The sequence below is a fragment of the Acipenser ruthenus genome, chromosome 16 (genome assembly GCF_902713425.1).
Source record: "Acipenser ruthenus chromosome 16, fAciRut3.2 maternal haplotype, whole genome shotgun sequence".
In the NCBI taxonomy this organism is placed as follows: Eukaryota; Metazoa; Chordata; class Actinopteri; order Acipenseriformes; family Acipenseridae; genus Acipenser; species Acipenser ruthenus.
The window spans coordinates 19,258,381-19,402,559 of NC_081204.1; the positions used below are offsets into that span (position 1 = coordinate 19,258,381).

The window sequence follows — 144,179 nt, forward strand, 5'->3', positions numbered from 1 at the left end:
ACTCACCGTGTTTGTTTTGTTTGTCTCTTTATTTTGGCGTGAAGTGCCGTGTCCTGTGTTTTGTTTCAAACCTTTTATTTTCTGTTCTGTCTGTTAACACTATGTAACACAATTTTTGTTCCTGGGTAGTAAGTGTTATTTCCTAATTGCTTATGCCTCAAAAGTATAGAAAATGGCTATTATTCCCCACAAACTTTGCTTTTGTGACCAGGATAGTGATATTTTGAAATTTACCTATTTCCAATGAGAAAACGGGCAAATTTGTGTCTTTTCGTTCACATAAAGTCAGAAAAAAACAACATATGAATCCAAATTAACATGTGTTTATACTAAAGTAATACAAAAATGACTACAAAAGATTTAGAAGTGAGTAGTTTTTGAGATTTACAATTATACTGTAAATCACTTTCACGAATCAGCCCCCAAATGTAGTCTCCCATCATGTTCTCGTTATACTGTCCTTGGTAGCGGCGTTCAAAGTCCAATATATCCTGGTGGAAGCGCTTGCCTTGCTCCTCCAAGTACGCTCCCATGTGCTCCTTGAATTTATCAAGATGAGCATCAAGGATATGGACTTTGAGGGACATTGTGCCGTAGTTCTTCACCAGAGTCTCAACCAGCTCCACATAGTTTTCGGCCTTGTGATTGCCCAGGAAGCCCCGAACCACTGCGACAAAGCTGTTCCAAGCCGCTTTCTCCTTACTAGTGAGCTTCTTGGGGAATTCATTGCACTCCAGGATCTTCTTTATCTGTGGTCCGATGAAGACACCGGCTTAGACCTTTGCCTCAGACAGCTTCGGGAAGAAGTCTTGAAGGTACTTGGAGGCTGCCGACTCCTTATCTAGAGCTCTGACAAATTGTTTCATAAGGCCCAATTTGATGTGCAGTGGTGGCATCAGCACCTTCCGGGGGTCCACCAGTGGCTCCCACTTGACGTTGTTCCTCCCCACAGAGAACTCGGTCCGCTGTGGCCAGTCCTGCCTGTGGTAGTGCGCCTTGGTGTCCCTGCTGTCCCAAAGGCAAAGACAGCAGGGAAACTTGGTAAAACCGCCTTGGAGACCCATCAGGAATGCCACCATTTTGAAGTCTCCTATGACCTTGATGCCATCTCAGAAAAATGCAGATATGTATCCACTTAGGCAGCTGGAACTAAACTGAACTAGTGGGCTTAAGGCCCCTGTATTTATACTACTATTTATATTACTGGAAAGTTCTAGAAAGTTCTAGAAGTTACTCCAAGTTTACTCAGCACTGAATCTATCTGGAATGTTCTGGAAAATAGGTAAATTTCAAAATATCACTGTCCTGGTCACAAAAGCAAAGTTTGTGGGGAATAATAGCCATTTTCTATACTTTTGAGGCATAAGCAATTAGGAAATAACACTTATTACCCAGGAACCAAAAAAAAAAAAAAAAATTGTTACACGGTGTAATCATTAAATACTGAGCGCGATCACGCGCTCAGCTTCACCAAAACCCCAAGTCTCTGTGTATTACTTCCTGTTTCAGGTCTGACGCCACCCACTCCCGCCGTCTTTGTGACAATAATGAAGCTGAAAACAATTGGATTACATTTTAGGGATATAATGTTAGAAATGGAGAATACATGTATCCCTAAAATGAGAAATGGTAAACTTAAAAAAAAGAAACCACGATGGGTAAATCGATCTATTAAGCTGCATATTAAAAATAAAATATTAAATGAAAGGAAGCAGCCTCACAAATAGAATACAGAGAGGCCTGTAGAGGCCTGTAGAGGCCTTACAAAACAGACCAGGAGAGTGAAAAGGGAACTAGACAGACAAGATAGTAAACTTAATCCAAAAGGGTTTCTTCAATATGTTAATACTAAAAGGAAAGTGAAATAGGATGTCAGTAGTGTATGTGACAGCAGTGTAATTTAGTGACTAAAGACTACCAAATCACAGATATACTTAATCAATACTTTGTACACGTATTTACAAAGGAGGATTTATACAATATACCAAGGTTAACAGAATGTACACAAACATCATTACCAGAGTTTGTTATGAAAGAGAATGAAGTACTAAGGGAGCTAGCAGCACTTCAAATAAACAAATCTCCAGGGCCTGATGGAGAACTCAGGGAAACTAGAGAACAGATTTTTAACACAATATGTTATAGTCAATAAATTTATAAATAAAGGAGTCATTGGACAGGAAAGTTGGCAATGTTGTTCCTATATTTAAAAATAAATTCGACCCTGGGAACTACAGCCCTATACGTTTAACATCAATCACATGTAAAATCATGGAAACTAATAAGGACCAAAATGGATGAATATTTATATAGTAACAACATTATAGGAGACAGCTAGCATGGCTTTAGAAGGGTAGAACTTGTTTAATTTACTAGATTTCTTTCAGGAGGTGACTAGAGTGGACAAGGATGCGTATGACATAATCTACTTAGATTTACAAAAAGCATTTGACAAAGTACTACAGGAAAGGCTATATCTAAAGATGAAATCAGTAGGAATAAATGGTAAAGTAGCAGCATGGATTCATAACTGGTTACAAGATAGAAAGCAAAGAGTTATAATTAGAGGCCAGACATCAAACTTGAACAAATGGGGTAACACAGGGATCATTGCTATTCTTATTCTATATAAATGACCTGGACCAAGACATAATCATTAAACTATGCAAATTTCAGACAACACAAAACTGGGAAGGGTAGCCAACTCCCAAAGAGCAGCTTCAATAATACAGAGAGATTTATTATTATTATTATTATTATTATTATTATTATTATTATTATTATTATTATTATTATTATTATTTATTTCTTAGCAGACGCCCTTATCCAGGGCGACTTACAATCGTAAGCAAAAACATTTCAAGCGTTACAATACAAGTAATACAATAAGAGCAAGAAATACAATAACTTTTGTTCAAGTAAAGTACAAGTTTGACAAACCACAATTCAATAATACAGCAGGTAATAGTGATAGTTACATCAGGATATGATTAAATAGTGATAGTTACATCAGGATGTGATTAAATACAAAGTACTACAGGTTAAAAACTTGGCAGATTACAGTATTCTGAAGTACATGATTAAATGCAGTAAAATAGGGGCTGATAAGAGCAAAATAAAGCACATTTACATGAAGGGTGATAGTGTCCCAGGATACAAACAGAGGAGTTCTACAGGTGCTCTTTGAAGAGGTGAGTCTTAAGGAGGCGCCGGAATTTAGACAAGATTCAAGCTTGGTCTGACACATGGCAGATGAAATTTAATGTGAATAAATGTAAATTCTTGCACATAGGGTGCAAAAACATTAGAGGCAAGTACAGCATGAATAGTAATGAAATAGAGGAAGCTATGTATGAAAAGGACTTGGGGGTCCGCAGTGCGGAGAAGCTATAAAAAAGGCAAATAGAATGTTAGGTTATATAGCCAAGAAAGTCGAATTCAAATCAAGAAAAGTTATATTAAAATTATACAATGCACTAGTATGGCCACACCTAGAATATTGTGTCCAGTTCTGGTCCCCATATCATAAGAAAGACATTGAGGCATTGGAGAGAGTACAGAGGAGAGCAACACGATTAATCCCAGGATTGAAGGGTATGTCATATGAAGATAGACTGAAAGAGCTGAATCTGTACAGCCTAGAAAGGAGGAGAACCAGAGGCGACTTAATAGAGGTATTTAAAATTGTCAAGGGGTTTAACAAAGTAACTGCTGAGAATTATTTTTCACAGGTCACAGAGAACAGAACCAGGGGCCACGAGTGGAAGCTGAAGAAGGGCATATTCAGAACCGAGGATAGAAGGTGCTTTTGCATGGAAAGGGTGGTGAACCATTGTTATGTTCTTTTCTGTCCCTTAGCAATAAGATGCAATTAATTGTTCACTCTCCTTAAATAGTATCAATCACAAGTACCTACCAAGGACAAAAAGTCATGTTTGTACCCCACAATGTATTAAATTAGCTTAGCTGGGATTTTGTGCCAGGGGTGTCCTACATTATTGCTGCTGGCTACAGACCTCCGTACCAGGCTTGAGTGACCGTGGATAGAGTTGTAGTACAATCTCGTAACCCTAATTCACAGAGCAACATTTGTTTCAGAAGAATGAAAACGTGAAAAAAAAAATCTGTTGGTTCCACAAATTTCTTCAAAAAAACAAACATGAGGCTTAACATCAGCTTGCTGCAAGACTTACAGAACCAAGTTCCAGAAAGGTACAAAAATGCAGTGCACCAAGTTGTTTACTAGTTTTGTTAATATCAATTATCAATATACAGTATATGTACATCACAAAATGTATATATAAAGTATTGGGACAGTGAAGTCTAAACTGGGATTTTCACTATGAACTCTAATAATAATCATTTCTTCCAAAAAAAAAAAACATGACTGATAAGTACAACTCCTAAGTGTTTTATTTTTAATAAAGTCAATTCAGTTCTACCCTCTTGGGTCAATTAAACAAATTGATAGTGTTGAACCTCTTTATTTTGAAGGGGCAAAAGCATTGGGACAATTGGCTGACGGGTGTCTCTTGTTGGTCAGGTGTTTGCTGTTGGGTAATTAGGCACTCATAAAAGAGCTGTGAACATCCTATCAACCTGTCTCGCTTTGACATCAGTGTTTGGAGTTCGTAGTCGAAAATCAATATGAAACCCAGAGAACTTTCTGTTAAAGAAAAGCAGGCAATATTGAAGCTGAAAGAAAAGAAAAACTCAATCAGAACCATAGCACAGAAATTGGGCATACCAAAATTAACAATTTGGAATACACTGAAGAAGAAAGAAACCACAGGTATAATTACCTATCAGCCAAGACCGGGCTGGCCAGGAACAACATCTGCAGTTAATGACAGTAAAATTATCAGAGCTGTCACGAAAACCCTAAAACAACTGTCAGTGAAATCACCAACAACCTCCAGAGTGCAGGGATGAAGGTATCAAAATCCACAGTTCGCAGAAGACTGAGACAGCAGAAGTACAAAGGCTACACTGCAAGATGTAAACTTCTCCTCAGTACCAAGAACAGAAAAGCCAGGTTAGAATTTGCTCTGAAGTACAAAGATGAGCCAGGAGAGTTTTGGAACAAAGTTTTATGGACAGATGAGACCAAGATAAACCTTTACCAAAGTGATGGAAAGGTTAAAGTGTGGAGAAAGGAAGGAACTGCAGATGCTCCAAAGAACACCACCTCATCTGTGAAGCATGGTGGAGGTAATCTCATGGCCACCTCTGGAACTGGCTCACTCGTCTTTATTGATGATGTAACTAATGATGGCAGCAGCAGAATGAATTCTGAAGTTTTACAGAAACATTTTTGTCTGCTTATGTAGAAGAAAATGCTTCCATACTTATTGGGCGGCGCTTCACCATGCAGCATGACAATGACCCAAAACATACGGCCAATACAACCAAGGAGTTCATCAGGAGAAAAAAGTGGAAAATCTTAGACTGGCCAAGTCAATCTCCAGATCTGAATCCAACTGAGCATGCATTTAACATGCTGGAGAAAAAATTGAAGTCAGAACACCCCAAGAATAAACAAGAACTCAAAATGGCTTGGCAAAGGCTTGGCAAAGCATCTCAAATGATTACACAAAGAGTTTGGTGAGTTCAATGGGTCGCAGACTTCATGCAGTTATTGCCTCAAAGGGATATGCAACCAAATACTGACTTTTACACCCTAAAAGTTACTTAAAGTGAATGTGTCCCAATACTTATGGTCACTTGAAATAAGTGGGTTGAACACAAAGTATGTTCTTGTTCTAATATGATCAAATGTATGCATGGAATTACCCAAAAATAAAACACAGATTATTGTACTTTCACATTAATCTCATAATCACAAATACAAATTGCTTGACTGTAATGCAAAAATAACAGGTTAGACCTCGCTGTCCCACTACTTTCGGAAGGCACTGTGTGTGTGTGTGTGTATATATACAGACGTGCTCAAATTTGTTGGTACCCCTCCACAAAAAACGAAGAATGCACAATTTTTTCTGAAATAACTTGAAACTGACAAAAGTAATTGGCATCCACCATTGTTTATTCCATATTTAATAGAAATCAGACTTTGCTTTTGATTTTTTATTCAACATAATATTGTAAATAATAAAACAAATGAAAATGGCATGGACAAAAATGATGGGACCGTTAACCTAATATTTTGTTGCACAACCTTTAAAGGCAATCACTGCAATCAAACGTTTTCTGTAGCTCTCAATAAGACTTCTGCACCTGTTAACAGGTAGTTTGGCTCACTCTTCCTGAGCAAACTGCTCCAGCTGTCTCAGGTTTGATGGGTGCCTTCTCCAGACTGCAAGTTTCAGCTCTTTCCATAGATGTTCGATTGGATTCAGATCAGGACTCATAGAAGGCCACTTCAGAATAGTCCAATGTTTTGTTCTTATCCATTCTTGGGTGCTTTTAGCTGTGTGTTTTGGGTCATTATCCTGTTGGAGGACCCATGACCTGCGACTGAGATAGAGCTTTCTGACACTGGGCAGTACGTTTCGCTCCAGAATGCCTTGATAGTCTTGAGATTTCATTGTGCCCTGCACAGATTCAAGGCACCCTGTGCCAGGCGCAGCAAAGCAGCCCCAAAACATAACTGAGCCTCCTCCATGTTTCACTGTAGGTATGGTGTTCTTTTCTTTGAAAGCTTCATTTTTTCGTCTGTGAACATAGAGCTGATGTGACTTGCCAAAAAGCTCCAGTTTTGACACATCTGTCCAAAGGACATTCTCCCAGAAGGATTGTGGCTTGTCAATATGCATTTTAGCAAATTCCAGTCTGGCTTTTTTATGTTTTTCTGTCAAAAGTGGAGTCCTCCTGGGTCTTCTTCCATGGAGCCCACTTTTGCTCAAAAAGCGACGGATGGTGCGATCAGAAACTGACGTACCTTCACCTTGGAGTTCAGCTTGTATCTCTTTGGCAGTTATCCTTGGTTCTTTTTCTACCATTCGCACTATCCTTCTGTTCAATCTGGGATCGATTTTCCTCTTGCGGCTGCTCCCAGGAAGGTTGGTTACAGTTCCATGGACCTTAAACTTCTTAATAATATTTGCAACTGTTGTCACAGGAACATCAAGCTGCTTGGAGATGGTCATGTAGCCTTTACCTTTACCATGCTTGTCTATTATTTTCTTTCTGATCTCCTCAGACAACTCTCTCCTTTGCTTTCTCTGGTCCATGTTCAGTGTGGTGCACACAATGATACCAAACAGCACAGTGACTACTTTTCTCCATTTAAATAGGCTGAATAACTGATTACAAGATTGGAGACATGTGTGATACTAATTAAAGAAACTAATTAGTTTGAAATATCACTATAATCCAATTATTTATTATCTTTTCTAAGGGGTACCAACAAATGTGTCCAGGCCATTTTAGAATATCTTTGTAGAATAAGCAATAATTCATCTCTTTTCACAGCTTCTTTGCTTTATTCTATGACATACCAAAGGCATGCAAGTATACATGATAAAATAGCTTTTAATTTCATCACTTTTCAGGAGGAATGAAGCATTATTCCAATGAGCTGTAAGGGTACCAACAAATTTGAGCACATCTGTGTGTATATATATACTCAGTAATGTGTACCATATAATACATTATCCAATTCTATGCTTCACAATCACAGACTGCCATGTTAACTTCACAGTGCTGCAGTTACTATCCACTGCACTGCAACTCTCCCAAACAATACTACTGCGACCACCTCGACGTACTTGCGCAAACGGACCTTTGGAACGGAAGTCCCTGAGCTCTCTCTTTGATTGCCAACAGATTCACCCATTAGACAGCGCTCTCGCCGGAGACTCTCAATCGCCACAGCCAATAAGGCGCTAGGCGGGGGCGGGGCTTGTTGAGGTTCAGGAGTGGGGTAGCTTTGGGACTAAAGAGCGAAGAAGAGTAAGTCGGTGACGAGCAGGTAAGAAAATCAGCCCAAGTTAGTGATATTCGACCCGCCGCAGATATGTTTTGAGATAGTAGAGAGGAAAAGAGAGAACTTGTCGTGGGGAGAGCACTGGCGCCTGTAGCGTTTTGCGAACTTGTCGTTTTTAAACTGTCCAAGCGGTAGTTCTCATGATAGTTGACACGGTATACACAGCCTGTGTGTCATCTCATTTTAGTTTTATTGTCGTCAGGAATGTGTTTATGTAAAATCAATAACGGCAATAATTAGGATTTAATTTCCAAGAATAAAAAACGGCAATGTGTGTGTATCTGACCCCGGTATAGAAAACAATGCATGGATACTAGAACTTTTGAAAGTTAAAACTGTGTAGGTAGGAGGAAGAGACGTACCGGGTTGGCAGTCCTTGATTGAAAGCCATTGTAATCGACAATTTATGTAATTGATCTGTGTAGAAATGTAAGATTTTAGAGAACTGTATTAGTACAGACTGTTCGTTTTAAAAGTATATTATTGTATTACTCGAGCGAAGCAGGATTTGGGAGCTGTCCTGTCACGTTATTGTGGCTTTTTTGTGATTTGGGTCAAAATGCTAAAGTAACAACTAAGAAGATTTTTATGCTGTTTATGTATGTGATGCGGTCAGTGGTGTCCCCCTCACTGTGTTTACGTCTCCACTCCCGTTGCCTCTGCTATAGGATAATGCCAGTCGTATCTGACCTATGATAGGCGTTAGTTGTGAATGGTCCTATTGCACTACGTATATTTTTCATCAACTACATTCGAGGTACTGTAGTCAATATCAGACAACATAATCAAATTAACATCATTTGTGATTTAATAATGCACGCACTACTTGAGTGTTGGGGTTGCACATTGCAACCTTCCCATTGCAGCCATTTCATGTTTGTACATTCTTCTACTGAAACCTAGATGTGTTTTGCTGTCACTTTACAATCTGCAATGGGCAATACAGGGTACCTCCGCGTGTTATATATAAACGTGCATGTGCCGTATTAATAGAACGGCAAAACATTGAAAATGCACGGGATCTTGTATAATAATAATAATAATAATAATAAAACGTTTTTAAATTAGTTTTAATTTTGTATTTTATTTCCATGCGTATTCATGGCTGGTTGCCTGCAGTAGATACACAGTAACCCTAGAAAAACAAAACTGAATCTGGCAACAAGAGTTCAAACAGTCATTTTAAAGGACACTAGATCAGGGTTTCCCAGTCCTGCTACTGGGGACCCCCTGTGTCTGCTGGTTTTCATTCCAACTGAGTTCTCAATTACTTACTTGAACCCTTAATTGAACTAATACTGTGCATAATTAGACCTTTTTAATTGTTTTCAGCTTTTAAACAGTTGTAGATTTCAAGTTAACTCTACAATTTTATAAAACTTGAAATTGGCATCTTTTTAGGAGCTGAGAACAATTTAAAAGGTCTAATTAAGCACATTATGAGTTCGGTGAAGGGTTTGATTGAGTAATTGAGAAAGTAGGAATGAAAACCAGCAGACACAGTGGGCCCCAGCACCGGGGTTGGGTGTCACTGTTATAACCTTTACTGTATTGTTTGAAACACACATCCTGTATCAAGTTAATGTCTGATGTTAAACATGTTTTTATGAAGGACAGTAGATAGAGTGCAATGCTATATTTACCTTTCTAGTTTTTGTGATGTTTTAATGAGATGGCAAAATTAAATAGCCTGTTTTCTCAGCAAGTGTGTTTACAACTACAACTCAGACATGAACTGGATCAGAGTCAATCAGATTAGAAGATTTTTATCAGCTGAGCCTCCTGTTTGCACGTGAACACGGAGCTGAGCTGCCTTTGGCCAGTATGTGGAAAGGCCCTGAAGGACGTCCTATTCACCTCCCACTGCGCAAAGACATTTCCCCTCCCCAAAAAGAAGCACAAGTGTTTAAATCAACACCAAGCCTGGCATTTGTATCACTTGTGTGTTTCTACTTCAAGGTGGTGGTTCCTTGCTAATTGAGATTGAATGTTGCCATCAGAAATGGAGCGAAGCATTGCAAACTTTGCTTATTGGACATGTAAAGAAACAGATGTTATTGTATAGGCTGCATTTACACACCAGTCTGACAGCTCTCTTCAGTATGTCAATGTAAACAATAATTCATTTTATTACCCACAAGAGAAACACATTTGTTTAATAGCTAAAAAGAAACCTCTGCGACTTTCAATGGTGTACATTCTCCCCCAGAACTCAAGCTTATTTACCAACAATGCATCTATACTAACGCATCGCTGTTCTATCGATGAGGCAATTTAAAAAATAAAGCTTTTCATAAATCCAAAGATTTCCTTCAGTTCTTTGTTTAAAGTAGTGCTTTTGGACCTGAAGCTAGTGCTTCTACATATATTCACATCTGGGGTTACCAGATTTCCAGAGTGAAAAACTGCAATGTTTATTTTTCTTCAATTCACTGACGCCGTAGCAACTCTGAAGGCGTTTATAATAACACAATCACAATGAATAAATTCAACATTGGGTGTGTTTATTGCAGATTATAACAGCTTGTTTTCTTTCTATTGTCATCTAATCAGAACATATTAACTGTACATGAAAACAGATTAGAAACAATGCATCAGCTATTCCCATTTAAACATGTGGCATGCACCTAGTCAGAACTGTTAAGCACGTAATGCATGTGGTTACATTTTGAATGGTTAACTTGCTGAGCACACGGGTGCTGTTTTATACTTTTTAAAAATGTGATTACAATGTTACTTGTATTCGCCCCGTGAAGGAAGCCTTTCATTTTCTTAGTGACTTTACTGTAATGATTTGTTCAATCCTAGATAGAGGTTCCCACAAAACCAAGCATTTCCTCATATTGATACGTATCAAAATACGATCACAGGTTACATTTGTAGATCTGTGTGAAAAACTAGATTTCTGACAGAGTTCTGTGGCAATTAGGCTTGTTTCACTTTTATGCCATATGAATTATTAAATGTCTTGAAAGCTTGTGACTAATTTTTGTTTAGTTAGTCCAATAAAAGGTATCACATCTCCTTCTCTTTGTCTATCGTCTCTGGACTGATACGGCTATCGCATTATAGCACAAATACAAAAGTGTGTTTGTATTTTGGAATCCTCTGCCTCTGTCTCTCTCAGCGTTCTGTCAAAGATAGTATTTGGTTCTGTTGTCAGAGTAACAATCCCAGCTTCCTGTTGCTGTTGTCAATGCTTGTTTGACACTGACAATGGGGGCGTTGTCTACGAATATACATGGCAAATGCCAGCTGTCTCAGGGACCGTTGCAATTACAATAGACCAAAAACAGACCAAAGCCATCGCAGAGCCCCCTCTGGAGCAGGCAACTTTTAGGATGGCTGGACCTGGGCCAGCTGCGTTTACACACACAAAAAAAACAAAAACCTAAGCTGTCTGAGTCAGCTTAAATATGAAAGAATCTGAAATAGATGAAAGGTACAGTAAAGTGAGTGTTATGGAATTGTTATTCATTAGTGAACTGGGAGCTGTACTATAGTGTGTTGATTTTTGATTATTGGAAGGGGATTCACACATTCAGGTAAAAGAAAAGTGCTACAATACTACTGTATCTTTGCATTGCTATAATTTGATGCAGTTACTGCGGGTTAAAGTGAGCTTATTTTTTATTTATTTATTTATTTCTTGGCAGATGCCCTTATCCAGGGCGACTTACAATTGTTACAAGATATCACATTATTTTTCCATACAATTACCCATTTATACAGTTGGGTTTTTACTGGAGCAATCTAGGTAAAGTACCTTGCTCAAGGGTACAGCAGCAGTGTCCCGACCTGGGATTGAACCCACAACCCTCCGGTCAAGAGTCCAGAGTCCTAACCACTACTCCACACTGCTGCCCTATGCAAAGGTTAGAAGCTTGAGATGCAAAGGTTACAATTTTCCCAAACCGAAACCAACGTGCATAAAATTCTAAATCGAAAGATACCGGCAGAAGAGAAGAGTGAACCGAAACAGTTTTTTTTTTGTACAATGAAAAAGCGTTGGCAGTTTCAGGATCTCATTGCACCCTTCGCTGCACATAGACCATTCATATTACCATCCCTTAATCATTTTAATATGGTAACAGAAATCAAAAGTTACAGTATGAGAAAACTTACTTGATTGATTCTGACAGCCCTCAGTAGAAAAACTGTGTAGGTGTTCAGTTATCTGGAGGTGTTTTCATATGCAAACACTCACCCTGCGTACCTTAACTTAAACATTTTGCTAAAAAAATGCATCCTAAGAAGTGAAAAGCTGAAGGTGGAAGCTTTTAGAGTTCAAAAAAAAAAAAAAAGTGCTATTACTCTGTGTAGACCTGTGGCAAAGTGGTTGCTGATTATGTACAGGTGCAGAGGTGATGCAGTGCAGGAATAAACAGACAGAGATTTGTAATCCGGTATGGAAAATAGATGTTTTAGTTTTGTTATAATCCAGGTCTGGTGACCAAATAATAAACTCTGGTTATACACAGCGATGCTTAAAACACGGAGAACAGTAGCAGGGATTGCAGCCCTAAACAATAAACAGTGTCTCTCCCACAATATACAACCACGATCACCAGTCCTGGGTGCGTGCTGTAGTGCTCGTGGTGGGTGATACAGTTTAAAGAGTGACAAATAGTGCAGTGCTGTTCCGGGTTCAGTGCTGGCTCTTAGCGACAGCTCCGGAACGTTTTAGCCGTCTATAAACACACAAGTAACAATTATAGACAAGACAAACAAACAGTCACGATACTCTTAATACACAGTGCACGGGTCCTTCCAGGTCTATTTTGAAACCAAAAGCGAAGGAAAAGATTTACAATTCTCCGGCTCCTTTTAAGCGATTATGCATGACCCCTTGGTAAACGATTGCAGCTGATTCAATTGCCTGCACTGCTACCTCGTTTACTTTCCAGGTCAATACTTTCCTGCACCGGAGTCTTGCCTTTTTCCAGGCTGACTGACCTCCCGACCCAGGGAATGAACTGTCAGGCCAACCTGTCCAAAGCCTTTCCCTTTCGCTACTTAGTGCCCTCACAGGTCGAGAGGGAGATTTACAACCAGAACTCATTATATTTCCGTCACAAGACCTAATAAAACAGTGCTAAACTTACTAAAACATCCAAACGCAAAGCATTGAAAGAAAATTAAAATGTTAATAGAGACCCTAAACCATTGTGAAACTGGAATAAACAATATAAACTGTGTGAAGCTGCGAAACAGGCAAAACAGATACTTCTGTGAGCAGGTCACTTCATTATTTGTATTAAGGTAACTTCATTTAGTGTGCATGTATGAAATGAGTTTAGTTTGTCTGATTACTTTGTTGCTGCATTCTCTGGGCATATTGATTGAATTCAGTGGTAAAGGCCTTATCCATAGAGTGTGTATATACTGCATATCACAGGAGCTGCAGCTCTACTCATACCTGCTTTGTCACTTGCAGCCACCGCGGCGGCAATAATACAGGAAAATAATACATTTTAATGTCTAATACGTTATTTTTATTTTTTCTGCATTGCGACTAATTGTCTAATGATGCAATAACACTGTATTGAGCTTGCTTGTCACAGTTAAAAATTGACGTATATAATAATGGTATGTCCTGCTCCCTTGTCATTTTGGGTTTACCGAATACAGATGTCAAAAACCCTTTGATCCAATTTGCCTTGGAACAAACCACCACTGCTGTGATCTACTGCAGCTTTTTCAGGGGTTTCTGCTCTGTAACTCTTTCTAATATGTGTTGATGTATAAAGAGGTGCTATGCAGTGCAGTTTGTGTTGGAGTGTATTGGAGTCTGCACCTGTATTTTTTCTGCTGAGCATTGCTTTAAGTGCATAGAATTGTCAGCACTCCAGTTTCACTATCCCTGATGAGCAAAGCTCGAAGTACATTAAGAAATTGACAGTATCTGAGATGATTACTTTTGTCAATGGCTGAGCATACTGTTCTGTAGATCAGCGGTTCTCAAACTTTTGTGTCCGCGGACCACCTGTATTTTTTTTTTTTATTTATCTCAGCAGACCACACAATAAACAGTATAGCTCACTGAAAAATAAGCACATAAAAAAATCACTATAACTCTAAGAATAACCGTAGACTTCCCTGTCTTTGGGCAGGCCTGTTTCTGTGAGCAAAGTTATTTTAAGATTGGAGTTTTAAAGAACGGTTCAAGTTTACTTTTAATTAACATGAATTTACAGAGGGGGGGAAAAAAACGGACAGTTTTATTTTTAAATTGATAATTCCAGCAGAAATGTATTTATGTGAGTTAGTTACAATACACCCATGAGGTCCCAGCGCAGTCGGAGCTACGAATCTCAAGCTAGAATCTTCATTTAGATAATGAATACATTATCAATACACAACATGTAAAAACACACATTGTTGTGATGTCTTTTAAAGTTTTTAAAAATGAGTGACATTCCTTCCGTCACATTTGATCTTTTCGAAGGCATGACAAAATACATGATTGGCATTTTTAAAAGATTGGTCACTAACAGTATCAGGGGCAATCTAAATTCAATGTGATGAATACAATGGTAACATTATTTCTATGTTTTAAATGGAGGGGAGAATTACAAACGGGAGTCTAAATTACCATATTGCAGCAAATAAATAAACTAGCTGATCGTGGAAATGATACATTTAAAATACTGTATTTATTATTGAGAACTTTTGATGGAATGAATATCTAGAAAGGGATACCCACCATCCCAATAATAGTAAATATGGCCCTGTCTCTTAATACAGTGTTATGTAAAGAAAAACATTGGGAGCTTACCGTTTATGTTCACTATTTCCATGGTGATCAAGCTCATCTTGGATCCCGGCGAAAGTTCAAAACTTGGTGCGGGGGGGGGGGGGGGGCTCCTGGACAAACCCTTGGGTGCACATTGTGTGTGTGGGTGCCAACATTTTACAGCCTGGGTCAGGTCTTGTGTGTTTTATTGAAGTGATTGACAGGCCCTTTGACAGTACAGGTCAGTGTCAGTTTCATTCTGTGGCTTTACATTAAATGGCAAAAGAAAAAGAAATGTGAAGGATAACGTTCATGGAACTGCCACTGTGTAATCTGTTTTGATCAAGTTAGTTAGCTGTAGTTATTTACTTGGCCACAACGTGCTCTTGCAATACAAGCTTCTTACCTCCTTACTAAGGACTAGTTTGCGTTTCGCTTACCGCTTTTTTCTTTATTTCTATGCCTTCTATTTGTTCGAAGTGTGGTTCCCCACTTTCTCTATCTTCTAACACAGATTTATGTTTGAAGTCTGTAGACATGTCAGTCACTCCGACTCACAAGGGAGTTTCTTCCCCACTGTCACGTCACCGTTCTGATAAGAGCCGTTCTACACCCTCTACTTCTAAAAGAGCAGACAGCCCTTGACAACAATGGAGTTCAGGTTTATCTTGATAAATTCTACAGGGTACCAGTGGATTATAAAAAACACCTTTTCAAACAGCCTAAACTGGATCCCATCATGGCTACACCAACTGCAGGTATGTCCTCTAGATCGGCTTTTTTGGGTGGATCTGCTAAAAAAAAGATTACTCTGCCACCACATTCACCATGCATGTCAATAATTATCAGGTCTATGCAGCAAAGTACCAGCATATGCTGTGGAACCAGCTGTCTACACTTTTGCAGTCACCTACACCTGAAAATCTAGAGGTGGCCATGCAGCTGGCAGAAGAGGGAAAAATCACTACAAAGGTTCAACTGCAAGCAACATGTGATGCGATTGATACTAACGCCAGAGCTGTGGCTAATGTCATTTCTGCAAGACGATGCATCTAAATGAGAACATCTTCTCTGTCAACGGATACCCAGACAAAAATATTAGATACCCTTTCAGAGTGATCTTTTATTTGAAACCAGCCTCAAAGATTTCCTTTCTGATATGAAGGAGGCTGGACAGGCTATGATCTTGCTCTATTACAGGGAAGAGGTGCATCGTGCAACAAAGGTTTCTTCAGCAGACAAACATTCAGAAATCAGCCACCTCAACCATGGTTCAAAGTGGCCAGGGGTTCAGACCACACAGAGCAGTACGTGGCTGTCATAAAGAGGGAGGTAGACTCTCTACCTCTTCCTGACATTTATTCTCTCAGCTTTTCAGCCCTACCCCCCCCCCCCCCCCCCCCCCCCGACCCTTACCACTGCCACTGGGAGGAAGGGTGTCTCATTTCCTAATCAGTTGGGGGAAAAAAGTTACATCAGACCCCTGGGTCCTGAGGCTCATTCAACAGGGCTACAAGATTCTGTTCCAGCTTTTCCCGTGCCATAGAAGAAGTGCCCTTATCTTCACAGACCCAGGGCCATTACTCAAGATGCTTTCTGATCCAAAAGAAAAACAAGAAATTCGGGGTTCACAGTGTCTGTAGTTCTGAGATGTGGTTCAGTATTGTGGGTTCACAGTGTCTGGAATTCTGAGATGTGGTTCAGTATTGTGGGTTCAGAGTGTCTGGAGTTCTGAGATGTGGTTCAGTATTTTGGATTCACAGTCTTAAACTCTATAAGCTCTTGTGAAGTTCTGTCAAACTTCAACTTTTTAAAACAACAATTTGAAAAAGGATTACATTTGATTTACTATGAATTTGTTGACAATGACAAAACCAAATACAAACAAAAAAGTATCCTTTTAGATTCATATTTTATAAGGTACACTGGAACCACTCTTGGCAGTGACGGGCCCATGAAGAAACAGTGATACCGGTCTCCCAAAGAAGTGATGGAGAATCACCGGCTCCCAAACTGCAATAGTTAACAAATGTATTTGTTCATCAATGTAAAGACATTTTCTTTCAATTATAAATAACAAAAAACCCCAAACAATCGGTAGACTTATCTTTTTATTAGAAATTGTTTACCAGTCCCTCTCTCCCCTTATCAGAAACATCATGAAAACATCTTGCTGCTTTGCCTTTTGGTATTCGTTATGGTTGTGAGTTGCTCAATTTCCCAGTTTTAAAATAATAAACGTTCTTTAACCTCTCTCCGTATTACAAAAGTAGAGCAGCCCTGTACATTCTGTGAGAAGCGCTGTGTGGACTTTGTTGAAGATAATGCTAAGTAAGGCTGCACAATAAAATCCAATGTGTATGCATTGTGCAGTGTGTGCAAAGCAAAGACTAATTGAAGACATGTCAGATGATGGAGGTTTGCAGCTGAATGAACGGCTTTGCTCTCCATATTGATTCTGAACGACTATGCATTTGGGGGGCTACTGATTTTCCGCAATCATGGAATTGGGCATTTTGGGAATGGAATTTTGCAGTGTTGTCTCTTTTCTCCTCGCAACTCCAGTTTTCATTATTTTGTTTTTTGCACTACACCCAGCCCAGTTGAGTTCATTCATCATAGGACTTTACTCGCGTCTCTGCTGAAACTCAACATGGTGGCTGCACTAACAAAGAAAAAAAAGAAAGCAATGTTTCAGCAAAAGACAGAGCTAAAAATGTTCTGATTATCTACATGAGATAGTAGGATACTATTCTGCAAATGTTGCTGTCATTTGATTGATCATGCACGAGCCAATACCAATAAGATCATATTGCCAGTCGTAAACACGTGAGAACAAGAAACCAAAAAAGACAACAACAAATGCAAAGCACTGCTTTCTTCTATGAGGAAAAACTTACACCTATGGTACTGCTCTCAAGGCAGCGGGGCTTTCCCAAAGTAAGTAAGTTAAATTAATTAAGTATTTAATTATTGTTTACTTTAATAAAGCTATAATTAGCAATGTTAAACCATGTTTCTTAGGCCCTGTCCACACTACATAACCGATCTGGAGAACCGTACTCAAAACCGTTCTAATTAATCCAGCTCAAAGCGTCCACACCGAAGTAGCGTTTCATGTTTAGTGTTTAATGTGTACACACACTATTAAAATAGCTTGGTTACAGTTCCTAGCAGCTCAGTGAACAGTGGAAATGAATACGATAGTATCCCACCATGCACTGTATTTTATTTTAAAATGATGTGTTATGCCTCATATTAACAGAGGTTTTAAAAAGTGAATGCGAACACTCACAAGTAGGGCTTGAAGTTTTCTGGTTTTATTTTTAATCCCTTTTAAATAAATTGAGCTGATTCTGTTTCTTAATTAAACTGTAAATTACAAAACAATCTTTGTTTTTACCTTTTTATATCCTCCCTGAGCCTAATTCTGGTCCCCTTAATTTTATTTCAAACAAAGCTGACAAATTACATGAATTGTTCATCTCTGATCCTACTTTTAACTCGCATTTATTTTTGCAGTCGCCTAATTTTAATGTTATACTTTTTGTTATTTTCCCCACTAGTTTCACAGAGATGTTCTGACAGATTTTTCATAAAAATGAATACCCAGTGTGGAGAGTACACTGATAGCAAGTCCTTCATGCACCTGCTCTGAGTATTTCGCCTAACACTCCCCCTGAGGTGGTCTCGAGTTTGGTATTAAACTCAGTGCGCAGTGTGGATGCAAACCGTATTTAGCACTTTTAAGCCGTTTTAAAGGCAACTAATACAGTTTAAAGGCATAGTGTGGACAGGGCCTTAATTAAATGATATTATCTGACGATAAAGCAACAAGCTCAAAGCTGTTTGTCTAGCTATACATTCCTTAAAGGAGATTGATCTTTTTACAGTGTAACGGATGTAGTCACTACACTACACACCACTTGTTTCATAAAGACATTCTGTCTGGAGACACACCACTTGCTTGCATTTAGCAAATAACAAGGCATAATGAGCTAAGAAACAATTGGGAGGATTAATTACCAGTAGCCCCCTGATTTGTATAGGTACTGTAACTTAACTGTGTCAATACTCCTGCATTTGACTGATACAGTGGGTATGTTGCGTTTGTGTGCTTGAACCTTGATTTCAAATTGAAGGCGGCAGTATTAGGGTAGGTCTGTATTGGTTTTCCAACAGCAGTGAAACACCATGTGTAAGCACAGAGACTCGTTCTAAGCATAGTTTTTATAGAGCTTTGTGTATTAAGTGTTTTATACATTCTCTAGCCGGGCCCGCTCATGTTTCACACACAAAGTGAAATGACGATTGTTTCAAAATTCAAATAATGAGACTTTTGTTGGAATTAATGCTAGTAGGCATATTTCATATTGGATAAAGACAACTGAAAAACGTAGCCCATAAACCTCCCCCCAAAAAATGTTGAACCCAAATCCTGCCTGCTGCATGCCAGCCTCTAAGGGTCATTATTGGTTCTCACTCTACCTAAGCAGAAATGCCTTCAGAAAATGTTTTTTACCTGCAAGTACTTGTTGTAATTATGATAAAAATGAACAGGTATTGTTTACTTGTTGCAATTCAGAACATTGAATACAAAGAATAACGTAGTATTATATTGTGTGCTTCACAGCAATTAATACATTTGTTTGACAACATAGTCACACAAAAATAACACTTTGCATTTGTACCAGTAAAAACACTTAAAAAATATATAATGTGACATTAACTTTTATTATAGGGTTGGACGATAATGACATTTTCAGTTATCGATTACTGGCTGTAAATTATCACGATAATCATGATTATCGGCTGAAAAAATAACATATGTAAAATGTCTTGGAATTTATCAAATTTAAAGCTATATATACACTTGAGCAATATGACAACTGCCTCTACGAGTTTAGAAGAAATAAAACTAGACAATTTTCAAAAAGACCAGCATCTTTAATAAAAGTTATGAAACAATGGTTGGTTACAAAAAAGCACAAATAATATAACCAAATGTTTGTTTTGGTAGCTTTTCAACTTTTGAACTATAGGCTACTTATTAAAAGTGTAAATTGCAATTAAAAAATATCAGCTTTTGAACAGTTTCAGCACTGAGTCGATTACGTTGCGGGGTCACTATCAATCCACATCCACTGAACAGCCTTTCAGATGGAACACTCATGGCTGGCAAACAGCTACTTGCAAGCTAACATGGAATGATGTGGAAATGATGTTTAAAATAAACAACTAAAAATAAATTTAGGCTAATATTAAACTTGCCATTTGGTTTATTTTTTGGGTGGGGGGGGTTGCATTGTAATAATTGGAATTACATTTAATGTATGTAAACTGTCAAAATGTTAAATGGACAAAATAATGAGATTTACAGCGAGCTACATATTTTTATTACAACAGGGATGTATAGCAATTCTGTGACTCAAAATATAAATTGAGTAGCAAAACTTGGGATTTGTGTAGCAGTTTTTATTTATGTACTTTTTAAAATTACTTTAAACGAGGGACGGAAATAAGACGAATGCATAGCAGTTTGGTCCATTTCAGGTTTTACTAACCACAAGCCCTTGTACTGTACTAAAAACGCTGGTCACAAAACCAAATGTGTTTCCCAGTGCCAATATTTGTACTGTCTGATCTGTCTTGTATGAAAAAACACATACCGATGATTCCGATAGCGTCAGCGTTGGAAACATTAAGAAAGCTTTTTGGCGCGTTCCCCTTTGAGAGGCGGGCTGTGCGAGTGTGTTGTCAGTCAGTTGTGTGTCGCAGTGACGTTTCAATACACTGACTGGTCGAAAAAGATTTATGTTTTACTTAAGGTGTTTATATGATGGAGCTTTGCTGGATATAGCTTATGTAAACCACATGGCAACACTGTTTGTAGCCTGATTAGAATATAAGTACCGTTGCATTTTAAAAAAAGAAAAGAAAGTACTTTATTTTACGCGTGTTTCAAAACAGATCAACTGAAATAGTTGCTTCGCTTTTTAGCGATCCATACATACATATGCATGGCATTTATCATGTATTTTTGGCTCGCAAATTGCGATGCGATACCATCTGTTTCCACCCGTTTACAAGTACCAATTGTGTTTTAATGTTAGGAAACCAGGAACATTTTGGATCAAAGTAAAAAGTTAAAAGCAACCTTTTAAAATCAATACTTACATGTATCAACTTATGGTCTGGAAGTCCCAGTTTCTGTTGCTCCTTCTTCAGATCTCGTTTTTTCTTCCAGCTTCTATGAAAATGAGCAACGACAAGACGGCACACTCGAACAGCTCTCTGTACTGAATCAATCTCAAGTCCATGATTTACTGCCAAATCTAAATTGTGGCCAAAACAACTCAGCCTTTGAACCCCCATATCCCGAAACGCCTTTACATAGTTGCTCCCGTTGTCTGTTACAGCACACACAATTGACTCTTTTTTCAGGCCCCACTAATCCAAGACATTACAAACTGCTTCAGCAATATTGTTTGCAGTGTGATCCGCTAACATTGGTACAACCCCTAAGCACTTTGATTTTAACGCCCAATCTTTATTAACAAAATGACAGGTAAACGACATGTATGCATCGTTGTCGCTGCTTGTCCACAGGTCTGTAGTACAGGAAAAAAAAGTAAGTCCATCCAATTCCGCCCTCAAACGGGAGACTTCGGTCTCATACATTGCTGGTATGTGAGCACCACTGAAGTATTTTCTTGATGGAATCTCATATCTTTTGTCCAATGTGTTTATCAGATGTCGAAATCCAGGTTTCTCAACTACGTGGAATGGCTGCATATCCTTGCACATAAAACAGGCGATGGCATTTGTAATCTCACAGTGTTTTGGGTGATCCGTGCTATATTTAGATTTACGTTCCAGAAACTCAGTTAATTTTATGTTTGAGCTTCTCTGTTCAGATTTCAATTTCACTCTGCCTCCGTCATATTTGGTTCTTGTAGAAATATGTGAATATGAATCTGGATGGTGATCTCGTAGATGGGTGAAGAGGTTAGTGGTATTCCCTTTGCATGGTATTTTTTTTCCACACTGCCTACAGACGGGCTTATTACCTTGCGGATCACTTTCTGTCACTCCAGAAAACTGCCACACAGGACTGATGCTGTTTCTTTTTTCTAAAATGTTTTCGGAAGGTTTGGTAGTTTCTGTATTTGCCATCGCCATAAGCTCAAACGTTTGCCTTTACTCGGTGAATCTTACGTCACATGTTACAACTTCCCACTATGCAGCGCGCATAGATCACGTGTTGCACCTCACGCAGACAGTTAAGTCCTGTCTTACTGCTTCAATGCAGTTACTGTTACACACAAGCATATCATAGTGGGTAACGGACGATAAAATGATTATCGATAATTATTTTTCAACCCAATACAATTATCGATGCAAAAACATTATCGATAATATCACGACATCGGCAGACGAACACTCCAGAGTCTTAAATATTCAATTTATCAGAATAATATTCTACTCCCAGTTCATCGTTGGATTTAATGTAGCATCAAGTCTGTGCTGCTGCACAGCTCGGCTATCCTATTGTTGTCTTAAGATATTAAAAAAAAATAAATAAAATCCAAACACCGCTCTTTTGAGCACTGGGGAAAATGACAAACATTCAGTTCTGTGCTGGAAGAAATTCAAGCATGAATATCGGTGTACATTATCAGCTAAAATAACAAAAACTGTCGATCGCGGATTGTGTATTTTTAAAAAAATTTTCTTATCGGTGCCGTACCGATAGGCTACCGATTATCGGTGCACCCCTCGTTTTAACAAGTTGTGCTTTTATTGTTATAACTACCCCCAGGTCATGACTGAAAATAATACCCAGGCTCTGTGTCTAACCCCACTAATGTCTACAGCTCCAGTAACTTTAGTTTTGTAACTGTGTGCAAACCCAAGAGTATTCCCTTTGGTGGGTCTGTATTCTATGGGTGAGGGGTACAGTACAGTAATGCTATTGGAGTTGTAAGTTCCCTTTGCTGGGTCTGTATTCTATGGGTGAGAGGTACAGTACAGTAATGCTATTGGAGTTGTAAGTTCCCTTTGGTGGGTCTGTATTCTATGTGTGAGGGGTACAGTAATGCTATTGGAGTTGTAAGTTCCCTTTGGTGGGTCTGTATTCTATGGGTGAGGGGTACAGTACAGTAATGCTATTGGAGTTGTAAGTTGAGCTCATTGATGTGCTGAAATGGGTTACACAACACAATACACAGGTCAGGAGATACCTTTATATAATTCACTATTAAAGGAAGTTATTTACCCCATTATGTTTGTACAGTTTAAACCATACAGTACATACACAACCACCCAGCATTGTGGTTATTAAAAGATTAATTCTCAAACTGAACGCAGTAGGGATTCAAGGAAATGCATGCACATGGATTAGGGAGTGGTTAACATGTAGAAAACAGAAAGTACTGATTAGAGAAGAGACCTCAAAATGGAGCGAGGTAACCAGTGGTGTACCACAGGGATCAGTATTAGGTCCACTGCTATTCCTAATCTACATTAATGATTTAGATTCTGGTATAGTAAGCAAACTTGTTAAATTTGCAGACGACACAAAAATAGGAGGAGTGGCAAACACTGTTGCAGCAGCAAACATAATTCAAAATGATCTAGACAGCATTCAGAAGTGGGCAGACACATGGCAAATGACATTTAATAGAGAAAAGTGTAAGGTACTGCACGCAGGCAATGAAAATGTACATTATAAATACAGTGCCTTGCGAAAGTATTCGGCCCCCTTGAACTTTGCGACCTTTTGCCACATTTCAGGCTTCAAACATAAAGATATGAAACTGTAATTTTTTGTGAAGATTCAACAACAAGTGGGACACAATCATGAAGTGGAACGAAATTTATTGGATATTTCAAACTTTTTTAACAAATAAAAAACTGAAAAATTGAGCGAGCAAAATTATTCAGCCCCTTTACTTTCAGTACAGCAAACTCTCTCCAGAAGTTCAGTGAGGATCTCTGAATGATCCAATGTTGACCTAAATGACTAATGATGATAAATAGAATCCACCTGTGTGTAATCAAGTCTCCGTATAAATGCACCTGCACTGTGATAGTCTCAGAGGTCCGTTTAAAGCGCAGAGAGCATCATGAAGAACAAGGAACACACCAGGCAGGTCCAAGATACTGTTGTGGAGAAGTTTAAAGCCGGATTTGGATACAAAAAGATTTCCCAAGCTTTAAACATCCCAAGGAGCACTGTGCAAGCAATAATATTGAAATGGAAGGAGTATCAGACCACTGCAAATCTACCAAGACCTGGCCGTCCCTCTAAACTTTCAGCTCATACAAGGAGAAGACTGATCAGAGATGCAGCCAAGAGGCCCATGATCACTCTGGATGAACTGCAGAGATCTACAGCTGAGGTGGGAGACTCTGTCCATAGGACAACAATCAGTCGTATACTGCACAAATCTGGCCTTTATGGAAGAGTGGCAAGAAGAAAGCCATTTCTTAAAGATATCCATAAAAAGTGTCGTTTACAGTTTGCCACAAGCCACCTGGGAGACACACCAAACATGTGGAAGAAGGTGCTCTGGTCAGATGAAACCAAAATCGAACTTTTTGGCAACAATGCAAAACGTTATGTTTGGCGTAAAAGCAACACAGCTCATCACCCTGAACACACCATCCCCACTGTCAAACATGGTGGTGGCAGCATCATGGTTTGGGCCTGCTTTTCTTCAGCAGGGACAGGGAAGATGGTTAAAATTGATGGGAAGATGGATGGAGCCAAATACAGGACCATTCTGGAAGAAAACCTGATGGAGTCTGCAAAAGACCTGAGACTGGGACGGAGATTTGTCTTCCAACAAGACAATGATCCAAAACATAAAGCAAAATCTACAATGGAATGGTTCACAAATAAACATATCCAGGTGTTAGAATGGCCAAGTCAAAGTCCAGACCTGAATCCAATCGAGAATCTGTGGAAAGAACTGAAAACTGCTGTTCACAAATGCTCTCCATCCAACCTCACTGAGCTCGAGCTGTTTTGCAAGGAGGAATGGGCAAAAATTTCAGTCTCTCGATGTGCAAAACTGATAGAGACATACCCCAAGCGACTTACAGCTGTAATCACAGCAAAAGGTGGCGCTACAAAGTATTAACTTAAGGGGGCTGAATAATTTTGCACGCCCAATTTTTCGGTTTTTTATTTGTTAAAAAAGTTTGAAATATCCAATAAATTTCGTTCCACTTCATGATTGTGTCCCACTTGTTGTTGATTCTTCACAAAAAATTACAGTTTCATATCTTTATGTTTGAAGCCTGAAATGTGGCAAAAGGTCGCAAAGTTCAAGGGGGCCGAATACTTTCGCAAGGCACTGTATATGGGAGATACTGAAATTGAAGAAGGAATCTATGAAAAAGACCTAGGAGTTTATGTTGACTCAGAAATGTCTTCATCTAGACAATGTGGGGAAGCTATAAAAAAGGCCAACAAGATGCTCGGATATATTGTGAGAAGTGTTGAATTTAAATCAAGGGAAGTAATGTTAAAACTTTACAATGCATTAGTTAGACCGCACCTAGAATATTGTGTTCAGTTCTGGTCATTTCGTTACAAAAAGGATATTGCTGCTCTAGAAAAAGTGCATAGAAGAGCGACCAGAATTATCCTTGGTTTAAAAGGCATGTCATATGCAGACAGGCTGAAAGAATTGAATCTGTTCAGTCTTGAACAAAGAAGACTACGCAGTGATCTGATTCAAGCATTCAAAATCCTAAAAGGTATAGACAATGTCGACCCAGGGGACTTATTTGACCTGCAAAAAGAAACAAGGACCAGGGGTCATAAATGGAGATTAGATAAAGGGGCATTCAGAACAGAAAATAGGAGGCACTTTTTTACACAGAGAATTGTGAGGGTCTGGAACCGACTCCCCAGTAATGTTGTTGAAGCTGACACCCTGGGGTCCTTCAAGAAGCTGCTTGATGAGATTCTGGGATCAATAAGCTACTAACAACCAAACGAGCAAGATGGGCCAAATGGCCTCCTCTCGTTTGTAAACTTTCTTATGTACAGGAGAAATGTTTTTTTTAAGGTGACCTTACCATTAGTTATGGAATTTTTTTATAATTAAGGATAAAAAGTACACTGAAGAAGGCAGAGTTTGTTGGCAATTTAAAATACATTTAAAAATGTATTGCCTCCTGTACCTGGGACACCTCTCTCTTTTAGTAAGCAGTGAAAGGTGATTATTGAAGCACCCAGTTGTATTTCATGTTGTACATTGTTTAAAGAACATGTCATCTTAACTTGTACAGCTGCAGGAGCTGAGCCCTTACAGCTGAGACTAATGGAACAGTTTAGATAGACAGCACATCGCTGTCCCAGATACGGTTTAGTAACCCAGCATGAATTGGAACAGTGATGTGTGAGAGGTCGATATTTGATTAAGGCTTGCTGTTAAACGGGGATTAAAAGGTAGTGGATTCATGTGTTGCCTCACTGCACCACTTTGTTTTCTCCCCACCTCTAGGACTTTGGTTCAAAGTCTAGGACACAGGAGGCTGTGTGGTCCAGTGCTTAAATAAAAGGGCTTGTAACCAGGAGGTCCCCGGTTTAAATCCCGACTCAGTCACTGACTCACTGTGTGACCCTGAGCAAGTCACTTATCTATCTATCTATCAATCAATCAATTTATTTCATATAGAGCCTTTCATAGTGGACCATCATCACAAAGCACTTTACAAGATAGTGAGGAACAATGCATCATACATTAAATGCAGTGAAATACAGGGCATAGTACATTAAATACAACATAAAAAATGCAAATACATTAAATACAGGCATAATACATTAAATAAAAGGCTAGGATGTGAATTCTAAACATTGTGGATGCGTGTGTCATACAGAATCATAGGAAATAAGATGGAGTGAAAAAACCTGAAGTAGCAATTTAGACAACAGCTAATAACAGATTAACCTCCTTGTGCTCTGTCTTTCGGGTGAGACTTTGTTGTAAGTGACTCTGCAGCTGATGCACAGAGCACACACCCTCGTCTCTGTAAGTTGCCTTGGATAAAGGTGTCTGCTAAATAAATAATGATAATAATAATAGCCTGCCTTGTAACAGATGGGCCCTTATTTCTATTGAATGATAATGACATTGCTGTGGAGTGTATGAGATGACAATGGAACTCCTGAGTCAACAAAGGTATTATTTGGACAAGGGAGTTCAATTGCAGAGGAAAAGACTACAGAAATAACATTCACACTATTTATGATTATTCATTTATTTATTCACCTTTGCTCATCTGAAATAATCAGCAAGAACATAAAGCTGATAGGGGTGAGAGCACTCCTTTAAGAAGATGCACATTTTCTGTTATTTCAGCACAGATGCAACAGATACAGTATTCCTTTTTTTATTGTTGGATCTTAAATTAAAGAGGTGTAATATCGTACAGCTGTGCCCCCCCCCCCAGCCTCATTTAAAGCAGTATTGTTGTATGGGTGCACTTCTATAATATATTCCCATTAGGTAACTAGACACTGTGTTAAAGATGAAGTCTCCCACTATATTTAATAACTGATTATATATGAAATATTGAGGTTAATGCTGTTATTGTTGTGACCATGAAGGTACTGTACACAACCCCACCCAAATACTGTAAGCATGCAATGTCTCTGCTATAGCTTACACTTATACAATGAATCACATCTCTCAGCTCTGGTAGCACAAATACTGTACAAGGGCTATCCCAAGCACACGATGGCTTTATTTAAAAAAAAAAAAAAAAAAAAAAAACATTTCTGGAGCAGAAGTTAGTCACTGTTTGAGAGGGTGGTTTGCATCCAGTCAGTAAGAGCATAGCCTGATTTCTTTGACTATTAAACTCAATGTGCTGGGAGGGCCAGGCTCTATTGTAGTAATTGACAGTGGTGATTTTTACTGGGCTAAAGGTTGCTGGAACTGAACTTGTTTTTCTACGCCTCTGTTACAGTGAATGTTCCAAGATTCTAAGGCTATCGGGCATCTACCGATGGGATAGTGATCGCAGAACACTGAATCCGATTGGCTGAGGCGATCCGTGAGGTTTATAATGTACTCTTTTTATTTACAGTAAGTTTGTGTTTGCAAAGCTGTTTAAGTTGATGTAAACATTCAGTAGTTACAGAACATATCTTTAGATTAACTTACATCTACACTTCCTGCCTACCTGTGATCTGTACGGTATACAATGTGACAATGCCTGTAACGTTGGTGGAAAGCTGCTACAGCTTGTTGTCTGTCTACGCGTACAGTAAGGCAGGTCAGTTACACTCAGTCCAGTAAAATGGGTTTGCTTAACTTGACTTTAAACAAATTCACCTGTCATGGTACTGTAACTTTTACTGCATACTGAGCTAATTCATCTAGAAGGTCTTAGTATTCATGCTTAAGACCGCGCAGTACCCGGACCACCTCTCACAAACCACGTGCAACATAGCAGGCCAGGTTTCTGTTTACCTTTGCTGCTGTTTCTGCTTTTGAAACACAGTCTGCATCCCAGGTACAATTCAATTATATTTGTAGATTGTGAAACTTGGTTTGAAAGCTCTATTGCGTCTACAAGTAGACCTGGGTCATTCTGCACCACAGTAAACCACAAACTGACATTTATGTCTTTTCATAGAACTCCTACAAAGAATCCTAACCTTACAATTTCTGTCAGGTTGCTAGTCAAACTTTTCAGTATCTTTGAAGTTAAGTGTGCTCTCTAACTCTATAGCAAAAACGCTTCTGTCTCCTCCAGGTTATGTGCTGTTGCTTATCATAAATTTAACACAAACTTCACAAATAAATGCGTAATTTCCATGCCTAAAGTATAAACCACTGTATTGCACATAATTAAACTCTAAAATTAATACAAAATGGTTTGTTTGTTATCACTGGTTCTTTTTTTATCTAGGACTGCAGAGGTTGTTGGAACTGAGTAGCATTGCAACGTGTGTACTGTATAATCTCAGGGTACCCTGAGCAAGAGAGAATAGAAGAAAGCAAAAGGTAGGGTGCCAGAGGGGGTAACGCAAAACAATTTATGGTTTGACAGGAATAATTGGAGATGTGTAGAATACACTGTACAGCACACTCAGGCTAAGGGAGTGCAGGTGCGCTCTGAGGGATGTGCAGAATACACTGTACAGCACACTCAGGCTAAGGGAGTGCAGGTGCGCTCTGAGAGATGTGCAGAATACACTGTACAGCACACTCAGGCTAAGGGAGTGCAGGTGTGCTCTGAGATGTGTGTAGAATACACTGTACAGCACACTCAGGCTAAGGGATTGCAGGTGTGCTCTGAGAGATCTGTAGAATACACTGTACAGCACACTCAGGCTAAGGGAGTGCAGGTGTGCTCTGAGATGTGTGCAGAATACACTGTACAGCACACTCAGGCTAAGGGAGTGCAGGTGTGCTCTGAGAGATGTGCAGAATACACTGTACAGCACACTCAGGCTATGGGAATGCAGGTGTGCTGTGGTGGATCGCTAGCACTGCAGTGCCTGGTGGCAGTTTTGTCACTCTTCATTATAATGCATAATTTAGTTAAAATAGTCAAAGTTCAAAATAACACTGCCCTGAATGCTCTGTTTAGTAGGTCTGATATGCTGTATAATGCAAGTGTTTGCAAAGAGCATAGTTTTCACTGAATAATACCCCCAGTTTCAGATAATGAGTTAGGAACCATAAAGGGGAAGTCTCCAGGATCCTGTGAAGGCATACCGTAGCTTAATTTGAGTTCTTTATCTTACTAATTTATTTTAAGCAGTATCAAGGCTACTATAAAAATAAAATTGTCTAAGTAAGGTTTTGTTTGAAAGTGTTTTCTTGTAGAGCAGTGCTGCACAGAATCATTCGATGCTGTATTTTAAGAAGGATTTGTTAAAGGGTTATTTAAGGATGTTATACAGTCATATATTGTACTTTGAATATGTTCTGCACAGGGCTGCAGAATGTTTGCTCACAATATGCGTCAAAGGATTTGGTCAGGAGCACAAAGTTTTTGACTTTTGCTGGCAGTCGATGGGGATCCGAAGGATTGCTAAACAGTACACACGCACAAGATTTGATAGGGATCCGAAGGATTGCTAAACAGTACACCCGCACAAGATTCGATAGTGATCCGAAGGATTGCTAACCAGCACACCCGCACAAGATTCGATTGGGATCCGAAGGATTGCAAATCAATACACCCGCACAAGATTCGATTGGGATCCAAAGGATTGCAAATCAGTACACACGCACAAGATTCAATAGGGATCCGAAGGATTGCTAAACAGTACACACGCACAAGATTTGATAGGGATCCGAAGGATTGCTAAACAGTACACACGCACAAGATTTGATAGGGATCCGAAGGATTGCAAATCAATACACCCGCACAAGATTCGATAGGGATCCGAAGGATTGCAAATCAGTACACCCGCACAACATTCGATAGGGATCCGAAGGATTGCTAAACAGTACACACGCACAAGATTTGATAGGGATCCGAAGGATTGCTAAACAGTACACACGCACAAGATTTGATAGGGATCCGAAGGATTGCTAAACAGTACACACGCACAAGATTTGATAGGGATCCGAAGGATTGCAAATCAATACACCCGCACAAGATTCGATAGAGATCCGAAGGATTGCAAATCAGTACACCCGCACAACATTCGATAGGGATCCGAAGGATTGCTAAACAGTACACCCGCACAACATTCGATAGGGATCCGAAGGATTGCTAAACAGTACACACGCACAAGATTTGATAGGGATCCGAAGGATTGCTAAACAGTACACACGCACAAGATTTGATAGGGATCCGAAGGATTGCAAATCAATACACCCGCACAAGATTCGATAGAGATCCGAAGGATTGCAAATCAGTACACCCGCACAACATTCGATAGGGATCCGAAGGATTGCTAAACAGTACACACGCACAAGATTTGATAGGGATCTGAAGGATTGCTAACCAGTACACACGCACAAGATTCGATAGGGATCCGAAGGATTGCAAATCAATACACCCGCACAAGATTCGATAGAGATCCGAAGGATTGCAAATCAGTACACCCGCACAACATTCGATAGGGATCCGAAGGATTGCTAAACAGTACACCCGCACAACATTCGATAGGGATCCGAAGGATTGCTAAACAGTACACACGCACAAGATTTGATAGGGATCCGAAGGATTGCTAAACAGTACACACGCACAAGATTTGATAGGGATCCGAAGGATTGCAAATCAATACACCCGCACAAGATTCGATAGAGATCCGAAGGATTGCAAATCAGTACACCCGCACAACATTCGATAGGGATCCGAAGGATTGCTAAACAGTACACACGCACAAGATTTGATAGGGATCTGAAGGATTGCTAACCAGTACACACGCACAAGATTCGATAGGGATCCAAAGGATTGCAAATCAATACACCCGCACAAGATTCGATTGGGATCCGAAGGATTGCAAATCAGTACACCCGCACAACATTCGATAGGGATCCGAAGGATTGCTAAACAGTACACACGCACAAGATTCAATAGGGTTCCGAAGGATTGCTAACCAGCACACACGCACAAGATTCGATAGGAATCCAAAGGATTGCAAATCAATACACACGAACAAGATTCGATAGAGATCCGAAGGATTGCAAATCAGTACACCCGCACAAGATTCAATAGAGATCTGAAGGATTGCTAACCAGCACACCCGCACAAGATTCTTCTAACCAATTTTTTGTTTTTGTAATTACAGTCCTTGAAGTTGTCAGGACAACCTTGTGAAACAATTGCACTTAATTCATGAGGCGGTCATGAGCTTTCTAAGAAAGGTGTGCATTAAGAGATGCCGATTGTGTGTGTCTAATAAAATAGGCTAGACTGTCCACATTCTATATCGCTGAGGGCTATGATTTCATTCATGTAGAATTCTGTTCTTGAAATCTGTTCTCAGCCTCTTCGGTTAGGCGCCTTAGAGATTTACTAGAATAATAAAGATAAAGCCAACATTACCACCAGGTAAGGTGTCAATTACACATCACATTTAACTTACCTCCCTCCCAGCACACACTCAGGTGTGCTACAGTACACAATTTGACCTTGTTTCTGTATTGTACATGTCATTTCTTTGGTAAATGACAGCACTAAGCAAACTAAGATTTTAAAACATAAAAAATAATGCACATTTCCCTAAATTAGTAAAAACTATTGAATGAAACAAAAACATCACTCAAAAGGAGTTTTTACATTTTACATTTTTCCAGTAAATAAGTAACCTAGTGTCCAGAAGGTTTGTAGTCTGTGCCCCGAAGATTTTGGACATTCTGCTACCCTGGTTCTTGCAAGTACTAATGTAGCTCATCCCTCCAGCATTAGTTCAAAGCAGTACTTCTGAAGCTGGGTTTAGTGCACCCGCACGTCTGTTTCCATTAAAATACTTCTACTGTAACTTCTTTATTTTCCTGAATACACCAAATGTAAAGGTACATGTTCAGTGTACAGACATGCTCAAATTTGTTGGTACCCTTACAGCTCATTGAAATAATGCTTCATTCCTCCTGAAAAGTGATTAAATTAAAAGCTATTTTATCATGTATACTTGCATGCCTCTGGTATGTCATAGAATAAAGCAAAGAAGCTGTGAAAAGAGATTAATTATTGCTTATTCTACAAATATATTCTAAAATGGCCTGGACACATTTGTTGGTACCCCTTAGAAAAAATAATAAATAATTGGATTATAGTGATATTTCAAACTAATTAGTTTGTTTTAATTTAGTATCACACATGTCTCCAATCTTGTAATCAGTCATTCAGCCTATTTAAATGGAGAAAAGTAGTCACTATGCTGTTTGGTATCATTGTGTGCACCACACTTAACATGGACCAGAGAAAGCAAAGGAGAGAGTTGTCTGAGGAGATCAGAAAGAAAATAATAGACAAGCATGGTAAAGTCAAAGGCTACAAGACCATCTCCAAGCAGCTTGATGTTCCTGTGACAACAGTTGCAAATATTATTAAGAAGTTTAAGGTCCATGGAACTGTAGCCAACTTCCCTGGGCGCGGCCGCAAGAGGAAAATCGACCCCAGATTGAACAGAAGGATAGTGCGAATGGTAGAAAAAGAACCAAGGATAACTGCCAAAGAGATACAAGCTGAACTCCAAGGTGAAGGTACGTCAGTTTCTGACCGCACCATCCGTCGCTTTTTGAGCGAAAGTGGGCTCCATGGAAGAAGACCCAGGAGGACTCTACTTTTTAAAGAAAAACATAAAAAAGCCAGACTGGAATTTGCTAAAATGCATATTGACAAGCCACAATCCTTCTGGGAGAATGTCCTTTGGACAGATGAGTCAAAACTGGAGCTTTTTGGCAAGTCACATCAGCTCTATGTTCACAGACGAAAAAATGAAGCTTTCAAAGAAAAGAACACCATACCTACAGTGAAACATGGAGGAGGCTCGGTTATGTTTTGGGGCTGCTTTGCTGCGCCTGGTACAGGGTGCCTTGAATCTGTGCAGGGCACAATGAAATCTCAAGACTATCAAGGCATTCTGGAGCGAAACGTACTGCCCAGTGTCAGAAAGCTCTGTCTCAGTCGCAGGTCATGGGTCCTCCGACAGGATAATGACCCAAAACACACAGCTAAAAGCACCCAAGAATGGATAAGAACAAAACATTGGACTATTCTGAAGTGGCCTTCTATGAGTCCTGATCTGAATCCTATCGAACATCTATGGAAAGAGCTGAAACTTGCAGTCTGGAGAAGGCACCCATCAAACCTGAGACAGCTGGAGCAGTTTGCTCAGGAAGAGTGGGCCAAACTACCTGTTAACAGGTGCAGAAGTCTTATTGAGAGCTACAGAAAACATTTGATTGCAGTGATTGCCTCTAAAGGTTGTGCAACAGAATATTAGGTTAGCGGTCCCATCATTTTTGTCCATGCCATTTTCATTTGTTTTCTTATTTACAATATTATGTTGAATAAAAAATCAAAAGCAAAGTCTGATTTCTATTAAATATGGAATACACAATGGTGGATGCCAATTACTTTTGTCAGTTTCAAGTTATTTCAGAGAAAATTGTGCATTCTTTGTTTTTTGTGGAGGGGTACCAACAAATTTGAGCATGTCTGTATTTAAAATAAATTACAGTGTGCGTCAATACTGCACATGTAATATACATGTAATGCAAGTGCTGGAAGTATATTCAATGTAATTGATTTTCAGACAGCTAGTTAACAGAACAAAATGTGAACTTGCTTTACAAATATTACTGTATTTCAAATGCATAACCAATACTGAGGATCTGTTTTACGATGAGAATTTCAGTGATCTGACATTACATACTGCACATAGTGAGTGGTGTCAGTTTTTACTGTAATGATTTTCAGATTGTTTTCAGCCAGTGGCAGATGAAAACATGACATCTATTCAAGCAGCTCTACTGTGCAGTAATTAGGGTGGATCTTGTTCATTTCAGTGATTTGAAGTTACATACTGCACATAGTGAGTGGTGTCAGTTTTTACTATAGTGATGCAAAATCCCCCAAAAATGGGGACATTTGCTACCTGTTTACTGGCAAGCTTTTGGAAGCAGCATTTCATTTTCATGTATCTTTTATTCAGTGATTCTTCAGTTCAGATGTGTGTGTGTGTGTGTGTGTGTGTGTGAAGTACATCTCTCCTGAAGCAGTTGATTTGGTTGTTTTATCCGAGTATTGCCACTCACTGTGACCACAGTAATGCAGCAGTATTGCTGCCCGCAGTACAGTAGCTGATTTTATCTTGTGGAAAGTGCTGTTGACAGCAGCCTCCAAGGGCAGGGGAGAGGCATGAACCGAAATTAAAAAGAGAAAACTACAACAGGAAAGGTCCAGTGGTGTGCAAAAGAAAAGAGGAACTGTTATTGTTTCAACCAAACAAACACATGCATGCCTCCACGTGTTCCACTATTCAAATGCAGTACAAACTGAACTAAAAAAACTACCACACTTGCATTGCCTCTTTCCCTGTTGCCAGTTCTTCCTTATTGCTCATTCTTTAGGATTAAGCTTGTAAGTGTGTGTGTTTTCCTGCTTGATTTAGGTCTAAGAAGGTTTTGTAGCAAGTGTTTATAAAGCCCTTTCATTTCTAAGTAGTGGTCTGTAGGATTGTAATCCATCAAGTTTCCAGTGAATTAGCCCTGACCACGAGTAGCTGGAACTAGATTTCTCTTGACTGCTGCCTTCTCAAGGGACGCCCTGGCAAGTTTCATTTCATTTGGATGCGGCAAGCTCCTCCTGCTGATTGTAATGGAACAGAAGTCGGCTCTTTCACTGTGAGGAAAAAGGATTTCATGTAAAAGTAGTATGATGTCAGCTGTCCTACTGAAACTGTCCAATGCGGCTCTGTGGTTTCTGAATGTGTTTGCCAAGTCAAATAAACAAATGTTTTGGCTAGTGCTGCAAAACAGATCTATAGAAATAGATACTGAATGCATAACTTCCACACAGCTGAGGAATAAGATCTACAGTAGATATATTTTATGCTACACAATGGAAACTTTTGCCTAACAAGAGATGTCTTATCTGCCTCATTTTATATTCAGGGAATATACAGTAGTTGTCCTGTCACACCTGCGTTGTCTACTGTAGGTCAGCGTCTCAAAGCAATGAAGACTGCAGCCTACTGCAAGGAACTGGGAACCTACTGGAGATTATCACAAGTCTAATTACTGGGGCTGGGAAGGGCTGTAACCTGAATGCGCAGATGGCACTGGATCGTTAACAGTTTAAGAGTAACGATATTAATAGTATTGCCATATGGCCAGGATACTTGGAATTAGGACACATTTCAAAAGAAAGATTCTAGATAAAGGTCAACAACTTTCAGTTGCTCAGGGCCATACATTGGTATAGCTCCAGTTTGTAAAGCATAATGACTTTTAGGCAAGAAGGTTCTCTCAAATTGACACGTTGCCCCTGGTTCTAATTGTATTAACTTTAATCAAATACATGCACTGTATAGTACTGTCAGAAATACACTAACCCCATCTGCAAGCAGGAAATGGGCTAGGTCTCTAAAACCTGTTCTGCTTTTTCCTCTCTCTGGCATTCTCTGTGATGATCCTCATTCAGTATGTAAAATAGAAACATATTCAAATAAAGAAAGCTCCCTGTAGCGAAAATGAATGGGACTATCTGCATAAAGCATTTTGCTTACAACCTGAGCTAAATGTTTACTGACATCCCCGGAGCTTAGGGAAAAGCAGAGTCTGTCCTTGTCGGTATTTCAGTGGAGACCTTGCACAGTAGAGTGGGGTTGGTGAGCTTTCTCTCTCGCTCACTGTCTCTCGGAAGATCTGTAGTGTCATTTTAGATCCGTTGTCAGGCTGTGACTTTGACCCTGTACACTGTGGACATTGAGAATCTCAGGACACTTCTGAAGAAGTGTAGGGGTGTTAACCACGGTGTCTTGGTCGGATTCCAGTCTAAATTCTATCCTGACTTCCATTCTCCTGCTCCTATAAATAGGGATAAGGCATCCCTGAAAGCGATATGGTGGTGGATTTGTTCTGTTAAATATCTTACTGCTGTCAAGGAGACAGTTGCTTTTCTTGGCTCAGCCAAACAAGTGCTTCTAATATCATTACAGTGACATCACTGTGTTCCACTGCTGCCTGCTGATCTCTCTCGGACTGACCTTTGCAGTCTTGCTGCTGGGCAGATAGTGGGCTTGAGTATAATATTGGGTGACAATTTAATCAATGTTGATCAGTGATCATCCTGCAGTTAACTAAGCACGCTAGTTTAGGACCCTGGAATACAGAACGAGCAGATGTTTTCTATGCTACAGCAGTACAAACTCCAGGGTGAACCACCAACAATTCAAGAGTGTAGAATAACAAAATAAAAAATAAATGGCAACTTTTTAAAGTAGATGTGATGGGATGGAAAGCCTGTGTTGGTCAATAGATGAGCAGTCAGGGCTTTGTATTCCTAATGCTTGTGCTGAAGGGTTTAATCCTTAGCGGTTCTATTGCAATTATTCCTATCCGGTCCAATGTCGGTTCCTGTCCGACATCAAAAAGATGCAAAAAAACGGGTTTCTAGTCATTTTTTTCTCTGGAAAAAACCGAGAAAACTATTCAATGGCTGAGTGGGAACGACAGGAGCCGAGACAAGCCGAAAAAAAAAAAAGGGTGTATCTCATGAATAATCATACTTGCCTCTGGCATCAGATAGGGGCGGTCATAAGGAAACAAGCTGGCTGCTACTGCATCAGCGCTCAGAGAATATCACGGACATTTTCAGAGCTTTTTTCAGATGTTATAGTAATAAAATAATGACTTGGATCGCATTATTGATGCGTTTGGTGATAAAACGAGTGATCAGGAGATGATTGATCGGTATGTGCGACTATTATTATTATTATTATTATTATTATTATTATTATTATTATTATTATTATTATTAATTTATTTGCATATGTGAAAGCTATAGTGAACGAAAGGGTGGGGCGGGGCTGGAGATGCCTAGTGAGTGCTTTGTTTATATGCAGGGCCTTTTAAATCCGTTTGACTGTGGGGAAAAAAAAAATACTTTTAAACAGCGCGTCTAAAATTAACTACGCGTGTGAAAATAAATTGGACCTGACGCGCCTGACACGCACTTAATAAATGGACTGCAAAGGGTTAAAGAAGAGCGAGGTACAATAGGGGGTGATGATTCATCTGATGGTTTGATTAAATAAGTCACACTACCAATAGGGCATATTGGTGAAGTTACAGCATCAAATGCTCAGTAAATCAGTGCTGGTGTTTTTAACCTTTGCATGTGAAAAAGCCTAATGCTTGTAAGCATACTAACAATAAAGTAAGTGCTGTACATGCTTATTCCTTTTGCTACAACTGAAATTGAGCAGATCAAAGTGAAACAGAATGGCCCTGTTTGAGACACCCAGAAAAGGGCTGTTGCTAAATATAGATATGTGATACAGCTCAAATACTAAGACATGCAATGACAGCTTCTTCCAGCCACACGTCACCCTGCAGTTCATATTCCACACAAACAGACTGCTTTGGCTTTCTCATCGAATAAAGAATACACATCTGTGGAAGTCTTGTGAAGAACACTGTTAGATCTGGAGCGAATGGTTTGTAGCAGCCCAGTGGCAGTGCCCTAGTGGGTAATTTCACCCATTGATTTGTATCAGGAAAGTAACCTGCACAGTGTTAAATGTGAAAGATCCTAAGTCTAGACGGTAGCAGTTAAGCGTGCCTCGTATAATACAAAGTGGATTATTAAATAAAAGCCTGGCAGAAAACTCTTCAATGTAATGGTCCAGGATGGCATGTTGCACTGTTGGTTTGCGGTGAAATGGTGATTGGATCCCTAGCAAACATCATGACTTCTTTAGGCAGGGAAATCTTGAACTCTATCAGCAAAGTTATTCTTCAGATTTATCAAGAAATCTGTCATCACATTGGCGACTTTGGCTGATGATGAGACGATAAAGTCACGCAGCTTTGGGAAGTGGAGAAGTTTTGGCAAATTTAAATCAAATGAAAAGAGAAACAACTTTTTTTGAAAGGCATTCAGTTTCTCAACAAGGTCGATTTTATGGTCTCATCCCTTCCCTGTAGATCCAAATTGAGTTCCAAATCGCAGAAGTGATCCAATGCTTACCTTTACTGAGCCAGCGAACATCGTTATGCACTAGCAGATCATGATGGTCTGCGGACATGTCGGCTAACAACTGACGGAACAGATGATGTTGGAGGCTTGATGTAGATCAGATGAACTTTATGATTGCCATCACCGTGTCCATTGCATCTTTCAGCTCATTACAAAGCACAAAACACTTTGATGGATAATGCAATGCAAGGACTGCATCTGTGGTGCTAAAGCCGACAGCCTCGCTATCAGACCTTTTATCCTTCCTGTCATCGAAACACCATCCGTAACTAGAAGACATACTTTATGCAGGTCAAGTCCATGCTCATCGAAAAACGAAGTAATGTTTTGAAAAGTAACCTTACCACTAGTGTAGCTTTCCAATGGGAGTAAAGCTAGCATTTCTTCACAGAAACATTTCCCATCAAAAAAACGCACCTACATACACAGCTTTGCGTTAGACTTTGCGTTAGGTACAGTTGGTAAAATAAATAAGTATTTATTGGTCCACTCGTTGAATCTGTGATTTTCACCATCAAGCTTTTGCTTCTTACTAGCTAGAGTAGAGAGAACGATGTTTATTTAACTTTGAAAATTAGCAACACGAGTAAAAAAGTAAAATCACCCACAGAGAACGCAAAGCAGAACTCAATGGAACTGGATTGCGTGAGTCGCTCGGAGTGGCTAGTGACTGGAAAGGGGTGGTGTGTTGCGCGCGGTTTGCCAGGTACAGAATCACAAATTGATTTAAGATGTTTCTGTTTTTGTTTGTTCTTTTCCATATTTATTTTAGCTAATATATCGTTTTTGCTGGCTGTCGGCAGGCCACTTACTTGGTAGTCCCTTGCGGGCTGCTCGTTGAAGAGTGCTGCCCAATGAGGACAGTGTGTGTGAATCGTGAATGCAGCAGTTTTTAAATCGATGTAAGATTATCCCAATACTGTGCCGACCCGTAAAACAATAACAGCGAGGCTGGAAAATTGTGCTGCAGCTGTTCATACAAAACTTTCAAAGAGAGAAAAAGTTGCGATTTTACCACAGACTCGTGGACCCCATTCCCCAATCTTTCCAGAGGTGGAAGGCTTTTTCCACTTGAAATTGTTCTGTATGATTTTGGACCGAACGGCCGTTTTTGTTTAGTACAATTCCAGTTTTTATACTGGAAAGACTGCACTAAAGTACAGGACCTCTGAGACACACTTCAGACAGGTAGGCCAGGCTTCTCTCTAACAATTGAATGTAAAGCTTGTGTGAGTACATGAATTTGAACACGTTGTTATTTAGTGATACTCGACCACATACAGTTAACTGCACAGGAAGGTAAGCATTATATAAATTACTAAATATATTACTTGATTGTGTGTTCGATTTGACATTTAAAAATTGGACTCGTACTCTGAAATTGTATTGCTCAAGTACAAGCAATATACTTCTCAAATTCCACCCTTACTATCAAACACTGCAAACCTTTTTGATCTCTGAGGCAGACATTTTAATATCAGTCACAGTGCTCTTTCCAATTCTAAAATACTATGCTATTTTATCCCTGGAAAAATTATTTCAATTGTAAGCACAACTCGCTTTCCTGTAGCCATTTTGCATTAGCACTGTACAGTGGGTAATGTTGCTGAAGAACTTTATTTATTTAATTTTTTTTTTTTTTAAATAACCATATGATTTTGGGCAAAGTTACTAACAGGTTCCTTTTTTGTTGTGTTAAATGAGCCTTTAAGAAACATACTATTCTAAATACATTAAACTATCCATTGAATATGTATATAGATTATATAGTTGTATAGTATATAGTTATATCTCTACTGACAACTTTAATTAGAACAAAGAGGACATTTTAAATATAAACATTTCAATATATACTTTGGTGTGTGTGTGGTTGTTGTTTTGTTGTTGTTTCTAGTTTAAGTCTTTACAATGTTAAAACATTATTTATAGAACTAAAGTCATTGTATTTATCTTGCTCTTATTTTTATTATTACTTGTACTGTGATTCTTGAAATGTATTTTTGTTTACGACTGTAAATCGCCCTGGATAAGGGAAATAAATAATAATAAATAATAATTTGCTTGTTTAGGGTTTCTTTGCTTGGAAAATACTAATCAGGGCTGCGTGCGTGTGTAGATATGGTTTAAACGCTGACACTGCATAGCATTTACATGTTCATAAAAATGTACCAAAAGCACATCCCTAACGCATAGACCTACATATATTTGCAAACTTTTAATCTGGGTTGCTGTCAATTACATATTTAAACAAACCATATGCAATATGGATGTACAGTGACTTATATATATTTAAAAGTCACCACTATTGTAATAACTTCCTATTTGTACTGCAGATCAGCAGTATACTGTAACTCTGTCTTTGCAGGTGTGGGTGAGACTGCAGTTCACATTGTGGCACTGTACAGTAGGTACATGTCATGCTGCCTGTACTACACTTTGTGCAGCATTAAAAATAAATGGCAAGGGAATGTTTTCCACACCACTAGATAATACAACTTTTTAGAGTATTGATGGAACAAGGCTCTCGGGGACAGGTACACGCGTCCTTTACGCACTAATGGTCTGTTGGGACTCTCAGGTTTCCAGTTGTCTGCTTCCCCGGGATGCGCCTCTGTCCGTCTGACTGTGTGTGTGTGTGTGTGTGTGTGTGTGTGTGTACAGTAGTTCTCGCTGTGGAGAACTGGAAAACATGGACCTGGGTATGTCTTGGATCGGAGTGGACTGAACACTATATAAGAAGAACATAAGAAAGTTTACAAACAAGAGGAGGCCATTCAGCCCATCTTGCTCGTTTGGTTGTTAGTAGCTTATTGATCCCAGAATCTCATCAAGCAGCTTCTTGAAGGATCCCAGGTTGTCAGCTTCAACAACATTACTGGGGAGTTGGTTCCATACCCTCACAATTCTCTGTGTGAAAAAGTGCTTCCTATTTTCTGTTCTGAATGCCCCTTTATCTAATCTCCATTTGTGACGCCTGGTCCTTGTTTCTTTTTTCAGGTCAAAAAAGTCCCCTGGGTCGACATTGTCTATACCTTTTAGGATTTTGAATGCTTGAATCAGATCACCGCGTAGTCTTCTTTGTTCAAGACTGAATAGATTAATTCTTTTAGCCTTTTTTACAAAATGTTTTAAATATCAATAAACTAGGGGATATAAGCAGATAATGTTTCATGAACTAAATTTATAAGGGTTTTTTTTTTCCTTATTACTGATAATGTAATGAAACTATTTTATTTAATATTTACTTTGAGAAAATAATCGAGTAGTGTCCATTATTGCTCATAAAGACCCTGAGAATAAACAGTCATTATTGTAATTTGCCCAAACAACAGAACTTTCAGGAAGTATTCGTAGAATAACATGTAGCTCTAAGCAGAATACATAATAATAATAAAAAAATACTTAATGTTTGTTTCGGATCCCCAGGGGGGTGGCTCCCGATCAATCCCTTCGCAGCATGTTGTGCGTGTGGCCGTGAACATTCTGCAGCCCTGCCTGTGCGGATGGCTTTTCTTGATGTTTTAGCAGTAGTTGAAACTGGAACAGTACCGTACTCCCCTGAAAAAAGACCCTCCTTTGCTTCCCTGTTTTGACAGAGGAGCTGTTGGTGGAACGGACATGGTGGATCACTCCGTTCACAGGGGAGGAGAGATGATGTCCCTGGGACTACATGACAGGTACTGTGCAGTGTATGTGCCTTGTATTCATTCTACTGTCTCTTACACTGGAAATGTGTCATGTGTAAATCTGCACAAACATGTAGGCTGTTCATTCTGATTAGAGGGCATTACTGTCTGGTCTGCCCTTAAATTTCCCGAGCTTCGTTTACATATTGGTGAATCGATGCATCAAATTAGAACCGTATGAAGTCTCCTGATGCCAGTTTGCATTAACCTTGAGTGTGTGAGAGTGCGCTTCTTTTGTTAAACTCAAGTCCTTTGTATTTCTTTTTTTATAATCTGGAATGTTCTAATATGAATGTTTTTGTGTTTAACTATTATGCAGAAAAGTGTTTTTAGTTATTGGATCTTCTGTCATTTTGAAAAAGAAAACGTCAATGCATTGATTATCGTTGATTATTGCCTATATGATAATCGAAGAAGAAATTAAGTTTGCTGATTGCACCGATACTGTCTGGTACACTGAAGCTGTTAATTTGGAAGGTAAACGCCCACTACCTTTACTGTTATTTGAAACATTTTAAATCTCTAATTTTACAGATTGATTAACCTTTTCAGTGTTTAGCTTTCCTTGTGTTTCACTGTCTTAAAGCTACAGCTGTGGCCAAAAGTTTTGCATTAACCTATAGTGTTAATTTTGCTTCATTAAGTCAAATGAAACTTGCTGAATAATGTTGTGTAAACATATTGAAATACATACCCTGGACAATACTAAAATAGTCTTCAAGTTTTTCATATTTTGAAACATCGATACAATAAGTTCAATGCAGCTCAATCTGACATGCTCTGTTGACTGTCAGTAGAAAATCTTCTCCCGGACTCTCTCTGTCCCACAACCCTGTGTGCAGCGTGATGGAGTTCCCAGAGAGAATCAGTGGAGTGTGTAATACAGAAGCTTTCATGTAAACCACTTTAAATATGGACAGGTACAGTACTGCGCAAAAGTTTTAGGCAGGTGTGAAAAAATGCTGTAAAGTAAGAATGCTTTAAAAAATAGACATGTTAATAGTTTATATTTATCAATTAACAAAATGCAAAGTGAGTGAACAGAAGAAAAATCTACATCAAATCAATATTTGGTGTGAGCACCCTTTGTCTTCAAAACAGCATCAATTCTTCTAGGTACACTTGCACACAGTTTTTGAAGGAACTTGGCAGGTAGGTTGGCCCAAACAACTTGGAGAACTAACCACAGTGTGGATTTAGGCAGCCTCAGTTGCTTCTCTCTCTTCATGTAATCCCAGACAGACTCGATGATGTTGAGATCAGGGCTCTGTGGGGGCCATACCATCACTTCCAGGACTCTTTGTTCTTTACGCTGAAGATAGTTCTTAATGACTTTCGCTGTATGTTTGGGGTCGTTGTCATGCTGCAGAATAAATTTGGGGCCAATGAGATGCCTCCCTGATGGTATTGCATGATGGATAAGTATCTGCCTGTACTTCTCAGCATTGAGGAGACCATTAATTCTGACCAAATCCCCAACTCCATTTGCAGAAATGCAGCCCCAAACTTGCAAGGAACCTCCACCATGCTTTACTGTTGCCTGCAGACACTCATTCGTGTACCGCTCTCCAGCCCTTCGGCGAACAAACTGCCTTCTGCTACAGCCAAATATTTCAAATTTTGACTCATCAGTCCAGAGCACCTGCTGCCATTTTTCTGCACCCCAGTTTCTGTGTTTTCGTGCATAGTTGAGTCGCTTGGCCTTGTTTCCACGTCGGAGGTATGGCTTTTTGGCCGCAAGTCTTCCATGAAGGCCACTTCTGACCAGACTTCTCCGGACAGTAGATGGGTGTACCAGGGTCCCACTGTTTTCTGCCAATTCTGAGCTGATGGCACTGCTGGACATCTTCCGATTGCGAAGGGAAGTAAGCATGATGTGTCTCTCATTTGCTGCAGTAAGTTTCCTTGGCCGACCACTGCGTCTACGGTCCTCAACGTTGCCCGTTTCTTTGTGCTTCTTCAAAAGAGCTTGGACAGCACATCTGGAAACCCCTGTCTGCCTTGAAATTTCTGCCTGGGAGAGACCTTGCTGATGCAGTATAACTACCTTGTGTCTTGTTGCTTTGCTCAGTCTTGCCATGGTGTATGACTTTTGACAGTAAACTGTCTTCAGCAACCTCACCTTATTAGCTGAGTTTGGCTGTTCCTCACACAGTTTTATTCCTCTTACACAGCTGTTTCTGTTTCAGTTAATGATTGTGTTTCAACCTACATATTGAATTGATGATCATTAGCACCTGTTTGGTATAATTGTTGAATCATACACCTGACTATATGCCTACAAAATCCCTGACTTTGTGCAAGTGTACCTAGAAGAATTGATGCTGTTTTGAAGGCAAAGGGTGGTCACACCAAATATGGATTTGATTTAGATTTTTCTTCTGTTCACTCACTTTGCATTTAGTTAATTGATAAATATAATCTATTAACATGTCTATTTTTGAAAGCATTCTTACTTTACAGCATTTTTTCACACCTGCCTAAAACTTTTGCACAGTACTGTATATCGCAACAGTATCGATCTTGTACTGGAGTTGAAAAGTGTTATCGTATCGGTATATTCTAAACCCAAACTAATTTTACCAGTTGTTTTGATACAAGTGTAATTAAATGTCATGGTGGACCAAATGGCCTGCGGGCAGCCTTCCATCCCCAACCCAACCTCTCAATAAAAAAAAAGAAAAAGCTGCGGTCGGTTGAAAACAAATCCAAAAGGAATAAAGTGTGTCCTTGTAAACTCCAAATACATATCAGTAAAAATAATGTAGCATCTGTGTTGCATCTATTAAGAGACATATTAGTTTACTTTAACATTCCGATATGTTGAAAGTGAAACGGAACTCAAAATGTCGGCTGTTCAGCCGGTGCCCCCCACATTTATCAAGTGGTTTTGAGTGACACATTTTCGAATTTGGTATTTTTGGTATATTTGGTAGGGCTGCCTATTATCGCTGTCAAGTCTGTCACACTCACACCTGATGTTTTAAAGCTGATCGCAAAAATATGTGCTACTTTTGAATTAACTTTGTTTTTGTGCATTCTTGTGTATGAGGGTTCCAGTACCATAGCAAGACTTAAATGTAATACAATATGTAGTTGTATGCAAAACCTGATATACAATGTATTGTTTATCCCACAATCACCAAGCACTTTGGAATCAGCAAGAAATATATTGTAGCGGCCAGCTATGTGTGGGGGTTCTGGCTGTTAATGAAGACACAGCGAAAGCAGTAAAACTGCTTTTTTATTTTTATCAAACTGTTCTCACGCTGTTTTATTCAAAGGGCCTCTCTCTCTCTCTCTCTCTCTCTCTCTCTCTCTCTCTCTCTCTCTCTCTCTCTCTCTCTCTCTCTCTCTCTCTCTCTCTCTCTCTCTCTCTCTCTCTCTCTCTCTCTCTCTCTCTCATATATTCCCTGCTCTACTCAATTCCCTCAATTGGCACACAGCATGCCCTTTTATGGATACTGACTCCGCCCACTCATCACCCATTGGCCCATCGATATCCACTCGCATTCATACACACACATACGCAGAACTGACATGCAAGCAGGCTGCTAGGGAGAGAGATTAGCTGGCGAAACACTCACACACCCACTCACATCAGCAGACAACACAGGAAACATTATGTGTACAATATACAGTTCGTTGTGTTTGCCTCGCTGCTACTATATATGAAGATCATATGGGGAATCCCCCATGACAGCCCCCTTGCGGCAACATTACAGTAAAGCTTCGCCCTTGATACAGCCCTGCCAATTAGGCTTCCGCAGGCCAGACGACACATGTCCGCAGGCCGCCATTTGCTGACCACTGATATACAGGATATAAAATATCTAAATTTAAGTTCATGTATTTCGCAGTCTAGTATGAAATGTACTCATTACCTCATGGGTATTTATCCTAAAGACCTTGATTTCCTGAATAAGATATATCAAAGCTGACTCAAAGAAGAAGCCCACAACTTCACTTTCGCTTCTTCTTTTATTTATTATCACAACAATGCTGTGAATCAGCAATAAAAGAAGCAGCGAAAGAGAAATTGTGGGCTGCTTCTTTTCAAGTCCAGATAAGAGTAGTTTATTGAAGATAAAAGTTCTGAGTTGCAACAGGTGACAACAGTTTGCAGGTATCCTCTCCAAGCACAGATCAGAGCAATACAAAGAACATTTCAGTATTCTCAGTTTAATGCAGTCTTTCAGTGACATCATGATTTTTCTTTAAACCAATCAGACAAAGACACAAATCTCTTATTACTTGGTTAATTGTCCATTGTCTTAACCCTAGCTTCCAAGCATTGGGTTCAATCCAATTTCTCTTTTGAAGTAGCTAGTTTTTAGAACCCTCCTATGAAGACGTGTTTTATATATAGTCTGTAAATATGTTTAACAATGTGTTGGTACCTCTAACACAAAAACAATGATCCACCCTAAATGGCAAATACCTTTCTTGTTAGAACTGGACATCAAAGGAAAGGCCAAAACCTATTTCAGATTGTCTTGGAGCCTTGTCCTAGCAAGGACAAAAGTGACCAGAAAGATCTTTATCAACTTACTGTCTAACTAGGAATTTAACCAGAATCTGACTTCATGTTTAACCCATTCTGTGAGCTGTATTCGAAGACCAAAAATTCATTTATATCTAAATAAAATGTTCCAACATGTGGTAACTGTGGGTCGCAGACCTACCCCGTTTCCAACCGGGTACACATACCGAACAGCAAATGAGGTTACCACCGAACCGTACCGAAGATACTGTGCTGGGTGTACCACCACCATCACCACCACCACCGAACTGTACCGTGCAAGGGTACAGTACAGTACAGCGTGAGTGCTCAGGCACTGTGTGGCTGCTGCACCGATCGGTTCATCTCAGTTCATATTACTGTCTGCTCAGTTCATCACCGTTCAGACTCGCCTCACAGTCGGGGCTTTGGTTTAAACGATCCTTGGTCCAGAACCAGCGGACTTGGTTCGAGTCTTGACTCGCCCTGTTTTCATCTTTTTTTTTACTTCTGCCTGTTTTTCTGTTAAAGTACTGTATACTGTACCAGCCCTGTTACAATAAGTACTGTTTGTATACAGGGTTCATACACCCTTAGAAAACCTTGTAAAGGCTTGTTAATATTCAAGGTCTTGAAAAGCCTTATATTTGGTTGTTTCTTTGGATTGGCCTGGAAAAGCCTTGAAAATTGTGGAACCATTGTTCCACAGTGTTTTAGTTGCGTCTTGCTATGAAAAGTATTCTCGTTCTATCTGTAATCGGAGACGTGCATGCAGTGGTCGAGTTCTGCACTGAATCGCGGAGATGCGCGTTCTTCGAGAGCTGCTGCGTGACGCAACTCAACTCCACCCGCAGAAACCTGTGCAGATTCTGCACAGACCAGCGCAGCTTTGAAAAGTTACTGCGGGAGACTGGCTGTGGCTTTGAACCAAAGAGACGATGCAGAGATCATGAGTGACCTGCTAATTGTAATGCAAATAACCAGTAAAACTACTGCTCAGGGTGATTAGAAAGTATGTTTACCACATCAGTGCACTGTATCATTGGTGTGGTAAACTTTATAATCCTCCTGTACAATGAAGCCGTGAACAGCCTTGTCAACGCTATATTAAATAAATAAATAAATAAATTATTAATCCTGCATAATGTTAATCAATTAAATCAGACTGACTCTGTATAGGTATATAATCCAGAGAAATTTAGAAATGTGTGCTGCGCTCACTGCAAGGTTGGAAGACGGCGATTCTCTAAAAGCTGTGTGTGACGTCAGACAGCAGCCACAAGCAGCTGGCGCAGCAAGCTCTGGGATAGGAGTTTTTTTTTTTGTATGTGAACGTGCTGCATCAGAAAACTGCTGTAAGTATTGTAGTCTTTTCTTTCTTTCTTTCTTTCTTTCTTTCTCTTGTGTTGGATTAATAAATCAACAGAACTTCACCTGTTGTATATGGTTCTAAGTGACTTCCTTTTGTAAAATGTAATCTTTCAGTGATTTACTTTTTGTTTTTTAAACATAATTTATAATACAATATTTTAACTATCTGTATTCATACAGTTCAGTATTTTAATAGATTTGTTTTACCTATTAACCTGTATGCTTTTGTACCATCCTTAAGTAATACTATACTAGCTAGCTAGGTTTGACTGAATTAGCTTATAGTGTATGTGTTGACATGAGCGCATACATTGGTTATTTAAAGTTTGACTGGGCTATTTTAACACAGAAATACCTTTTTAAAATTAGAAATCTTCAGAAAGTGTTTACAATGTCTTTCGATCAGCACTGGTTTACTGTTCAACTCTTTTATGCAGACTATAACATTACGTACCGGTACCAGTATAATTATTTTTCCTACCGAGCTGGTATTGGTATATTAAAACATTAGCTACTGTACCTTATCAGACCTTGTAGGGACCGATGTATAAATTAATTGGATACTTGAAAATGTCAGACTTTCAATCACTGTGCATAAGAAGACTTCAAAGACGCACGTCTGTTTCCATAACATTTCTTTAGGTTTATTTCTGTCTTTTTAATATCCGTACGCTCAACATCCACCTCCTACCTTTTCCACAGTCTCTGCATTTTTGAGTCTATTCAATTTTTTGGGATTTTAAACAAAGGCATTATTTTGTATCTGTTATCTACATGATGCATCAGATTTATCTGTTATCTTGTGACAGAGAGCGAATGAATCCTAGTCAACAATCTCCCTCCTGACCTGTGAGGGCGCTGTATAACAGGAACAGTGTGCTCCGGACTGGATGGTTCGGCAGTTCATTACAGGGTCAGTCGGAAGGCAGCCATCCAGGAAGGGGGCGGAGTCACAATAGCAGAAGTCATTGCCCTAGTATGGTAAGCGACGTATCAGTCGTGGATTGGAGGAGATGTGATTGAACTAGCTATCGGAGGGGGGGTGACCTAAGAGTATTTTAGGGGATGTGTTGATGCAATCTGTTCCTTGGTTATAGTTACGGAAAGACCTGTAAAGGATGTGCAAAACTAAGTAACCGCACCAGTTACACTTAACTGTGTATTCACCACCAGCATGGGAGCACCGCGAAAGGACGTGGAGTGTATTATTATTTTGTGACTGAAACCCTGTATTGTTTGGCTGTGCAATTACACATTGCTGTGTAGTTGCCAGCATTATTATTTAACGGTGCCAAACCGTGAAAACAGATTAAAGAACTGTTTGGACCGTGAACACTGTGTTATTGTTGTTGTTTGAGCACTGCATTACCTCTACCCCTGCCCATTACTAACCACATTGCCACTTATCTACATGATGCATCACATGCACAGAAGTGTGCAGTATTGTCATTGGAATACTTCACTTTCTCAAGCTTGCCTGTGTAGAAACGCAAGCCTCATTACCATGCTAAACACATACAATGGCAATGTCCGGTTGAACTTCTGTGTAAAATATATGCACGAAAGCTTATTTTTAAATACTACAACATCTCAAATAAATGTACATTTTGTACTGCAGTATAACATGATGTTCATCACTGTCTAAAGGCACTCTAGGTGCAAACAGCCTGCCCATCTGCACTGTGGAGGCCATTCTACACATAATGGTTTGGAACTGCAGGCAGTTTAACTAGCCTTGCAGCATTTGTTGCAGAAGGTTCGAGGGAGGCATGTGCTTGTCCGGGCAGACAACGCAACAGTGGTGGCTTACGTCAACCACAGAAGCGGCCTGTGGTTGCCCAGTCTCCATCGCGTGGCCTGTAAATGATACAGTGAATTAAGCATGAAACATAAAAATCTCATTTGCTTGTACAAGTGTTTGCAGTAACACTTTGCAATAAGGCTTCACGTCGTGATGTGACAGCATGTAACACAGACAGCTCTTATGATTACCGTTTATTTTTCAATGAAAACAAGTTTAAATTGCATTGGGTTGGTTCTGCTGTTTTATGATATTAAATACTGCATTTTTACACAACACTTTTGGTCACCGTCCCAGCTGTTGCATGAAACGGGGGGGTGGCAAAGTGGTTTGCAGTGTGCAGGTGTAGAGGTGATGCAGTGCTCAGTAATAACAAACACAACACAGTTCACGGTGAAAAACAGCTCTTTATTTGTGCTGGGTTACTTGTTTGGCAACCTTATATAATAATACCTGGCTCTACACAACGATGTGTATAGCGCAGGTAAACCACGGGGTTCAATCCTGAAATAATAATACTAATAATGACACACACTTTATGCACACATGATCCAATAGTGAGTGCTCCTAGTGCAAGTGGTGATTTAATACAATGATCAGTGACAACAATAGTGCAGTGTATAGTCCGGGTTTGATGCTGGCTTAGCGTGACAGCTCCCAGATATTTAGCTGTCTAGATTAACAAATAACAACAGTTAAACAGACAGATAAGACAACACTAAACACTCACGGTACTTTTTGGCCACATCCCTGATATACCTTCAGTCACTTCCCCTTTGGTAGCGCGTGCAATCACGTCTCCTCCAATCCATGACTGACACATCGCCTACTGCAGTAAGGCGCTGACTTCTAGTATTGTGGCTTCTCCCCCTTTTTGGCTGGCTGACTTCCGACTGACCCTGGAATGAACTGTCAAACCATCCAGTCCGGGGCACACGGTTCCTGTTATACTGCACTCTCACAGGTCGGGAGGGAGAGTGTTGACTCAGATTCATTCACTCTCTGTCACAGGTGGTTACCGTATTCTGCTGATGTTAATACAGCACCTATCTGCGAATACATGCATTTGTATTCGTTGTTGTTGTTGTTAGTTTATTTGTTAACGTCCTTCTCGCACTTCAGTTTATTCAAACGTGATATGCATTTTTCCCCCTTACAGACTGACATTCATAAATATTGACACGTGCTTTTAAAAGGAGAGGTAACATTTTTGTGTTACAGGCACCAATACGCCTAACCCAGAAAAAACTGTTTACAATTTTTTTTTGGTTACACAGAGATCCTAACCCTAACCCATGGAAACTGAACTCCAACACAGAGACCCTAACCTATGGAAACTGATATCCAGCACAGAGATCCTAACCCTAACCCATGGAAACTGCCCACAAACTTCTTCTGAAAACTTTGTTTTACACAAGACAAACCGTGCTTAAAATAAATATAGATGTTTAGCATTTGTATGCATTTACGTATTCCTATAATCAAAGCTAATATGTGAACAATGATCTGTTGGCATTTTTGATTTTCATTTAAATAATTAAGAAGCTCTGCTATAGCACAGTCTTCTATAAAGAAGGCTACATATCAACCAAAGTTCTTTCATTATTTGTATTATATTGTGTTATCTATTGGTCAATTTACCTTTTTAAATACTGTAAAACAAATGCAAGTTGTTATTAAGCTGTAAGTATAGACAGCTGTTTAAAATGTGTAATGGTACTGAAGCTAATTCAAGAGTAGTGAAAGGATTTATAAAACCTACTACCCCTTCTAAAGCTGTTGGTTAGATATCTGAGGTGAATCATAATGTATCAAGCATCCTGCAATACATACAGCAAGTCTGATATTGGGGTAACAATAACTAACACTGAAGGCAAGATTTTCAAATAAAGTGCAGATCAGGCACTGCAAGAAAGGGTTTAGAAGCTGAAACAGACTTTTTCTACTGTACTTCAGTATACATTGTTACAAGCAACTGGGTGCTGCCACTGGATTACCCGTTACAAATACATAAGTATTTTAACTCTCATACTCCATATTGTGCTTTGTAATAGGTTTGTGTGTAGATATATATCTATTATTGAGCATTTAATAAATGTACTGTAAAGAAACTGTCCTAGAGTTACAAGAAAGGCTGAATGCTGAGCTAGGTACAAAGAGCCTTTCAGTGCCTTGGCTTGTTGCTCAGTGGATAGTGGAGAGTGGCGCAGTGCTGGAAAGCTGGCACGGTGTGTTACAAACAGCAAGCTGCTTATTGTGACAAAGCCGATAGTGTTTGGCTATTCTGGCAAGGCGGCTCTGTTTGTGCTGCTGCTGCGTGTGAACCTTCAGTATTGATAGGTTGTGAGGATTTAAGTCCGGGAACAGACTAAATGGTCACTCTTGTCTGTGTGTAACCTTGTGACTGGCTTTAAGAGGGTTTGTCAGTGTCTCTTTGTCATGTGAGATAAAACCTATTACACGGCAGCTAGTTACATAACAAAGAGTCTGAACTGTAGGACTAAGAACGGAGGAAACCAGACTGACCCAGATTGTTTGTTTATTTTAAAGTAGTTATTCTATAATTAATTATATTACCCTTTTTTTTAAATACATTTTTAATTTATTGTGACCAATTATTTTACTTGTGGTTATAGTTGAATAGTAAGCTGCTGAGTATAGTACCTGACCAAATGTTTGCTTAGATTTAAGGCAACATCCTTTTTAATGAATTAGATACAGTACTGTATCTCTTGCAAACAGCATCTCTTGTAAATCAAATGCTGTTTTTATTTATTTGCTTACAATTATTCAGTTCTGCTAATTCATGCATGTGGGATTTACTGTATGCAATCGCAAAACTTGTTGGAATTTGGTCCTAGTGCTACAGTATGGGGTGGCAGTAAAGGACCAGCGGCATGCTTTCTTTCTTCTAAAAATACTTGCATGAGCGAACACTTCTAGCATGAGACACAGCAGACTGTCATGTGACTAAGCAGTGCCTCTGCTGTGGGACCTCCATGCTGCTATTGCTAAACGTTGCTGTCGAATTCCTGTGCATTCTACAGTACTGTAGGCATTTCCTTCAGTTAGTTTGTGTAAAGAGGCATTGCAGATTTTTGGCCACATCCTGTACCCGTCCCAGTTCTGCTGACCTAACTGACCTAGCATCTATAGTAGCCTTTTTATGCAGCCCTTGTGTTCCTACCCTCCCATAAGTAAATGCTGCAGATTTATGTTTTCAGCAACGGGAATACTTTTCATATTGTAGAGTCATCCTTTTTGTAGCTTCACATGTACAGTAGAATCACTTATCCAATCGGTATGTCTTGCTAAATGATTGATATAATCGTCACCCAGTATGCCATTCCAGTTCTGCAATGCTTCAACATAGTTAAGAATCTGTGTGCCTGTGTGTACAGCATTCACTAGGGCTTGTTTCTGAAGACTAGGAAGAAAGCCAATATATTAATTGTGTATTTTCCATACTACTATAGATTCCAGGCATTGAATTCTGATACGCGGGCTGTGTGCTGAAGTCCCTTTGCATACTTTACAAAGTACTGGAAGATGGTGCCCATTGTCTGGGAGAACGAAGCCAAGAAGGCTTTGAAGTGAATCAGGTTGAGTTCTAAGTTTTATTAATAACTTAATTGCGCAAGTGTTGGTCTGTTACTGTGTATAATGAAGTTGAATCTTGAACGGAATTGAATTGTACAAATAAGGACAACAGTATTTGATAAGAGTAACATTGGTGACAACGACGTACAAGATAGAGCACAGTATATCTGTTGGAAATTGTGGATTATGTGGCGAGACAAAAAAACATGAAGAGCATAGCTTTATTAGGATTCAATTGGTTGAATACCTATTTCCTATAGGTTCAAGATGAGAGTACTTTGGTTGTCTCTTCAGCTTCTTGTATTGAAGGGGTTTGACAGCCTGTTTTGTGGCCTGTCGGTGAACTCTGAAATCTCTCTCAAAGAGCATGACTGGTCTCAGTGGATCTGGAGTTAGAAGGAGGAGAAAGTTGGACACCAGTTTTACCCAGCATGCAGTAGTTATGTGTCAGGAATGCTTTAAAGTTGTGTGTTCATTCTACTGTTCATGGTGAGTTTTTAAACTTGGGGACAGCTTGGAATTTCTTTCTTTTTATACAATTCTGGAAGTAGTATTAATAGGTGCATAGAGATGTGCCAGCTCCCAATATGAAATGGGAGAAGCAGACTAGCTCCATGCACAGAAAACATGCGCTCCACATCTTCATACCAATGAGCTGCACCCCCAATGCAAACAGGAATGAGAGTGTGCTGATGGATTGTATATCAGTACAGCCCTGTGGAGTACATCTGCACTATGCTGTCTTGCCTTCCTATAGTAATAAGGAATTATTATTATGAAGTATGTGAGCATGTGTTGTGCTCCATCTTTTAGAATGACATTACCCAGCACTTGTTCAGCTGTGATAATTACAGTCCGGAGAGAGAAGTTATTCAGTACTTTAAATAGCCGTACCGGTGGTGCATTCAGCTCATCCTGTTCACTTTTGGCACCAGCTCCATCTGTTGCTTATGCATGTGTCATTAACCAGATCAACTGGAAGAAATCTGTGTCCTGCAAACATTGTGTTTATTCTCATCTTGTGTTCCAGCTTACTCCAACCTCTGCATATTTGAAATGTTCTATCAGTAATATGAAATAATAATGGCTTTAGTTTCTCCTCTCTCCTAATGTCCTAAAGCTGACCACAGCTCCTTTTACTAAAGACCCTGAGCTGTGTAAATGAACAATGCCTCCCTGATCTCTCTACATTTGTATTCTTTCAGTCCACCATGGACTTCTGCAATAAACTGTGTACTAAGAAACCTCCTCCTTACTGTGAAATATGAAAGTAAAACTGAGACAGCGATCCCGCCACAGCGCTATTAGCAGTGTCTGCTGTGTAAACACAGGTCTCAGACAATGTGTGTCCTATTTTACATGCTGCTTAACCAGTGTCAAGTAAATGTGACCCCTGTGAATGTCATTATTCTACACTACTCGTTGAGTTAGTATGAGGCTGATTATAGATACCCAAGGGACTCAATAATTCAGATTTATGTTACACATTAGTCTGTGAATGGATTGGCAACATCAAGCACATATTTATTTTTTATTCCAAAACCATCTTCCATCTTCCTCTATCCCTAAAGCCAACACTAAAACACATTGGAAGAAAATATTTAGGCCTTACTTACGACTGCCACATGGTTTGTGATGTAAATAGTAAAAATAATAATACAATATAAAGCCCTGTTTAGAACAGAGGAGTGACATCATGTTTCTGTGTATTCAAAGTTTTGAGAAATGCTGCTAAATTGTGACAGTATTTATATATCTAATAGGCTTAGCATGTCCCTGTGTAAACTGCCTTTGTGCATAAGCCTGGAGTGCAGACTTGCGCTACACCACACTACAGTACAGACGCTATAGTACTGTACACTGAGCCCATGTGCTTCTGCGGTAGTCTAATGTACGCGGCAGTGCAGGTGCTGTCAAAATACAGGCGGTGTCACTTTGTTTTATTCCTAAACAAAATGAATCGCTGTTTTTTATTTCGAAATGAAATTAAATTAAAAATAATGAACTCGCATCTTCTCACAAGGCGAGACACCTGTGATGCTGACACACCAACTTTCTTTGCCACAGCAGCCTGAGAAACCACAGGAGACTCCAGCTCCTTCAGAGTTCAACCTAGTTTATGCAATTTACGCAAGTCACAGCTTAATTATGTACTAGGGATGGGAATTTTAAACGTTTAAACGTATAAACTCTAAAGAAGTGGTAAACCGTTTAATAATATGCTAGACGTATAACCGGTCACGTGACAAATGTCACCAAACGCATATTTTTTTATGCATTCATTTTAGTAATTTATCATCAGTAGTAAGTCGTGTATCAGACTGCTGTGGTGCCACACTAAGGGTGGATATTATAAAAAGGAAGGGGATTGGCAATTGCCTCCAAGTAGCTTTTCTAATTGGTGCAACAGAAAGATTGACACTGGGGCGGGTTTTATTCTCTGTCGATCTGGCGTGTCATTGGTGCACTGTGTGTATTTATGCCTGTAGTAGGCGTGGTATGGTATCAATTCCACGGTGGGGTTAAATAACGTTAATGACTAGGGTTTTTTTTCTGAGTTTGTTCTATATTTAAAATGGCATCTCTAAACAAAGGAAGCCACGTTTGGAAGTATGTTGAGGAATGGACTAGAAAACCGTGGTATGTAAATAATTATGCCAAACAAAATTGCCGTACCACAAAAACACAAGTTCAATGTTTCACAGTTTGAAATGAAAACATTCAAAATTATTGTGGATGGAGTTACTGATGGCAATAAAAAGCACACATCCATAACAACATTTGCTATAGATTTGGCCGAACAGGGCGTGATCACGTTATCCCCTATGAGGACAGTGTGTGTGAATCGTGAATGCAGCAGTTTTTAAATCGATGTAAGATTATCCCAATACTGTGCCGACCCATAAAACAGACTGTCCTGGCATGTGCCAATGCCAGTGGCACACACAAGCTCCCTTTAACAGACATTGGCAAAGCAAAGAATCCAAGTGCGTTTAAAAATGTAAACATGAATGCTTTGCCTGTTAACTACAAATCACAGGGCAAAGCATGGATGGACAGTGCTCTGTTTCATGATTTAGTTTTTTTCATATGTTTATACCAAGCATAAGGAGTCATCTGAATAAAAACAACATCCCAGCAAAAGCTATTTTATTGATGGACAACGCACCCGCTAACCCTGATGACAGATTGATCACAAGACGATCTTTGGTTTATTTCTGCCTCCAAGCATAACTTCTCTTGTGCAGCCTGTGGACCAAGGAGTTCTGGAGAGTCTATAACAATGCTATAAATGACAACTTCTTAATCGCATGCTGATGTTAGATGAAGCATCTGAGATGTTGCAATGGTGGGTGAAAGTTAATATCAAGGACGCTGTCCATGGGATAGCAGACACATGGGAAGATATCCCCAGGTCAACATCACAAAAATCATGGAAAAATCTGTGGCCAGAAATTATCGATGAGAGTCGGGAGAGCGAACTTGCAGCTGTTGCAACAGCGTTGGCAGCCGAAGAACGGGCATGTTCATTTGTTGATCTCTTCCATAAGCTCCCTGGCTGCACAGAAGTTGACGAAGATTGTTGCAAATTGGCAAAAAAATTCTGCAGCTGAGCCTGGACATCAGTTACTGGATGATTCAGCAATCATACAGTCTGTTCTTCATCCCGAAGACCCTGATAGTGAAGATCCTGCTGAAGAAGAGTCGGCTAAAAAGATTTCTCACTGTGATGGGGAAAACTCTTCCTACAGTATTTGGAGCAGCAGTCTGATACAGACCCCAACGAGCTGCTGTTGATGAAGCGGCTATGTGATCGTGCAATGGCAAAGAGAGACTCTCATCTTAAACAATGCAAAGTGTCAGTTTTTTCCAGCCATTGTAAACGTGAGTACTACTATACCTCACTCATTGTATACTCAAATAAAATCTGGTAAAATTTTGTTTATGCTGTTAATGTTTAGAAAAGGGGTAATGCTTTACTTGTCTGGGATTGCTCAGCCCTTTTAAAAAGTGTCACATTATGTAATCAACGCTGTATTTCTTGCAAAAATAAATAAATAAAAAAATAATAAATATATATTATATAAATTTGCAGTTTTTAAACTATAAATAGCCTTGCTAAACGGCGGTCGGGTGTTCAGTTCGAAGCAACAGACAAGCAAACCAAGTGTGAGAAGGATGGAAGAGGGAATGGGCCCGCCCCAGGTTCGGCTGCCGGAGTGGGGCTGAAGCGAAGCTGAAGCGTCTTGTCTCTTGGAGAAAGCCGCAGCTCCTCTCAAAGCAAAAAAGTAAATACATTAGGAAAGATAACCATGTAATAAACCTAATATTTATTTAGTTATAAAACGAATGCTGAATAAGATGTCTGTGTTATAAAGTGCCAGCACAGCTTTTCTTCAGTTCAGATACTGTATCAAAAGGGAGAGACAGAAACGCAAGTTTGACTGAGAAGTTGTTTACAGTTTGAACAACACCGGTACTGTGTTTATTGTAGAAATATTGCATGAATCACTAGTATAGGGAATTGGGGGACGTGCTATAGGAGCATTATATCTGAGGCGTGTTATAACCGAGAGCCTTATAGCGTGGGAGCACTGTATAATTACTTGACATTTTCAGTCCACTAAAATAAATAGCTTTACATAATCTCTGCAAGTAAGAAATTGGAGTGTCCAGTGTGGAAACACAACACAAAATAATAAATTAATGTAGCATCCGAAGTAGTACTATAATATTAAAAATGTTCAATACAAAACAATGCCTGAGTTATAAGCTCTTGCAGTGTCTTAAAAAAAATAAGAATAAAATCTGGATTGTAGCATCAGTCATACTGTGGAGTCTGTATCGTCTGATACAAACCTCCAAACTGTTCCTCATCTGAACCTTCATCAATGGTGATGCAACTACTTCAGGGCAGTTTATTCTATTCACATGAGCTGCGATATTTTCACTCAGGCATTATTTGCGCATGGTTATTAAAAAACTAAAGTTAATGGTGAAAATGTTACTTTCAGCTAAATGTTGGGAGGGGGTGCATTAACTCTGCAAAATCAGGTATACAGTTGTAGTCAAAAGTTTACATACCCCAATAGGGTACAGTTGTAGCAAAGATTTTGCTTTTGTTGGATGAGGAAAAAAAGTTACAAGAAGTAGATGTCTACAATTATTTATTTCAGCATTTTTTGGCAAAACTCCAAAAAATGCAAATTCAAATGTATTCATACCCTGACAAGGAAAATGTAATGAATAGCTAGTTGAGGCACCTTTAGCAATAATAACCTCTTTTAAACGATTAGGATATTAGTCAATGAGCTTTTGACCATTCTTCTGCGCAAAATTGTTTCAGTTCATTCAAATTCCGAGGACTTCTCTTGTGCACTGCCTTCTTCAACTCGTGCCAAAGATTCCTAAGAGTGGCTTTTTCTTTGGCCTGTGACCATTGAGACCTTCACCATGCGATACTCGACCTATGGTTGAAATGGAAACCCCAGTCCCACTTGCAGCCAATTCACTTTAAATATCTTTGGCAGTCAATCTTGGATTGTTATTAACCTTCCTCACAATTCTTCTACTTGTTCTTGGTGAAAGAACCTTCTTTCTTCCAGACCGAGGGAGCGTTGTGACAGTACCATGAGTCTTGTACTTCTTGATGATAGAAATAATAGTTGAAATCGGGATACACAAATGCTTGGAAATCTTCTTGTATCCTTCTCCAGCTTTGACAGTAAATCATTTTCTGCCTAAGGTCTTCAGATAGTTCTTTACTTTTTCCCATATTGACTTATTGGTAATGACAGCAATCATCCTATGCCTAACCCTTTTATACTCTCTAAGAATGTTCACCTACAATCCAGCATTTTCTAGACTTTCTAGAATTAGGTCTGCATTATCATATTGAAATTTCTAGCACCTTGTAGACAGTACTATTATAGCATCAAAGGGTATGAATACTTTTGAATTAGCATTTTTTGGAGTTTTGCTAAAAAATTGCTGAAATAATTTTTTGTAAAATAATTGTAAACATCTATTTATTGTAACTTTTTTTTCCTCATCACAAAAGCAAAACTTCTGCTACAAAAGATTTTTCCTAAAATTCTTTGTTTGAGAAATTTCTAGAAATTATACATTTCCATTGGGGTATGTCAACTTTTGACTACAACTGTATATAATGGAAAGTATACAAAGCAAATTAATGTTAAACAATACAGCCATTATAACCCAGTGTGCCCAGTTTTAAGAATTGGCATTGTTTTGTAACTTCTACTCCTTTACAGATGCTGTGGTAATTATTGTATTGTACTTCAGATTGTTTGTTTTTATAAAATATTTATTTTAAAACCAAACCGTTAACTTACCAAAGTGGTTTCTGCAGGGAGCATATTTGACCATAGGAGATGGGTTCTTCATCTTCTTGTTCATCATCTTTTTTCTGCTTTAATTGCATCATTATTTTCATTGTACTATTTTATTATAGTTCAGATTGCACTGAAATACACAATGTCTGTATAAACTGAGTTTCCACTGATATTGATAAGTGTTCACAGTTCTTGTTTAAGCACTGCAGCTGTCAAGTGGTATTCCTAGTAGGTTGTAACAGCTGTAGGGTTGGTCCACGGGCCATGTGCACATCTCAAGTGCATACTAATGTGTGATATTCATTAAGGAACAAGGTGAAAGAGGGAGCTGCTGCAGTGTGGTCTCTCAGGCCCTTCTGGGCTATCCGGACCTCACAGTATGTTGGCCACTAGGTGGCATCTTTCTGTCTGCTTCCTGAAGGATAGTGTTTTATTACTGTACTGTTTATTTGGATGGATTCCTTTGTGGGAAAGAGGCTTTGAATTCTAGGTGGTCAAGGTAATGAAATGTTGAGTGAATAAAGGATGTTTTATAGCAGATCATTCATAACCAGATACAGTAGCTTTGTTGTTGATTATGATGTAAAATAAGTATATAGACACTTGCATCTTTTATCCTGGAGCTGATTTAGATTTCTTTTTAAATGGTAAACCAGGATAAGGGGTAATGTTAAGTATAGATATTGTGTATATTTATCTTAATCTCTCTAATATAAATACAATAATGTATGGATCAGAATATATTACCACACAATAATATATCTCGAGTTGGTTTTGAGCCGTCATGCATTACCAGCTCAAAACCAACGAGACACGTATTTTTGTGTGGCAATTTATTCTGACCCATATTATTATTTTATATATTCTATGTTTCTTAACCGTGGTTGCCTTTACCTTCTTTCTTTAGCAGTTTCAGTTTGACTCAGTTTCTTTTGTGAGGGCTGCTCAGGAAAAAGCTACATTCATTATTGCTGCGCAGGTAACAGGCAACGCTGCTAAAAGTGCTTCGGAGAGAACTTGGTCAAAGTCGTCCCCATTTTAATTAAATTTTTTTTTTTTTTTTTACTGTCAAGATGAAATTCAAAAGGTGTTTGTCCAGGTCTTTTTCAGGTATCTGGTGAAATTCTCTCTTTTCCCCCACTGACGCAAATACGACATTGTGAGGTTTATGTCAGTAAGTGTTTTTCTTCTTGTATTATCATTGTCTAGCTCTTTATAAAGAAGCCTTTTTAAATGGTGTAAACCTCGTTTTCTCTTTTGAATTTTCCATATCTTCGTTTGAATGCAGCTATTAGTGTCTGCTTTACTTGCTTGTTGTAATTAGTGATTAAATATGGCTGCTGTTGACATTAAGGGGCCCAGGCAGGCACTGCACACTGAAGAAGGTGATGACGTAAGAAGGACTCTAATCTGAAAAATATTTGTCACGTTCATACGTATGAACCTAACTAATATCAGGATTTCTTTTTTTCCAGTTTAGGGGTCTGTTGCCATGGTAACATAGAACATATAGAGAATAATGCAAGGGGTAGTGTGTGATATGAGAATGTAATGCCCACCTGAGAGGTGGGATTATGCATAAACCCTGAGGGCAAAGCCACGGGTTTATCCATGTGACCCACACCGAGGGGGGGCTTGACATTCTCATTTCGCACACGTTACCCCTTGCAGTATTCTTCTTTGGTAAGCAGCTATGTGAGGTATGGTTGGTTCCTTTCAGTTTGACAGCTTGGGCTGGGGCCGCTGTGTTGCTGGTATTAATGAGGGATCTGGAAATATCAACTGGATGAGCCCATTGAAGTCCATTGCTCACCAGTTATTATATATTTTGATACATACACTTTTTTATACCTGTGTGCGCCCGATCCAAGACAGCACATTGCCCTGTGTAGTCTGTCCCCCAGTCAGTAAATGCATTTATTTGTTATGAAATGTACAGCCGTGTCCTTGATTGAGCAGGTAGAAGTTTTGCAGCGTCTGTTTTACTGGAGCCCTGAATTGCAAAGACACAAGGTACCTTGACAGGGAGTGACCGTGTTGCCTTAGTCTATCTCTGTTCTATTATCATAATGAGGAGCTTACGTTCTTAGAAGTGACACACACCTACTGTACCTGCATTGTGCCCAATGCCCTGGCCGCGAGATACTAGAGGAATTCATCATTTAAGGGTCATTTTACTGTATCGGGGTCTGAATTAATCATAAGAAACCACTCTGAATAGACTTTGACAGGAAGCATAAACATACCGGGGTCTATTCAATTGATCTATTCAATTAACAGTGGCAGACCTCAATATCGCCAGTGTTTAAATCATTGAAAGAAAGGGACCTTGAATAGACAATCACAGCAAACAGTGTGTTTGAATTTGTGTAAATTGTGTCTTTAAAGTAAGTAAATTGAATAGAACCCACTTTAAATAAAGCAGTAGTGCCTGTCAATTTGAAGGCTGTACGATTTCTCATTATTTTCTTTAATAAAACGTTTGATTTGTCTGGTACCTCTCCGTTGAGATAAGTTTTAGGAAAATTAGTCCTGAAAATGTGCATAAAAGATAATATACAGAACAAGAGAAAAACAATTACTTTATTACACAAATAACTTTTTACTTGTCTGAGTTACTTGCAGGTTATCTCGACAGTGCCAGATGTCTGAATGGAGCAATATTACTGAACTGTCCATGTCTCTGTTTGTTGTAGTTGAACGATGCTGAGCTGCAGTCGAGCGGACAGGCTGTGATTGGCTGATTCGGCAGTTGCGGGTACAGGATTGGTTGATTTTGTCAGTGCAAAGTATTGGTTTGGCTGGTATTGGTGGGTTATAAAATAAAATTGGACCAACTGTGTGTTTTTAGTATTTGCTGTCCAATAGATGTGAACTGAGCTTTCATTACAGCAAGTCACAATGAAAAAGCTGGCACTTGTGCGGATTGATTTTAAATTTGATTCACAGCTGATGCCATGACGTTCCAGCGGGCATCTGCTGTCTGATAGAAGCCCGCTAGAGCTGGAAGCTGATTGGCTGATGGTATTGTTTTCTAATTCTTGTTGTTCTTTTCTCCAGCTGCAGTGTTTTGAAATCTTGTCATTGTTTTTAGTGTAATCCCAAATTCACTGTAGTGTAGCCTCTGTTAAGGGTACAATGAAAATGTAAAGAACTCCTGTTGTCTGTTTTGCTTTTTTCCTTTATGTACTGTATAGTAAACCACAAATACTTGATCAATATAAGCTAGCATACTTACATTTTTAAACATAGAATGTTTTTATTTATTCATATAACCATTATACATTACATTTATTTTCCTGTACTTGCTAGTTTCACAAAAATCTTTCTCAAATTAAAACATAATCTGCAGTTTTACCCATGCACATCTTGCCTGCGGCTTCGTCTTCGTCTGAGAGCCAGGAGTCAGTCCGAGCATTGCCAGGGCATTGCTAAGACTGCAGATATATTTTACTCTTGTAATCTTCTTATCTTGCTATTGACTGAACTTCATCCTTGTATATTTTATTGACCTGAACTTCACCCAGAGGTGATGCTTTAGAATTCCAGCAAGGCAGCACTGGTGCAGGATTGGTGTCGGGATTCTGTTAATCTCTGACAACAAGCCTTATAACTGCTTTACAGCAACACTAACAGATTGTGCTGGTGCTCTTTAACCTCTAAAGCCGGGCTTGGCACTGTGTTCAAGTCTTAAGCCTGTTCAAGGACAGGTCTTGGTTGTCAAGCTGTCTCATTTTTAACCTAATTTGAAAACATGTATGCCCTCCAGGCAATCTTAAAAAAAAAAAAAAAGACAATTCTGAACTAGACATTTCAAGAGGTAAAACATTGCCTTATCAGCTTTGATATAGGCCTAGAAACATGTGATATATACAGCAGTGCCTCTAGTGGCATGATAACTGTCGATTTTAAATATTGAATATAAAAATAAAACAGTGTTGTTTTATTGCAAATAAAAGCATGCTGTGGGCTGCCTGTCTCTCTCTTGTAATCTAAAGCAGGTCTTCAGTGTGTAGGCTGTGTGGGGCGTGCTTGCTTTGTCCAGAGATAGTTTGTGGATAAGTGCTAGTTACTCCCTGGCTTGTTCACCGGGGTAGCTTTTTAAATACTCTTATACAGTATTGGTAGCTGTACTGTGTTATGCTCTCCCCAAAACACACGGTCTGTCTTTGACTAACATTATTAATACAGACAAGCTTATCTTTAGTTATATAGCTTAAATATCTTAGTTTAAGGGAGACACATGAAAGTAAATTAAATGTAATGTGTTAACATCAGTAATGTCACAATACGGTGCGTATCACGATAATCATGTCTGGATAGAATATGTATCACTATTCATATGATGGTCCAGATTGTCTATGTGTATGATGCATGTAGTAGATGTGAACGTAGCGTGATTCACCACATTGCTGTCCTGCAGCTGTCACTCTATCTGTACTGTACTTTCACACTACTCTCCTGCACACGATACATACCTTTATTACAATAGGGGATCCCATATAAGGAAAGTATCACGATTCATCGCTACATAACAGCATCATTTGTAGACCTTTTAATTAGAAACTTTATTAAGTCATGCCTTAATACAGCACAGTGGAGATTGGGGCCCATTGCTCCTTTTCGAGCAGTTTTGTTTCTATGACATGTTTAAATTAAAACTATTACAGTAAGGACATATTATGTATTTAAACTGTTCAGTGTGCTTGCAGCCTTATTTTAAACGTATTTCGTATCTCCTCCCACGTTACCATTTTAGTTGCCTTACAGACTGTCCTAATTTTTTAGAGTGTAAAACGAGCCCTGAAATACTGTGCTTGTCATCTGAGAGCATATTTTTGTAACCTGGTCTAAGAATAACAGATGACAGTGCATTTGAATTTCCATGTAAAGGATCATCACTCGTGCACAACTGGATATTTTTATATATAAATGTGCTTAAAGATTAGTTTTATTCAAGATCGATCCATTTTGAATAACTCTGTGTATAAGAGGTATAATGTAAGTGGTTTTCAGATTGATAATAAAATACTCTTGTTAGTTAGGAATCAAAGAGAAATGAAAGCTGGTGCAGTACACCACTACTGTACAATACAATACACCACTACAAAACAAAGGAGTAGCATTAGAATACCTTTTAACATTGCGCAATGTCTGTCTCCAAATACATCTGAAGTAATCCAAGATCTGCCGAATATTTCCACCAGCTCTATAATAAACATGTACAACTAAAAACATTAGTTCCCAGTACAAACTGTGTTCTAAAAAGCCACAGTTTATTCAAATATGATCATTGAATGTGTAAAATACATACTAGTTTGATTATGCCACATACTTTTATCTACAGGTAATTGTTGTCCTAAATATGCAGCATATCCATGACCATGAACCGCTTCTCATACACTGCAGAGGACTGCCCTGAAGCCTCTTTGTATTAAAGTAGCAGGACACTGGTAAAGGCTATGAAGGTTTGTTTTTCCGAATCACTGTCTTTATATATGACCCTTTATCTCCGGGATTCTGTTTTTAATTCATCCTGGCAATTGTTGTTCTTTTAAAATGAGGAATCTCCTCAGGCTACACCCTCGCCCTGTTGGCCTGGTTTTACACTGAAGAGTTGAGCTTGGACTGGTTTATAATAACAAAGGGGGACGGAGAGGTGTCTTCATTCTTATGGTGGATACATGAGTTAAAATGACAAGATCAGACTGTCATTTCACATTGTGAGATGTTCAGATAATTGTAGATGCCTGTTAAGGACATATTGTTTGAATTGGTGTCAGGTGTCGGACTGGCGTTTTGAATATGTTGAACAATAACAAGGCTGGCTTTTGCTTTTGTTGTAAGAAAGAAAAGCAGAACGATCCTTTGCAGATGGTTCACTCTGTCATATTCACCAGAACAATGAATATTGCTGATCCACCATCAAACAATGGGAAGCTTAATGTCTCAAATTGAATTTTGTATCAGTAATGTTTCATTTGGTACATAATCCAGGAAATCGTATTACTGTATCCTTACCAATTCTTTTGGTGCAGAATACTGAGTTTAGTTTTAAAAATGTAGATGCTAATGTGGCTGCTTTGTGTTGATTTGTATTTCTGTGTAAAATGTCACATTTCCTATTTTGACAGATTCGATCTGCTTGCATGGGCTGGTTCCCTTTCAACTGATTAGTTGGCTCAGACGTGAAGTAAACAAATAAATCAAACAAAACCATGTAATCTTTATTGGGCAACACGGTTGTGGGTTAGAAAACAGGCCTTTCATCTAGTAGTTTGAAGGGTCAGACACCACTAGCATATTCTTTCAAATTAGCAGTAACTAAGGAAACCATTGCCAGTCTGTGCTGTTACCAGCGTTTGATTCCACCGTGCGGAACAGTAACATTTTCATGATTTTGAGGTGCGTGGGGGTCATCTTTCCTGGAACCACTTCATTATTTATGTGGAAAATGAGTGCTGTTAATGTGACGGTCATCCTGCTGAAGCCTGTGTTTCTTCATCTCTGTCATTCATAAAAGGCCTGGGTGTCAGTGGGCCGAGGTTCAGTTGCAGCAGTGGTCCCAGGGGGATCTCCCCTGTCTGGACTCAGAGCACTGAGGGAGACTGAATCAGATTCTTCAGAGCATCCTTACAGGGGCTTCCTCTCACCAGCACGCTGCTGCATGCTTTCTTAAATGCAGAGAAAGAGAGTGATTTCCGTGCTACTGCAGCCTGTTGTAAAAATGAATGCTTGGAAGAGGGAATACGGAAGTAAAATCATCCTAAACCAAAGAAAATAAACAGAAACACCAAGAAGCAGCATGCAGGAAATGGCATCATTTCAGACTTCTTGACATGTGGCTCTGTGCACTGTGGATGGGATGGACTGTAATTGTGGAGATGAGCTCTTGCTGTAATGGCACAAATGGTTTGGCTGAAGCATGAGCAAAAGGGAATCTGGCTGCTGAATTGAATTCTTGATCTTTTGTTAGCTTGTGGCCCAAGGCTATGCTGAGATTTCTATCCCATGTATGTTGTTGTAGCTCAAAAGAAGAATGTTCAGAGGATGACAAGTGTATTCTGAGTAGGTAGGTCTGAATCCTATAAATCACATGCTCCTTTTGTAATGTGTCATTGTCCTGCTATTGCTAGCCATGCAGGGGTTAATGGTGATTTTACTGCTCAAGAACAATGTCCCAGTTTAGGTATAACAATGCTTGTTTCATTTTCTTTCTGTAGCCTTGCTCTGTGTAGTAAACAAATCTGCATTGTGCTGTGTTGTGCTGTGCTCTGCCTTGCTCAGTGCAGTCTTTTTTTTTTTTTTTTTTTTTTTTTTTTTGTTCTCTCAACACGTACTGCAGTCAGTGCTTTTTTAACAAGGTGGCACTATTGTGGAGTTAGTGTGATAGAATCATCGCACTGCTTTAGGGGACAGGGTTTTTAAAAGGAGATACCTCACAGCTCTGTTTTACCAAGCAGGCAGAGTGGAAACATTGGCTTAAGAGCATTGGCAGAATCAGCAGCTTGTCCTTCACAGCAGCCGTCATCAGTTCAGTTCAGTGTGGGATGGAAGTCTTACAGTAGCTGCAAGTCTGTTATGGAAACGCTCTTTGCTGTTATTGTAGTACTGTGGTGACAACATGCCACTGAAATGGAAAAGCAGCTCTCCAGCTAACTGGAAATTCCCAGTTCCTGTACTAAAAACATCTAGGTCATCTCCACTCTCACCAGCATACATGTAAGTAATTATATATATATATATATATATATATATATATATATATATATATATATATATATATATATATATATATATATATATATATAAAATTTAATCTGTCATTCATTTAAAGCATGTTTAAGGTGGAGCGCTTTTTTCATGTCTATTTCTGTTGTGTGGAATGGGTTTGTGGTCCTATCACTTTCTCTTACAGTACATTGTTTTTGTATCTCATTTGTGTTGAAAATTCATTGAACTGTGTGTGTTTTCTATAAAATGTTAGTTATGTATTTCAGTGCACCCTGTTTGTAAAATGGTACAGTTGATTGAGATGGTGAATGCAGTCTCTCCCTTATGTTGCATGCCGTTTGTAAAATGGTACAGTTGATTGAGTTGGTGAATGCAGTCTCTTCCATATGTTGCATGCCGTTTGTAAAATGGTACAGTTGATTGAGTTGGTGAATGCAGTCTCTTCCATATGTTGCATGCCGTTTGTAAAACGGTACAGTTGATTGAGGTGGTGAATGCAGTTTCTTCAATACGTTGCATACCCTGTTTGTAAAATGGTACAGTTGATTGAGTTGGTGAATGCGTGTCATCAATATGTTGCATACGAAGCCTTTGAAGGGCAGGTGTTGTGCCCTTGTTCTGACGATATTGCTGTGTAATTCTGGATCCAGTTCTAATTGAGGGAGACTGGTGTGAACCCTGTTAGGACTCTTTCCAGGACTGCAGGTCCTATTAGCATACAGTAGTGTTGGAGGAATAGATTGCCTTAACCTTGCAAGTACTCATGCTAGTCTGAGCAGACTAATAGAGAGAGCCAGTTGTGCTCATACACCGCTGTGATGCATTGGTACATTTGTCACAATTTTATCAAGGTTAATCAGTATGCACACAATTTACATTTACAATCGTTTGAATTCCTGGTTTGGAACAGCTGATTTGTTATGTAAGCATATATTTACAAAATTACAGTGTGCTGAAGCACCATATGCTTCTGTAACAATACAAATCGTCCATTAAGTTATACATTGCGAATACTGCCGATGTTGCCTCCCAATTACGACATGTTCCATGCTTGACATTCATATTAAAGTGTGATAAAACAAGACGTGCTCTTTAGGAGGGAGGTGTAATTTGTACTTTAGATGTGGCAGTTATTATTTAGCTGTGTCTTCCAGTAGCAGAAGTACTGTATGTATGTCCAGCTCATTCCCATTGTATTCATCGAGGACAGTATACCCCAGAAGGTTACGTTTTGAATAATTGCTGTTTTTAAATAAATGCAGATAAAAAGCTTGCTCATCATAAAGCACCCTGTGAAAGAAGGTTGTTTTTAGGTCTTGAAATCGTAGAATACTCTTGCTTTGACAAAGCTACTGTACTGTATGAGGCATGAAACTCATACATATTTTCCATTACCGAAGGAAGATCTTTGTTCTGATACGGAATGTTGGCACCCCGTGGTTTTACAGGAAGTGCTTTTCCCCATGCATAGGGTCAATGAATATTTATGTTTAATACTTAATGTGGAACGGTGTATTGTTTAGAGGAATTTACAGTGTAGCTTTTAAATTAAACCCAATTTCTTTTCTATGCAGTATTTGATTCTGAGGAAATGGATGAAAGAAGCAGAAGCACACTTGACCGAATTTGTTCTGTCTTGTGGATATTTAATTTATTTATTCCCACCCCCCCACCCCCCCCAAGAACAAAGGTTGAAGCTAGATAACAGTAGAAATACCTAAAATGCAGATGTTTGCTGGTTTAACGGGTGGGGGTGAGGTTTTTAACCAATGAGAGAGTCAAAGAGCTGCCCCTTGTTAAGCAGGTGTCCAATCATGAGTGAGCAGAGGCGGGACATAATTGGGAGTTTTATTTTATTTATTTATTTATTTACTGTGTAAAAAGCGCTATATAAATGCAATGTATCACAATGCACTGCACAGTACATAGCAGAAAAAAAGAACAAACCACAATACATTTGTATTGCATGTCACACATTCAACAGCCACAGTCAGACTATTTAAATAACAGATTTAAATAACACTATACACATAATAGCGTTTTTAGTCTTGACTTGTAAACTGTAATGGTCCCAGCTTCCTTGACAAATGAAGGCAGAGCATTCCACAATTTCAAAGCTCTACAAGAAAAAGCCCTACCTCTCTTGTTGCTTTTGTTGACCCTAGGAATAACCAGCAGCCCCGCATCCTGTGATCTCAGAGTGCGGTTTGGAAGATATGAGGTCAGTAACTCCTGCAAATAACTAGGTGCTAATCCATTCAGGGTCTTGTAAGTTAACAGCAAAATCTTAAAAGCAGTTGAAGAATTAATTACCTGGGATTTAAATGTAGGGTCCACAGTCTTTGTAGTTACTGGCAGATTCATCTAAAAAAGAATGGCAAGATGATCAGAAATAGCAAAATCTAGGGCTATGACGTTCTTAACAGCTAAACCACGAGAAATTACCAGATCTAAAGCATGGCCACAATTATCCGTAGAACCTTTGACATGCAGGATATCCTGTAGCCTCAAAAATTCTAAGATGTTAGAATCAGAATAAGTGTTAACATTAAAGTTAAAATCACCCAATATCCTATCATATATGAATGTCAATATAGATAGCAGGTCCCCAAATTCAGTCAGAAATAGCGGGTTTGACTTTTTAATGTCAAGGTTAAAACTTCAAAAGATGAATAACCTTCAACAATTTCCTATTTTATTCTAAGTTCAGTGTGGAAAACAGTAGCAAGTCCACCTCCCTAAACAGTAGAGCGAGCTTTCTGGAAAAAAAGAATAGTTGGGTGGAGAAGCCTCAATCAGGGAGAAACACTGTCATTCGGTCCAAGCCAAGTTTCAGTTAAAGAGAGAATATCAATGTTGTAATCCTGAATAAAATCACTAATTAACTGAGCCTTATTAGACAGACCTGACATTAAATAAACCTAGGATATTAGAGTATATCACACCAATAAGGGACTTGAGTGTAAGCACCCGCGGCGTGGTGATATTAGAGTATATCACACACCCTGTCATGCCTTAGTGCTTACGTATTGATGAGGCTAAAGAGACAGATACCAAAGCCCTTTCACAAAAATGAATTATTACGGCTCTTAGACGGCATTGCAGCGGCATGTTGGGCTGAATTTATAGCCCATACCGGCACAGAGGCGACATATTTTCTGATGGCTCTGAAGCACCTCGCGAGGCAGTTCAGAGACTGCACAGACCCATCTTACCTGCCTGTGTGAAGAGCTCTGCCTGCACTGAAGCGCTATAGTGACTCGTAGCGCTATAGTGATTACAAGGCAACATCCCAGACGTACATATAGAGGATACAGTATGTTTTTATTGATGTCAAATTCGTGGTATAAACAAAATGTGTCATGAAAAACCATGACATACGGTATGTTTTTGTCATGAGTGGATGCGGCGATAACATAAATACTGTGTCATATTTTTCATGACATATCTTGTTTATACCACAAATGCTGACATCTTTAACAACATATTAAATATACATGTTTAATTTAGTTTTAAACGCATGCTTTTTTTTTATTGTAATACGACTTAGTTCCACATTGCACTGAAGATGGTCATTGTCAACTACTGCTAACCTACCAATGTTTGTAATTAGTTGTGCTTGTATATGCTACTTAATAAATACACTGAAAATGAGTACTTTATGTAGTTGTTTTTATCTTACTGTATTTAATGTTGTACGTCATGACACTCTGGTATCTTGTTTATGCCTCGAATGTTTACATTTTCTATAAATATCAGTAACAACACTGTAGCTCCTCGAACTCATTTGAAGGTACTGTATGGTAATCTGTTTCTTTGAGGGGCAGTGCTGAACTCGTCCCTTTGGACAGGTTGTAGAGGAGTGCATTTTTCAGACCCTGTGCTTTGACAAAATAACCTCATGCAAGTACAAATGAGAACAGGTTTCTTTTAAATGATTTGCAGTATGCGTAGCAATAGAATGTATTTGCGGTACAGTATGGCACAATCATAAAAATAAGTCATGGAATTGTAGCCACATCAGTGGTATAAATATAATATCCTTATAATAGCTTTATTTTTATATAGTGCTTTTCGTAGTGGACCACCATCACAAAGCGCTTTACAGAGGTAGGCTGTGAACTGTCATTCAAAATGATCTAGACAGCATTCAGAACTGGGCAGACACATGGCAAATGACATTTAATAGAGAAAAATATAAGGTACTGCACGCAGGCAATAAAAATGTGCATTATAAATATGGGAGATACTGAAATTGAAGGAGGAATCTATGAAAAAGACCTAGGAGTTCATGTTGACTCGGTAATGTCTTCATCTAAACAATGTGGGGAAGCTATAAAAAAGGCCAACAAGATGCTCGGATATAATGTGAAAAGTGTTGAATTTAAATCAAGGGAAGTAATGTTAAAACTTTACAATGCATTAGACCTCATCTAGAATATTGTGTTCAGTTCTGGTCACCTCATTACAAAAAGGATATTGCTGCTATAGAAAGAGTGCAAAGAAGAGCAACCAGAATTATCCTGGGTTTAAAAGGCATGTCATATGCAGACAGGCTAAAAGAATTGAATCTGTTCAGTCTTGAACAAAGAAGACTACGCGGTGATCTGATTCAAAATCCTAAAAGGTACAGACAGTGTCAACCCAGGGGACTTCTTTGACCTGAAAAAAGAAACAAGGACCAGGGGTCACAAATGGAGATTAGATAAAGGGGCATTCAGAACAGAAAATAGGAGGCACTTTTTTACACAGAGAATTGTGAGGGTCTGGAACCAACTCCCCAGTAATGTTGTTGAATCTGACACCCTGGGATCCTTCAAGAAGCTGCTTGATGAGATTCTGAGATCAATAAGCTACTAACAACCAAACCAAACAGCAAGATGGGCCGAATGGCCTCCTCTCGTTTGTAAACGTTCTTATGTGCATTATAAGCAGAGTCACTTACAATAAGACACTGTAAATACAAATACATCACCAGGCTGGCGTTCGATCCCTGACCCAGGTCGATCTTCCTTTTGCGTAAAGCAAATATCCACGATTGTTTAGGATACTGTATCACCCTCTTTGTAATAAAATGCGAGACCTACATTGTGCATGAAGCTCCTGCAGCCTTACCAGGTTGTCGATTGTATCGGGTAATGTAATGAAAATGAAAATCAAATTAAACGCAGCGGAAGACGGTGTCGTTGTTTGTGATTGTTGAAGTGGTTTCCGTTGCATGCTCTGTTGACAGAGGTTTGAAAGTTGGGCTCTCATGATTCCTGTGTCTGTGTGAACGGGTTATGACGGTATTCTGCTGGCGTTTGTGTGAAAATGGTCAAGATTGTGGGCTTCCTTAACTTGGCTCTAGGGGCATGGTACACAGATGGAGGAGGGATGGGTTGTGAAGAATGGCTACAGTGTCAACAATGCTGCTAAAAGACTCAACTAATCAATCAAAACAATATTCTGGTACAGGTCAGTTATTTTGGAGAGTATGCATTATCCTTAGTATTAGAGTGTCATTCGGTATTGGAATTTACATGGAATTGCTAACAGACACTAGTTTTGACACTTGACAGTAACTGCAGCATTCTAATATACATGCTACTGTTTCTGTTTGTTTTATACAGCGCATCGTGATGTTGCTTCTCTTGGAAGTATCGCAAACAAGCACCTGTGTTGAGATGTCTAATGAACCACCTGCATTTAATTATTAATCCGTACGCAACTAAACTGTTTTAATCTGTCATCAAATAAAAGGGGCAATTCAGATGTCTTACTTGAAATGTTAACTTGCTCATGATTTCTTAATCTTGAGTGACCCACCTGAAAGACATCACGACTGTGCTGTGTGAAATCACATTGCCTTTCTTAAGAGTTTGTGCTAGAGTCCTGCATCAGGTCGAGTATCTGTGGGGCCCGCGGGTGACCTGCAAAAGCGGGTCGAGTTCAGGTCAGAATTTTAACTTTTTCACGGTTTGCATTTCGGGTGCCCGTCAATAAAAGAAAAAAATGTTGGGTCTGAATTTGAATCCCCCCAAAAATATTTTCTGTCCTTTCAGCATACTCGTCTGTAACCCTTTCCCAAATAATGTATTAGAAGGTAAATGTACCAGTATTTCCTGCACTGAAGGAGGAGGCAATTAGGGAGGAGTCAGCTGACTAAGTGGTGTTGTTGTCACTTGTTTGATAAGTCGCCAGATCTTTTAATCACGTCTGCTTGGTGATATTAAAAATATTTGTGAACAAGGTGAAACAAAATATAACGCAGGGTTTATATCATGTAGTGGATAATAGTTCAGAAGTGTGGAATTATTTTGGAATCATAGCGAATTAAAATAATGAACGTGACTGGATTCGTTGCTTGTAAAACCTGTCATGTTTTTGTGAACGACGGCCACAAAATTGGTACCTCATCTCTGTGAAAGCACAGGTGTAGCTCCCTTTCAACTGGTGGCACAAAAGGAATAGACAGGTATTTTATAGTAAAGTATGTAGAGATAGTTAATATGTTACAATGTTGAAATATATCCAGACCACTAGAGAAAGCTACCACACTGTATAGCTTAGTGTGTAAACTCAATCTGTGGAGAATGGTAGAGATATGTGTGTGAACGTGAGAGAGTCAGTTGACACAGGCAATAGGTAAGGGACAAACACTTGCGGGTTTGGGTCGGGTTGTGGGTAAGAATTCGGTGTTGTAGCGGGTCCGGGTTGTAAGCGGGTCGTAAAAATCGGACCTGTGCAGGACTCTAGTTTGTGCTGTGTTCAATGTTAAGGATGACCTGGCTATATAACTTGTCTGCAGAATCATATGGCATTCAAACGGGGCACCACTCAAATAGGAAACATGGATTGTAACACTGTTTTGTCTCTGACTTTACATTTTATAAACTTTGAGCTCTGGAGCCAGCCTGGAGCTGGAGCAGGGGGTCTCCATCAGCTCTGGAGCTGGAGCAGGGGGTCTCCATTAGCTCTGGAGCCAGCCTGGAGCTGGAGCAGGGGGCCTCCATCAGCTCTGGAGCTGGAGCAGGGGGTCTCCATCAGCTCTGGAGCTGGAGCAGGGGGTTTTCATTGGCGTTGGAGCTGAGCTATTGGAGCCACTCTGGTGCCGGAGCCAGCAAGTCAGAGCATGGCCAACCCTAATAATAAGTATGGTATACAGTAGTAACTGCCTGTCTAATCACTTTGGAATTGTATTTTTTCACTTTGATGTGGATAAAAAAATACCTTCTGTAGTTGAGGCTCAATTGCAACTCTGTTTTAATCTTACAGTAATATTGGATGTGTGTCGTGCCTTTCACAGAGGAAGTGAAGGGAGAGGGGGGCTGTTGAATTAGGCTCTCCACATTAACTACTGTATTGTTATGTAGACCGGAAGAAAGATGCACAAACAGGTAATGAGCTCTTTCCATGTTGTCTGCAGATCCTTGGTGGAAGAGGACGATCCTCACATGAAAGTGTCTCTCGGGGGCAGCGATATGGGTGTGTCTGCCCATCTCCAGGCTTCAAAGACAGGCACCACGCGATTCTTCACGAGCAACACCCACAGTTCAGTTGTTTTACAGGTAAAGGGGACAAAATGCATGTTTGCTGTAGTTGCTAAGGTACAAGCTAAGCACAGATCAGAGTTATAAAGGCTCCAAAAATGAAATTCCAATCCCTACCCACCAGTGTCAACAGTTAAGCTGAAGGGAGGAAATAGCAGCGTGCCTTAGTGTTTGATATTTTCTGTTCAGAATAAATGGTTTGTATTGTGGTGTGCTATTTTACTCCAGAGGATCCTCTCGTTACAGTGATCAGAAAGTAGTGGATTGCAGCAGGGCTCACAGTGGCAGTAAAGTGTGCTCTTAAGGCAGAGTCAAAATCACTGCCTTGCATTTTTTTAAATCCTTAATTTCTTTAAAACAACAGAGATCTGTTAACCTGACTATGCATTATTGTCCTGCATTAGGAGCAATTTAGATGGGTTTGGGTTTCTTTTATTCTGAAAGTGGTTTTGAGGTGAATAATCAAGTCAGCCTGTAAACTTTCTAGACCTGTCTAATTCATGTTTCCTGCAGCTGCCAGACTCCTCTGTCTGCTGGATCGGATGGAGGGGTCTTAGGTGGCTTTTTTTTTCTTTTTTTTTTTTTTTTAGTTTTTTTTAAACTTAAAATGTTTAAATTTAAATAATTTATTTTTTAAATTCCCCTCCTTCCAAATCTGATATCCCGGTGATTCATGCTGGAGGCAATGATTTAGGTAAATTGAAAAGTGTGGAATTAGTTAGAAAAATGAAAAAAGATTTAACAAATTTGCATGATTTCCAAATACAAAAATAATTCTTGTGCATCACCCAGCGACGTCTTTGGAAAGATGTAAAGGCATCTCCAAAAATAAACAAAGCCCGTAACTGGGTGAACAATGTCATTTCAGATTTTGTAAGGGGTTTAGGGGGGGATTCAATTCGGCATCCTGAAATTAAATATGATCAGGTTGAGCTTTTTTAGGGGGGATGGTGTCCATATGAATGACACTGGTAATGATATATTCCTAAAAAACCTCCAGCATGGAATTAAACCACACCTTCTGCAAATACATCCTTCCCTTCCCATACCCACCCTTACACCTTTGTTTTTATTGTATACCGGTATATTGTTTTGTATTGTGTATTTTGAATTGTGTACATGTATTGTGTATATTGTTTTTAAATATCTTTGTTATTGAATAATGTATATAGACATAAGTATTAATGTTTGGTATCCATCGAATGTTGTACGATATCTTCATATTATATTCATGATACCTTTATATTTGATTCATGAGATCTGGTGTAAAACATAATCAAAACAAATCAGATAATGTTAAGAGCAAGTTCTCACATGGAGCTTCACATAATAATCTACAAGTAAAAAGTATGACCTGTGACATGATGTTTTATCTTTCCTGAAATACAACGACTGGTGAGTGGGGACTTTTATTGTAGAAGTGAGGCTCAGAGATTTGCACAGGGTACTACATTAAACTGGAGAGCTGTCTGAATTATTAGTGCAGTATTTGGTGCTATGCGAGTCCATGTCAACCTGGATTACAGATGTTCATATAAATAATTTAACTGCACTTTGGGACATTATGTATAAGAAGCCAATCATTTTGTGCGTTTCTCAAATTATATATACATCTTAAAACACCATCTTCCACTGAAAACATTTTCTATATTAACAGGTTTAGATATCCCACGTAGACTTGATTAAAATGTCAAACAGTATTCGTGAAGAAAAGTGTTTGTACCCACTTTCCCACTCAATGTATTGAAAAGGTTCAAAGTCAAAGGGCAGCAGTGTGGAGTAGTGGTTAGGGCTCTGGACTCCAGACCAAAGGGTCATGGGTTCAATCCCCAGTGGGGGACACTGCTGCTGTACCCTTGAGCAAGGTACTTTACCTAAAATTGCTCCAGTAAAAACCCAACTGTATAAATGGGTAATTGTATGTAAAAAATAATGTGTAAAAATATAATGAGATATCTTGTAACAATTGTAAGTCGCCCTGGATAAGGGCATCTGCTAAGAAATAAAAATAATAATAATAATAATAATAAAAAGTCACTGATCAATTTACCTTACTGTTAAAGTGAGCCTACATAAACACTTATTAAACACTTATTTGCTTACCCCACAGTATATGACATGTCCACAAACCTATATTTTTAAAAGGAAATACACATTTGGCAATTAGTGATTTTAACTATGCATAGACATAAATTATACCGACCAAAATAATGTTTTTAAAATATTTATTTGTTATTTGAAAAAAATCTAAAATACAGCGAGCAATTTCCTGAAGAAAAAATATATTTATAATAAAAATTAAACGCAAATATACATTACAATAAATAACACCTTTTTAAACAAAAAAAATACTGTCTGCAATACACTTCGATAAATAAGATGACACCATATTTAAACAAATTACTGTCTGCAATGCAATACCTGTTTTCGTTTCTCAAAATAAATACAAATGGTGTCCTGTAATTGTGGATGAATCTCCACAGAGACCCTTGACTAAGTTGTAAGATTTGCACATGCGTAGAAAGGCTCAGAAAGGCAAATACAAACTTGTGACATAGTCTTAGAGCTGTAATAACTGCCCAGCAAAAAAAAATATTAAGATCCTCGATAAACTTAAATACATTTTTTTTTTTTTTAAATTTAGTAGTGGCCAATTGTGCGCCGCCCCCTGGGAGCTCCCGCCCACGGTCGGCAGTGGAATAGCCTGGACTCGAACCGGCGACGTCCAAGCTATAAGGGGTATCCTGCACTCCACGCAGAGCACCTTTACTGGATGCGCCACTCAAGAGCCCCCCTTAGATAAAATTTTAAAAAGTGGATTAATTTTTAATTCGATAGTTAGTCTAGAATTTTTTTTTTTATTTTATTTTATTTGGACCGTCTGAATCCAGGATCATACAGTGCACAGTGAATGGAACTTGGAGTTGTTTTTATTGTATTAGTTTCCAGACTATATTCCACTAGGAACAAATGTAACTCTGCTTTGCCTCTGCTTGCAGTGCTGAACACAGCATCACTACGAGGAATGAATGTAACTCTGCTTTGCCTCTGCTTGCAGTGCTGAACACAGCATCACTACGAGGAATGAATGTAACTCTGCTTTGCCTCTGCTTGCAGTGCTGAACACAGCATCACTATGAGGAATGAATGTAACTCTGCCTTGCCTCTGCTTGCAGTGCTGAACACAGCATCACTACGAGGAATGAATGTAACTCTGCTTTGCCTCTGCTTGCAGTGCTGAACACAGCATCACTACGAGGAACGAATGTAACTCTGCTTTGCCTCTGCTTGCAGTGCTGAACACAGCATCACTACGAGGAATGAATGTAACTCTGCTTTGCCTCTGCTTGCAGTGCTGAACACAGCATCACTACGAGGAATGAATGTAACTCTGCTTTGCCTCTGCTTGCAGTGCTGAACACAGCATCACTACGAGGAATGAATGTAACTCTGCTTTGCCTCTGCTTGCAGTGCTGAACACAGCATCACTACGAGGAACGAATGTAACTCTGCTTTGCCTCTGCTTGCAGTGCTGAACACAGCATCACTACGAGGAACGAATGTAACTCTGCTTTGCCTCTGCTTGCAGTGCTGAACACAGCATCACTACGAGGAATGAATATAACTCTGCTTTGCCTCTGCTTGCAGTGCTGAACACAGCATCACTACGAGGAATGAATGTAACTCTGCTTTGCCTCTGCTTGCAGTGCTGAACACAGCATCACTACGAGGAATGAATGTAACTCTGCTTTGCCTCTGCTTGCAGTGCTGAACACAGCATCACTACGAGGAATGAATGTAACTCTGCTTTGCCTCTGCTTGCAGTGCTGAACACAGCATCACTACGAGGAACGAATGTAACTCTGCTTTGCCTCTGCTTGCAGTGCTGAACACAGCATCACTACGAGGAATGAATGTAACTCTGCTTTGCCTCTGCTTGCAGTGCTGAACACAGCATCACTACGAGGAATGAATGTAACTCTGCTTTGCCTCTGCTTGCAGTGCTGAACACAGCATCACTACGAGGAATGAATGTAACTCTGCTTTGCCTCTGCTTGCAGTGCTGAACACAGCATCACTACGAGGAACGAATGTAACTCTGCTTTGCCTCTGCTTGCAGTGCTGAACACAGCATCACTACGAGGAATGAATGTAACTCTGCTTTGCCTCTGCTTGCAGTGCTGAACACAGCATCACTACGAGGAATGAATGTAACTCTGCTTTGCCTCTGCTTGCAGTGCTGAACACAGCATCACTACGAGGAATGAATGTAACTCTGCTTTGCCTCTGCTTGCAGTGCTGAACACAGCATCACTACGAGGAATGAATGTAACTCTGCTTTGCCTCTGCTTGCAGTGCTGAACACAGCATCACTACGAGGAATGAATGTAACTCTGCTTTGCCTCTGCTTGCAGTGCTGAACACAGCATCACTACGAGGAATGAATGTAACTCTGCTTTGCCTCTGCTTGCAGTGCTGAACACAGCATCACTACGAGGAATGAATGTAACTCTGCTTTGCCTCTGCTTGCAGTGCTGAACACAGCATCACTACGAGGAACGAATGTAACTCTGCTTTGCCTCTGCTTGCAGTGCTGAACACAGCATCACTACGAGGAACGAATGTAACTCTGCTTTGCCTCTGCTTGCAGTGCTGAACACAGCATCACTACGAGGAATGAATATAACTCTGCTTTGCCTCTGCTTGCAGTGCTGAACACAGCATCACTACGAGGAATGAATGTAACTCTGCTTTGCCTCTGCTTGCAGTGCTGAACACAGCATCACTACGAGGAATGAATGTAACTCTGCTTTGCCTCTGCTTGCAGTGCTGAACACAGCATCACTACGAGGAATGAATGTAACTCTGCTTTGCCTCTGCTTGCAGTGCTGAACACAGCATCACTACGAGGAACGAATGTAACTCTGCTTTGCCTCTGCTTGCAGTGCTGAACACAGCATCACTACGAGGAATGAATATAACTCTGCTTTGCCTCTGCTTGCAGTGCTGAACACAGCATCACTACGAGGAATGAATGTAACTCTGCTTTGCCTCTGCTTGCAGTGCTGAACACAGCATCACTACGAGGAATGAATGTAACTCTGCTTTGCCTCTGCTTGCAGTGCTGAACACAGCATCACTACGAGGAACGAATGTAACTCTGCTTTGCCTCTGCTTGCAGTGCTGAACACAGCATCACTACGAGGAATGAATGTAACTCTGCTTTGCCTCTGCTTGCAGTGCTGAACACAGCATCACTACGAGGAATGAATGTAACTCTGCTTTGCCTCTGCTTGCAGTGCTGAACACAGCATCACTACGAGGAATGAATGTAACTCTGCTTTGCCTCTGCTTGCAGTGCTGAACACAGCATCACTACGAGGAATGAATGTAACTCTGCTTTGCCTCTGCTTGCAGTGCTGAACACAGCATCACTACGAGGAATGAATGTAACTCTGCTTTGCCTCTGCTTGCAGTGCTGTACAGAGCATCACTACGAGGAATGAATGTAACTCTGCTTTGCCTCTGCTTGCAGTGCTGAACACAGCATCACTACGAGGAATGAATGTAACTCTGCTTTGACTCTGCTTGCAGTGCTGTGCAAGGAGGTTTGAGTGCACTTGCAGGTTAAGACAAGACAGACTCTAGAAAACCTCTCTTCAGTATCTCATTAAATGGAAATGTATTATGAACTGTATGATCACAGTGTTATGATACAAGGCAACAAGCCCAGAATTGAACTACGGAGAAAAGCCTACATAAATATAGTATTCCAGAATATTTGATTTGTTCTAATGTGTTGTTTTGCATCTGTTTGCAATCTCTACAGTCCGCAAACTATTTTGGTTTCTTTGTTTTTGTTTTTATTGTTGCCAATGGTACACGGTAACTGTTAGTGTTGGTAGAAATGCACTGTTTTAAAAGTGACTCACCACCTGCAGTTTTAATATCACCTGGTGCTCTGCTGCAAATTCTTTTGCTGAGCAGCCATAACTTCTACCATTACATAAGCAAGATGGGATTATTTATTTTTGCTGAAATTTTAAATGCTGACTTGCAAAATCAGTAGTGGTGTTCGCCAAGAGAACCCCAGAAACACTGTGTCTGAAAGTGCATGGTATCTTTTCATTGTAGTACAGCTTGCAATAACATTTAATCAGTGCAAGGCTGCAGTCAAGGGCGTAGACAGAATCCATTTAGTGGATCATTCCTTCAACAAAAGGCTTTGGGTAGAATGTGTTCATGAGGTAGATGCTGCAATGTGGTTTAAAAACTAGGATGCGTGTCATTGAGGTCATTCATCTGAGCTATGTTCATGACAATCTACACATTTTCAATAAAGGTATTAGCAGAGACAATAGTATATCAATCTGTGAGAGATAATAGATCACCTTAACCACCACTCCCTATGCCTTTGTCTGCAGTGTTCATTTCACTGCTTTACCTGTGCAGATATTACTACATTCCACATTCATGATTGTTAAAGGGATCCATGTGCTGGGCACTGCTGTACTTTGCCCTCAGGGCAGGCTGTTCATACATTTCACACTGGTTGTTGCAGGGCTTCGACCAGCTGCGGGTAGAAGGCTTACTCTGTGATGTGACGCTGCTACCTGGGGATGGGGAAGAAGCTTTTCCTGTTCATAGGGCAATGATGGCATCAGCCAGTGATTATTTTAAAGCCATGTTCACAGGTAAAAAAAAAATAAAAAATTCTGCCAGTACTGTTATTTAAAGCTGCAGTGTACCGTAACCATGTCCTGTTTGTAGTGAAAGATGTTATGTGTAAAAGTCTAATCAAAGGTAGTGTGTTCATACATTGAAAGAGTAACCTAACTTGGATGTATTGTCCATGGTGTGGGGTAAAGTGAACCAAAGAACAGAAGATACATAAGGATTCTTAAAGCTGCCATTTATTAATGAATGTGTCTTGTTCTGCTGCCTTGCCTCACCCAGGTGGAATGAAGGAACAAGACCTTATGTGCATCAAGCTTCATGGAGTAAACCGAATAGGCCTCAAGAAGATTATTGACTTCATTTACACCGCGAAGCTCTCTCTTAACATGGAAAACCTGCAGGACACACTGGAAGCTGCCAGCTTCTTGCAGATCCTGCCAGTCCTGGACTTCTGTAAAGTGTTTCTCATATCGGGGGTAAGGCATCCCTTTCGTTTAGATATTTAACAGCATTCACTGATGATCTTACACAGACGTGCTCAAATTTGTTGGTACCCTTACAGCTCATCGAAATAATGCTTCATTCCTCCTGAAAAGTGATGAAATTAAAAGCTATTTTATCATGTATACTTGCATGCCTTTGGTATGTCATAGAATAAAGCAAAGAAGCTGTGAAAGGAGATGAATTATTGCTTATTCTACAAAGATATTTTAAAATGGCCTGGACACATTTGTTGGTACCCCTTAGAAAAGATAATAAATAATTGGATTATAGTGATATTTCAAACTAATTAGTTTCTTTAATTAGTATCACACATGTCACCACTCTTGTAATCAGTTATTCAGCCTATTTAAATGGAGAAAAGTAGTCACTGTGCTGTTTGGTATCATTGTGTGCACCACACTGAACATGGACCAGAGAACGCAAAGGAGAGAGTTGTCTGAGGAGATCAGAAAGAAAATAATAGACAAGCATAGTAAAGGTAAAGGCTACAAGACCATCTCCAAGCAGCTTGATGTTCCTGTGACAACAGTTGCAAATATTATTAAGAAGTTTAAGGTCCATGGAACTGTAGCCAACCTCCCTGGGCGCGGCCGCAAGAGGAAAATCGACCCCAGATTGAACAGAAGGATAGTGCGAATGGTAGAAAAAGAACCAAGGATAACTGCCAAAGAGATACAAGCTGAACTCCAAGGTGAAGGTACGTCAGTTTCTGATCGCACCATCCGTCGCTTTTTGAGCGAAAGTGGGCTCCATGGAAGAAGACCCAGGAGGACTCCACTTTTGAAAGAAAAACATAAAAAAGCCAGACTGGAATTTGCTAAAATGCATATTGACAATTATTTGTTTATTTAGCAGACGCCTTTATCCAAGGCGACTTACAGAGACTAGGGTGTGTGAACTATGCATCAGCTGCAGAGTCACTTACAATTACGTCTCACCCGAAAGACCGAGCACAAGGAGGTTAAGTGACTTGCTCAGGGTCACACAGTGAGTCAGTGACTGAGGTGGGATTTGAACCGGGGACCTCCTGGTTACAAGCCCTTTTCTTTAACCACTGGACCACACAGCATCCTGACAAGCCACAATCCTTCTAGGAGAATGTCCTTTGGACAGATGAGTCAAAACTGGAGCTTTTTGGCAAGTCACATCAGCTCTATGTTCACAGACGAAAAAATGAAGCTTTCAAAGAAAAGAACACCATACCTACAGTGAAACATGGAGAAGGCTCGGTTATGTTTTGGGGCTGCTTTGCTGTGCCTGGCACAGGGTGCCTTGAATCTGTGCAGGGCACAGTGAAATCTCAAGACTATCAAGGCATTCTGGAGCGAAACGTACTGCCCAGTGTCAGAAAGCTCTGTCTCAGTCGCAGGTCATGGCTCCTCCAACAGGATAATGACCCAAAACACACAGCTAAAAGCACCCAAGAATGGATAAGAACAAAACATTGGACTATTCTGAAGTGGCCTTCTATGAGTCCTGATCTGAATCCTATCGAACATCTATGGAAAGAGCTGAAACTTGCAAAACTGGAGAAGGCACCCATCAAACCTGAGACAGCTGGAGCAGTTTGCTCAGGAAGAGTGGGCCAAACTACCTGTTAACAGGTGCAGAAGTCTCATTGAGTTTTACAGAAAACGTTTGATTGCAGTGATTGCCTCTAAAGGTTGTGCATCAAAATATTAGGTTAGCGGTCCCATCATTTTTGTCCATGCCATTTTCATTTGTTTTCTTATTTACAATATTATGTTGAATAAAAAATCAAAAGCAAAGTCTGATTTCTATTAAATATGGAATAAACAATGGTGGATGCCAGTTACTTTTGTCAGTTTCAAGTTATTTCAGAGAAAATTGTGCATTCTTCGTTTTTTGTGGAGGGGTACCAACAAATTTGAGCACGTCTGTATAGCTCGTGTTTGTCCTGGATTGGGGACTAGGTTGCTGTAGTTCATTATGGTCAAGCTAACGAGCTTCTTGGCATTAAGTTTCACTGTGGCACCCTGCCACACTGCTGCAGTGCTGGGTCCTCCTTTGCCAATGATGGAGGTGTGAGAATCACAGTCTCATTGTGCCTGCACCAGCTGGTCTGTAGCTACAGATTCATCCTGTAGGGCAGCATACTGCTCAAATCAGAACGTATAGAGGAATGGTAATCTTCAGGCTTTTACTCATCCAAAATCTACAAATCTCTGTACTTTCAACAAATTGCCTTTAGATTTAAGTTGTTGTTAAAATGTAAAATGTAGAAATGCTTTCATTTTGAACACTTTTTCAGGACTGGCGTAGCGCCTAGGTTTGCTATAGAGCTCTTCATCTTGTAACAGTCTACACTCCCTGCTAGGTTCTAGGTTTCACATTATCCATCAAACAACACAAATAGCCTGTCAATTCCAGCGGACAGGGCTGTCATTAGACATTCATGTTGAACCATAGAGCCGGTTGTCTGCTGCCTTCAAAACAAAGTTTGAAAAATGACTGGACAAATACAAACCCAGTCTTTAATGGGGACTTATGTTTTTCCTTGTTTGTGTATATTCTGTTAACTATTGTTTTATGTGAGATAAAACTGTGGTTGTTTTCAGGTGATGTGTCTGTCTTATGCATTCTCTGTTGCACACAGTACAAGGGTGCCAATCTGTACATACTGTCGCAATCATGGAAGAATTTCACTGGGTACAACAGAAGAGAAAATGGGTGTGTGGGTGTGAAATGCATTTCAATGTTTAATTGCTTCTATTTCTATTCAGCCATTTAGTGATTTTTATTTTTCCCCCCCCACTTTAAATTGGTTTTATAAATGTTGAAAAATAAATGGGAGAGTTTTGCAGTGAATGGAGAGCTTGTTGAATTGGGCATCCATCTTGAAAACTAAGCACAGCTTCAGTATATTGGCTGGTGTAGACAATCACTGGGCCAGCTCCCTGAGAAATAGGTCAGAGACTTCAGTGAATCTCCTTGCTGGCTGCAGATTCCTTTGTCACCGAAAGGTTTCCTATTCTGCCTTGGAGCTGAAATGCACTTGTCTTAGTAATATGAGGCACACATTGAGCTTAATAGAAATAGCTAGACCTGAGCAGAAGACACAGCCATCGTTCTCTTTTGGCCCATTATTGATGACCTCTTAAATCTACATGCTTAACGTCCATTATTCCGTTGTCAGAAACATCCCACCCCACGGCACACAAGCAAGTCAATAATCTGAACTGAAAAAGACACACTTTGAAAGCTAGGATACTGGATGGTGTGGCCTCCTAGGTTTTGTAAATGATTTAGAACAGTTTGTCTCTTGTCTTCTCTGGGCTTCCAATGTTTGAATCACTCTTGATGAAGTATCTGTAATGTTGTCATTGCATTTCCTGGTTGTCTGCCTAAACCCTGGTTTATTTGTCAATGAGGGCTGTGCAGTATCAGCAGTGATTTAAAAAGCACAATTCCTGTACTGTAGAAATGAATTAGTCAATCACCTGATTCTTCTGTATTGTCAAGTTTATTACAGCAGTGAGCTGCAGGAATGGATCGTTTATTCCTTGCCTTGCCTCAAGCTACCACATGATTCACAGTACTCAATACATCCAACCTGTCATGCACTTCCATTTGCTGTATACTGTAGGACTTAAATGTGCAGTTTTACATGTATGTTCTTTTTAAACATGATACCTGATACTACAGTAGGTTAAAGAAATCTGTTTGCAAGACTTACTTTCAGGTGGTATTGAACACCTTAGTTCATTTCACCTGGGCAGTGAAATTGTCTCTACTTCAACGCCTTCTTTCCTGTCATTAACCAACCAGCTTCTCCTATTGACTGACATCCTTTGCAGCCAGCAACATGCTTTGACCCCAGAGACACTACTCAGGTGAAATGTGTGTAGCTCACAATGTCACAGTTGTAACCAGTGGGTGCTTTCATCTGGAGCATTTGCTATCAAAGTATATCCATGGGTTTTATGATAAAGGTATTAGGGCTGGTATTTCAGTAATTAAATGAATGCATTCTTTTTGTGTAGCAGCTAATTACATTTCCCCTTTTATTATATCCATTATCTGCATTTTAATTAGATATCATTAACAGATCTATACTAACTGTATAAATACTGTATTTTATTTTAATTGCATAATACTGGACTCCAACAAAGGGTGCGAGTGCATCGAAAATGCTTCCACCAACCATTGACCTGAGGAAAGGCTGTGCAGTTATTTCTGTTAACCGACAGATATGTTGCTGATTTAAAAAAAAATAAATAGATTATAGACTGATGATGATGATAATTTAGCAGACACTTCCAAAGCTACTTGCAGAGACTAGGGGATTAACAGCTGCTACAGAGTCACTTACAATAGGACTTTGTTTTTTACGTCACGTCCATTTTATCAAAAGCTTGTTGTTGTTTTTCTTGCTAACGTATTTAAAATGAATAGATACTGCATGTAAAAACCACCAAGCAAGTTGGTATTCACATCATTTATTAAACAGAACTGCCTTCCAGTAACAGCCTTGGTTCTTCCCTAGCAATCACTTTTTATAAACAACTTGTTTTGCTTTCCTCATTATTTTCTTTTTCTTCTGGATTTCTTTTTAGGTTACTTTGGACAACTGTGTTGAAATTGGGCGCATTGCAAACACATACAACCTTACGGAGGTGGATAAATATGTAAATAATTTCATCTTAAAAAACTTCCTGTCCTTGCTGAGCAGTGGAGAGTTTGTGAAGCTCCCCTTTGACAGGCTAGCCTTTGTGCTTTCCAGCAACAGCCTCAAGCACTGCAGCGAGCTGGAGTTGTTTAAAGCTGCCTGCCACTGGCTACGTTACGAAGACTCCAGGATGGACTACTCCTCCAAGCTAATGAAGAACATTCGCTTTCCTCTCATGAGCCCACAGGAGCTTATAAACCACGTGCAGACAGTGGATTTCATGAGAACAGACAACACATGTGTCAACCTTTTACTGGAAGCCAGCAATTACCAAATGATGCCCTACATGCAGCCTGTCATGCAGTCAGAAAGAACTGCTATCCGATCTGATAACGCGCACTTGATAACTTTGGGGGGAGTTCTACGGCAGCAGTTGGTCGTTAGCAAAGAGCTGCGGTTGTTTGATGAAAAGGCACATGAGTGGAAATCATTGGCTCCCATGGATGCCCCACGGTACCAACACGGCATTGCAGTGATTGGCAACTTCCTGTATGTGGTTGGTGGACAGAGTAATTACGACACGAAAGGAAAGACTGCCGTGGACACTGTATTCCGATTTGACCCTCGCTATAACAAGTGGATGCAGGTGGCATCTCTCAATGAAAAGCGCACTTTCTTCCACCTAAGTGCCCTCAAAGGACATCTCTATGCAGTGGGTGGTAGGAATGCAGCAGGTGAATTGGGTAAGTGTTTGTCATGCATGTAGCCTAGATTTCTGATGGAGACTCCAGTTGTTTTTTTCCCCATTTGTACTGCTTTGAAGGACTGCTAACAAAGTGTTTAAAATGCCTTTCAAAATTGATTTTATAGAGTACTGTACCAAGCCTTTTGAGTGTCAAACGGTTTAATATTTTTGATTACCTTACTACATTTTCTGCTATACATAGGAGGCTACACTGCTAAAAACTGTGTTTGCTGCATAAGCAGCAAAGCTGTCTATCGTGGCTAGAAAACTGTTGTACATATTGCTGTGCTAAGGGGGGTTATTTCACTGTAGCTGCAGTTAAGTCAAATGGTGCTACTGTAGCATGAAACCTGCTCTGGAATTGGCACATATGCTACCACATACTGTAAGCTGTGTCCAGTTAAATGGAGGTTGAAGATACTCCACGGTCATTCATTTAGAAACTGTACTTAATTTTAACAGTTTGTTATTTCCATTATTTAACACTTGTTTGCTGGTCAGTGGAAGCAGTCTGGTCTGTGTCGAGCATCTGCTGGTATTTACTGTACATGTAATTAATAGAACCACGCGATCGTGCTTAATGTACCTCACATATCCGTATCTATCCTCAGGAAACACATGGGTTTCCATTATTTGTCCATACTGAATAGCATACTTTTGACTGAATGTTTTGATTTTCTACTGTGACGCCTTCAATTTTCCAAAATAATAAACCTAGCTAGATTGTGTGCATTCCTCATATATACTGTAGGCTTGTAAAACCTAGTAAAAGTGTCAGGAGGAAGGATTTCTGGAATACCCTCGTTTCAGCCCACGAATACCCTCGTTTCAGCCCACGAATACCCTCGTTTCAGCCCACGAATACCCTCGTCTCAGCCCACGAATACCCTCGTCTCAGCCCACGAATACCCTCGTCTCAGCCCACGAATACCCTCGTCTCAGCCCACGAATACCCTCGTCTCAGCCCACGAATACCCTTGTTTCAAACCTATAGCTACATGACACCTTGCTTATTTATTAATCCAGACAGATCACCTGAGATGCACCCTCTCCTTTACAGTGATGCCTTGGCCCTGTTGACAGCGATTGGGGAATGTAGTGTTCGTTAGTGCCCACACAGTAGACAGGACCTCAAATTAGCATCTCATTCCAAGCACAGTCTATGTTGCACTGCACGGTGCAGCAGGCAATCAATTGCAACATTTAGACTAACAACAGTATACAGTGAAGGTAAACCCAGCTCACTGGCAGAGACATGAACCAGGTGTTGGCTACCCTTAGCTCTACTGTACATTGAGGGTGGAGAATGTGAAGAAAATAACAGCAGTAAGCAGTGCTCCTAGAGATGGTGGTTTTCAGAACCCAGGAAAAGAGTCGTATTTGTTTTATCTAAACCGTGGTATTGTTTTAATCTTCTGCTGTTTTTAGACCAATCAAGTACACCCCTCTGTGTTAAATGGCTGTCCTTTCAGAACCCCACCAATAAATTAGCAACCTGAAGCAGCAAAGCTGCACACCTGTGCTGGAATCTCCTGCTGTTCATGCATCTTGACAGCCTGCAGAGATCATGATCAGTGCACAGGAACACAATATTGAATCCAAATCTTTTTACAAATATGTGCAGTGCTCAGCTCTGTGGATTTACTGCTATGATCTGAAAGCACAATGAAGTGTCTATCCCAGCTTTTTAAATATATGTATATTTTAATTAATCCACTTTAGTTTGACATCCGGTGTCATTGCAGGATTTAATTACAAGCCCCTATTCAGCTGGATTGATGTCCTACAAGCACAGCCGACAAACTGCTATTGGAAAAGTTGTAGAATAGGTGCTGTATTATGGGTAGCACATAAGCTGAAGAATTGCTTTGCAAAACATAAGCTATTGACATGCCTGCCTTTTAGAGGTGACCCGTTCTGCAGGGTGGATAGTTCATTCCTATTGGAAGGTTTAACTGGATTCTGTGATTTTTAGCTTCAGTTTTTAAGGATTACCAAAAAAAATTGTTCAGTATTAAATATATAAAGTTCCTGCCCACCACCGTGAAGGTCAGTGTTGGTTTATGAATGTTGTGTTGGAGGTCTGCTGGCCAGTGTATTGAGAAATATAAATAGGCCTCGTTGAGAAACCTAGTTCATAGAATCGTTGCATTAATATCCTGCATACCAGGGCGTTTTGGTTTCCAAATTGATATTTAAAAAAGCCAGCATATGCATTTTAAACAATTTCTATTTTTACGCGGTGATCTGATTTACGCAGTGATCTGATTCAAACTATCCGGTGATCTGATTCAAAAAGGTATAGACAATGTCGACCCAGGGGACTTTTTTGACCTGAAAAATGAAACAAGGACCAGGGGTCACAAATGGAGATTAGATAAAGGGGCATTCAGAACAGAAAATAGGAGGCACTTTTTTACACAGAGAATTGTGAGGGTCTAGAACCAACTCCCCAGTAATGTTGTTGAAGATGACACCCCGGGATCCTTCAAGAAGCTGCTTGATGAGATTCTGGGATCAATAAGCTACTAACAACCAAACGAATGGCTGAATGGCCTCCTCTCGTTTGTAAACTTTCTTATGTTCTTCTTAATAAAACTAAAGCAAAGCAACACTGTCAAAATGCTTACATCGTTATGTACTATGGAATTGCTGCCAGGTGTGTTTTCAGGCTATCACAATGGCCCAGGCAAAAATAATGGGCTTTACTTGGGGTTAAATTAACACAGCACCCCTACACACATTACAAAATGCAGCAATATGCAAGACATGCACATTATTTAACAGAATGGTGAAGCAACTCACCAGAACGGGAAACACCAAATTGCTATGCGACTTTTTTTCAGGAGTTCAAACAATTTCCAACTTTTTGTAGTAAGAGAAACAGCGGTGCATTTTGCTGTTTGTTTACATGCCATTTTGTAGGGATGAGGTGCACTCGTGGAAATCAGAATACAAAACAATTCAATGATATAACGGCGGTTCTGGAAAGATTTAATAAACCAATCAGTGTCCCACAAGACACTCTTGTGACGACAAAGTCGTTTTTTTACAAAACAGTACTGTTTCTGTTGTGAACGAATCGCTAGCAGTGCCAAGAAGGTGTTCTTTTAAGCGAAGTTCCTGTTCTTTTGCCGGAGCATTTACAATGGGAAAAATCCATTTCACCACAAGGGTGTTCCCTTGGGTGAAGTGTTCTCTTAGGAGGTGTTCTTATATGCAGAAACTACTTTATTATATATTCTCTCAAAACCACTGTGCAGAAATATTGCATTTTTGTTTATCAGCTGAAAGGTTAGTAATAGTTTCAAAATGATCATCCACCGGTACGCATGCGTGATTTCGATTGAGCAGATTTCCACTGTGACTAGGGTGGGTGAAGCAGCGTCTGGGGATTCTGCTTGTAGAGAGCTCCGCTCGGAGCGCTCTGTGCTGCTCATGAACTTTGCTGTTTTCAACTCGACATAATTGAATACTAATCAGTGAAGCACATTCTTTCTGCGTTTTTTAGAAGTATAAATGCTGCGGTAAACATAAATAATCACAATATTCATACTTTGACAGTTTTTGTGTTATGTATTAGGCACGGCTGCAGTTTAGTACATCCAAATTATTCTGTGTATCGTTTCTCGAGTCAAAAACTTGCAAAAGAAAAACAAACCAAAAAAAAGTCTACAGAAGGTGCAAAGTGGCAGAATTTTACAGAGTCCCTTTGGACACTTTTTTATATTGGCTTTAATAAAAAAAAATTATCATTGTTAGTTATTATAATTTTATCTTGAGGTTAATGTTTTTGATGTTGTAAACATTTTAAATTGTACACATAATGATGCTGAGATGGGAAGAAAATGATAAACATTTATAGTACAGACTATTATGGATTATTTATAACTTTGCCAAACAGAATACGTGTGTTTACGAAGAGATTCCCAAATACTGTCTTGATTCTGTGCATCCAAAGACCTGTAATTAAACTTTTAAGAATTAGGCCTACTGTTTGGTATTCTGTCGTAAACCAGCAGCTTGTCATATTAAATAAACCGGGAAAAATAAACATGTTAATCTGATTATTCTGCCTTTTATTGCAGCAGGGGGACCACTCAGTAGAGCAACACTATAATAGGGTACAGTTTCATAAAAAGGTTGCAAATCACTGATGTAGGCTATATAATGCAAGAGTTCAGGTGGGGTCCTATACCTGCCACATGACACACACACAGTGAACTTGGCCTGTAGTGTTATGGCAGAAGACATTGGAGTGAAAGTGAAAATACTGTGGAAAACAAGAAGGGACTGTTTAATGCTTGGGTATTATTCCTTTAAGGTGTTTATGATTTCTATTTAGATTGTTGTGATTTGTATTACAATATTGCACTATTTTGTAGCATAGTGCCCCTCTAATAATTCAATCTAAAAGTGCTGTAGTTGAAAGATGCAGGTTTGTACATTACTGTCACTGTTTGTGCATGTTATTACATAAGAGTTTTCAGGGATTCAGGTAAGTGGTCTCAAGTGGTGCAGACTTCTTAATATACATTGATATCGTGCATGTGTTTTCATATCGATACTTAGAATTCTTCCAAAACACAACTGATTTATATTAACATAGCATATATTTACATATGAAAAGCAGTAACTTACTTTAACTTAAGCATGATTCGCGTAGGACTGAAAACCAGGTGTCCTCAGAGTTGGTCAAAAGCAGAGGACGTCTGGTACCCTCCCAGACATGGATTAGTTTTCATCAAGGAAAATCAGTAAATTCTAAATGAAATGCGATGTTGTGGCCAAAGAAGGCACTTTTGTGCATGATTTGTAAACAATGAACCGGGTGTAAAGAACTAATTTTGTTGCGACTTATTTTCCAAAAGTTACCATTTCATCCTTTGAGTGATATGTATTGCCATACAAATCTTCAAATGCACTGTACAAAGCGCTTTTTTAAGAGTTGCCAATTATGTTTTGTATTTTCGCCCGTCCCCAAATTGGTTATGCCCAATCATAGCGTTTTACTGAACTGGAGAATCTCAGGACAGATTTTACCAATGTTTTGAGGTGAATACCCCGGAAATGCTATATCAATTGTAACACAACACTGACATGGTCAATTCCAACAGGAGTTAAAAGAAATAGGACGCTAGAGTTTGACATTTTTTAAAAATTATCTTGGATAAAAAGAAATGGACAGTTCGCACAAGAATACATTTCACCGATGTGGGTAAATTTGAACCCCCCTGTTTCTGTGGTGATTTTTAGTCTTGTGTGAATCAGGCTTTACTGTTTTATGTTGTGATTTTTAATCCAGTGTGAATCAGCTTTACTGTTTCTGTGGCGATTTTTAATCCAGTGTGAATCAGGCTTTACTGTTTCTGTGGTGATTTTTAATCCAGTGTAAATCAAGCTTTGCTGTTTCTGTGGTCATTTTTAGTCTTGTGTGAATCAGGCTTTACTTATGTTGTGATTTTTAGTCCAGTGTGAATCAGGCTTTACTGATCCTTTCCTTCATAATGTACCTAAATACAAATCAATGAGATAAAATGCTTCACTAGTACTTTAGTGTGTGGTGTGTCTGTGCCTACGAGGCTGACAATGGTTGTATGTATAGGGTTTATTGTATCTCAGTATAAAATTAACTTAGTATTGTAGCGTTTCACAGGTGGCAGAAAACAGAGACGCTGGTTCCTTGTTCAAATCCTTTGTCTATTTCCGTGGACGCTCTCTCAGCACCCAGACCAGAGCCCACAGCTCTGACGACAACAAAGGATTCACATACAGGAACACAGCAACCATGGCAACCAGCACAACAACTCCCAGAACGGTGTTGCAGCCTTTTTATGGGCTTAGCTCGCCCCCTTATGCAAATTATTATTTATTTCTTAGCAGATGCCCTTATCCAGGGCGACTTACAATTGTTACAAGACACCACATTATTTTTACATACTAATTACCTATTTATACAGTTTTTCTCTCTTACTGGAGCAATCTAGATAAAGTACCTTGCTCAAGGGTACAGCAGCAGTGTCCCCCACCTGGGATTGAACCCATGACCCTCCGGTCAAGATTCCAGAGCCCTAACCACTCCTGTCCACACTATTGCTGCAAATAGATTACCAGGCTCCAGACACATCCGATTGGCCCTCAGCCGCACACCGGGACCAATGGGCACAGACTAACAACAAATAATGAGGCTACACAGATAACAACCAATGCGAACAGACCAGACAAACAAACAGCGGGTCACCTGGTACGGGAATACACAAACAAAGGCAAACCAAGCAATGGTGGAATACAGCGGGGAGGGAATAACACACACAGCAGGCAAACACAAACAGACAGCAGGGAATACGGTACATAAACACTAATGCAGGGATCGCTACATTGCCCCCTAGGGGTTAGCTTGAAGCTCTATATGCTAACCAGAGTTCAATATTAATTGATTTGTTTATTTGTTTTGTCGTGAATGGGTATTCCAATTACAGTTATGCTGAATTCTGCTGTACACATGCGCTTCACTTTTTGGAAATTGTAGAGTAAATGTACGAGGGTCGTCGCTTGGAGTCTTAAGAACATTAGAAACATCGGTTCTTGTTGAGTTCCTAGTAGCTCATTGATTTCATTCGGTTTGTAAGGAGTCATGCATGTCTATTGTAGATTTTACAAAGTTGCATTTTCATCGAGTTGCAACAAACAAATTATTTGATTATTCAGATGAAGCTCTCCACAGGTGGCGGTCATCGCTGTTGATTGGGCTAATTTACAATTCAAAGTGAATTAACTGAAGAAACCGCTGCTTGAGTTTGTGGCTTGTTGTTCTCTAGTCCAGGGATCTCCAACCCTGGTCCTGGAGAGCCCCTATGCAGCTGGTTTTCTAGGTGTTTTTACATCATCAGAGCTAAAGATCTGGAACACCTGTTAATCTGGACTAATTAAGCCAATAATGAGTGCAATGAAGTAACCGAGAGCTCGGTTGAAATGAAAACCAGCAGACCCAGTAGCTCTCCAGGACCGACGTTGGAGGCCCCTGCTCTAGTCTAAGAAAAGCAGCAATCATCACAAATCCAAGGAGCTGTTTGTTCACTTGTTTCACATTGAATGGTAAATTACCCCAATCAACACCAGTGACCCCCACCTGATTGTCAGCACCTGATTTCTGTGGACAGCTCTATCCAATTCATTGAAGAATTGGTTTGTGGCGCACTGTTTTCAACTGAGTAGTAGCCTATACTTTTAAATCTATCTTGTTCTTATCCTTTGGAGTGTGCCGCTGTCTTGTACTTCTGTTCAAATCCAACAGCAGTACATTCCTGTACTCTTTATTTCTCATTGGTTCCCTGTCGATCTACACTGCAATGCGCATCGCAGTCTTGTGCAGCAAGACGACGCTGCTGTGTTGCCTTGAGCATTTGTTATTTTCAGAAGTCAGTGTGCGAGTGACCACCAGTCACTGCAAAAGGAATGGGTGTTCTTGCTACTGATCCAGGCGTGTGTGTCTCATCAGTGGGTTTTCCCAAAGTCTTTATTTTTCTATAAATAGATGAAAATCATATGGTGACCTGAAATTGATGCTACAGTAATAAAGAGGGGAGAAAGTGGGGGTGCTCAGACTCCGCTTGATTTTCGCTATTGTTTGATTTGGTTTTCAGAATGATAGTTTTAGATTTCTGGCCGGTGGTTTATGAAAATGTTTGACACCAATTACTTTTGAGAAATCCATTCGAATTGTGATGTAAAGATACAGAGTGTCTGGATATGGCTGCACTCCAGGCTGACTCTGTAAGGACCTGTACTCCAGTAGGGGAGAGTGGTGTGCTAACAAGGGACAGCCTTCAAGGGCCCAATGGCCTTTTCTCGTTGTCACACGTTTCTTGTGTTCTTACGATGATCTGGTTTTGTAGGATTTCTGGTTTGACCTGGAATTACACATCATGCACAGTGTGATCTAGGGAGCTGCTTTTTTATTTCTTTCATAATGGAGAAATACTTTCAAACTCACAAAAAGAGAGGAAGGTGCTGTGACACTGAAACATCAGTGATACGGTATAATGAAATTAAATACAGTGTGCGTGAATTCAGAGTTGCAAATATGAACACATTTTTAAAAAGCCCTTGCATGCAAGTTCATTTGTTCCTGTCCATCTAGTGACTAAGCAGCAGTGATTTTAAAAGATGTGGGGTCACAGAAGTGAAGTTAGGGCATCTAAACAGAATTTTTAGTATTCCTACTATTGGAGCCGGGGTTAACTGACTAACATCATACTGTAATTTAAGGGAACTGTCTGTCTCATGTGGGCTCATTGATCTATTCAGTATTGGTAAGTGTACAAATCAAACCCATACGTTGTGAGAAGTACCTTAGGCCTGCTGTCCTATACCAAGGTGATCACACGCCAACCTTATGTAATATTTCTATTAAAATGATGATGGAATTATTGGTCTAGTGGCAGCGGATACTGTACACTGGGTGATTTGACCATAGGGATGAATTTGGGTTCCTCTGCCTTCCTGTATTCATCTCTATTGGGAATGGCATCAGGGCTCTGGACTCTTGACCGGCGGGTCGTGGGTTCAATCCCAGGTGGGGGACACTGCTGCTGTACCCTTGAGCAAGGTACTTTACCTAGATTGCTCCAGTAAAACTCAACTGTATAAATGTGTAAAAATAATGTGATATCTTGTAACAATTGTAAGTCGCCCTGGATAAGGGCATCTGCTAATAAATAATAATAATAATAATAATAATAATAATAATTATTATAATTATTATTGAATACAATATGTGCTTTCTCCAGGCTGATTCTTACATCCATTAATCATGTACAATTCAACAATTAGCCACAGTGATTATTGAATGGGATGGTCTTTGGAATTATTGATTTTATTTTGTACAAAGCCTCCTCTTACACTTTAGACAGAGTCTACTATACAGCTTTATGATTATACTTTATTACATTATTAAACAATGCGCGACCAACCACGTGATCGCCATTCATTTCATTCACAGCCACCTTCTCAAAGTGGGATGCATGTTATTAGGTAGGATGTATAGGGTATATAAAACATGGGACATTGTAAGTAGGGAGTATGGCATTTAGAGGCCTCTGACAAATTCATAAAAAAATACATTTGTTTTATGAATTCCTTGTTGCAGGTTTGTACATTGCATAGTTTTATTATTTATAAACAAGTGTATTTGAGAATTCTAATCTGTGAATTTCTGTTCTGTTTTGCTCGTCTATCAGTGCCATGTAACTCGGGCAGAGCTGTAAACAAACATACAATACAAAATATGTATCTATCTATTCATTCATTTATCTTGAGTAATTTCATAATATTCCTAATCCACTGATAAAATCTCACCGTGTTGCCAATGTTGCATGTACTGTGTACCACGCTGGTAGTGTTATGTGAGGACAGTCCCTAAACACCAACACGCCCTGCCCTGCCCTGCCCTGCCCTGCCCTTCTCTGCCCTGCTCCCTGCCCTGACCTGCTGTGCTCTGCTCCCTGCTCTTCTCCCTGCTCTGCTCTTCTTCCTGCTCTGCTCCCTGCCCTGCCCTGCCCGGCTCCCTGCCCTGCCCTGCTCTGCTCCCTGCCCTGCTGTGCTCTGCTCCCTGCCCTGCTCTGCTCTTCTCCCTGCTCTGCTCCCTGCCCTGCCCTGCCCGGCTCCCTGCCCTGCCCTGCTCTACCCCCTGCCCTGCTCTGCTCCCTGCCCTGCTCTGCTCTTCTCCCTGCCCTGCCCTGCTCTGCTCTTCTCCCTGCCCTGCTCTGCTCTTCTCCCTGCCCTGCTCTTCTCTGCTCCCTGCCCTGCTCTTCTCTGCTCCCTGCTCTGCTCTACTCCCTGCTCTGCTCCCTGCCCTGCTCTGCTCTTCTCTCTGCCCTGCTCTTCTCTGCTCCCTGTCCTGCTGTGCTCCCTGCCCTGCTCTGCTGTGCTCCCTGCCCTGCTCTTGCTCTGCTCCCTGCCCTGCTCTGCTCTGCACCCTGCCCTGCCCTGCCCTGTCCTGCCCTGTCCTGCTCCCTGCTGTGCCCTGCCGTGCTGTTCACACTGTTATTTCTTGTTTAAACAGCCACAGTCGAATGCTACAACCCAAGAACAAATGAATGGACGTACGTTGCAAAAATGAACGAACCTCACTACGGACATGCTGGGACGGTCTATGGTGGCTTTATGTATATTTCAGGTATGTATGTGGATTCATTTACTTTTCATATCCCAGGTTTGATTTAAAGGTTTCAAACAAACAAGAGAGTACACCTTAAACACATGTTTTCTTGTATAATTCTGAGCGTTATGAGTATTATAAGGACTTTCTGCTCACATCATTTAAACCATTGAGGCATCGTTCCTGTGTAAGAGGGGTGTTGATGAACTTTTAGGTTCAAATTACTGTGTCCTTCTGTACAGCGAGTCATGGACAACCAGGGGATGCAAGCATGCAAAACTGAAGACCTGATGTGATTTGCGCACGGTTAGCGTTTTAGACAAAATACTTGGTGCTTACTGTAGCCTTCTTACATTACTCACAGGGTCCACCATACTATCTAATTAAAAAAGGTAATTCATTATCGATAACAGATATTTTCAGAAGATTGTGGTTTAGTTGATCTGCAGAATTATTACAAAAAAAAAGGATTCCTGACAGTCAATGTCTTGCACTTTAGAGTACCACCTTTCTCATTCAAGGTTGTTTCTTACTAGCTTTGTGACCTTACTGGTTTGTTTTCCAAAACCTTTCCTTTAGGCAGTAGCTGTCTATAATGTGGCAGTAGCACTGCACCTAGAACAGTGTGAGAGAAAATAGAGTCCAGTCCTTGATATGAACAGGCTCTCTGAAATCTCCTGTATATTGTCCATCACTGGCGTTGCACAATCCTCCTCCTCATGAACTTTATATGTAGCAATCTCAATCAAACGTACTTCAGCATACAGATACAGTATGAGATCAGTACACAGTAGACTATTTGCTGAATATTAAACTAGCTGCCTTGTGCCAGAATAGCAGTGTTGCACAAATTAGCTATATGTGGAGCACCCAGTGAACGCCTAGGGAGGGCATGGCGGTCCTCGATGAAAGTAATGGAGAGAGTGGTTGGACAGGAGCACTCTATAGGATATGGTGTGTTTGTTAGATTGTTTGCTAAGCCACTTGGGCTGTACTGTATATTGCTAGTTTCAATGGTACTGTATAAACCAGTAGGACTGTGTCATAATCATCTGTACATAGATGCTTATACTGTTAATCTATTACTGTAGATAGGGCTCATTGCAGTTCATTATTAAAATAGTGAGCTATAGGATATACATTACTGTTAGACTTCTGATCACAGGAAACAACTTGTGCAGTATTTCAATCCATTGGTGAGCGGGGATTCTATGATGTGTGTGAAATAGTTATATAATATAACTATTCTCACACACACACACACACACACAGTATGTTATATTAGTTAGCAGCTTTTTTCAAGTAGTTTCGTAATTAAACTGTGTCTAAGGTTTGCTTGCATATCTACGTATCAATTCAATTTCTGTAACAGCCTGACAGTACTGAGACTGCAGGCCATAAAATGAATTTATAGAAAATGAACAAGCTTGGGATTCAATATGTGTTAATGAAGCAAGCCAGGCTGTCAGCCCTGCCTCTTGTTGAGAGAACTCTGAGCATGCTTGAGATTGCAGGACTCCAGAAATAGAATTGAGCCCCCCTGTGGACTCTCTTAATCTGTTACTGTGCTTGAAGCTGGGCTTTTATTATTCCATTTCAATGTGTTTACATGACTATATTTGCTAGTATAGTTGTCCTATCGTTTACTCATAGCTTGTATTTCTCAAATCTTTACAAGCTATTTAGGAGATGCAAATACTGAGCACAGTCTGCTCATTGGTACACAACAGTGTACAGTGAAGTGAATTTCCAAATGAAATAGATTTGTTTTGTTTGTTGTGTGAAAGAGGAATTCAGTATTACTAATTGATCTTTCTTTCTTTTAGGAGGAATCACTCACGACACTTTCCAGAAAGAACTCATGTGCTTTGACCCCGATACAGACAAATGGACTCAAAAAGCCCCTATGACCACGGTCAGAGGTCTGCACTGTATGTGCACTGTCGGAGATAGGCTTTACGTCATTGGCGGAAATCACTTCAGAGGAACCAGCGATTACGACGATGTTCTGAGTTGTGAATATTACTCCCCCTCCCTAGACCAGTGGACTCCCATTGCAGCCATGCTGCGTGGGCAAAGTGACGTTGGCGTGGCTGTGTTTGAAAACAAAATCTATGTTGTGGGCGGCTATTCTTGGAACAACCGCTGTATGGTGGAAATAGTCCAAAAATATGATCCTGAGAAGGATGAGTGGCATAAAGTGTTTGACCTCCCCGAATCACTAGGGGGCATCCGAGCCTGCACCCTCACTGTCTTTCCACCAGAGGACGATACAGGGTCGCCTTCCAGAGAGTCTCCCCTCTCTGCACCCTAATTGCCATTGACTTGGACCTTGAACAAACTGTTTGCACTGCAGTACTACATTTTGGACTTTAATAGACCTGTTCAGTAGCATTTCATCCAGCCAGTGACCCACAAAAGTGCATCGGGTCTCCTGGGACTAGACTACTGTACTTGCACAGGGCTGTCAGGCTGGCCATCAGTTTACCCAGCAGATTACAGAAAAGCATACCTGTAAACCTCTCTGGCAATTTGTAAAACACTCTTAAAAGGAATGGAAAAAAATAAATAAAAAAACGTATTCTGGTTTGCAACCAAAGTACATTTTAATGTCGCATATTGAGTTTTGGCAAAAGAAAAATGTAACTAATGCCATAGAAGAGCGAAGCGGTAATTTAACTTTTGTCTATTTTGTTGAAGTTTAATGAAGCAAGGTCCTTGAGGTTTGTTTGGGTGGGGTTTGATATTGTGGGTTCTGCTCTTCACTTCTCTATCTAATTGAAGTAGGTGGCTGCCCTGTTTGGGGATGAAACACTGTAACAAACTTTACCCCTCAATCACTTCACATTTCTGCCAATGCTTTTAACCATTAACAAAATGGTGTTTTCTATATTTAATAAAAAATATAAAAAAAAGCAAATTGTTTTGCAGATTTATAAATGAATGCAATTTCAGATTTTTCTGGTAGGGTGGCACAGCGGATTGGCTGCAAGGTTAGAAAATACTTCTGAGTGGCTCATCAAACTCCAGGCCAGACAAAAAGCAATCCCGCCTCCTTGGCATCTGATGCCTAGTTGGAAATCCGTTCTGTGTCTAGCTGCTGCACTACAATGTAGGCAAGTACAGGCATGGGGACACACATAGCTATGAAGTGGTCCCTCCAGGACAGGTCGAGACTGGAATTGTGCAGGTATAGAAATCCCTTTCTCAGGTATCCAGAGCCATCAACTGCCTGCCACTCATTCAAATCACACATCTCTGCAGTATATAGAGCTTATTTTCATTCATTTTGCAATTGGAATCTTGGATGTGAGTGGCACTGGCTGGCCTTGATTAGCACATTGACCACATTACAGTACAAGCAACCTGGTGGATATGACTATGCCACATGAGGCACCACGCTGTACGCCGTGGTCAGGGTGCAACCCGGTCCCTCGTTCGACTCTCTGCCACGAGGCACCACGCTGTACGCCGTGGTCAGGGTGCAACCCGGTCCCTCGTTCGACTCTCTGCCACATGAGGCACCACGCTGTACGCCGTGGTCAGGGTGCAACCCGGTCCCTCGTTCGACTCTCTGCCACATGAGGCACCACGCTGTACGCCGTGGTCAGGGTGCAACCCGGTCCCTCGTTCGACTCTCTGCCACATGAGGCACCACGCTGTACGCCGTGGTCCGGGTGCAACCCGATCCCTCGTTCGATTCTCTGCCACATGAGGCACCACGCTGTACGCCGTGGTCAGGGTGCAACCCGGTCCCTCGTTCGACTCTCTGCCACATGAGGCACCACGCTGTACGCCGTGGTCAGGGTGCAACCCGGTCCCTCGTTCGACTCTCTGCCACATGAGGCACCACACTGTACGTCGTAGTCGGTGAAACCCGGTCCCTCGTTCGACTCTCTGCCACATGAGGCACCACGCTGTACGCTGTGTCCGGGGTGAAACCCGGTCCCTCGTTCGTCTCTCTGCCACATGAGGCACCACGCTGTACGCTGTGTCCGGGGTGCAACCCGGTCCCTCGTTCGACTCTCTGCCACATGAGGCACCACGCTGTACGCTGTGTCCGGGGTGCAACCCGGTCCCTCGTTCGACTCTCTGCCACATGAGGCACCACGCTGTACGCTGTGTCAGGGTGCAACCCGGTCCCTCGTTCGACTCTCTGCCACATGAGGCACCACGCTGTACGCTGTGTCCGGGGTGCAACCCGGTCCCTCGTTCGACTCTCTGCCACATGAGGCACCACGCTGTACGCTGTGTCCGGGGTGCAACCCGGTCCCTCGTTCGATTCTCTGCCACATGAGGCACCACGCTGTACGCTGTGTCCGGGTGCAACCCTGTCCCTCGTTCGATTCTCTGCCACATGAGGCACCACGCTGTACGCCGTGGTCAGGGTACAACCTGGTCCCTAGTTTGACACTCTGCCACATGAGGCACCACTATTTTCATACAATGTAGTGTACCAAAGTACACATACTCACTTTCTTAAAACTAAACATTGCTAAACAAAATACTTCAGACTGCTGTTGAACATTTTTTTTTTTTTATACAAACTGTAGCTAAAACGAGAGATTTATCTGTTTTGTAGTCTGGTGCCTGCCTGTGTGATTTGACTTTTCAATTCAGGCAGTGCTCTGTAGGCTACTCAGGAACAACCAATTTAAACGTCTCGTTCTTATTATTGAAGAATACATACATACATACATACATGCACAGTTGTAGTCAAAAGTTTACATACACCAATGGAAATTGATAATTTCTAGAAATTATCAAACAAATAATTAAGACAAATCTTTTGTAGCAAAAGTTTTGCTTTTGTGGATGAGGAAAAGAAGTTACAAGAAATAGATTATTTATTTCAGCAATTTTCTGCAAAACTCCAAAAAAAGCTAATTCAAAAGTATTCATACCCTTTGATGCTCTAATAGAATCGCCACTCTTAGGAAAACGTCACACGGACAATCACAAAGTTTACAAAATGACATTTGAATGATGGATATGAGTTCTTGTCAAAGGTTTTGTGGAGTGATGAAACAAAAATAGTGGTTAGGGCTCTGGACTCTTGACCCAAGGGTCGTGGGTTCAATCCCAGGTGGGGACACTGCTGCTGTACCCTTGAGCAAGGTACTTTACCTAGATTGCTCCAGTGAGAACCCAACTGTATAAATGGGTAATTGTATGTAAAAAAAAAAATAAATAAATAATGTGTAAAAAAGAATGTAATTGTATGTAAATGTAATGTGATATCTTGTTACAATTGTAAGTCTCCCTGGATAAGGGCGTCTGCTAAGAAATTAATAAGTTTGAAGAAAGTCTGTGAGGCGTGCAAAGAAAAGAACACCATACCTACTGTCAGCATGGAAGTGGTAATATCCTTCTATGGGGCTGTTTTTCCTCTAATGGCACAGGAAATTTAATTCCAATACATGGTAAAATTTGATTCCATAGCATACCAAAAGATACTGGCCAATCATCTGAAACCCCTCTGCTACAAAACTTGGTTTAAAGCGCAGCTCGCCGTTCCAACATGACAACGATCCAAAGCACACATTAAAATCTACTTCGGAATGGTTAAAGAAGAATAAAATTAAGGTTCTGGCATGACCTAGTCAAAGTCCCAATCTAAATCCAATTGAGAATCTTTGGTATGAGTCCTCGGAATTTGAATGAACTGTAACAATTTTGCTCGAAGGATGGTCAAAAATCACTAAATAATAATGCCAAAAGCTCATATCCTAATCATTTAAAATAGGTTATTATTGCTAAAGGTGTCTCAACTAGCTATTAATTTCATTTTCCTTGTCAGGGTATGAATTAGCATTTTTGGAATTTTGCAAAATAATTGCTGAAATAAATAATTGCAGATACCTATTTCTTGTAACTTTTTTTTTTTTCTCATCCACAAAAGCAAAACTTTTCTTACAAAAGATTTTTCCTATAATTATTTGTTTTAGAGAAATTTTTAGAAATTATACATTTCCATTGGGGTATTGTGGCAAAGTGCCCCGCCCCTGTGTGCATTTGTGTGATCTGTGTTGTATGTTGCGTGTGTTAATGTTGGTGTATAGTCATTGGTACACGGGATATAAACGGGTCTGTGTTTCACGTGTATTTAAAAAGTGTAGATTTGTAGGCACGAGGAGAGCACAAATCACTTCACGTGCCGGTTAAATGTAATATGTGAGCACGGGGTTGCACAGAATTAATTCACGTGCTGGGATTCAAGTGAATAATTAATTAGTAATTGAATCCCAGCACAATAGTATATATAGACGCACATTTCGTTCAGTCAGGGTTGGGTGTTCGAGAGTGGAGAACGGGTGAGAGAGAAGGAGAACGTAAAAGTAGTAAAAATAATATCTAGAAGTGTTTGTACTCACCGTGTTTGTTTGTCTCTCCGTGCACCGTTTGTTTAATGTTAGTCCGTTTTGTTTGTCTTTTTATTTTGGCGTGTAGTGCTGTGTCCTGTATTCCATTGTTCAAACCTTTTATTTTCTGTGCTGTTTTATTAAATGCTGAACGCGATCACGCGTTCAGCCTCACCAAAACCCCATCTCTCTGTCGTTTGTGTTCCTGTTTCTGGTCTGACGCCACCCACTCTGGCCGTCTTTGTGACACGTGGTGTCCTGCGTGGGATCGACAGCGCCTCCAGGACTCAGGCCAGAGCAGGAACCGCAGTTTTGGATTTAAAAAAAAATAATAATAAAATAAAAATAAAAAAAAATGGCAGAAGACGCCATCAAAGTGCGGGACTGGATGCTGGAAAATGCTGGGCTGGAGGCCCAGTCTATACCAGTAGTCGTCCAGTTCCTGCAGTTTATGGACAGAGAGCGATGGGAGGCATATGCGAGGGAACAGACCGTAAGCACCTGGGAGGAAGGTGTGGGGTTGGTCCTCAGCTACCTGGAGGCAGTTATAAGTGGAACAGCAACCCAGGTAGCAGGTCCACCAGCAGAGGAAGAATGCCTGCTGTCCCCGTCTCCACCAGCAGAGGAAGAATGCCTGCTGGTTTTGCCTCCACAGCCCAAGCGGGAGGAGCCTGAGCGTCCACAGCCCAAGCGGGAGGAGCCCGAATGTCCTACGCCTGAGTGGGAGGAGCCCGAATGTCCTACGCCTGAGTGGGAGGAGCCCGAACGTCCTACGCCTGAGTGGGAGGAGCCCGAACGTCCTACGCCTGAGTGGGAGGAGCCCGAACGTCCACAGCCCAAAAGGGAGGAGTCGGTGCGTCCACAGCCCAACAGGGAGGAGTCGGTGCGTCCACAGCCCAACAGGGAGGAGTCGGTGCGTCCACAGCCCAACAGGGAGGAGTCGATGCGTCCACAGCCCAACAGGGAGGAGTCGGGGCGTCCACAGCCCAAAAGGGAGGAGTCGGGGCGTCCACAGCCCGAAGAGAGGGAAGTCGGGGCTTCCACAGCCCTAGGACCCAAGCTGCCAGCAGAGGGTGAATACCTGCTGGTCCCACCTCCACCAGCAGAGGGTGAATGCCTGCTGGTTCCACCTCCACCGCAGTGGGAGGACTGCTTGCCCCTCCCACCTCCACCAGCAGAGGGTGAATACCTGCTGGTTCCACCTTCACCGCAGTGGGAGGACTGCTGGCCCCTCCCACCTCCACCAGCAGAGGGTGAATACCTGCTGGTTCCACCACCGCCAGGAGCAGAGGAGCTGGAGCTGCCTCTGCCTCCACCACCGCCAGGAGCAGAGGAGCTGGAGCTGCCTCTGCCTCCACCACCGCCAGGAGCAGAGGAGCTGGAGCTACCTCTGCCTCCACCACCGCCAGGAGCAGAGGAGCTGGAGCTGCCTCTGCCTCCGCCACCGCCCGGAGCAGAGGAGCAGGAGCTGCCTCTGCTGCCCGTACCTCCGCAGGGAGTACGGTGGCCGGAGCCCCAGAAAGGGGAGCTGCCGGCCACAAAGAAGGGGGAGGAGGTCTGGAGACCACCAACCCCAGCAGCAGTTTCGCTGCCGGAGATCGTGGGGGAGGTCAGGAGACCTGCTCCCACTGCAGCAGTTTCGCTGCCGGAGATCGTGGGGGAGGTCTGGAGACCTGCTCCCACTGCAGCAGTTTCGCTGCCGGAGATCGTGGGGGAGGTCTGGAGACCTGCTCCCCCTGCAGCTTCTTCGCTGCCGGCAGTACTGTGGTCGGAGCCCCACCAAAGGGAGCTACCGGCTACAAAGACAGGGGGAGAGGTCAGGAGACCACTTTCCCCAGCAGCAGTTTCGCTGCAGGAGCAAACCAACAGGCTGTCAGCCGTGCCACTACCGGCAGGGGTGCTGACAGCATGGCCAGCCATGGGCCCACTGAAGCCTCCCTTCCCAGCCCGAGACTTTGTCCTGGACTGCTGGGCTTTTAAGGGGGGAGGTGGCCGTTGAGGCCATGTGTGCTGCGCACAAGGGGGGGTATATGTGGCAAAGTGCCCCGCCCCTGTGTGCATTTGTGTGATCTGTGTTGTATGTTGCGTGTGTTAATGTTGGTGTATAGTCATTGGTACACGGGATATAAACGGGTCTGTGTTTCACGTGTATTTAAAAAGTGTAGATTTGTATTTAGGCACGAGGAGAGCACAAATCACTTCACGTGCCGGTTAAATGTAATATGTGAGCACGGGGTTGCACAGAATTAATTCACGTGCTGGGATTCAAGTGAATAATTAATTAGTAATTGAATCCCAGCACAATAGTATATATAGACGCACATTTCGTTCAGTCAGGGTTGGGTGTTCGAGAGTGGAGAACGGGTGAGAGAGAAGGAGAACGTAAAAGTAGTAAAAATAATATCTAGAAGTGTTTGTACTCACCGTGTTTGTTTGTCTCTCCGTGCACCGTTTGTTTAATGTTAGTCTGTTTTGTTTGTCTTTTTATTTTGGCGTGTAGTGCTGTGTCCTGTATTCCATTGTTCAAACCTTTTATTTTCTGTGCTGTTTTATTAAATGCTGAACGCGATCACGCGTTCAGCCTCACCAAAACCCCATCTCTCTGTCGTTTGTGTTCCTGTTTCTGGTCTGACGCCACCCACTCTGGCCGTCTTTGTGACAGGTATGTAAACTTTTGACTCTGTGTGTCATATATATGTATGTATATATAATTTAATTTTGAACACGGTAATAAAACAGTTATTTGACATGCTGATTTTTAATATTTATGTACATTTATGCTGGACACGCACAGAGAAATAGGAACACAGTTTATTTCAGACCCCGTCTGTTTCACTGCACAGCCGGTGTGAAAGCCTGCATCGTACAGTATTCTAAAAAATAAAAGAATGTTACGTTGGTGTGAACGGACCTTTTAAGTTTTGTACTCTAAATTAACAAACTTGCCAACAGTCGAAAGCAGTAGTCTTTATATTATTAGTTTTGGTGTACTGTTTAAAAGCTCTTGTGTGTGTTGATGTAGATAAACCTACATTATTTGGTGGCCTTTCTGTGGGTTCTTTCTTTTTTTTTTTTCTTTCCTGCAACTCACCCATGAAATGTATTAAAAATCACCCGTGCCAAAATCGTGTCCTTCCTCATAGCTAAAACATGAACGTAATACAACTTGCCAGACACCTACACTGCGAGGTATGGTAAAGACATGCAGTTACAGTAGGTAAAGATACACAGGGTTAGCAGCAATAATTGCTCTAAGGCTAGTATCTTCATTTTTAGTGACTCATAATTTTATTTTATTTTTTTTATTTTTTTTAATAATTTAGTCGTTGACAATTCGTTTTTATTATTTTCTCCCCAATTTGAAATGCCCAATTATTTTATTATGCTCAGCTCACCGCTACCACCCCTGCGCTGACTCGGGAGGGGCGAAGATGAACACACGCTGTCCTCCGAAGCGTGTGCCGTCAGCCGCCCGCTTCTTTACACACTGCGAACTCACCGTGCAGCCGCCTCAGAGCTACAGCGTCGGAGGACAACGCAGCTCTGGGCAGCTTACAGGCAAGCCCGCAGGCGCCCGGCCAGACTACAGGGGTCGCTGCTGCGCGGTGAGCCGAGGACACCCTGGCCGACCTAACCCTCCCTCCCCCCGGGCGATGCTCGGCCAATTGAGCGCCGCCCCCTGGAAGCTCCTGTCCACGGTCGGCTGTGGAATAGCCTGGACTCGAACTCGCGACGTCCAGGGTATAGAGCGCATCCTGCACTCTAGCGAGTGCTTTTACTGGATGCGCCACTCGGGAGCCCAAGTGACTCATAATTTTTTTTTAGATTTATTTATGATTTTATTTATAATGCTGCATAATAAGCTAGTGTGATAATGTTTTAATGAGTTTATTTTAATTCAGCTGATTATACTATACAGTATTTTGACACTCGGTTGGGAGGAACCTGTCAGCGACATAGTTTTTGTCTCAATTTATTAGCAGAGGCAAGAGACTGCAGTGAGATAGCCTACTTATTCTCAAAGATGTTTTGCAATTTACAGTTTTCAAAACGTTTTAGGTAAATCTAAAGAAATCATACTCATTTATTTCATGTTACCTGTTGATGTAAATCCAATTACATATGTCTTAGTGTTTTAAAATGCTTTTTTAAAAAATGGTTTTGCTACAGTTGTTTGGGTCCTGTGCCAAAAATAAATAATTAGTGGTGGATTTACATGGGTTTCTGAAGGGTACCGCATTCAAGGTCAAATATTTATTTGAATGTAGTACAGTACAGCAGGACTTCAGTCCCATGTCATTCCTGCTTTGGGAATTAAATACATTTTAATGTAAGTTCAGGGGGTCATTTCAGAGTTCCCAGGGACTCTAGGGAAGACAGACTGGCACTGTGTTACTCTATAAAACATCCCCACTGTAGCATATGGTGGGCAATCTGTGTTAGTCATTACCAGGGTCCTGTGGATATGTGGATCTGTAATTCTGAGAATAACAGATGTTGTACAAGTGGAAGCACAACGTATTTGTATTGTCCCTGGAGCCCCGGGGACACCGAGTGTCTGGGTTGTTATTTTAAGGAGGATCAACTGCGGTGCTTACCCTGTCCTCTTCACTAGCTTAGCAGCCACCAGGGGCCTTGTATAGGGCAGGAATTTAGGTAAGCATACAAAAGGATAGCTTTTATTAATTAGTTATTTTATTTCCATGTCAAGCTGTGGCTTATGTATGAGTTACTGTGTATAACAAACTTCAGTTTGAATGTATAAGCACATGTCTGTACTGAAGGCTGTTAGAATAAAGGCTCGAATCCTGCTTTGCATTCATTTCCCTTGAACTCTTCCCTCAGCTGAGCAGGCTGTTCAGTAATGCCAGATTCTCCTGAGTTCTCTTGTGCGGTCTCGGTTAATAAGGTTATTTAGAACAAATTGCAACTTCAGCATAAGAGCCACTGCTTCTCCATCTCTGCAAACCTGAACTATGTTCTTCTCTGTCTCTTCTTGCTCAATAAAACTTTTAACAGCAGTTACACAGCCTGACACATTCCCTTAATCTGGTTCTCGTTGCTATGAAACCACCTGCCCCTATAAGTGGTCTTGTGAACTAGCAGTCTTATATTGTGAGGAGATAATGTTTGCAAGCGGTCTTAGATGTGTGAAGATAATGTTTGCAAGCAGTCTTGTGAAGTAGCAATCTTAGATGTGTGAAGATAATGTTTGCAAGCAGTCTTGTGAAGTAGCAATCTTAGATGTGTGAAGATAATGTTTGCAAGCAGTCTTGTGAAGTAGCAATCTTAGATGTGAGGAGATAATGGTGATAAGGCTTATTGGAGGGAATGATGTATAGTGTATATCCATACAAGTCTAGGGATTGAGTCATTCAGATTGTACCGCTGCCTCCTGGCACGCATCGCTTTTGAACATCCTGTAACTACCAGTAGGAGGAACAGGGGAGCTGCAGTAGCTGCTTGACTTCTTAGTCTCAAAGGCATTGACATGAATATGGGTGATTGTTATTGTACCCCAAACAGCTGTAGGTGTGGATCTTTCGTTAAACTGTACCTCTGTGATACAGGACCATGAATTGTTCTCTTCCAATTAAGTTCACACCGTATTAGTAACTTGAACCAAAATAATAATAAAAAACTGCAAAATGACTTTTAACAGCACAATAACTTTTAAACACAATTTGCTTCCTGTACATTTAAAACACTTGAATGTACATTTCTTATTTGTTTTTCATTTGTTTTAAAATGTTAGGCAGTTATGATATTTGTTAAATTGTGTAGCTTGAAGGGCTGTCCATGGTGTTCCCTACACGTGTTCTAATTCACACATTGCTCAGTGCATCCCTATGAAGTAGTGACAGGAGAGAAACTCAGCAGAACCAGTATGTTCTATATTGTAAAAAAGTTATTTACAAACCGCTAACCAAGATCTTGCAACAGTTTCTTGACACAGGGGTTGTACCGACAGACTGGAAAATTTCAAATGTAATACCGATCCACAAAAAGGGAGACAAAACTCAACCAGGTAACTATAGACCAATAAGCCTGACTTCTATTATATGTAAACTTATGGAAACTATAATAAGATCTAAAATGGGAAATTACCTATATGGTAACAGTATCCTGGGAGACAGTCAGCATGGTTTTAGGAAAGGGAGATCATGTCTAACTAACCTGCTTGATTTTTTTGAGGATGCAACATCGACAATGGATAATTGCAAAACATACTACATGGTTTATTTAGATTTCCAGAAAGCTTTTGACAAAGTCCCGGTATCTATGAAAAAGACCTAGGAGTTTATGTTAACTTAGATATGTCTTCATCTAGACAATGTGGGGAAGCTCGGATATATTGTGAAAAGTGTTGAATTTAAATCAAGGGAAGTAATGTTAAAACTTTACAATGCATTAGTAAGACCTCACCTAGAATATTGTGTTCAGTTCTGGTCACCTCCTTACAAAAAGGATATTGCTGCTCTAGAAAGAGTGCAAAGAAGAGCGACCAGAATTATCCCAGGTTTAAAAGGCATGTTGTATGCAGACAGGCTCAAAGAATTGAATTTGTTCAGTCTTGAACAAAGATGAGTACGCGGTGATCTGATTCAAGCATTCAAAATTCTAAAAGGTATAGACAATGTTGACCCAGGGGACTTTTTGGATCTGAAAAATGAAACAAGGACCAGGGGTCACAAATGGAGATTAGATAAAGGGGGATTCAGAACAGAAAAGAGGAGGCACTTTTTACACAGAGAATTGTGAGGGTCTGGAACCAACTCCCCAGTAATGTTGTTGAAGCTGACACCCTGGGATCCTTCAAGAAGCTGCTTGATGAGATTCTGGGATCAGTAAGCTACTAACAACCAAATGAGCAAGATGGGCCGAATGGCCTCCTCTCGTTTGTAAACTTTCTTATGTTCTTATGTAGTGTAACAGCATTGCAGATACGAACCCCTGGTGGAGCAGGGTGGTGTGACAGAGAAAGAATGAATCTGGTTATAAATCTCCCTCCTGACCTGTGAAAGTGCGGAGTAAGGGGAACAGAGTACCCCGGACTGGATGGTCAGACCATTCATTCCAAGGGTTAGGTGGAAGTCAGCCATCTAGAAAGGTGGCGGAGCTACGGTACACCAAGTCATCGCCCCAGAAGGGAAGCGATGTGGCAACCGCGGATTGGATGAGAAACAGTTGCACTCGCTAACCAATGGGGCATGACTGACGGTACAAAAGGGGACATGGCTAGGTGATCTGTTCCTTTTGTTATGGTTAAGAGCGAACTTGCGAAAGGAAAAACTGTAAACTAACCGTGAGTGTTTTGTTTGTTTGTCGTGTCTAATAATACTTGTTCTTGTTAGACGACTAAGGCCAGCACCAAACCCGGACAACACTGCACAACTGTTCACGAATAAATTGTATATCACCACTTGCACTTTAGTACTCGCTCTGGACTTGTGATCGTGTGTGTGTTTAAAAACTGTGTTTATTGTTTCGGAATTGAACCCCGTGGATTTAACTGAGCAATACACAATAGACAATCGTTGTGTATTGCCAGTTCTCATTATTATTTACTGTTGTCAAGTGACTTTGGATTACAATGAAAACAATCATTTCCCCAGTAACTGTTTGTTGTTCTCTTGAACACTGCATCACCTCTACACCTGCGCACTGCAAACTACTTTGCCACAGGGGGGCTGTCAGAACCAGTATGTTCCCTATCAAGTACGAAATGTAGCCATTACCTAATGGGGGTGTTTATCCTAAAGACCCTTGAAACCTGAATAAGATATATCAAAGATGCATGTAGTGCCTGTGATGCAGTCATGCCTGCCCCCAAGGGCATAAACATCATCATCATTTTTCATTTCATCCGACCTGGAAGTGGGAGAGATCTATGAACAAATGTGTCATTACTTATATCTGCTTATGTAATTACACTCGTACGGTTTACTGTTACATGCTTACAGTAATTACTGCTTACACGTATTGTGCACTCAGCCGTGGTTTTCGTTAGCCCCACAGCGGCCTTGTGCTGCGGGATCGAATAACCTTAAGTCGGCTACTTGCCACAGTGTCTCGTTGCCATGTTAGTTCTGCTTGCAGAATTATTGTGAAGACTCTTATGGCTCCAACAGAAGGCTTTCCTCAGTTTTCAGACTGCTGGTTAGCCAAGAGCGTCCCTAAATCGCTCCTGTGGTAACTGTCCCCAGTCTTAGAGCTGTTTTGGTTTGCCTGAAGCTATATAGGTGGGCATTCCTATATATTGTTTCTGCAGTAACTGTGGGTCACAGACCTGCCCCGTTTCTGACCCGGTACACGTACCGAACAGCAAACGAGGTTACTGCACTTCGGTACCCAAACCGCACCGTACAGAGTCTACCACTGAACCGGACAGTACCGAAGGTACCACCACTGAACCGTACCGTGCAAGAGTACTGTACAGTAGAGCACTAGTGCGCAGACACTGTGCGGCTGCTGAACCGATCTGTTCATCTCAGTTCATTTTACTGTCTGCTCGGTTCATCACCATTCAGACTCAGATTCAAAGTCTGTATTGTGGTACAAACAGTGTTACCATCCCTGGTCCAGTACCAGCGGACCCGGTTTGAGTCTCGACTCGCGCTGCTTTTATCTTTTTACAGTACTTTGCCTGTAACATACTGTAAAGAGGCGTTGCTGCTTGTGTTGTCTGAGACAGCGGGTTTTTGTTAAGTACTGTATACTGCACCAGCCCTATTACAGTACGTACTTTATACAGGAGCTGCAGCTCCCGTCCTGTTACACAGCGGCGTTGCTGCTTGAGCAGACATGTCCAGCCTTGGCTGGGGCATTGCCTAGAATGGCAGTGGGGGCATAGGGGAGGTGTGACCCCCCATTGCGCACTAATGTACTCTGGCTGAGTGGATGCAGGTGCGATGCAGTGTGGTAATGAAACAGACAAAGAGGTTTAATCCGGTTTGGAAAATAGTGCTTTATTATTTTGTTGGTGAACAGATAACAACAATAATAAACAATAACGGGTTTGCAGACCCAAACAATAATAATAACCCAACACGTATCCGTCCCACAATTATACACACACGGTCACAAGTTTAGTGTGCATTCTCCAAGCATACTTTTGGAGAAATGTTTCTCCTGCAGCTCTACAGAGCGCTGTGTGTCCCTCAACTGTACAGCACTTTTCCCCATCACCCTCTCACAGAGAGGTGGCTGCATCCTCACCCCATGGCTCTGTGCCAAGGGAGAGCCACGCACCCAGCTCTGGGCAGCAGTTTCCCACAGGCACGCGTGCCTGATGGGTACAAAGTTTGCTCCGTTCCGTTTGGTTCCAGCCCGCTACCGACCGGTGTTCCCATCCCAGTCTGGTACCAAGCAGGCCTTGTTGACAGTCCTGTTGCTGTCTTTAGCAGCTGAGGCAGCAACTGTACATTCTTACTGTACATTGCTTGCTATTGCATATGCCTGGTTTTTATCCCTGTGCCAGCAGCTTCAGGGACCGGCACAGCCAGCTGCGCCTGTGGCCAGACCGTCAACCGGCGCAGAGGCTAGAGCCTCAGGCCAAGCCACATGGTGAGCAGTGGCCCTAGGGGTTATCTGCCACAGGTCCAGGGCCCCTTCTCAGGGAGCCATCTGGAGTATTGACATCAGTGCACCACAGACATCTGGGTGCTTACTATCGTTTAGACTGGGTACACACTGCAGTTCAAGCACGTCCCCTTTTGGGGCGTGACTGCAGCATCAGTGATGGACCCACAGGACGCTGTTGTGGTGTCTCAGGAGGTAGCAAGGCTATTCATATGGTACAATCCCTCTAGTTGGAGGACAGGTACTACTCCATGCCCAAGCGGCATGGTGGCCTCAGACCAATCCTCGACCTCAGGCAGCTCAACCTTTCTGAGCCGAAGGAGGTTTTAAAATGTTGACGATGCAACAGCTGTTACAGTCACCACGGTGGACCTCAAAGATGCCTATTTCCATATCCCCATAAAAACCGGCGCACTTAAGTACCTGCGGTTCGCCTTTCAGGGAACAGCGTACGAATTCCGGGTCTTGCCGTTTGGCCTCTCTCTAGCTCCCCCTTTTTTTTTTGAAGTGCATTGAGGTTATTGTTGCCCCATTGAGACTCAGAGGCATCAGAGTACTCAATTACCTGGACGACTGGTTCATTGTGGTCAGTCTCCAGTGCAGGCAAACGCTCACACAGAACTTGTCACCGGCTTTCTTGCCTGCAATCACCACCGCTAAGCGGGTGAGTGAGATGCAGGCATCCTCAATTGAGAGGATTGGGCAGCAGTGTGGAGTAGTGGTTAGGGCTCTGGACTCTTGACCAGAGGGTTGTGGGTTCAATCCCCAGTGGGGGACACTGCTGTTGTACCCTTGAGCAAGGTACTTTACCTAGATTGCTCCAGTAAAAACCCAACTGTATAAATGGGTAATTGTATGTAAAAATAATGTGATATCTGTATAATGTGAAATAATGTATGATGTGATATCTTGTAACAATTGTAAGTCGCCCTGGATAAGGGCGTCTGCTAAGAAATAAATAATAATAATAATAAAGCCTGCTTAGTTTTTGCAGAAGCCTGGATAAAGGTTACGCACCGTACCAATCCTGCCTTTTTGCCGAAGACTATTTTGGCATTCCATGTCAACCAGTCTGTGGAATTGGAGGCTTTCCATCCACCTCCTTTCCAGTCTGACCGAGAGCGGCATATCCATATGCTTTGTCCAGTGCAGGCTCTAGCGTATTATGTTGACAGGATGAAAAGTTGGAGGCAGTTCGAACCATTTTTTTGTCTGCTATGGTGCAAAGTCCCACGGTCAAGCCCTGTCTAAGCAGAGGCTATCCAAATAGACAGCACACACAGTCAGAACTGCCTATGAGCGAGCCAACTTGCCCCCTCCAGAAAAGCTTACTGCACATTACACCAGGGGCATGGCAACTTAGTGGGCTTTATTCCAGGGTGCATCTGTCAAGGACATTTGCAATGCAGCGGTGTGGGCTACTCCCTATACCTTTATTAGGTTCTACAGACTTCATGTCGTGGATCCTCAAAACCCTGGTTTTGGAACTAGTCTTAAGGGTGGCTTCTCAGTCAACCCTTACAACACAGGGATGGAGCTACTTGTTACTTGGGTTCCAAATGGCCTTGACTTAAGCTTGTAGCATTCCGGTCATGCAGCAATCCTGCCTTTGCGAAGGCTTGGGTATATTAGCCCATTCGGTAATGGTTACAGTGAATGCTAGGTTATTATAACCCTGGTTCCCTGAAATAGAAATGTAACCATAAACCTTCAAGATCGCTGCATCCATGATTGCAGCAAGCTTAAAGGAAAAATGACACTGAGATCTGTGCGCGCAGTGTGGGCCTGACTGCATCACAGGCTCGGCTGAGCAGCTTTGTTATATTGTATTCAGGTTTCAGGTCTTTAGGAGGTAAATAACCATTCGGTAATGAGTACTTTTCTATTTCAGGGAACCAGGGTTATGATAATAACCTAACATTCTACAGTCATATCTGCAACCCTTTTTGAGCCCAGCTTGTATACCAGAGTTTTCAAACCCTTAAGGAATGCTTCCAAACCTTAAGGCTCTGACTCAAAAATCATAGTATCAAAAATATGAAAGAAAAAATACAGAACTTCTCCCAGTTTAGTAATTGAAATCTACAGAAAAAAACTTTCATCATTTGCTGTGTTCATTATTATCTTTAATATTATAACATAATGTAAAATAATATAACATAACATTATTAACATCTTTAACTTTACAACATTATAACCATCGTCCATAATGAACATAAGGTTTTGATTTACTCGTAAGAGTTGACAGATGTGTACAGTACACTGAAACTTATCAACCACCCCTAACCTGGAATTCCCTGTAGAACTGAACCAAGCACAATGTACAATTAAAATGCTTCAATCCCCTGAGGCCCAGTAGATTTTCACTGGAAGGAATCTGAAAAGCTGCAGTAATTTAGCATCAAGCATCATACATGCATTTTTCAAGCCATGCTTTTCTAAATTGATTCATACTGGAGCAGACTTTACCTTTGGGTGATGGTTAACTGTTAACGTACTGGATCAGGGAAGGGTTCTCACAGCTACACCTGGTCTTCACATGTGTGGCACTGCTTTCACCTGTTTTTGTTAAAGATCTACACTTGTTGCCTGTTGCATCGTAAGGTACAGATTAATAGCCTCAAGATGAATATTTTAAACAGTGTTGATTAGTGAAACTGGAAATGAGATAACTAATATCTCATGCTGTTTCTATGATTTCCACCTTTTGATCCAAACAAAACTACCCACATAACTGCCTTACACGGCAGTAGATTTGTTCAGTTTAAGAAGTCGTCCTGTCCACCCGAACCTAAGCCTTAAAAGCATGAAATCAGATATTGCTTTGCCTTCCTGTGATGGTACATTTCTTCCTTTCCAACACCACTTGTGACACGTTTCCTCTCAAAACATAAATTAACACAACATAACAAATGCTGCAGATCATCATGTCACCCAACCAGGCTAGAACCTCACAAGGCTACTGCAGATTCAGTTCCTCATTGCTGCAGCAAAGCAGTCAAACAGCTGAACACAAGAGAAGGAGAAGGACTGGGTACCAAATGTAAAGCGTTTCATTTGTATCCAGCAAAGATCCAAAGCAAATTGAAATGAGGATTATTGGAATGGCTTTGGTATCAATACTTCTTTATTACAGTATGCACTGTTTTTATTTGAAACATGTTGCTCACTCCGCACATACTGTACTCAACACTTCATCTATTTTGTCTGCATGCACAAGTCTATTGTTAATGTCTAATATAATAAGAACAGTTATTGGAAAATGCTTTGTCTTCAGCCTTGACAGTGTGTAGAAATCCCTGTAGTTGAGACAGCCTCAGAGGGACATGTGTTCTGTGCTTGTCAGCACACGCGAAGGCACATATTCATGTTGGCAGCATCAATGTTAACGCTCCTTCCAGATAAAGTTGCCTCGATCCAGATGGAGGAAAGGAAAGAGCCCTTTGAGGGCTGTCTGCAGTTGTCTGCACAGGATTTCTAGGACCCTGCAGATCCACAGAATGCTGATGGCATTAGATTGCTGGTAATTATTCCTGACATTCCACTGGAACTAGTTATGCATGTTTACCCATTTGAATTAGAATTTAAATATGCAAGCTTTTTGTTTACTTTTGACATGCGCTATTACAACCATGAACAAACACGTGTGTAACGGGCAGTGCTGTGTGACACGCGTGTAACAGGCAGTGTTGTGTGACACGAGTGTAACAGGCAGTGGTGTGTGACACGCGTGTAACATTGTATTGACATGTCAGGGAGGCGAGACACAGGTATTGTGTTGACATGGCAGGGAGGCAAGGCACAGGTATTGTGTTGACTTGGCAGGGAGGCGAGGCACAGGTATTGTGTTGACTTGGCAGGGAGGTGAGGCACAGGTATTGTGTTGACTTGGCAGGGAGGCGAGGCACAGGTATTGTGTTGACTTGGCAGGGAGGCGAGACACAGGTATTGTGTTGACTTGGCAGGGAGGCGAGGCACAGGTATTGTGTTGACTTGGCAGGGAGGCGAGGCACAGGTATTGTGTTGACTTGGCAGGGAGGCGAGACACAGGTATTGTGTTGACTTGGCAGGGAGGCGAGGCACAGGTATTGTGTTGACATGCTGAGCAGAAACTGGACGCAGAACATAAACAACATCAATGGGGTCCAGTTACCATATATACTGATGCATAAAAGAAACGCAATACTTGGGTCTAATGGATTTAATCAAAAATTTTAAACTTAGATATCAAGCAAAATCACAGAAAACATGAACAAAAATACAGATCAAAGAATCATAAGTTTTCAGTATGAAACGTGACACACTGTCAAAATGAAAGCTTCACAAAGTTAGTATCAGGTGTGACCTCCCTGAGCATTAACACAATCCTGGCAGCGTTGATGTGTAGACCTGATCAGCCTCTGGAGAGACTGTTGTGGGATGTTCCGCCACTCTTCCTGTGCAGCTGCAGCCAGCTGGTGAAGGTTGGCTGGTCGCGGTTGTCTGCTGTGGATGGCACTGGCAATTTGGTCCCACAGATGTTCTATTGGACTCAGGTCCGGAGAAAAAGCTGGCCACGGCAAGACCTCGACATTGTTTTCTTGAAGTCGTGTAATTGTAATCCTAGCACTGAGTGGTCTTGCATGTCCTGCTGGAAATACTTTGTCAAAGTGTCACTGAGCAGTAAGGTTGCCCTCAGTCTGCACCAAAGGTGTTCTTGTGTTAAAGGAGATGTCTCCTCCACATCATCACACTTCCACCATCCCACTGGCTTGAACAATGCAACAGTCAGCATAAAGCTCACCACGACATCTCCACACACGTTGTCTTCCGTCAGGTCTGTCAAGGGCAAAACGACATTCATCGGTGAATAAAACACTCCACCACTCTCTCTGTTGACACCTCCGATGTTCTCTGGTCCACAGAAGATGGCGATTTTGTCTTTCAGCTGTCAACATGTTACCCCTGAACGACCTCCGAGCATGCAAATAATTTTCATGCAGACGGCGAGCTACAGTCATTCTGCTGATGCACAGGTTATTTCTTCCTGGAATTTCTCATCTGTATCCCTGCAGTCTGAAAACGATTACGCAGATGGATCAGTCGGATGTGATGGTCCTGGGCCGGTGTGGTGACCCTCTGCCTTCCAGGACATGGCCTGTCCCTCACAGAGCCGGTTTCCTGGTTTCTGTGGACTAGTCTGCTGATTGTTGAAGCAGAACATCTCATTCTCCAGGCAACTTCTCTCACAGAAAGTGCATCAGTATTTATATATGGGGTCCAGTTAATATATTATTATTATTACTATTTATTTCTTAGCAGACGTCCTTATCCAGGGTGACTTACAATTGTAAGCAAATACATTTCAAGTATCACAGTACAAGTAATAATACAATTAAGAGCAAGATAAATACAATGACTTTGGTTCAAGAAAGTACAAGTGTGACAAAATACAATTCAATAATACAGCAGATAACAGTGTCAGTAATAGTTACATCAGGATATGATTAAATACAAAATACTACAGATTAAACACTTGGCAGATTACATTACTCTGAAGTACAGGATTAAAAGCAGTAAAATAGGGGGCAGATAAGAGCAAGTAAAGCGCATTTAAGGAAGGGTGATAAGTGTCCCAGGGGAAAAACAGAGGAGTTCTACAGGTGCTGTCTGAAGAGGTGAGTCTTGAGGAGGCACCGGAATGTGGTCAGGGACTGGGCAGTCCTGACATCTTTTAATACCTTTTAGAATTTTGAGTGACTATGACTGAAGTAATGAACGCTTGCCTGTCTCAGGTCACACAACATGTTTTAAATCCTTTGTAAATTAAAATGCCTGTGTCTGACTTTCAGGTACGTGTTGATTCATTGCATCCTGAAACCAACGCCAGCATAAGCATAAGATCTTTTTCGATTACCGTGCACATTGTTTTCATACTTTTATAAGTATGGCTTGAATTTTTTGGTGTATATTTTCCTTTTAACAGTTTGCCTTTAAGTCTTAAACTGCTACATCCTAATTATGAGAACATTCAGTTAAATTAGCAGGAAAGAACAGCACAACACGAAACCAACACATTGGAAGCTACCGTTCCCAGGCAAGTATGATGTGGGACTGTGGCAATGTGCTCCGCCCCTGTGTGCGTTTCTATGTTGTAGTTCCCAGGCAAGTGCGAGAACGAAATGCAAGTTAAAGTAAGAACATTATTATTATTATTATTATTTATTTCTTAGCAGACGCCCTTATCCAGGGCGACTTACAATCGTAGGCAAAAACATTTCAAGCGTTACAATACAAGTAATACAATAAGAGCAAGAAATACAATAACTTTTGTTCAAGTAAAGTACAAGTTTGACAAACCACAATTCAATAATACAGCAGGTAATAGTGATAGTTACATCAGGATATGATTAAATAGTGATAGTTACATCAGGATGTGATTAAATACAAAGTACTACAGGTTAAAAACTTGGCAGATTACAGTATTCTGAAGTACAGGATTAAATGCAGTAAAATAGGGGCTGATAAGAGCAAAATAAAGCACATTTACATGAAGGGTGATAGTGTCCCAGGATACAACAGAGGAGTTCTACAGGTGCTCTTTGAAGAGGTGAGTCTTAAGGAGGCGCCGGAATGTGGTCAGGGACTGGGCAGTCCTGACATCTGTAGGAAGGTCATTCCACCACTGCGGAGCAAGGGTGGAGAAGGAGCAGGCTTTGGAGGCAGGGGAGCGTAGCGGTGGTAGAGCCAGTCTTCTAGTGCAGGCGGAGCGGAGAGGTCGAGTGGGGGTGTAGGGAGAGATGAGGGTCTGGAGGTAGCTGGGTGCAGACTGGTCAAGGCATCTGTAGGCTAGTACAAGAGTCTTGAACTGGATGCGAGCGGTGATCGGGAGCCAGTGGAGCGAGCGGAGTAGTGGAGTAGCGTGGGCGAAGCGAGGCAGAGAGAACACTAGGCGGGCAGCAGAGTTCTGGATGAGCTGGAGCGGACGGGTGGCGGACGCAGGGAGGCCAGCCAGGAGGGAGTTGCAGTAGTCTAGGCGGGAGAGTACCAGGGCCTGGACCAGGAGCTGGGTAGCATAGTTGGTGAGGAAGGGTCGGATTCTTCGTATGTTGCTCAGGAAGAATCGGCAAGTGCGTGCCAGAGTGGAGATGTGCTGGGAATAAGAGAGGCAGGGGTCCAGGGTGACTCCAAGGTTCTTAGCTGAGGAAGAGGGAGAGAGTGTGGTAGATTCCAGAGGAACAGATGGAGAGATCAGAGGAGGGGGAGGAGGGAAAGAAAAGGAGGTCAGATTTAGAGAGGTTGAGTTTGAGGTGATGTGAGTGCATCCAGGAGGAAATAGCAGACAGACAGGTAGAGATACGGGAGGAGATGGTGGAGTCAGAGGTGGGGAAGGAGAGGAAAATCTGAGCATCATCAGCATAGAAATGGTATGAGAAACCATAGGATGCGATGAGGGGGCCCAGGGAGCGGGTGTAGAGAGAGAACAGGAGAGGACCCAAGACTGACCCTTGGGGGACTCCAGTTAAGAGAGGGTGAGGTGTGGAGGTTGCTCCACGCCAGGTTACCTGGTAAGTGCGGTTGGAGAGGTAGGAGGAGAACCAGGCCAGAGCAGTGCCAGAGATCCCCAGGTCAGCAAGAGATGATAGTAGAATAGAGTGATCAACAGTGTCAGAGGCAGCAGAGAGGTCGAGGAGAATTAGGACAGAGGAGAGAGAGGCAGCTCGGGCACATTTAAGTGAGTTGGTGACAGACAGGAGGGCGGTTTCAGTAGAGTGAGCAGAGCGGAAGCCAGATTGGAGAGGGTCAAGCAGAGAGTGGTTGGACAGGAAAGCAGAGAGCTGGCGGTGTACAGTCCGCTCGAGGGTTTTGGAGAGGAAGGGTAGGAGGGAGACAGGACGGTAGCTCTGGAGGGAGGTGGGGTCGAGGGTAGGTTTTTTGAGGAGGGGAGTGATCGAGGCTTTTTTGAAGGCAGAGGGGAAGATACCAGAAAGTAGAGAGGTGTTGAGGGAGGAGATGAAGGGGAGTAGAGCAGGAGCAGCAGCTTGAAAGAGGTGAGTGGGGAGGGGGTCCAAGGCACACGTGGTGGGTTTGTGACCCTGGAGCAGGGAGGAGAGGTCAGAGTCTGAGAGGGGCAAGAAGGTGGAGAAGGAGGGTGAGTTAGTAGGGGTTGCAGTGGGTGTAGGAGTTGGAGCGGGAGGGGGTGCGGGGGAGGGAGAGGTGTTAAAGAGTTTGCGGATATCTGAAATTTTAGAAGAGAAGAAGGAGGCAAAGTCATCAGGGGAGATAGAGGAGGGAGGAGGGAGGAGGAGGGGGGGGAGGGTTAAGGAGGGAGGAGAAGGTAGAGAATAGTTTACGTGGGTTGTTAGTGGAGGCTTGGATTACAGATTGGAAATAAGCACATTTAGCAGAGGAGAGAGTAGAGGAGAAGGAGGAGAGGAGAGTGCGGTAAAGGTCTAGGGCAGCAGGGAGTTTGGTTCTCTTCCATTTCTTTTCAGCAGATCGCAGTGTGATTCTTGCCGAGCGGAGCGCAGAGGAGAGCCAGGGATGGGGAGGGGAGGGGACAGAGGGAGTCGAGGGAGGAGGTGAGTGAGGAGAAGAGGGTGGAGGTAGCAGAGTCTACAGAGAGTTGTGAGAAGGAGTCGATAGGAGGGAGGTGAGAGAGAGCAGTGGAGGCAAGGACAGAGGGGGAGAGAGAGCGGAGGTTACGGCAAGAGGTGACAGTGGGGGTAGGAGGAGCAGGGAGAGGGGGGAGAGACAGAGAAAAAGAGATGAAATAGTGATCAGAGAGGTCCAGGGGGGTGACAGAGAGGGTGGAGGGGCAGCAGGCCCTGGAGAAGGTGAGGTCCAGTTGACGGTCAGCTTTGTGGGTAGGAGGGGACGGAGAGAGACAGAAGTCGAAGGAGTGCAGGAGAGGGAGGAATCCAGCAGAGTGGCTGGGGTTGGAGAGATGGATGTTGAAGTCACCCAACAGGACAGTCGGGGTAGACAGGGAGGGGAGGGAGGAGAGTAGATAGTCGAGTTCATCCAGAAAGTGAGTGAGAGGCCCAGGGGGGCGGTACAGAACAATGAGCAGGAGTTGACAGGGAAAGGTTAGTTGGACTGCATGAAATTCAAAGGTACTGACAGAGAGTGAGATGAGATCGGAGGGGACAGAAAAGAGTAAGGAGGGAGAGAGGAGAAGACCCGTCCCACCTCCCCGTCCAGTGAGACGCGGGGTATGGGACAGGACGTAGAGAGAGGACAGGGCAGCAGGAGTAACAGTGTTATCAGGGGACAGCCAGGTTTCAGTGAGAGCAAGGAAATCGAGCGAGAGGTGGGAGGCAAAGGCAGAGATGAAATCAGCTTTGTTAGCAGAAGAGTGACAGTTCCAGAGTGCACCAGAGAGTGTGCGGGAGGGGGGGAGAGGCAGAGAAATGAGGTTAGAGGGATTGGAGGAGCAGTAGCGGAGGGAGGGCAGAGGACGAGGACGGGAGGACAGAACAGGGATGTGAGAGACAGTCATAGCAGGACAAAAGGCACAGTAGGAGCAGTAGGGTGGAGGGTACAGACCTGACTAGTAGAGAGCTTCTTCTAGAGCTCCGTTAGGTTAGGATCTATTGGAGCAGCGTCTCAGTGCAGGCCTCCCCTCGCTGGACTCCCACAGCTAGACTCCCGGCTCTTTTGTTGAGGCTCTTCTGTTGGCTGGCGCGTCTGGCTGGCGCTAAAATAGGCTGCTTAATATATATATAAAAAAAAAAACTGCGTGGAAACCAATCATATAGCAAAACAACTTCTGGTACTAATCACACACCAACTCAGCTAATTCAAACACCACCTTACAGAGTTACCAAATGTAGTTAATTAAAGATTACTTGAAGCAGGAGCTAGCCTATCTGCCTCAGAGGAGGCCATTCAACCCATCTTGCTTGTTTGGTTGTTAGTAGCTTATTGATCCCAGAATCTCATCAAGCAGCTTCTTGAAGGATCCCCGGGTGTCACATATGGGTATACACATATATATAGTACTGTGCAAAAGTTTTAGGCAGGTGTGAAAAAATGTGTAAAGTAAGAATGCTTTCAAAAATAGACATGTTAATAGTTTATATTTATCAATTAACAAAATGCAAAGTGAGTGAACAGAAGAAAAATCTACATCAAATCAATATTTGGTGTGACCACCCTTTGCCTTCAAAACAGCATCAATTCTTCTAGGTACACTTGCACACAGTTTTTGAAGGAACTCGGCAGGTAGGTTGGCCCAAACATCTTGGAGAACTAACCACAGTTCTTCTGTGGATTTAGGCAGCCTCAGTTGCTTCTCTCTCTTCATGTAATCCCAGACAGACTCGATGATGTTGAGATCAGGGCTCTGTGGGGGCCATACCATCACTTCCAGGACTCCTTGTTCTTCTTTACGCTGAAGATAGTTCTTAATGACTTTCGCTGTATGTTTGGGGTCGTTGTCATGCTGCAGAATAAATTTGGGGCCAATGAGATGCCTCCCTGATGGTATTGCATGATGGATAAGTATCTGCCTGTACTTCTCAGCATTGAGGAGACCATTAATTCTGACCAAATCCCCAACTCCATTTGCAGAAATGCAGCCCCAAACTTGCAAGGAACCTCCACCATGCTTCACTGTTGCCTGCAGACACTCATTCGTGTACCGCTCTCCAGCCCTTCAGCGAACAAACTGCCTTCTTTTGACTCATCAGTCCAGAGCACCTGCTGCCATTTTTCTGCACCCCAGTTTCTGTGTTTTCGTGCATAGTTGAGTCGCTTGGCCTTGTTTCCACGTCGGAGGTATGGCTTTTTGGCCGCAAGTCTTCCATGAAGGCCACTTCTGACCAGACTTCTCCGGACAGTAGATGGGTGTACCAGGGTCCCACTGTTTTCTGCCAATTCTGAGCTGATGGCACTGCTGGACATCTTCCGATTGCGAAGGGAAGTAAGCATGATGTGTCTCTCATTTGCTGCAGTAAGTTTCCTTGGCCGACCACTGCGTCTACGGTCCTCAACGTTGCCCGTTTCTTTGTGCTTCTTCAAAAGAGCTTGGACAGCACATCTGGAAACCCCTGTCTGCCTTGAAATTTCTGCCTGGGAGAGACCTTGCTGATGCAGTATAACTACCTTGTGTCTTGTTGCTTTGCTCAGTCTTGCCATGGTGTATGACTTTTGACAGTAAACTGTCTTCAGCAACCTCACCTTATTAGCTGAGTTTGGCTGTTCCTCACCCAGTTTTATTCCTCCTACACAGCTGTTTCTGTTTCAGTTAATGATTGTGTTTCAACCTACATATTGAATTGATGATCATTAGCACCTGTTTGGTATAATTGTTGAATCATACACCTGACTATATGCCTACAAAATCCCTGACTTTGTGCAAGTGTACCTAGAAGAATTGATGCTGTTTTGAAGGCAAAGGGTGGTCACACCAAATATGGATTTGATTTAAATTTTTCTTCTGTTCACTCACTTTGCATTTAGTTAATTGATAAATATAATCTATTAACATGTCTATTTTTGAAAGCATTCTTTCTTTACAGCATTTTTTCACACCTGCCTAAAACTTTTGCACAGTACTGTGTGTGTATATATATATATATATATATATATATATATATATATATATATATATATATATATACGATTCTGCACGCAGGCAATAAAAAGTAAAAGGATTTAATGTTGACTCAGAAATGTCTTCATCTAGATAATGTGGGGAAACTATCAAAAAGGCCAACAAGATGCTCGGATATATTGTGAAAAGTGTTGAATTTAAATCAAGGGAAGTAATGTTAAAACTTTACAATCCATTAGTAAGACCTCATCTAGAATATTGTGTTCAATTCTGGTCACCTCCTTACAAAAAGAATATTGCTGCTCTTGAAAGAGTGCAAAGAAGAGCAACCAGAATTATCCTGGGTTTAAAAGGCATGTCATATGCAGACAGGCTAAAAGAATGTATATATGAATGTGTGTGTGTGTGTGTGTATATACAGACGTGCTCAAATGTGTTGGTACCCTTACAGTTCATTGAAATAATGCTTCATTCCTCCTGAAAAGTGATGAAATTAAAAGCTATTTTATCATGTATACTTGCATGCCTTTGGTATGTCATAGAATAAAGCAAAGAAGCTGTGAAAAGAGATTAATTATTGTTTATTCTACAAAGATATTCTAAAATGGCCTGGACACATTTGTTGGTACCCCTTAGAAAAGATAATAAATAATTGGATTATAGTGATATTTCAAACTAATTAGTTTCTTTAATTAGTATCACACGTGTCTCCAATCTTGTAATCAGTCATTCAGCCTATTTAAATGGAGAAAAGTAGTCACTGTGCTGTTTGGTATCATTGTGTGCACCACACTGAACATGGACCAGAGAAAGCAAAGGAAAGAGTTGTCTGAGGAGATCAGAAAGAAAATAATAGACAAGCATGGTAAAGGTCAAGGCTACAAGACCATCTCCAAGCAGCTTGATGTTCCTGTGACAACAGTTGCAAATATTATTAAGAAGTTTAAGGTCCATGGAACTGTAGCCAACCTCCCTGGGCACGGCCGCAAGAGGAAAATCGACTCCAGATTGAACAGAAGGATAGTGCGAATGGTAGAAAAAGAACCAAGGATAACTGCCAAAGAGATACAAGCTGAACTCCAAGGTGAAGGTACGTCAGTTTCTGACCGCACCATCTGTCGCTTTTTGAGCGAAAGTGGGCTCCATGGAAGAAGACTCAGGAGGACTCCACTTTTGACAGAAAAACATAAAAAAGCCAGACTGGAATTTGCTAAAATGCGTACTGACAAGCCACAGTCCTTCTGGGAGAATGTCCTTTGGACAGATGAGTCAAAACTGGAGCTTTTTGGCAAGTCACATCAGCTCTATGTTCACAGACGAAAAAATGAAGCTTTCAAAGAAAAGAACACCATACCTACAGTGAAACATGGAGGAGGCTCAGTTATGTTTTGGGGCTGCTTTGCTGCGCCTGGCACAGGGTGCCTTGAATCTGTGCAGGGCACAATGAAATCTCAAGACTATCAAGGCATTCTGGAGCGAAACGTACTGCCCAGTGTCAGAAAGCTCTGTCTCAGTCGCAGGTCATAGGTCCTCCAACAGGATAATGACCCAAAACACACAGCTAAAAGCACCCAAGAATGGATAAGAACAAAACATTGGACTATTCTGAAGTGGCCTTCTATGAGTCCTGATCTGAATCCTATCGAACATCTATGGAAAGAGCTGAAACTTGCAGTCTGGAGAAGGCACCCATCAAACCTGAGACAGCCGGAGCAGTTTGCTCAGGAAGAGTGGGCCAAACTACCTGTTAACAGGTGCAGAAGTCTCATTGAGTTTTACAGAAAACGTTTGATTGCAGTGATTGCCTCTAAAGGTTGTGCAACAAAATATTAGGTTAGCGGTCCCATCATTTTTGTCCGTGCCATTTTCATTTGTTTTATTATTTACAATATTATGTTGATTTCTATTAAATATGGAATAAACAATGGTGGATGCCAATTACTTTTGTCAGTTTCAAGTTATTTCAGAGAAAATTGTGCATTCTTCACCTTTTGTGGAGGGGTACCAACAAATTTGAGCACGTCTGTATATATATATATATATATATATATATATATATATATATATATATATACACACACTACCGGTCAAAAGTTTTAGAACACCCCCATTTTTCCAGTTTTTATTGAAATTTAAGCAGTTCAAGTCCAATGAATAACCTGAAATGGTACAAAGGTAAGCAGTAAACTGCCAGAGGTTAAAAAAAAAAAAAAAACTGAAAAATAATGTACATTTCAGAGTTAAACAAAAAGGCCTTTTTCAGGGAACAAGTAATGGGTTAACAACTTACAGCTGTTCTGCAGCAATGGAAGTAAATTAAGCCTTGAAAGTTGATGCTAACAATTCCTACAGGTGTCCCAACTTTTGTTGATTACTTACAAACCCTCTGTCTGTTGGAACAGACTGTGTTACTACACCCTCTTAAGCATTATTTGGACAGTATTGTACTGCAGGAAGTAGTATATTGCTCTCATAATGGCGAGAAAAAGGCAATTAACAAAGGAAGACAGACAGACCATTATAACCCTTAAAAGTGTAGGTCTTTCCTTTAGAGAAATTGCAAAGAAAGCCAAGGTGTCAGTGAGTACAGTTTCCTACACCATCAAAAGGCACTTGGAAACTGGAGGAAACTCTGACAGGAAGAGGTCTGGCAGACCCAAAGCCACAACAGAATCAGAAGACAAGTTTCTGAGAGTCAACAGCTTGCGTGATAGGCGGCTCACAGGACAACAGCTTCAAGCACAGCTTAACACTGATCGAAGTAAGCAAGTCTCAGTTTCAGCTGTGAAGAGAAGACTTCGAGCTGCAGGTTTGACAGGTCGAGTGGCAGTAAGAAAGCCATTGCTAAGATGGCAAAATAAGAAAAAGAGGCTTGCCTGGGCCATGAAGCACTGGAGACTGGAAGAAGGTCTTATGGACCGATGAATCAAAATTTGAAATCTTCGGTTCATCACGCAGGGTTTTTGTACGCCGTCGAGTAGGCCGAAAGGATGGTTCCTTGGTGTGTGACACCAACTGTCAAACATGGAGGAGGAAGCGTGATGGTCTGGGGCTCTTTTGCTGGATTCAGAGTCAGCGACTTGCACAGAGTGAGTGGCACCCTGAACCAAAACTGCTACCACAGGTTCATCCTACAGCAAGATAATGACCCAAAACATACCTCCAGGCTATGTCAGAACTACCTTAGAAGAAAAGAACAAGACGGTAGGCTTCAAATCATGGAATGGCCAGCACAGTCTCCAGACTTAAACCCCATCAAGCTGGTTTGGGATGAACTGGACAGAAGGGTGAAAGCAAAGCAACCTACAAGTGCAACACATTTGTGGGAACTTCTGCAACAGTGTTGGGAAGAACTTTCTGAACAATATTTGATTTCCATTGTAGAAAGAATGCCACGAGTGTGTTCGGCTTTTATATCTGCAAAAGGTGGCTACTTTGATGAGTCAAAAATTTAGATGAAATTTTGTTAAACAAAACGATTCCATGATTTCTTTTTTTTTTTATCTCCAATTGTTTATTTGTTCTATGCTTTAATTTCAGAGTACATTGAGACATTAAACTGCGTAAATTTCAATAAAAACTGGAAAAATTGAGGTGTTCTAAAACTTTTGACCAGTAGTGTATATGTACAGTGCCTTGCATAAGTATTCACCCCCCTTGGACTTTCCCACATTTTCTAGTGTTACAACCTGGAATTGAAATAGATTTAATTGGGATATTTACCATTTGATTTACACAACATACTTAACACTTTGAAGGTGCAAAATGCTTTTTATTGTGACACAAAAGTTAATTAAACCAAAAAAAAAGACATTTGTTGGTTGCATAAGTCATATGTACATGAGTATCAGCTGAATTTCATCCCTTTATGTATGTATGTATGTATGTATGTATATGTAAATATATATATGTGTGTGTATGTGTATATTGTAACACGGCAGGGAGGAGTTTAAAATCTTCCCTGCCAAAAATATGTGCGTATGCACATTTTGGTTAATTGTTTTATTATTTTGCTAATTGTTTATTGTTTAATTATCACCCGTACCTGATATATATTGTAAATTAATGCCAGGTGCAGGGTATTTAAGACGTGCAGCTTGTCTGTACGGGGCTGCTGAGTGGAAGTAGGCAGATAGTGTGCTCTGTCTCCGAGCAGTCTCCGAGCAGTTAAGGGCTGTGTGAAACCGGTGTGTTTTTTTGTGACAGGTAAACGGCTTAGCCGTCCTGCAATTTAGTCAGGGACCTGCATAAGTGTTTAGTTAGTGTGTATGAGAACTAGGTGTTTGTTTTGTTTTTGATTGTTTATTACAAGTAGCGCGTAAGCACTTAAAACTCCATTTCCTGTGTCCTGGGTCTGCTTGGAAAGGGGCAAACGAACGACCGTGAGTGCCGGCCGGGTTACAATATATACAGTATATATATATATATATATATATATATATATGTAGTTTTAAATATTTACTATTTATTTATCTTTGTTCACTATTATTTCTTTCCTTATATTGGTATTTACTGTTACAATTTTTGCATTGTATTCATATCATTTATTAATTTTGTCTTTGTCATTGTCATTGATGCCACCTTTGAATGGAACCCTCAATCTCTCTTTCCTACTTTACTCCAGTAAAAGGCATCACATCGCCTTCTCTTTGTCTATCATCTCTGGACTGATACGGCTCCCATTTCATCTGTCAATGACGTAGAATGAACAAGTGTGCAATTGACATCCCGTGCCTTATAGTAACACCTTGAAAATGTGTTTTCCAGTATGGGTTTATGTTCGTGCATTTTACATCGGTGCATGGCTAGATCTCAAAATTACACTGATTATGTAGTAAAATCACCAACCATATAGACCTCCAGTTCTTCACAGTGTAGTTAATTCACCTCTTTATGAAATCGGCAAAGCTTATGGATTAATAAAAACCTATTCCTACCCAGAAAGAGTTAACAGAATAAATAGAGAACCAGTTTAACAATCAGAAAGCTTCCTTTTATATACTCAATGTTCCAGGGTGCCTGTAAACAGAAGTGGAATGCAGCTGAATCTCCTACATTACTCAGGATTACTCAGCAAGATGGGAAGAATGATCCCTTTGTAGACACTGCTTATTGAATGAAGCCGGCCACAGACTTTTGTTTTTGACACAAGTGGTACTTGAAATCACCTTGACTTCCAATTAATGCCAGGAAAAAAACCAACTTGACAAACAGCGTGCAGCATTTTATTGTCAAATAGGGTTTTCTATACACATGAATGACTTGTTTTACAGATAGCAGTTTATGCCTTTTTTATGCCATTTGTTTTTGCTGACTTGCCAAGATATTTACTGTGGACCTGATCTTCAGCTGCCAGTTTCTTTTAAAGGAATTTCAAGCAGCACTGACAAAAAGAGCATGTACACTATGAGGACGAGGCAGAGCTGTGTTATCCACAGTGCAGGGGCTCCCACGCTGACAAGTGCATGTACACTGTGAGGAGGAGGCAGAGCTGTGTTATCCACAGTGCAGGGGCTCCCACACTGACAAGTGCATGTACACTGTGAGGACGAGGCAGAGCTGTGTTATCCACAGTGCAGGGGCTCCCACGCTGACAAGTGCATGTACACTGTGAGGACGAGGCAGAGCTGTGTTATCCACAGTGCAGGGGCTCCCACGCTGACAAGTGCATGTACACTGTGAGGAGGAGGCAGAGCTGTGTTATCCACAGTGCAGGGGCTCCCACACTGACAAGTGCATGTACATTGTGAGGACGAGGCAGAGCTGTGTTATCCACAGTGCAGGGGCTCCCACACTGACAAGTGCATGTACACTGTGAGGACGAGGCAGAGCTGTGTTATCCACAGTGCAGGGGCTCCCACACTGACAAGTGCATGTACACTGTGAGGACGAGGCAGAGCTGTGTTATCCACAGTGCAGGGGCTCCCACACTGACAAGTGCATGTATACTGTGAGGACGAGGCAGAGCTGTGTTACCCACAGTGCAGGGGCTCCCACACTGACAAGTGCATGTACACTGTGAGGACGAGGCAGAGCTGTGTTATCCACAGTGCAGGGGCTCCCACACTGACAAGTGCATGTACACTGTGAGGACGAGGCAGAGCTGTGTTATCCACAGTGCAGGGGCTCTGACACTGACAAGTGCATGTACACTGTGAGGACGAGGCAGAGCTGTGTTATCCACAGTGCAGGGGCTCCCACACTGACAAGTGCATGTACACTGTGAGGACGAGGCAGAGCTGTGTTATCCACAGTGCAGGGGCTCTGACACTGACAAGTGCATGTACACTGTGAGGACGAGGCAGAGCTGTGTTATCCACAGTGCAGGGGCTCCCACGCTGACAAGTGCATGTACACTGTGAGGACGAGGCAGAGCTGTGTTACCCACAGTGCAGGGGCTCCCACACTGACATGTGCATGTACACTGTGAGGACAAGGCAGAGCTGTGTTATCCACAGTGCAGGGGCTCTGACACTGACAAGTGCATGTACACTGTGAGGACGAGGCAGAGCTGTGTTATCCACAGTGCAGGGGCTCCCACACTGACAAGTGCATGTACACTGTGAGGACAAGGCAGAGCTGTATTATCCACAGTGCAGGGGCTCTGACACTGACAAGTGCATGTACACTGTGAGGACGAGGCAGAGCTGTGTTATCCACAGTGAAGGGCTCCCTGCTCTTTGCCAAGACGCATAGATCCTTTGTGTGCTCCACGGACCACAACCAGCTTGAGACCAAAAATGTTCATATATTTAACTGCAGATTATATCATTAGTGGTATTGTTATTTTGAGGGTTTGGGAATAGGGAGAATTTTTTATATGGATCATCAGGGATCCGCAATTACAAATTGTATTGCATCTGTGTTACACAGTGCATGGCCTCTTTGTCTAGACTTGGTGAAAAGCTAGCTGCTCTGGGTATGCAGCTTGTGCATAGTGTGCATTAAGTGGTTGTGTTGCTATGCATGCAGTTTGACTGACGCTTTCACAGTTGTGTGCAGTGAGAATGCATGATACAAGGCTATCCTGTGTAGTTTTCTGATGCCAAGCCTTCCTGTTCCTGTAGTGCAGGGGTGTCAACTCAATTCCACCGCGGGTCACAATGAGAAATGAAATTGAAGTGGAGGACCGGCTGTAAATATTTTGCCCCCCCCCCCCCCCCCCGGAAAAAGTGCATATGAATGCTGCAACCATTTATTAACCATTTATTATTGTTAGTATGATGTATCTGTTGTGTTTCAATAAGATGAAGTAGACTAGTGTTTCGATGTGTGTCTCACGTTTCTAATCTCACTTGCACACACTCACATATTCACAAACTGCAATGCATCAAAAAAACATAATAACAAGCCTTTTACAACACAGGCGCATGACACAGTAGCGTAACCAAGCTACAAGAAAGCCAGCTAGTAACGTACATCTACAGCTGTAACAGTAGCACTCAGGCCAAACTAACTTCAGATAGGATTTGAGACATTTAAACATAACTAAAACATATATTTATTTCACATATGACATTCACTTTCAAAACATAAATAAAAAATATCTGTCCAGACATTTAAACATAAGTACAAATAGCTGTCCTGCCGAGGCCTATTTGCTGCTACTTGTGGAGCCTGACACCTGGGACCTTTTCTTTGTGGCAAATTGGTCACTCTTGGGGGCAAAATCCTGCGCTGAGGCAACTCTCAGGATGGACTGAAGATGCTTGTCCGTCAGACGTGTTCTGTGAGGGGATTTGTTTATCTTCATCATGGAGAACAGCTGTTCGCATAGGTATGTGCTTCCAAACATGGAGAGGACACGGGCAGCCTGAAGGCGGAGCTGTGCTAGCGTGTCTGGGACGACAGTGTAAAACTGGGCAGCGCCGATCGATTAATTCCATTTGGATATCCACTGGGACGCTGTCCACATCCACTGCAAAGGGATTGGAGAAGAGCGCGAAAGTGAACTGCTGCATCTTGAAGTCGGCAAATCTTCTTTCGAACTCAGTGCACAGTAGGCTCAGTTTGCCAGCAAGAGCTGCACTTGGTAAAGTTGCGCTGGTAAGCGAGTTTGACACTGTCTGACATGTCGGGAAGTGAGCAAAGTTTCCCTGTTGCATGTGATTTTCCCACAAATGCAGTTTCATTTGGAAGGCTTTCACGGCGTCATACATGTCAGTAATAACTTTTGAGGTTTGAGACCCTGCAGTTTCACATTCAGTGAGTTGAGATGGTCCGTTATGTCACATAAGAAACCAAGGTCACACAGCCGGCTCTCATCCTGAAGCTCCTTGATTTCTTTCCCCTTAGTTTCCATGAAAAGGGCAATTTCCTCACGCAACTCAAAAAATCTCTTGAGCACTTTTCTCCGACTTAGCCAACACACCTCTGTGTGGCACGGCACATCATCACATTCAGCATTCAGCTCGTCAAGAAGTGACCGAAACTGGCAGTGGTTCAATCCCTTGGCCCTGATGAAATTCACTGTTTTCGTAACAACGCTCATCATGTGTTTCATCTTCAGTACTTTGCCACAAAGCGCCTCTTAGTATATGATACAGTGGTATGTTGTTAGCTGGCCCGGGCAATTTTCCCCCTGCATCTTCTCTCGCACCTGCGCTATCAGCCCACTCTTTTCACCACACATAGCTGGAGCCCCATCTGTTGTCAGTCCCACCAATTTCTCCCATGGCAACTTCATCTCATCTACACAGCTCTCGACCTGTTGAAAAATGTCCTTCCCTGTGGTAGAGCCATGCATCGCTATGACACCCAAAAGCTCTTCAGTGACGGATAGGTCGGGATTCACCCCACGGATGAAAATTGACAACTGAGCTGTGTCCGTAGCCTCTATGCTCTCGTCAGCAGCCAGTGAGTTTGCAATGAAGTCTTTTGCTTTTTCACTGAGCTGATCTTGCAGATTGGTAGCTAACTAGGGCAGCAGTGTGGAGTAGTAGTTAGGGCTCTGGACTCTTGACCGGAGGGTTGTGGGTTCAATCCCCAGTGGGGGACACTGCTGTTGTACCCTTGAGCAAGGTACTTTACCTAGATTGTGATTTTGCCATGGTGAACACATTCTGTTGGAGCTCAAGACTTTTCTTTAACTCTGCCACCTTCTGTAGCCTTTGCTCTCTATCCAAGTCTCCATATTTGTCTCTGTGTTTGGTCTCGTAGTGGCATTGTAAGTTAAATTCTTTCAATACTGATACACTCTCTTTGCAAATTAGACAAACTTGTTTTTCCCTGTGCTCCACGAACATGTATTCGATCTTCCACCTGTCCTGGAACGTTCTGCCCTCTCTGTCCACTTTTCTAGCTATTGTTGAGTGAGTGATTGTGTTGTGACAGGTTTTAAGTTAAGTGTATGCGTGACACAGCGCACTGTAACAGAATGCTCAGTGTAGGCCTGTGAACTGTGCATATATGCCATGGTTCGCGCCAAAGCGTGCAGTGCATGTTTGGACTTGTAGTGAATAGAGAGCCGAAGTATTATGTCACTTCCTGTCCCACTGGTTCCAAAAATGAAATTGTCCTATTGATTTCTCCATAGGCTTTTTTTAAAACCTTCGATTATTAAAATATATATTTAAAATACAGTTATGTGTCACAATAGTTCAGAAATTGTAGTGGAAACTGGATTAATTTCACGCCAAATACGTTGTCTCCGCTTAAAGAGCTGCATTTCCCAACCTAAAACAAGATGAAGTGCCTGAGGAGTGAAGGAGCTCCGTGAGGACGAGGCCAGGTTACTCGCAGCGAGGGTGATTTGTGTTGAGCAGAGTTTGTGTGTGAGACTAAATTTATGAAGTGTTGGTGAATTTAAACCGTAATAAAAACGATCTACCCACTAGCAAGGTTGAGCCAAGATAAACGTATTGCTAACTAACTAGTTATTTAACTATGAAGCGAAAGTTAGCAAGCTAATACCCCACTCAAAATGTTGGAACACTCCGAACACTGAGTTAGCGGTTTTCTGCAGAGATAATGTAGTTCGTTTGTGGAATATAACGTACACAGAGTTGTACCTTTACCAATTCTTCAATAATTTGCTAAATGTTTCGGCCTATTACATAGCTTATGATGTATCTAACAACGAAAGGTAAACGTTACACTGGTTCAAGGTTTCAATTATCAGTAATCGATGATATTGCGAACCTCTATGGAGAAATACATGGGGAAAATTCTCTTCTGGAACCCGCACTTCGGCTCTCTGTAGCGGACTGGTCGTGGGCCAAAATAGTCAAAATAGAAATAGTCTCGCGGGTCGGATTTAGATGCGTCGTGGGTCGTGTACGGCCCACAAGCCTTGAGTTTGACAAATGTGCTATAGTGTCACAGTCTGACAAGAGCACAAGTGCTTCATCCAGGATGTTTGCTGAGCTTTTCTGCAGGATGTCTACACCTTATAAACACAAAACTTTCCCAGTCAGCCAACATGTTTCACCTAACGCTGTAATGTTGTTGAAGCTGACACCCTGGGATCCTTCAAGAAGCTGCTTGATGAGATTCTGGGATCAATAAGCTACTAACAACCAAACGAGTAAGATGGGCTGAATGGCCTCCTCTCGTTTGTAAACGTTCTTATGTAACCTCCCAGACATTGGGTGAAACATGGTGCCATAGCTGACCAATATTTTTTCACGGTCATCTTCCAAAAATCAATGGAGCAAGATATCTCAGAGATTCATTCTGTAGATGTGACGTAGTGTACGATTTTCCAATATGCAACCAAGGGGGTGCAAATTAACCCTGGAAAGAAACTGAAAACGAATTAGCTTCCAGCAGGCATGATAGGCTTCAGATTCAATTTGACCTGCTTTCTGAGAAGCTAGTGGTCATGACCTCAGCAATCATTCTCAGCCGTATGGTCTCCCTCTGTGCTGCACATTTCATATTTAAATAGCCCCGTGTCACTGACATGCACTGAAGAGCTAGCTGTTAGGTGATTGTTCTGAGCACAAATGTGATCCCTTTAAATATAGATGGAGCGCTTGAGTCCCAAATAGGAGGTACCTTGCAAATCACACCTAAAAAACAAAACTGACCCCAATAATTCATAGATTATACCTCACAGGAATTCCAATGTCTCTGTTTGCATATAAATCATTCAGGCTTCTATCTATATGTCTGTCTGTCTGTCTGTCTGTCTGTCTGTCTGTCTGTCTGTCTCTCTCTCTCTCTCTCTGTTGGTGCTGTCTGTCGCTGTGCATGCTGGGAGTGTGTGAGAAAGCTGTGTGTGTGGGGAGTGAGTAGATTTCTGAGTAAGGGTTTTTTTTGTCCCCAGTCTTTTTTTTCTTTCTATGGTTGGTTTGTTTGACTGTTACAGCTGATCAAAACATTTTTGGCGAAATAGAGACGGCCTTATGTCCAGGGGAGGGGGAGTCCCGAGAGGGCACGGCTCTGGTTTTGACAATATTACATGCAGAAACGGCATTAAAATCATAGTTGATGCTATTTTCAGTGTTGAGAAATGTGTAATTGAGCTTGGAAAAGTAGTAGGGTGTAAAAATATAAAATCGGCTTCTTGAATGAATAAGGCAGTGGTTGTGTTTCTGAACAGTGAAGATTTACTTCAGACAGCTGTTCAGGAGGGTTTAGTAATTAATGATGTTTTGGTTTCTGTTTTGCCTCTCGCTGTTCCGGCGAAAAAAGATACTATTTCAAATGTCCCGCCGTTTATCAAGAATGACGTATTAATCAGAGAGCTGAGCTGCCATGGGCAAATAATGTCGGAGATTACTATGATTCTACTGGGCTGTAAAGTGCAAGAATTAAAACATGTAGTCTCATTTAGGAGACAGATAAAAGCACTGATTGTTCTGAGAGCAGAGGGAGGCGTGTCAGAAGTGCAGAATGTACAGCACTTCAGAGTGAGGTGAGCACAGCTGAGAGTGAAAATCGCGACAGTGATGTGGCAGGCACTAGTGACAGACTCCTCGTATAGCTATGAGCTCTCTGTTAGCCAGCAGGTTAGAGGAGGGTACAGCGCTCAGAGCATACAGGAATTTCTAGAAATTATAAAAGGAAAAAGAGGGATTAGTGTGGTAGAACACTTTCCTGATTTGGCGCTGTTTGTAAGTTCTGCTCAGCAGGTGATGGGGCTTGAAAAGAAAGAAAATGATAGGTTAAAGAATCTTATTATTAAAGTTAGAGGTTCATTAAAAAAAAGTAATAATGGTTAAACTAGACTTATTTTTATTATCCTGATTATTTTTTTATTATTATTTTCTGTGCAATTTCTTGTCTGTCCTTCTCTAACTTAGCCATGCAGAACATTAAGCTGGGTACTTTAAATGTCAGTGGCAGGGGGGATACAGTAAAGAGGGCAGCTATGTTTGATTATTTATTGCAGAAGAAAGTGAGTGTTGCTTATTTTCAGGAGACACACACTGATATGAATAATCGAGCAGACTGGTTTAATGAATGGAAGGGGGATGTCATTTTAAGTCATGGAGCTAATTTCAGAGCAGGGGTTGCAATGATATTTGCACCAGATTTTAAACCTGATTCTTTGTCGACTTCTGAAGTGGTACAGGGAAGATTGTTACAGGTAAAAGCTTGTGTAAAAAACAAAACATTTATATTTATTAATGTGTATGCTCCCAATGATGGACGAGAGAGAGTGGATTGTTTTAAGCCTCTGAATAGTGTGTTGTCGCAGTGTCAGTTGGAAGAGGTTGTTTTTATTAGCAGGTGATTTTAATTGCACTATTTTCTATCAGTCTGATAGGAATGGATCCGAGCCCCACCCACAGTCAGTCAGGGAACTGATTTCAGGTTCAACTGCAAATGATCTTGTGGATGTCTGGAGGTCAACACATAATAAAATCAGGCAATACACATGGGATAAAGGGAGCGCTGGGAGTATTTCTTTAGCCAGGCTGGATAAATGTTCTTAATCACTGTTTAAATCTATTTATTAAGTCAGAGATTATTCTAAATGGATTCTCAGACCACAGTATGGTTCTTTTAGAAATGGTTATTCCACACGTGAAGGTTAATTCTTCTTACTGGCATTTTAATAACAAGTTGCTGCAGGATGACCACTTTTTAAAATGTTTTAGATTCTTTTGGAAAAGGTGGAGAGGACAAAAAATTGCTTTTTCTTCGATGAGAAAGTGGTGGGATGTGGCCAAAGTTCAGATAAAAATGCTGTGTCAACAGTACACTAAAACATGACACAGAGCACTAGTGTAGCAATGAAAGAGCTCGAAGCAGATATCACTGGTCTACACAGAGCGCTGTAGTCCGGCTACAGCAATAGGCTGTTTGAGGACCTGAAAACAAAGAAAAAAAGATTAGCTGATCTGCTGGACACACAGGTTCAGGGAGCACTGATTTCAGAATCTTGCCCAGATGGATGCACCAACGAAAAAAATTTTTTTGCACTTGAAAAGAGAACTGCACAAGGAAAACTGATGCACTGTCTGCAGACAGCGACGTGTCTATATGAGCCTGGGGAGATCCGGAGGCGCACTGTGGGTTTCTTTTCGGAATTGTTCACGGCGATGGCAGTGGATGAGTCGGAGGAGGCACAGCAGTTCCTCCAGGGGCTGCCTCAGAAAGAGAGAAGCTCGAGAGAGAGCTGACATTGCAGGAACTGTCTGAGGCTCTGGCTGGGCTGAATACTGGAAAGGCAGCAGGGATCGATGGCTTAACCATTGAACTTTATAAAACTGTTTGGCCACAGACTGGAGGAGATTTGTTTGACGTGTTCACGGAAAGCATAAAGGAAAATGAACTGCCTCGGAGTTGCCATCGAGCAGTTTTGACATTACTGCCAAAAAAAGGAGACTTGTGTAACATTAAGAACTGGCAGCCTATCAGTCTCCTCTGTTCAGAGTACAAGATTCTATCTAAGGCCTTGTCAATCCGGTTGTGTTGAGTAATGAATTCTATTGTACAGCCCGAACAAACGTACCGTGTGTCAAACAGATCTATTTTTGATAATATATTTTTAGTTAGAGATCTTTTAGAAGCTTCCAGGCTCTTTGGTTTTAATGCAGGGCTTATTTCCATAGATCAGGAAAAAAGCATTTGATAGAGTAGACCATAAATATCTATTCAGAGTAGTTAAGGCATTTGGCTTTGGTCCCAGTTTTCAGGGACACATTCAGTTGCTTTATAGTAATGTATTTAGTGTATTAAAACTCAATGGTGTGCTTAGCTCTCCTTTTCCAGTGCAGAGGGGTATCCGTCAGGGCTACCCCCTGCCTGGAATGTTATACTGACTTTCTATTGAACCCTTTGTGAACAAATTATGTTCTTTACTAACTGGTATTCCAGGTGTGTCTATGGAACCTGTAAAAGTGGTGGCTTATGCGGATGATATCACAGTGATTGTGATAAACACTCAGGATGTGCAAGCATTAAAAGATTGCCAATGTGTGTTTGAAAGGGTTTCTTCCTCAAAAGTAAACTGGGCTAAAAGCAATGCTTTTTTAATGGGAGACTGGGAGGGTAGTAGGCCACCAGACCTGCAGTGGAATCGGCGAATTTTTAAACATCTGGGCGTGTTTTTAGGAGGAGAGGGGGTGGCAAAGGAAAACTGCAGTGGGGTTATTGAACAGGTAAAAGGAAGGCTGCCGAGCTGGAGTTAGCTTATTACAAAACTGTCCTTTAGGGGTAGGGTTTTGGTTATTAACCACTTGGTCACTTCAATGTTGTGGCACAAGTTCAGGTGTGTAGACCCCCCACCGTCGCTGGTAAAGGAGATCCAAAGACTTGTAGCACAGTTTTTCTGGAACGGTATTCACTGGGTTAGACAGAGTGTGCTGTACCTGCCTGTAGGGGAGGGTGGGCAGGGCCTGGTGGATGTGTGTAGCAGGGTTGCAGTGTTTAGCTGCAATCTCTGCAGAGGCTGCTGTTCGCACCTGAGTCTCTCCCTTGGAGAGCACTGGCTTTTAGTTTCCTTCATAAAGTGGGGAATCTGAACTTTGATAGACAGATGTTTTTAATAAATACTGAAAAGCTCAACCTGGGTTTTATAAAGAGATGCTGATTGCATGGAGGATGTTTAGGGTTCAGCGAGATATGAGTAAAGTGGAACTGTATTGGTTACTGGAGGAACCACTGGTATATAATCAGGCTTTAACCTGTCCAATTTTAGAATCTGATAGTTTTATTAAACTTTTAATCTCTAGAGGAGTCTGTAAGATGGCTCATCTATTACATTTGGACAGGTGAGTTTGGAAAAGCCCTGTGTTCCTGTCGGATCAATTGGGGGTGAGGTCTGTGAGATTCATTGGTGTGTTTTTAATACAGCTGCATGCTGCCCTGTCAGGAGAGGGGCTGGCAGTACTGAAGGAGTTCTTTACAGGTACAGTCAGCCTAGAGTTAGAGCCCCCAAGGTTTGAGATACAGGCTAGACCAGCTGTAGAGCAGAGTCGGGATAGCCCAGGGAAGCTTTTACAGTTTGGGGACCGTTACAGAATGCACTTCAGTGAAATCGATAAGAAAGAACTGTATAGACTGTGTGTGAAAATAAAACACTTTAACAACATTAAGGAACTTCCAGACACATGTTGGCCCGAAAAATTCAATGTAGACAAGGCAATTGTTCCAGCCTGGAGGGCTTTGTATAAGCCACCACTGCAGAAGCGAGTAGGAGACTTACAGTGGAGAGTTTTGCACACCGTTATGGCCACTTGCAATTATCCAACAAGGGGATTCTGATAAGTGTATTTTCTGCAATAGCAGAGAAACCATATTTCATTGTTATTTGCTTGTTACTGGCAATAATAAAGAGCCAGAAGAACCGGGAGAGAGGGGTGCTGACTGGGTGATGTGGTGCTGACGGGTGATGTGGTGCTGACGGGGTGATGTGGTGCTGACGGGGGGATGTGGTGCTGACGGGGGATGTGGTGCTGATGGGGGGATGTGCTGACGGGGGATGTGGTGCTGACGGGGGCATGTGGTGCTGACGGGGGGATGTGGTGCTGACGGGGGGATGTGCTGATGGGTGATGTGGTGCTGACGGGGGATGTGGTGCTGACGGGGGGATGTGGTGCTGACGGGGGGATGTGGTGCTGACGGGGGGATGCGGTGCTGACGGGGGATGTGGTGCTGACGGGGGATGTGGTGCTGACGGGGTGATGTGGTGCTGACGGGGGATGTGCTGACGGGGGATGTGGTGCTGACGGGGGCATGTGGTGCTGACAGGGGGATGTGGTGCTGACGGGGGGATGTGCTGACGGGGGATGTGGTGCTGACGGGGGGATGTGGTGCTGACGGGGGGATGTGCTGACGGGGGATGTGGTGCTGACGGGGGGATGTGGTGCTGACGGGTGATGTGGTGCTGACGGGGGGATGCGGTGCTGATGGGGGGATGCGGTGCTGACGGGGGGATGCGGTGCTGACTGGGGATGCGGTGCTGACTGGGGATGCGGTGCTGACGGGGGGATGTGGTGCTGACGGGGGATGCGGTGCTGACGGGGGGATGCGGTGCTGACTGGGGATGCGGAGCAGACGGGGGGATGCGGTGCTGACGGGGGGATGTGGTGCTGACGGGGGATGTGGTGCTGACGGGGGGATGTGGTGCTGACGGGGGGATGTGGTGCTGACGGGGGATGTGGTGCTGGTGTTTAAGGTGCTGGTGTTGTCTCAAATCAGACTTCACCTATTATAGACTGGTGCACCAACTGGATTTGTTTCAGATGGTTTGGGGAATAAAGGGTGTGCTGTGCTCAGTTGAGGAGGGACTGTTAAGTATGGACCTGTGAATAATTAAATTGCGAGAAGGTGAAGTTTAAAAAAAAAAAAGTTTAAAAATTAATGTAAATGTGTGTGAAAATTGTCTAGAATTTGTAAATGGAGTTTTTTTTCGATGTGTGGTTTTTGTAATAGTGAATAATATTTGTTAATAAAGTTCTTTTAAAAATTTAAAAAATGATCTATCTATCTATCTATCTATCTAAATAAAATGAAATCAGTTTAGTGGTTCAAAGCCAAACACAACTACCTTTTGCTAATCCAGTATTTGTTTCCATGATGTCCATAATTGAGGTGTATTTTTGAGGCTTTCCAGGTTGCATTCAAATGAATGCAGTCACAGTTAATGCATTTAATTGCATGTTGTTAAATATTTAATTACCTCATTTGGAAGTGTTCTGTCTGATTCGCGGAAGGCAGAGAATGTAGCGTGCAGAATGTTGAGGGACTCATTGGATTCCATTGGTTAAATATCAATGAAATGAGGACTAAACAGCAGGATGCAAAGAGAGTGCATTGTGTGCTAACATTTGCAGGTGCCATTAACTGAATGATAATCACAATGTAATTATAATACAAATTAGATGCAGAACAACAGAAGGGAGGACTAACTATTTCATATATATATATATATATATATATATATATATATGTGTGTGTGTGTGTGTGTATGTATATATATATATATATATATTATTTATTTCTTAGCAAATGCTCTTATTGTTACAAGATATCTCATTATTTATTTTTTTATACAATTACCCATTTATACAGTTGGGTTTTTACTGGAGCAATCTAGGTAAAGTACCTTGCTCAAGGGTACAGCAGCAGTGTCCCCCACCTGGGATTGAACCCACAACCTTCCAGTCAAGAGTCCAGAGCCCTAACCACCACTCCACACTGCTGCCATATATATATATCCATATATATATATATATATATATATATATATATATATATATATATATATATATATATATATATATATATATATATATATATATATATATATACATACACACACACACACACAATACAATGTTGTTTAATTCACAACAGACACTGCCCCTGTGCGGGCGGCTAACTCTCTCACTTCTTGAACCCTCACTAGGCTAATCAGACTACTGCTGGCCGACGAGCTTCCTCGGCAGGACAACCGGAACAGTTCAGGTAAGTGCTCGTTAGACTCCCTCTGCTGGGCAACCGAAGTAGTACACGTAAGTATTCGTTGGGCTCCCTCTGTTGGACAACCGGAACAGTGCAGGTAGGTGGTTGTTGTGCGCCCTCTACTGGGAAGCCGGAACGTAACAGGTAGGTGGTCGCTGGGCTCCCTCTGCTGGAGAGCCAGAACAATAACATGTAGGGGGTCGCTGGGCTCCCTCTGTTGGAGAGCCAGAACAGTCACATGTAGGGGGTCGCTGGGCTTCCTCTGTTGGAGAGCCAGAACAGTACAGGTAAGTATTCCTTGTGCTCCCTCTTACGGGAGGCTGGAGTGAAACAAAGAGGCGATCGCTGCGTTCCCTTTGCTGTAACCCTGGAGCGGGTTGATGGTAGGCTGGTTTCCCCAATATGTCCACACAGTAAGGAGGCCCTGCAGAAACAAGGACCAGGGGTCACAAATGGAGATTAGATAAGGGGGCATTCAGAACAGAAAATAGGAGGCACTTTTTTACACAGAGAATTGTGGAAGTCTGGAACCAACTCCCCAGTAATGTTGTTGAAGATGACACCCTGGGATCCTTCAAGAAGCTGCTTGATGAGATTTTGGGATCAATAAGCTACTAACAACCAAACGAGCAAGATGGGCTGAATGGCCTCCTCTCGTTTGTAAACTTTCTTATGTTCTTATGTTCTGATCCAATGGACAACGGGCAAGCTTTCGGCGAGCTCCAAACAAGAACTTCGTCGCAATAAACAGTGTTTTGCCTACCCCACCCGAGTGTCCTGTGTGTGTTTTTATTTATTTTTTTAACTTGCAGGATTCCCCCGTACACACACGTTATAGACCCCAATAACTTGGCGTAATACTCCGGGACAGCGATTAAACTTTCGCTGCTATTCAAAATAAAAAATTTCCCGGCTATTTTCTGGGGCAGTTCCCACACAAAGGAAAAATAAACAGTGCAAACGAAATGCTAGAAAATGCAGTCATAAAATAAACACTTTAAACAAAACAGTCAAAAGCGAACAAAACTGGAAAACCTATACAATACAGTGTTGCGTAATTACCTACTATAAAGCTGGTCTTTGTAATAGTCAGTCAGCACGCCAAACAAGTTGGGGAATGTCTCCCCACCGCAACACACCGGCTTGTTCT

The 144,179-nt window shown here is 41.3% G+C and overlaps 1 protein-coding gene across 13 annotated transcripts; it reads left to right on the forward strand.

The window, feature by feature from the left end:
- The first annotated feature begins 7,784 nt into the window (after positions 1-7,784).
- LOC117412174 (kelch-like protein 13) lies at positions 7,785-100,545 on the forward strand. Of its 13 annotated transcripts, none has more exons than XM_058988993.1 (9): positions 7,785-7,933; positions 27,675-27,793; positions 41,984-42,076; positions 74,845-74,986; positions 81,531-81,663; positions 81,926-82,122; positions 86,728-87,523; positions 97,589-97,702; positions 99,511-100,545. In XM_058988993.1, the coding sequence occupies exons 2-9, from the start codon at positions 27,774-27,776 to the stop codon at positions 99,996-99,998; spliced, it is 1,983 nt and encodes a 660-aa protein (XP_058844976.1). In that variant the 5' UTR covers positions 7,785-7,933; positions 27,675-27,773; the 3' UTR covers positions 99,999-100,545. The 13 variants fall into 13 exon arrangements, with proteins under 13 accessions (XP_058844976.1, XP_033876109.2, XP_033876115.1 ...); XM_034020218.3 differs by having other exon boundaries at positions 41,984-42,064; positions 99,511-100,544; XM_058988995.1 differs by lacking the exon at positions 7,785-7,933 and adding an exon at positions 28,623-28,717.
- The last annotated feature ends 43,634 nt before the right edge of the window (positions 100,546-144,179 follow it).

Coding starts and splice junctions, on each gene's coding strand:
- LOC117412174 (XM_058988993.1), top strand. CDS start 27,774: ATGTACTCTTTTTATTTACA. Junction 27,794..41,983: donor ATGTACTCTTTTTATTTACA/GTAAGTTTGTGT, acceptor CTGTTTTGACAG/AGGAGCTGTTGGTGGAACGG. Junction 81,664..81,925: donor TTTTAAAGCCATGTTCACAG/GTAAAAAAAAAA, acceptor TGCCTCACCCAG/GTGGAATGAAGGAACAAGAC.